Raw genomic sequence first — 113,213 nt, forward strand, 5'->3', positions numbered from 1 at the left:
AAGTGCATCCACTCCAGAAACTTTTTTTTGGGATGCTTCTTAGGATTTCCCACCGTAGCTTCAGCCATACTGCTAACAGCCGCTAAGGTCTCTTCCCCCGTCCCGCCTGTCAAGGTGTTGGGTAATACAGTGAGACTGACATACCGTGTAACCAAACAGGGCCAGAATAAATAGTCAAGCTTTGTAGAACTGGACGTGAGTGTGCAGGGTTTTCTGACGGAACAAATGAGCTGTGTCCATGTGATGCACCAACGCAGGAATGTAGCCACAAACACCTGACACCACAACTCATGTAAATGAGAAATAAAAAGAGCTGGTCTTGGCAGCATTTGGCTTAATCTGCATTGTGTGAACTCATTTGGAAATTGAGTGTGAGGGAGGTTTATTCATAAATAAAAGTCTTACACTCTAGCTTTAAAGCCACCAAAGCTACTGTATATTAAGGGGGAAAACAGACAAATAGTGCTTACATAGTGTATATTGCAGGGTGGAACTCAGAATAGGTATTTGTTCACTTTTGATCGATAAATGTAACATGTATGCATGTTTATGTGTGTTTATGTCTGTGTCCAGGTGTCATGCAGCGAGAAGGACTCAGATGGTCCCCCCACTGTTCAGGTGGTAGCAGGAGAGGGGAGTGTGACACTGCTCCTCGATGTTCTCCAAAAATACACGGTGTACATGCTGCAGGTGCTGGCGTTCACACGGATGGGTGATGGCCCACAGAGCAACCCCATACTGCTCCGAACCAAAGAAGATGGTAGGATCTCTCTCTTCCTGTCTGATCACTGACCTTTCTGTCCGTTTGTTCAACACTTTTGCCTCTTTCTCACCTCTGTAGCTGTTTTTCACCTCTTCCCACCTCTGCTGTCAGCACAGCCAACTGACTTTCCCCCACTTCACTGATCATCCACTGGGTTCAGCTCACCCCTCAGACCCCCTCCACAGCACAGACATGGAGAAAACACTGTTGGATGAGTGTGTGCTTGTGTCAGTGTGTGACATTTGTGCAGATCTCCTCAGATACGACAATGACAGACTTTTCAGGATGCCAGCAGCCCCGGTCTGGTCTCCTTGAATAATGAAACACAAGCATGCACGCACACACACACACACACACACACACACGCTATCAAACATTGTCACGTTTGAAAAGTTTTTCTCATTTCAGGATGAAACAAGAACGAGGAAGTCAATTCCCGGCAATGTATAATGAACCTCCATCCTGTCTGTCAGTCACACAAATACATATAATGCACACACACACACACACACACACACACACTCATTCTGACATGTATTTGGTGGTGTGGAACATGTAGTCTTATCAGGAACAATGTGAGGTTGAGAGAAAATTACATTTTCTATATTGCGTCTTTTAGAAGTGCCTCTTAAATATGCATTAATCTGTATGTATGTGTGTGTGTGTGTGTGGACAGCATACACACAGACGTCTGTGTGCCTTGGTGCCGTCATGCTAGCTTAATAGAGTATAAGTGCTTGATATTGAGATACTCTCTTTCTCATGACAGTGTCGAAGGAGCCCTTTGTGCTTTTTTTGCTGCTGCTCTTTGTATACATTATTGCTGTTTCATTCTGCTGCCAACTCCCTTCTCTATTTTTCTCTCCAGTCCCAGGCCCCCCTGTCAGGATGGTGTTTCCAGAAGTTCGGTTGTCATCAGTTAGGGTGGTTTGGCAGCCACCCACAAACCCCAACGGCATCATATTAGGTACAATAACAAACACACACACACACACACACACACACACACACACACACACACACACGAGAAAGTAGATATTTTAGATCAACATTTAAATCATAATCCATTTTTTCACGCTTGTAGTGACAATAGATTTATTTTCAATTGCTGAAGGACAAAACTCGGCTTATAGGAGAAATGAGTTTGCAGTTTTGAACGTGCACTCACAGAGACACGCACAGAAACACATACCGCTGTGATCTTTCAAGGCAAGGGAGGAAGTAAAAGCCGTAAAATGGAAAAGAGCTGATTCTGTTTTTAGCTTTCCAACAAGGGTCAGCTCTCTCTACTCTCCACTTCAGCGCTGACGTGCGCTTATGCACGTGTGTGTGTGTGTGTGTTTGTTTGTGTGTTTAGTGTCAGTGATCAAGCTTGTACCCGGAGAAAGGGCTATTATAGCTGCTGAAGCAAGACACATTCTCTAATGCATACATAGCCTCATATATAAACACACAGAGATTCACACATATCACTTGTTTCTGAAACTGCACATCACAGCATGCGGAGTGAATCAGAGAGAACACGTTAATGAAGAGGAAGAGAGGCGAGGTGGAAGAATGTGAGAGCTGCTGAGCTGGAAACAGAGAGAACAGAAGGGGAGAGACAGCAGAGAGGAGATGTATGGAGGTGAGAGGAGGGACAGGTGTGTGTGCGTGTGTTGCACAAAGGGGGAGAGAGGAGTAGTATTTGTCCTCTCAGTGGGGGAGGGAGTCGAGCAGGACAGTGTGAGTGATGTGTGACTGTATTGCAAGGGGGAGGACATTTAGTGCGACACCACTCTGTGACAGAAGGATGAGTGGGAGGGCAAATCTCTCTCTCTCGATCACAGAGACACACACAAACGCGCGGTCCTGCTGTGTCCTTGCTGGGTACAAGGTGTGTGTGTGGAGACGGCGTAGGTGTGTGTGCATGTGTGTGTTTATGCAGATACAAATAACTGTAGTGCAGCGCTCTCTTTAGTGCTCATGACTGCCTCATTTCTCCTTGGGTTCTCAACCCATAGGGGACTGACACAGAAGGTGGACAGAGGAGAAACAGGACCACAGAAGGTGCACAATCTAATTTGGCAAAAAGCAGTGAGGCGTTTGTGTTTTCACATGACTTCATATTACAGCCACAAGCTGCATCCCAATTCCGCGCTACATACTAGTTATAGTGAAGTTTTGAGTATGTAGTGTCTTTGTGAACTAAAGTCACAAACTTAAGTACTCAGAAATGATCAGTATACATACAGTGCACTTCACTACCAAAACGATTATTTGAATATTAATTACTCACCCTGTGTTACTTCATATTTTTGAGGAAATCTTGAATTTCCTCCAAGGTGAATAAAGAGAAGAAATCCTTGATGAAGTGAATTAAATGGCGACAGTTTAGCAATCGTAAAACTGCAACTCTTACACAACACAAATCTTGTCGTTTAATCTACCTCTTATTTATCCAAACGGATGATCACTTCTTCCCAATTACATAAATTTTTGCAAAAATTCTTTTCTTTTTTTTTTTTACATTTTGTCTTTATTTAGAATCACATTTCAATATCACATTACAACAGTCATCACCGTTTTGATAATAGACACTGTGATCCATATTTTCAGATTTTTATAAACAAACAAACGAACGAACAGAACTTGGGGGTGTTTCCATCTACAGTAAGTAGTAAAAAACAGATTAAAACATTTTTTAAAAAGAAAGTTACACAATATTAAACAAAAGAAGGGCGTTTCGGGGCGATGTACAATCTCCACTTCTCCCAGATTTCCTCAAATTTGGCTTTTTGAAGCCTCACAGAGAAAGTGATTCTTTCCATTACAAAAATTTCATAGATGATGTCATACCACTCGTCTATAGATGGGCTGTCTGGCTTATCCAATATATTAAAGTGTGTTATAAGCCCCTTAACGCCTTTATATAATGCATATTCTACACCCCTGGTGCTACTAAGAACCTTAGCACAAACACAAGAAAACAAACAGAATATAATAACAAAAGAAACAAAATCAACCTTGACTTCCAATAGTAAGGCCTCTTCTATGGCCTTTTGCCTCTGATGGAAAGTGAGTACAGAGGGAAAGTCTCCTCCTCGTTGCGATGAAAGAGGGCCCTCTTCAGCTTTAAGGCTGGTGCATATCCATGATGTCCAAAGGTGTCCCGACAACCAATTTGTTCTTTATATGCCCTTAATTTTAACCTCTTGTTAACCTCGGCAAGAGACTTATTCACAATAACTTTTCAAAAACATTGTCTATGACTACAGGCATCCATGTCACAATAAAAACAGCTGGTTACTTATCGAGAGTCCCGACGCCGGAAAGCCTGGAGCCGGTCTTTGGCGTTCAGCGTGGAGCTTGTGTTCTCCCGGTTTCCACGTTTTCCACTGACTCGCCAAGTCAGCTGGTTGATCTGGTCAAGGATGGAAGTCTGGGTTTTTAGGACAGTCACCGGTATCCCCCTTCCTGCCATGTCCGCCGTCGCCACCTCTGCCGAGCTGTACGTCACGGTGCCCTCCTGGTAAAAGACCCTCAGTCTGGCCGGGAACGGGGTCTGAAATCTTATATTTCTCTCCTTAAGGGCGGCTTTCGCTTCTGTATACCCCCGCCGCTTTCTCAGCACCTCCGGTGCATAGTCATGATCCAGGTATACCCTTTTCCCCTGAAAATCAAATCCTTTCTTCTGCCATGCACGTTTCAGCACCTCCTCCTTCATTCTGTAGCTTGAGAATTTAACCACGACTGATCTTGGCGGAGCTTCGGTCGGTGGTTTTTGTGCTCGCTCGATGTTTAGCACTGTGTCAGGGGGTAATTCCAGTCCTTTCATAAGCAAATCCTCCACAAAAGAGATCACTGAGGCTGTGCAGTCTTCTGCTCCTTCTTTCACTCCAAATATTCTGAGGTTATCGCGTCGCGAACGGCCCTCTAGATCAGTCAGTTTAGCTTCCATCTGCCCCTGAAGTTTCACCAGCTCCGTTAAAACTTCCTCCGTCTGGATCAGGGTCTCGGTTGTGGCGATTCGCTCCTCTGCTTCTTCCACTCTTTTGTCGATTTTATTAATGTCCTCTCTAATGTCATTAAGTTGCTGACACGAGTCCTTTCGGAATTCTCGCAGCTCTTTCAGTATCAAGCCCAAGTTGACATCACGGCTTTGTTCCGGGTCCGTGTCCGGCTGCACCTCGTCCTCCATATTGCTGCTAGCTTGCGACAGCGCACAGTCTTCTTCTTCGTCGAGGCTTTTACTCTGAGCGGAACTTTTCTTCACTTTTTTCGGCATTCTCGATAGCCCACTATATCTATTCTTTCTTTAGCACATCTACTACTGAATTCGAGTTATATCAGGCAACTTTTACTTATTACTGTCGGGGAACCTGTTGCTCTATGCTGCCACCATGTAGCCTGCCAGCCCGGAAGTCCCGCAAAAATTCTTTTCATTTAAATCACTTCCACATAAATTGGTTCACACTCACACAGGTGCACCACTCTGCCCCCGTTTACTTCAATTCATCGAAGATATATTCAGTTTTTGAATTCTACATTCACCCTGGAGGCATGCAAAGAAAAAAGTTTTTCTCACAAATTCAAGGTAACAGCATGTGACTTGATATACAAATGATCAAGTATTCCTTTATAACATGCTTGATTTTTGAGTGGGCTGTTGCTGTATACTCCCACAATGCAGGAATAGTTTAATTGGCAGTGGCATTTCAAAATGTGCAGTTTGATGCCTGTTTTCTCCCTTACAGCATTATTGCCTGTTAGCAGAAAACTGTATCCCAAACAGATTTTTGTTTTCTATCTGCAAAAATAGCATACTAGAACAATTACATCACAGATTAAAAAAAAAAAAAAAAAAAAGTTGTGAATGCAATTCACTCATCCTTTGTGACTTTGTAAAAACTATACAAAGACAATATACTCTGATTTTTTTTTATTTATGTTTAAAACAGCATTCTAACTTTAGGGTAATTTGGGTTGTACTATATATTTTGTACATATTGTACTGACAAAGCTACGTTCCATGTTGGCTGTGCACCTTTAAACACAGAAATCCAAAAGCCAATCCAACCAGATATTAAAGTGGCAATTTAATCAGAGATTGATAGATGATTATTTTCCTGTACACGAGAAAGAAAACAGTGAGAAAATATCACAAATTAGAACAGTTGCTGTGAACACAGGAGTAATTAAATAAAGCAAATCAAGTCATCATTATTCTCATTTACTTCAATTAATGCATCCATAATCTCAGCATTTAATACATCTTCAGAGCCTACTAAACACAAAATCTAATATAAATGCAATAATAAAGAATCCATTAAACACCAAATTGGTGAAGATCTGAAAAGGGAAAAGTCCTTTTTTTAGACTTTTATAAGTTCAGTTCAACATTCAGTCTAGTTTGAAAAGAAAGGCGAGAACAGCGAGAGGTTGTTTATAACCTCCTCAGGGGCGTCACTGCATTGAAAAACTAAGATGTTCATTTTACACTATATACAACTTGTATGTAGTGTGGAAATTGAAGAGATGAAAAGAGGAGATATAAGAGTCACAATATCTTGCAGCCACCTGCAGTTTCTGCTCTGCTCCTAAAGCTTTCGGCTTTGAAGTACTTTGTTGTACAGTCGTACTATGTGTCAGGCAGGCATAGTAGTAGCCTCGCTATTGACAGTGAGCATGCAGCAGCAAAAGAAGCGAAAACGCTTGTATATATCTACATTTTGGATGCTTTAACCTATAACATATATTATACACGTTCAGTGCTGCAGACTTTTTCCATCAGGAGCTCCCTGCTGAACACACGCACCAACACAACATTTAGGAGCATCCATATGCAATGCAACACATTTTTTCCTTTGTAAAAATTACTGATAAATGCTTTGGAAAGAAATTGATAATTTACATAAATAACAGCAGATTCAATGCCTGCGGTGGTGCTGGGGGAGAGAGAGAAAGCTGCTTTGTCTCCACTAATTTACGAGAATTTGCAAAATTTTAAGATTTGCTTTAAACTTAACAAGTGATGGCTGTGTAAAAAAAAAGCAGACGAGGTGGAAATCTTGCTTTTCTACTTTGTCCTCCAGCTGTTGTCAACTCACTTTACCTTCACTTCACCTGGTAAACACTGCCACAGCCTCTTTGGCTTTGTGTGTGTGGGAGGGGAAGTGTTCCTCTTCAAAGTAAGAGGAGGTTAACGTGACCATAATGACAGCCAAATGAGAAGAGATATGAGAGATATGATATGAGTTTATTTATCCCGCAGTGGGGAAATTTAGTTGTCACAGCAGCTCAAGATACAAACACATACAGGTACATCTTAAAAAAATAGAATATCATGAAAAAGTTCAATATTTTTTGTCAGTCATTTCAGAAAGTGAAACTCATGTATTATATAGATTCATTACGCGTAGAGTGAAATATTTCAAGCAAAAATTACAAGCTTTCTTGTAATTTTGATGATTATGGCTTAGATATAATGAAAACACAAAACTCAGTGTCTCAGAAAATTTGAATATTGTGAAGAAGTTCAATAATTTGGTCCTGGGTCAGTGGTGGTTTGGGGCCATGTCCTCTGCTGGTGTTGGTCCACTGTGTTTTCTGAAGTCCACAGTCAACATAGCAGCCATCTACCAGGACATTTTAGAGCTCTTCATGCTTCCAGAAGCTCTTTGGAGATACTGCTTTCATTTTCCAGCAGGACTTGGCACCTGCCCACACTGGCAAAGGTACCAAAAGCTTCTTCAGTGACCATGCAAAAGGAGCCCAACCAAGTATTGATGTATAGAAATGAAGATACTTTTCAGAAGCCTGACATTTGTGTTTAAAATATCCTTTTTTAATAGATCTTATGTAATATTCTAATTTTCTGTGACACTGAGTTTTGTGTTTTCATTATCTCTAAATTTTTGTGTTTGTTTGTTTTTCTGAGAGTACTTTGCATTTTACTGATATTGCACATTGGAGAAAATGTTAAGGGAAACCCTAGATTTAAAAACAACACAAAAAACAAGGGGCATATTTGCACACTGGTGCTTCAACAAACTTCTAAATTAGTTGCACTGTCTCCAAAAATCATCCCAAAATGTCACTAGATTGTGAAACAGACAAACAGAGATATGCTTCCACTAACATGACACAGTCACTTTGCATGTCGCCTCTTATATCTGATAGCAGCAATGTCCTAATGATATTCAGTACACAACATAATGTTCTGCTTTGACCCAATTGACAAGAGGATCTAGCTGTTATCCAATAATCTTACACACACTGCGTTCACATTAATATACAATCAGACTATCTGATGAGATTATCACCCACACAACCAGATTAAGCCCCTCTGAGCAGATTACCATCTCGACAGTCTTACTGTGAACCAATCATCTCCACACACTTGTGTGTTTGTGCGAGTTTGCGGACGTGTGTGTTCGGTGTAGAATACAATCTTCATATTGAGAGCCTTTGTGAGTGGCCAGTGGCCTGTGGAGAGCTCGGTCAGGGATCAGTGGTTTGAGTGTATGTGTGTATGTGTTGAAGGGTGTTAGTGTTATTACATGGCCTGCTGCACATGAGACAGAGAAACAGACACAAGGCCTGCACACTGTGGGTCACAACCAAGGGACAGGGGAGAGGTCGTATGTTATTATAATGCGAGTCTGTGTGTAAGGGAATGTTGGTGTGTGAGCCGTGACATGTTGACAGAAGAATTATGACTGTGTGTTTGTTTTTGGTTAATGCAGATTCTCAGGGCTCAATCATTTCAGAGGTGCCACATCTTTTCACATCAGATATGGACAATTTCAGGAACTGCAGTGTTTGTTTGTATGTGTCTGTGGAAATGCAGCTGTGTGGTACAGTACCAAGCATTGTGTGGTTGTGTTTTCAGGCTTGTTTTTCTATCTCACAATGTGCCGTCTTTGATTCCTGTGGGCTCTGTGATCTAAAGTAGGCCACAAAAAAACACACAGAAACCCACTCACACACAAAAGAATTTCACACAGATTTCAACTGTCTTCCTCCTCCCTCTGTCTCTCCGTCTGTCCCCCACTAGGCTACCAGATTTCCTATCGCTTGGACAGCAGGGACCCGCAGCGATGGACCACGGTGGAGGTGGGCTCCAACGCACGACAGTTCACCGTCACAGGACTTTCCCCTGAGCAGGCCTACGTGTTCCGGCTCGCTGCTCGCACCGCCGTGGGCTGGGGCGAAGAACAGGAAGCGCTGGTTGTAACCACTGAACGCAGAGGTAAAGGACACAGACACACGCTTTACACGGTGTCAGATATGCCATCAGGTCTGTCTCTTTCGCCATGGAGATGTTTCTATTAAAACCTTGTAGGAAGATGAACTTAGAAGCTGCAGCACAAACATGACATTTTCCAGAGCTTCCCTTCCATACTTATTTCACATGAAAGATGATATATCTGTGTGTTTATATATCCTCTTCTTACTCTGTTGATGTGATGTCACATCCTTCCATGCACCAATCACGATGCAGCAATATTTGAGTGAGATCCTAATGACAGTGTCGGGTCGTTTGCTTGTGTTGCCAGCGCGGTCGATCAAATCTGATCAAACCACATCCACACAGTAATATCTGCAATTTTGAGAGTTTATCTCTAAGGATTGATACCTGGGGATGTTTTCTCGCTTTAATTGATGCTTCTTTAGTCATAAAATTTTAATGCTGTAGGGGAAACAACAATTCACTTTGGTGTTATCTCTTTTAAAGATCTTGATCTGGCTAGAGCATGTTTTGTTTGAAAGTGAGGGAAAGAAAGACGCAACATAGCTGTTTGCAGGATGCATTGCGATGAGGTAATATATCTATTCAATCAATAGCCACCAATGTAAATTCTCTCACTTCCAGTCTTGCTATGTATTTCATGAGTAAAACAGACGTGTTACATACCTGTCTAAGAGAAAGGAAGAGTGACTTCTCCCTTAGAGTCCCTTTAAGACATTTTGTTTCTTTTTTTTTGTCCCAGTATCAGCCATCACCACAAAATATAAACCATAATATAATCAGAAATATAAAATTTTCTAATGAAAGACCTCCTCCTGCTTCCTTTTAACTGTCTAATGTACTAGTCTACTCACTGCCAAACTTTGCCTGCAGGGAAAATGTAAACATAGGCTGTTCTGGTGAACAAACAGGGTCATCATTGATGCTATTCTGTAGTTTTCCTGCTATGCTGTGGAAAATCCCTATATAGTGGGGCGGATTAGCTGAACAATCGTTCACTTTGAGATAAAAGCATGAAATTTGGTAGATGTGTTGGTGAATATGTTTCAAACAAATCTGGATATTGGGCCACCTCAAAAGCGCCCCCTAGTGGCCGTGGCAGGCATTTGTTATACAAATAAATCAATGATGAATAAAAACTGCCCTTTTAATAATACCAACTGGTGATGAATTGTATATTGTTGGAAAGCCTGATTAGTCACCTTTACAACGAGGTACAGCTTGTAAGGATCGTGCATTCATGGAATGAGCAACGGGGCTAAACGTGTGGGTAGCACCCCCCAAAAATGTGCATCCCCTGTGGGGTGGATTGGCTCAATAAATCACAAGAATTGTTTATTTTGTGATAGAAGCACACAATTTGGTGGATGTGTTGGTGGATATGTTTCAAAGAAATCTGTATATTAGGCCATCGCAAATTCGCCCCCTAGTGGCCATAGCAGTCATTTTCTTCGTTAAAATTACAAAAAATATTTAAATTATTTCTTAAAATATTTAAAAAATTTAAACTAAATATACAAATGTAAATTAAAAAAATGTAAATACACATATTAAATTAACAAAAATCCAGTTAGACACTCTTTCAGTTATTTTTCCTGCCCTACCACAATCGGCCTAGCCATCGAGCTAGCTAGCAAATGAGCTAGCTAGCAAATGAGCTAGCTAGCATTTGCTTCCTGGGACAAGCAGTGCAGTGGACTGTCCATCAAGGTATGTCTAAATATTTTATTTCACCTGTTATAATTATGAATAAAATATGTTATGAACATCATAAAGGCTAAAGAGAAAAACAATCATCATGGGCCTTGGCGGAAAAGTTAATTAGCAAGATAGCAAAAATAGGTACTAGTTAAGCTAGCTAGTTAGCTTGGAACATGTATCAGTGGCTGTTGGGTGTGAAAGCTTAATAAGACACTGTTAAATTATGTCCTGTGGAATGTGGACATCCCTCTCTGCGCACACACACACACACACACACACACACACACACACACACAGGCACACACACACTATATGTAATATGTCTCCTTTGCCCATGTGGTTCTTTTTTTCTTTTTTTAAATGTATTTTATAACTCCATCACAGTTAGTCAGGCAGCTTAGGACCAGATTTGAGAAGAAAGGGGACACACCGGACAAAAGCACCAACATTTTTCCACATGCTCTCTATCACCAAAGGTTTCAACTTTTGGTAGGAGCCACTTCATCAAGATTGCAGATAGGAGACGGCAGCCATATAAGCCATAAGTCTGTGAGAACCAATATATCTTCCAAGCCACTTAGAAGGTCAATCTTGGTGTCAAAATATACATTTTCTGGGTCAAAGAATCATTTAAAGCTATTGAGAATATCACTGGATGACTCACTGTAAATAATTTGTTGATCAAGATCTGACATGAGATGAAAGCGTACCCTTGATTTTTTTGAGCAGTGTACATGGCAGCTAATCCACACTCTCCCGTGAACATTGATTCCAAACAGTTTCAATTCAGGATTCCCTGCTGCAGCACTTGAAGCGAGTTGCCCAGTCTGAGTGAAAATGAACATATCTATTTGATCAAATAATCATCTAGCGATATTCTCAATAGCTTTAAATGATTCCTGGACCCAGAAAATTTATATTTTGACACCAAGATTGACCTTCTAAGTGGCTTTGGAAGATATAGCATTTCTCATAGTCTTTATATGGCTGCCATCACCGCAATCTTGATGAAGTGGCTCCTACTAAAAATTGAAACCTATAATGATAGAGAGTATGTGGAAAAAATGTGGTGCTCTTGTCCGGCGTGTCCCCTTTATTTGGCTAAGCCGCCTGACTAAGTCACACACCTCAGTACAAGGATTTTGCCAGAAAGAGTAACCTGCTACAAGTAACCCTAGTAGAATTTTTAAAATGTATGATAAATAAATAAATGTGTTTTGTTTTTATTGTTGCAGGTCATACAATATTGAAAATTATTTTTTCTTTTTAAGGAGCAACAGAAGAATACAAGCCAAAGAAGAGGCCGTAGCCTGTGAATGGGAATATCAAGACCTAATAAAATGTTATACAAAGTTAATGTTCTTTTCTATTAGACTGTAATAAAGCTTTTGTCACTTTAACATGTCTCTAAATTATATTTGTGGTGCTGAAAACATGAAACAGCAGCTGTAGGGTAGGCAAAGCATTCCTCGCCAGTAACCACCGCTTTTAAATGGCCATTTTTAAAAATGGCCGCCACAGCCATCAGAATTTTTTTTGAGATGGCCCAATATCCAGATTCATTAAACATGTATTCAGCAATGAGTGTACCAAATTTGATGCTTTTATCACAAAATGAACGATTGTTCAGCTAATCCGCCCCACTACACAGGGGATGCACATTTTTGAGGGTTGCTACCCACACGTTTAGCCCCGTTGCTCATTCCATGAATGCACGATCCTTACATGCTGTACCTCGTTGTAAAGGTGACTAATCAGGCTTTCCAACAATATACAATTCATCACCAGTTGGTATTATTAAAAGGGCAGTTTTTATTCATCATTGATTTATTCGTATAACAAATGCCTGCCACGGCCACTAGGGGGCGCTTTTGAGGTGGCCCAATATCCAGATTTGTTCGAAACATATTCACCAACACATCTACCAAATTTCATGCTTTTATCACAAAGTGAACGATTGGTGTAAAATATTGAGCTAATCCGCCCCACTATATAGGGATAAACAGTATATATGTGGTAGATGGGTCAATGATGGGGTAGTTTGAGGACAGTGACAAACTTTAACACAAAGCTGCTGTCTCTAAAGTGTGTGTACGTACAGAGGCACTGAATATTAAAATTACATTTCTTTTTGAAATATCAGTTTTTCATTTTTCTCTCTCTTCATATTGAACGAGGTAGAAATGGTTACACTGATTGAATTCTGAAATAGTATTGAGTCACATACTAATGAAACCAGTATAACAAATGTGTTCATTTTGCTTCTATAAAAATTATTCTACACTGCTGGATAATTCAACAACGTAATGGGGTGTAAGCTTGGAAGCTTTGACTAATGCAGAATAAAATCTGCCTTTTTCATGAACCCCCACTATATATGTAAGTGTCATGTGTCTCATGTGGTGTTGCACCAAAGCAATGCAATAACCTGTAATGAAATTCAAAGGATTAACTTGATTGATAGCATTCATTTTACTTGTGCTTTTGAAAATGGTTGCTATTTTGGAAGTCTAATACAGATGACTACTATTATTTTGTGTTTATTTTGTCCTCTATGTTTACATCAACTTCCAAATTGTCAAAGATGATGTTTTGTCATTTCCCACAGTAATGCCAGTGCAAGAATTGTCTGGAAAGGTTAGCTGAAGTTTTAGCATTTTAAAATGTTATGATCTCTGCAGCAGCACTGAGAGGTGTGTAATGACTTGTGGTGGATGTGAAGTCCTCACAGAGATAAACTTCGAGAAAGAAAAGAAGCAACGAGCCTCAGACAGATTGTCTGTGCTTCAACAACAAGTCGTGGTTGGACAATCAGAATCCATTGTTACTGGCCACTTAGCACACGATTAAAAAAAGTCTGACCTTTTCTGTGAGTGGGATATTTTACGTACAGAACAAGAAGAAATGACATTTAGAAAAACTCCAGTGGAGGAAGAGCTGCGTGGCAGTAAATGTAGATATTGAAATCGACAGGTATTTGCCCTCCTGCAGAGGCTTAATGAGAGGAGTCACAAAAACTGCCTGGAGGTCTGTTCAACAGTAGTCAATTAAAAAAGGGGGTGAGGCATAGCAAGGTGTGTTAAATTATCATGGGAAACTGATTATTAGACCAAAGAAAATTGTGGCTTTTAGTCAGTTGTCTTGCAACATTGCACACTTTTTCGTGGCACCGCGCTCTTCCGAAAAATGTTCAGTTAGTAGGTGAGAAAGAGAACAAGACTGGCATTGTGTTGAGATAGCAGTATTGTGGATGTCTTTTTTTTGCCAAAGGAGAGAGCATAGGCCAGAAAACAAGATCTGAAAGCCATAAATCTTTGATATTTAAACCAGAGTAAATACTATTGATCTATAGTTTTGTCAGCACTCTGCAATTATGGTAATTTTGTCTTTTAGAGCAGCAAAAAATGTTGCTAATTTCTCTTTAACATTTCATCTAATTTGAGCAGTTGCTGGTCTCATCCTTGGGTATAAACTGTGAAAATAACAGGAATTTTATCTGAGAAACACACTCTGAGTTTGACAGTCCATGCCTATGGCGAGATGTAGGAGGCTGAGCAGTGACAGTAACTCTCCTAAGACAGTTTTGTCTCTAAAAACCCTGAACAGAAGAAGTATATCCTCCAACACACAGTCAGTGGCCAAAAAAGGAAAAACAGATTTTTAAAGTGACTTGACTTTTAAAGAGCAGCGTAGCTCTTTTTCCTTCAATTTAGCAACAAATAAAAAGTCAAGTTTGTACCGTCCTCAGATTCAGAGGTCGTGGTGCTTTTATCTCATCTCTGTCTCATTTTATCTCATCATTGGCTTTTTGTCAAGGGAACCTTGGCGATGCTAACTTTCGTGATGGCTTACAAAATTTGTCATTCCTTCACTCTTTGCCTGTTTGCCTTCTTTAAACAGTGTCTGCATCGGCTTCTACTCCAAACAATTGACATTAAAAGTTAACAAAACACTAGGATGCAACACACCTGTGGTGCACAGGTTGTTAAACTGTAAAGCTTCCATCACATAAAGCTCAGCACATTGTTTGACTGCATAATCTGAAGCTACAAGCCATAAAAGTCAATACTGCACATCCATCATACATATGCAGTACACCAACCCATGCAAGTGTTACAGCTGCAGGCTGAGTCAGTGTTGTTACATGACAAGTTTTATACTGCAGTGTTTGTCCTCTGTGAGCCTGAGAAGCCTGACTGTTCCCAGTGTAGACTCTGGACTAGAGATGATTACATTGTCATCCTTAGGTGCTGTTTCAAAACAATAGTGGCAGGACTTTACTGTCATCTTTTAAATACTGCATTACACTTTGTTTTTTCTCCTGCCCACTTTGTGGCAAGGTGATACTGACACTGTAACATCAAAATGTTAAGGTGGTGAAAATATTACCAAACAGTGTATGTGGGTGGCTAAATTACACATTCATGGAAAAACGCTAGCATTCATGTGAAGTCGTGTATGTGTCCACCTGAATGTAATTTCAATATTCACTATCTCTGAGGCAATTATCCGGCTCTTTAGCTGCTAAATGCTCCACTATCTTCACCAGCTAGTTGCTTACACCATTCTTTCTAATGGCCAGCAGGGGGCGATTGGGCTGGTTGCAAAAAGAAGTCTGATTGTATAGAAGTCTTTAAGAAAATGACCCTTTCTCTCACTTGATTTATTACCAGTGCTAAGGGCCACTCAGGAAGATTGTGATTGATTTCAAGAAATACAAACAAGCCAGAGTGTTTTCCCCTATAGCAGCATAGCTACGTCCAAGAAAGCTGACAGTGGGATGTAAACAATAACAAACACACTACATGTATGTTGAAATATAGACTGACGGCTAATTGTAACGTGCCTGGGGTTACACCACATGTTGTTTACAAGCACAGCCACCCACCCAACATTCGTCTTACTGCTTCTCCCGAGGTGTCTGTCCGCCCACATCAGCTGAAAGCCAGCGATAGAATATGGAATATGTCCGTGCAGCTAGGGGGCTGTACACCCTGCATCAGACCATGACATACAAAAAGCTGAACCACGCTCAAGATCTGTGGAAGTTTTGGGGCGTCCCGGTGGCTCACACTGGTAGAGCGCTGACCATGTATGCGGTGTGCTGCGGTGGAGCCGGGTTCGAATCCGGCCTGAGCTCCCTTTGCCGCATGTCTTCCCCTCTATCACCCCCTTTCAATCTCTCACTATCAATAAAGCAACAAAAATGCCAAAAAAATAATCTTTAAAAAAAAAAAGATCTGTGGAAGTTTTGTTGATGTTTCCATTCTAGGTTTCACCCATTATCATTCAATTAGAGTGTAAATCATAAATAAAAACTGAATGTAATAACATCAGGTTTTATATTTATAAAACAAACCTCTTAAAAGCCACCTGGGGTAAGGAAGGGTTAACTTTACTTTTGAGCTTTTAACAGAATAATTGTTTGGCCAAAATGAATATATGATGCTCCATTTGAAGGGTAACATCGTTTAGTTTCTGCAGTTGTGCTTCTTCAGCATGTAGCTGAAACACAACCAAAACTACAGCATTTTAAAAAAACAAGGTCTAAGCTGGTCTACCCCTACCTTTCCCCGCTGGTAGGCAGGTGGGTTTTAAGAGATTGTATATATTTCCTTTGTACAGTTTCCAATTGAATATATGTCACAAAGATTTAGCAAATTAACGCAATCTGTTTATTTCCACTTCAGACAACACCCCAACTTCTTTGGAATCAGGGCTGTATAGGCACTTAGCAGACAAAGGTTGCGTTAGTATTAGATTCTGTGAGAGGGGTAATATGATCAGTTGACATAGAGGAAAGGTTTAAGTGCCAGGCGATGTTGAAGTTTGACCGAAAACTCTTCCACCAAAGTGAAATATCACTTTAAAAATGAAGTTACAGTCTCTGGTGTCTCAGAAGGCTAACGCATGAATAACTTTGGTTTGAACGTGGCTCTCAGCCTTTGATATATGTCATCCCTGATCTCTCTCTCCAATTTTCTCTGTCAGCCGGCGCCGTGTATGTCTAGTAAAGCATAGAAATGCTACAAAAGTCCCCCGTATTAAATTGTGACAGTGAAGTGAATTTTTATGAAAACCTGGAATCATGATGTCAGATATTCTATTGGGAGCTATCAGCTTGTGTAGTGCATTTTAATTGGATCAGATATCATAACATCTGCAGCATCATTATCAGGGTTTCTGTAGAATAGAATTCAGTGGTTCCCTGTTCCACTTCACTAACATAATGGCCCATTCGCACTGTGAGATAGACAGAATAGCCTAATACAGATTTCTTTCTGATGATGCAGAAGAGACTAACTTAATCCTCAGAAAAAGAAAATTGGCTTTTTGAGTGTGTATGTGTGTGAGGCGAGAATGTGTGCATGAATAAAAACAACTCCCTCTCAAGAGATTTATCTATGCCGATGTTTGTCTCCAAGAGGGTGATAACTGATAAGCTAATGGACAACATACAGAAGCATATTTAGCAGATTTCATCCCCTTTACAACCATATCTCTTCTTTCCACTAATACCAACACTATCTCTTCTTTCTTTTATGCTTCTCTCTGACTACACTCCTCTGCTCTCCCTTGCATAGCAGTAAACAGTCGTGTAAGCGCTGAAAGGGCAGTGCTTGTTCTGACAATTATGAGTTTATTATCTGAACATGATCTTAACTGTGGAGCGGAACAAGAGGAGAACAGACAGGGAGACACAGATGGTATCAGGGAAACAAAAGAGGGAGAGAATAGTCAAATCTTGAAGGGACTGAAGAATAAGGGCGCGAGGGAAGAAGGGAGTCAAACAGATTTGACTTAAATTACTTGTGATAAGGATGAAGGAAGGCGAGCCTGTGTGTGTGTGTCTGTGTCTGTGTGTGTGTGTGTGTGTGTGTGTGTGTGTGTGTGTGTGTGCGTGACTGTGCCTGTGCATATGTTTGAGAACATAAGTGCACATTAATTAAACTTCAGAGAGAATCGATAATGCTTTAATTTCCAGACTTAATCAATAATCTGATGCCCCTGAAATTAAACAGCCATGCCCCCCAACCATGTGTTGTTGTGTGTGTGTGTGTGTGTGTGTGTGTGTGTGTGTGTGTGTGTGTGTGTGTGTGTGTGTGTGTGTGTGTGTGTGTGTGTGTGTGTGTGTGTGTGTGTGTGTGTGTGTGTGTGTGTGTGTGTGTGTGTGTGTGTGTGTGTGTGTGTGTGTGTGTGTGTGTGTGTGTGTGTGTGTGCGTGCGTGCGTGCGTGCGTGCGTGCGTGCGTGCGTGCGTGCGTGCGTGCGTGCGTGCGTGCGTGCGTGCGTGCGTGCGTGCGTGCGTGCGTGCGTGCGTGCGTCGGTGCATGTGGGTACACAAGTCTACTTATCACACAGCTTCTGCCAACACAGTTGTACAAAGATACTGACTCCCAGAGTCATCTTTTATCTTCTAATTGAATAGCGCAGACACAGACAAATACGAACACACACACCGGCAATCTGTTGAGAAATTGTTTCTTTGATGCTGCACTGCTTAGATGTCTTGTTTCATTTAAACATTTGTATGCTCTGCAACAGTCACACTCATGCATATGTGATGTAAATGTCGGCCGCCGTTGTCCTGCGTCAGAAAGTGTTTGCAGCATATGGTCCATGTTGGTCTCAGTTTGTCCAGGTGACAATTTATTTCATAATGTATAGTTACAGATTGGATGCAACTGAAAGGAAAACTCAGAATTAATGAGTGGAGAAACTGAATGCAGATGTTTCTAGACAGGAGCATTTACATGCATTTATGCATCCAGGTTACAACAGATTCTTTAATGTAAACTATATGTGAGTCACAGGGGCTGTAATTGGCTTTTACATGTTGGCATGTGTATGACAAAGACAGAGAAAGTATCCCCGTATAACTATGACAGCAAAGCAGATAAAAAAGGTAATTACAGGTAAAAATGCTTCCTCTTCTTACAATAATAACTTACTCACAGTACCTTCTAGGAGTCTCAATATGTTTCATGCTGTACAGAGACAGAGGGCCACCTCCAGCCTGTCCTCTCACTGCACTGTCTGAACCCCAACACACCAACCTTGCATTTTCAATGTTAAAACATTTTGAGGGACTAGTTTCTCAGCAGCAGCGGAATTTTACTTTGTGGGTTAGTAGTAGTGCGTCAAAACGAAACCGAAACCGTCTTTCACTGCAGCCTCACTAGCCTGGAGATTTTATCACTCCGCCGCTGCCGTAGCCTAAGCAACAACAGGGAACAAAGTATAAGCTATTCCAATGCTATGCAAGGTTGGTTTAATTTCTAAAATTATTCTGTCAACACAGACATGTACATCGATAGTCCGACGTTATAATGCATTTGTCTCGGGTGTTCTGCGGAGCAGGTAAAGCTGTTTTTAGTGACAGGCTGGATGTTACTATTGACGTGCGCTAGCTCAACACCAGTTTAGCAACAGTGACTTGTGCAACTATAAGGACTGCATAAAATGTGCTGAAAACGGTCTCCACTGACCTATATCACACCGGCAAAGTTGGAAATGAGGTCCTATGTCCAAAATTCCGAACTATTCCTTTAAGTTTGTGATGTTTTGGCCTTTATTCATTTTCTATATTTTGCATCCAGTACCTTCTTTACCTGTAGTAATGAGTGGCACTCTGTCTTTTAATTTGTGACTGTTTATCTAAATCTCTTTGCAAAGTCTCTGCCCTTGATAGTTGTATGTGGTAACACAGTCACACAACATTAAACAACATTTCTAAACTAGATGAGTTGATGTATGAATGAAATTTTAGAAGGCTTTTTTAAAGCCTTTTTTTTTTGCTGTCCTCCCTCCATTTCAATTCCCCTGTTCTTACTCTTTTTCTACCTTCCCTCTTTTTCCCCCTGCCTCTTTTGTGCCTTCACTACATCAACAGAGCGTCCCCAGCCACCCAGGAAGTTGGCTGTTCCTCAGGACGCGGTTGAATCTCGCCATGTCCGCCTCCACTGGGTGATGGGTGGCTCCGGTTCCTCCCCGCTGAGATACTTCACTCTGCAGGTTAAAGAGCTGCCCAACGGGGACTGGAACACACACATCGCTGACATCCCACACAACGTGACCACCTGGGCTGTTGACAGGTACATACATGCACAGATGTACACTCACAAAGATGCCTATAAAATATTGACTGTATTAACCCAGTACCAAGAAGTATCAAAACCTCTGCAGTCAGCGTTACTTGCATTCAAACCTTTTTTTGTACCTACTGTAGATCTATAACACATGGCTCTTTGTATGGCTTTGCTAGCAGCCAATGACTGCAAGCATTCTTTGATTCAATGAGACATGTGGTTGATTAGTTTTCTTTCAGATGATGAAATGGTTGATTTGAGGTTGTCTCCTGCTGTCTGAATAGGGATGGGCGTTTGGAAAAAATCTGCCAACTCGAGCATCTATAACGTTAATGATCAATTAATCAATTAATCGCTATGTTCTTATACATACTCCAGTATGTATAAAAACAGGCATACATGTAAGGATATATATACAGTACTATGCAAAACCTGTTTTGATAATGTACGCTTTTATTTTGAAAGGACGAACAGAGACTTCCTGTAGATCCTTAACTCAAGTGAAATTAAACTGTAAAGAAAACGTCAAGGAATTCAATGTTTTATGTTTTAGACCCTGATAAGGCATGAGGTTAGTTTTCACAGTAATCTTGCATATTTAAGTGTGTTTTGTGTTTTTTAAATAAGTTTTTGATCAAATTAAACCTTAGCTAGTTTTGCTCAAATGAATCATCTTGTATTTCCCTGTGTTTTATAATTGTTATTGCAACTTTCAGTTGGCAAACTGTAGCTTTATCCAACTTAATTCTCAGCTCATTGGTGTATTGACGTACGGCCGCAGAACTGAACGATCTGCCGTGTTTCAGTTCAGTGATACTGATATGCAGTCAGAGGTAAAATTAAAATAAAATAAAAATTACAGATCGATTAAAACTTCCACGTGATCGACCAAATTCTTCAACGATGAATGACGAATGACCATGAATCGATCACGATGAATTATTCCCATCCCTAGTCTGAACTCAAGGGACTAATTGTTTCATAAATGACAAAGAATTTAAGGTGGTAAATCTGCCACTGTGGTTAAAACTGCAAATGTACTGTGGAAGAATGGAAAGCATTCATGGAGGGCCTACGACAAGGCCGTATCTCATGGAAAAATTATTTGTGCATCTGCCTCATGATTCAGGTCTGGTCTAAAATGTAATACTTTCTACCTTTGCCCACGCTACACCCTTCCACCCAATTTTTATGAAAATTATTTTTTCCTGCTGACAAACAGATAAACAAACAAACTAAACTGAAAACATAACCTCATTGGCAGAGGTAAACATTCCACTGTTTCTTTTGTTTTCCCAGCAAAGCCCAAACATGGAAATTTTGTTTGGCACGATGTGCTGGACTTGAATTAGTTAAAGCACTTGTTAAAAAAAACCTTGTAATGTTTATGCATCCTTGGGGAGATGAGTGGACAAAGAGGGAAGGGATGCTGTGAATTCTTAAAACAAACAACAGAGAATTAGAACACAGATGGAAAAGTTTTATTTATTTAGCACATGAAGTACTGCAAAGGTTTGTGGAGCAAAAAAAACAACATTAACTACAAAAAACACCACCAGGGAGAGCAGAGTAATCATAATCACTGCTGAAACATGGAGGATCTCAGTCACCTAATCACACAGGCACAGCAGGAAGTGCTCTTTGTCTTTTTCTCTTAATACCTGTTTTTCTCGCTCTGCTTTAATGCTTTGAAGTGTGTGTGTGTGTGTGTGTGTGTGTGTTGTCTGTAGTCTCTCTCTACAACTGTTTTTTACCTTTTTCATCTGTCATTCCTCTTGTTGTCCTTCCCTCCCTCTATCCATCCGTCAACAGCTAGTGCTTTTAAAACCATAAGGCATGTATTTTACCTCCATCCACATGCACTAATCCCCTTGAAGAGGCCTCCATATCTTCCTTTTCCTTCCTTCTCTCTTTACCCCTCCAACCTCTTCTCCCTGGTGAGACGGTCATTATGGCAGCATGCGATTGTGGACTTGATGGTTACTCCAACTTCCCTGTGAGCCTGAGTAGCAGAACTATGATGTGGCATTACCAGTGTCTGTGTGTGTGTGTGTGTGTGTGTGTGTGTGTGTGTGGTTGTTCCCCGCATGTGTCTTCCGCTTCGTGACTGTTTGTGTGCGCTCCTGTGCGAGCTATCACAGAGCTATTTGAGATGCTGAAGAGTGCTCTCTCAGTGTGTCTGCATCCGCCTGTTTCAACCTGCCTCGGGGAGAGTCTATCTGGGATGTTGGCGGTTGCTGTTGTTGTTGTTTTGATGCCATTTTCGAGCTCATTCTATCACTGAATGCTCTCATTACAGCGCCGGATGGAGGAATTAGCTTACATATCCACACGCTCGCTCTCATACTTACTTGTTATCCATCTTTAATTGTTGTTTTCCAGCGAGACATCTTTGGAACCAAAACATCGAAGTCCCCAGGCTGATGCAAACATAGACACACACATGTACAGTCTGCACACACTTTCAAACATTGTCCTTAACATCGTCCCAGCGCTGTTGGTACCCCACCCTCTTTGAGCTTGGTGCCTTTGATGTCTTATTCCTACGAAACCCACAACCCTATAGGGCCTTTTCTTGTCCCTTATTGCGCCTGGCTCATTATTATACAAGAGGATACTTGAGCAGTTCTCCTGTCGCCTGCTGAATTTCTAACTGGTCCACTGTAGTCTCCTCAGCACTGTGTAAAATATTTCTTCTTACAAATGACTAAATTGCTCCTGTTAAGTCTTGTTAGTAATTAGGTTAGACCTAATAAGAATTTGTGAAAATGACTGTTTTGTCACCGACTGTCCCTTTTAAATTTTAATCAATTTCCCACAGTGTGCAGGAGAGGCTACATTTAAACTATTAACATGCTACGAGGCACAGAAGACTTGTCCAGCTACTCCCTAACAATGGGTGCCTTTTCATTCAGCTGATTGTAAGTGGCTCTAGAGTAAAGTGTTTTCAAAATGACTGATGTAAATTGTTATTCTGTGCTTATTAATGCAATCACCTTGCACAGAGGAGAAATGCAGATAAGATGTAGTATGGCAGTAAAAGTACTTTGGCGGGGGATACAATTAGGAAAGGTGTAAGATGATTATAATTCAAGACCATGTCCGCTTTTCAAAGGCCACTGAAAGACAAAAAACACATGTCTGTGAGAGGGGGGGTGGTAGAGAAGATGGTTTGGGAGGAAGATATTTCCAAACCTTCAGAGATAGCAGTGGAGCTTTTGACCGCTCGTGTGTCCACATGGTTATTGTTGGCTGTAACCAGGTTGCTTTCAGATCTCAGTGCTTTTGCAACGGCAGAGTAAAAAGGTTTTGTTACTTACTGATCTACTGGAGAAGGCCGAGTGGATGTCAGTTACACTCCAAAAGTAACTGACCATCTGTTGCTTGTTTCACTTTGCTTTTATCACTCTTCCTCTTAGCCTTCTTTGCTTCCTACGTTGACAGGGCTCTTTTGATTTTTCAGGTTAGAATTTTGACAGTTAAGGCCAAAACACAGTGAAAGTGGTTATTTGACACGCACCATTGAGCAATGATGTTCCTATGTTTACGAGACACTAGAAGCATCAGATCTAAAATGCCAACTCCACAGAAGCAGCCATTTTTTTTTTTTAAAGTTGCTATTTATATAGTTATAGGCAGAAACAAGTTACTTCTTTTTGAGTAGCCTACATGTGGCAGAAGGGCAACTGTTGGGCTTATGCTGCTGCTTTTATCAGTCAGTTGGCAGTAGAACAGTGGTACAGTCACTGGGAACCAGCCGTCTCCTTTCATCTTTTATTTTTTCTTCCAGGTATGTGAAAGTCACATTAAGCACAGCTGATCTATACTATGTTAATTAGTTTATGTTGCTAAATTCATATGGCGGCTACACAGTGGTGTAGTGGTTAGCACTCTTGCCTCACAGCTAGAGGGTTGCTGGTTCGGCTCAGGCCTGTGGCTCTTCTGTGTGGAGTTTGCATGTTCTCCCTGTGTCACTGTGGGTTCTCTCCAGGTCCTCCGGCTTCCTCCCACAGTCCAAAAACATGCAGCTCAGGTTTAATTGGTCACCCTAAATTGCCCGTAGGAGTGAATGAGAGCATGATTGTCTGTCTCATTGTGTCTATGTGCCCTGTGATAGTCTGGAGACCTGTCCAGGATGTACCCCACCCAATGTCAGCTGGGATCGGCTTCAGCCCCCTGCAACCCAAATGCGGATAATCGGTTAAGGATAATGACTAAATTTAAATGGCTACTTATATGAACTTAAGTTTTATGACCAAGAGATTTCAGTAGATATTTATAATAGATGATACTGGATGCTAACGTGAGTACCGAGGGTGTAAGCGATGATTCTTCTGATTTTTAATATCTTACATGTGAAAACACAGTGGTTAAGATCTATGGTCATACAGTCGTTGGCAGAGGCAATGCTAGTTACCTCTAAGCAGTTTTACATGCCTCATAAGGCTTTTGGTGCGTTTTCAGCCATTAAAAAGTAGGTGTACTTCAAGTACAAACATCAGACATTTTCATTGCATTTGAGCCTTAACTCCAGTTGTTCACCATTTCTTCTTTTGTATAATGAAAGAAAGGCTTATGTGTGTCAGTGTCGTTATTCTATAGCTCTGACAATGTGTTATCAACATTCACTTCATAATGATCCGTTAAAGCAAAAAATAGCCTATTGCCACTTAAGTACGCCTGCATTATTGTGGCAAGAAGAAAAGAAAAACCACAAGCTGAGGTAAACATTGCAACAGAAGACTTGTGTTGTGTTTGTGTTTAAAGGTCTTACAAATACTTTTAATGCTCTTTGGTGAGAAACCTTGAGTGGAAACAAGTATCTGCTGTTTCACCCGGTACTTAAAAACATCAGTATTGCTGTAATGTGTAAATAATCTGCTGTATTCACTAATTTAGCTGTTTTCATCTGTACGCAGCTATCTCACCTTGATAACTGTACTAATCAAGCTATCTTTATTTGTCTAGCACCTCTTGTAGATTAATGCAAATCAAAGACACAATAAAACATTTGACACAATGCTAAGATGCTAAGAGGAGGCATTGAGGTGCATTGCTCACTTATGGCACACCTTTCAAAATAAAACAGTTAGTTGTTAGTTTATTAGGTGTTTATTTCAGTCTTTGTATATAAAAATGTATAAATGAACAGCAAGTCTCTACTTTTAAAGTAGCAAAACAAATCAAGTTGATACTGACAGAAAAGGTGTAGGCTGAAGCCAGAGCTTATTGCACCTACCTTTTATTACATTACACTTCCTTTTATTGCACATTTAAAAATATATAATGAATTGGCTACATAATGCTACATTTGTGAAACATATTTCACAGTCCTTTTTATTTAGCCTTTTTTTATTTTCTTCACGGCCAAATTTAAGGGTTGGTCCCTGATTACACCTTCCACGCTGTTGCCTTACTGAGTAGACGAGAGGTAATCGTCACATAAACAATTTACATGTTTTTGTCAAAACAGCATCATTAAGCGAAATTATAAGAAGTTGTTGATGAATAAACCAGGTGCGCAATACAGCTCATGCTTACCTTTCTCTGATTTAATGTGTTTAATATGTACCATCTTAGATGGATAGATTGTTAATGTTTCTGTGTGCATTTAATCTGCCATGCTGAATACAAATGTACCAGTCCTCCTTGTTTACTGTTAATACTCCAGGGCTTCTCCCGGTAACATTGTGTTTTAACATCACAGCCCTATAAATCTGGGGTTCTTCCTGCAAAACTTCAGGACTTTGGAAAAGTGTGCAGAAAGGCTCAAAATGTCTGCAAGAGAGCCCTCAAGCACTTGAGCCCAGCAGCCTTTCAATTCAAATGCACCATTTCATTAGTTTAGACCTGAGTTATGTTCAAAAAATATTTGAAATAAAATGGAAAATTCATTTTTTCAATAAATGAATGGAAAAATGACTTTGGTGCTATGGGACTTTATGTGTACTCAATGAAAATAGATGCGTAAGGCTGAAATCAAGGGCATGTGGAAGGATTTAAAATGTAATCTCTTTTTTTTTGCGTCCAGTTGTACATGAGTATCTGTCTGTTTGTGTCTGCAGGCTGAAGCCCTTTACATCATACAAGTTTCGGATGCTTGCCACCAACGATGTAGGAGACAGTGTCCTCAGCAAAGAGACGGACGCTGTTACAACTCTGCAAGACGGTGAGGCACCGCAAACACTGGGCCGGAGGAATGAACTATGTGGATTTGGAAGGAAAAAAAACCTCATAGAAAAGGACTGTAATAAGCAGCATGTCTAGCTTCCTCACTCTCTTTCTCTGTGTTTTCTTTCCAGTGCCTGACGAGCCTCCAGTGATCCTTGCAGTGAAACCAACAACCACTACCTCAATCCTGGTGCAGTGGAAGGTATTTGCAGACTTTCTGATACAACAGAGATCCCTGAGATACAGTATATACACACCCAGAGCTACACAACAAAACATTGAGTGCAGGCTAATCACCTGTTTTGAGAATGACTCCCCTGCAGACTTACCGTATGCAGTGTTTGTGCTGCGTGTTTGTTTGGTTGCAATCATCATTATTTATTGAACCGGGAAGGTCAGAGGGCAGAGCAGACAGATTGGAGGGATGTCAAGAGGGACGGACGGACAGACGGAGGGACAGACTGTCCTAGCCGAGGGAGAGAAATGTTCAAACTCTTAATGAGGATATACCAGCAGGAGAGATGTTAGAGGGTGAGGGAAGCAAACATCAGCAATGTCCAACAACACAGAAGAGAAAAAAAGGGGTTATGGAGAAAAAGAGGTGGTTTTAGGGGAAACCGTGACATGTGAAGAGACAGTAAATACAGCCTGGCTACTGCACTGCGTGACACTCTTCCTCTTCTGTTTGGAAGTGTCTTCTCTCACTCCTTCTAGCCTTATGTCAAAGCAGAAGGAGGCAATGAAAAACAAAGTCACCAGCAATTTCATCATCCTTTACAAGAGTGCCAAAACCACTGAAGCATCACTTTGTCTATGCGGGTTACAGCCGGACCAATCCACCAGGCCTTTAAAGTGGACTGTGCTGATAAAATACTGCTCTGCCAGCCTGCCAGCATCCTGTCAGTCACTTCACTACACCAAGAAAAGGAAAATTAGCACAGTGCAGACATGGAAATGGAGTACTAATACTTCACTACATGTGTTTGCTTATTTGCATGTTTTCAGCGTCCCAATGACGACAGTGTGAACGGGGTGCTGACTGGATACCGGCTGTATTACCGAGAGCTCCCGGTAAACACTTCCACTGTCGCTACCGCAGAAGTCCAAGCGACCAAAAACAACACCACAAGTGCCCTCATTACAAGTGAGTACTGATACTAATGCTACTGTCTGCAATGCCTTTCAGACTTTTCTGTAGTACATACACAGGTTACAGCGATGGAAGCATCATCATCGTCATTTTGTTGCTTGAAATTCTTGAATTCAGACAGAGTGAAGGGAACGCAGGGCTCTTAATTCTAGTTGGAATTGAAATTTTATCAGCTGCAGCTGGCTAGTTAATTAAGCTAACGTTAGTTCAATGAGTTGGTTAAAAAATACATTCTCCAGGTGACTCGTTATATAATGAGAACACTGTAAATATGCATGGAAATTAAAAAAACAGCATTGTTGTATTGCATTTGAGAGCTTTATAGTTGTAATATTCAAAGTATGATAAGAGCTGTTAAAGAGATTTTTTCAGATTTTTGAAAGTGGGGTTGTATGAGATACTTATCCATAGTCGGCACGCTGCAGGTTTGGAGAAGCAGGAAGAAGTACTGACACTGAAGCTAAGCAATGTACTTCTGTGGGTGGAGGCGGCAGCAAAACATATTTTAGCCACCTAAAAAAAGGCCAGCCTAAAATAAACTAATATCAGCTTATTTCCACCGCCATACCTCGCCATCAGACAGCCCCCTCCGACGGGGAACTAAAGCTCTTCTATTTAATTGTGCTCTTTTCAATGCCACCAGACTCCTTTGACAAAAACAGTAATTTAACCTCACAGAACACTTAGTTTGTTTGTGTTATTGTGTGCCCAAAAAACCTTTTAAGGTCGCAGCCCAAGTCTGTGTGGTTAGTCTGAATCAGAGTGGTTTGGTTCGTTTTGTATTTAGTCTGGTTTTCTTCCACAGTGCACAAATATAAGTGGACCAAATAAAAAAAGATTTGAAGAGGGGCGTGTACGAAGGTGGAGGGCTCAAGCCCTACTCACACTATTAAGTCTTATTGGTTGAAAATTTTGGCGGGGAAGAATGTAAACACGGAAATAAACAAAGCAACGTGGAATGTTAGTCGTAGGAACATAGAGAAAGAAGAAGAAGAAGATTACTTTATTAATCCCACAATGGGGAAATTCAACCTCTGCATTTAACCCATCCTTTTTTACACACAAGTGAACACCCCATGCAAGGAGCAGTGGGCAGCACATTACTGCGCCCGGGGAGTTGTGCAGGGGGGTTAGGTGCCTTGCTCAAGGCCAGTCCTAGACCTGTCAGTACCAGGATTCGAACTGGCGACTCTCCAGTTATAAGCCCAATTCCTAACCTCTAGGCCACGGACGTTCTGGTACGTTTGATTATACTGGTGAAACGCTCAGAAAGAGCGCCTGTTGATGCTCTGGGTCGTCAATAAGCAATATGTTGATAATTCTGTTTTGGTGCACGCCAGAGTACAATTGGAGCCTTCACAAGGAAACAAACCAACTGTAACAAGGATTTAACCGCACCAGAGTTCGATTAAAACGGACTAAACTTTGGGTTGTGAAAGCGCTCTAAAACAATAAAGTCCCACAGTAACACAAGCTGATCTAAGAAGTCTGCTGGTTTTTCTCCTGGCTGTTTCTCCAAACTGGGGACGTGCCCACCGTCATCTACTGAAGGTTATACACAGATTATGGATAAGTACTTATACAACCCAATCTCCAAACAATCCCTAATAAAAAAAAAATCATCCAAACGTTTTCCTCTTAAACACAGTCATTTTATTACATGGCACTGTAATTGTACGATTTATTATCGAACTTCAAACATTTATTGATGTCTCCCTTTCTCTCATTTTTCCCAAAGCCAAGAGCACCTTCAAGACAGTCAGCAGTGCCTCGCTAACAGAGTTTGAGTTGACACGTAAGTCATTTCAGATGGAACAGGAGATTACATTTCTTGAGATCTTTAAGACAAACATAACCGTAAGTATTTCCCTTACTTTGTAGAACTGAAGAAGTTCAAACGCTACCAGATTGTTATGACAAGCTACAATATCATCGGAGAGAGCCCGCCCTCTGCCCCGGTCGAAGTGTCTGTTGGAGAGGCAGGTAGGTGGACACAGAAGGAAGCAGGTCACAATTTAATGTGTCATCTACACGCCCTGTTTGTTAACGTTCACATGTGTAGGATAGAACACCAGGAAAGTAGTTTTATTGTATTGCTTAATGTTGTTTTCAAGCTTCTTCTCTCCCCTGTGTTAAACTTTTTTATCACAGAGGAGGTTGCATTTTGTTTAGATAAAGAAACATTTAGTATGGAGCATTGCTCTTCTTATATCAGTGAGAGTGGGGTCTAAACTTCTTTAAAATAATTTTTCCTTCTATAGATATCACTTTTTAAACATGAAAGAATGTTTCTGACCTTGGAAAGAGTAGTTTAATGGATCAATTCCATCCCAAGGTCCACTTACTGCACTTGCTTTTTCCAGAGCTTCAAACCGTATCATAAAGTATTCATCAGTAGATAGAGTTTACCCAGTTGTTATAGAGATGGATCTGTTCACATACAAGCTCAATAGCTGTCATGATTTTATTCATGGCACCTCATGCTTTTGAACTGTGTGATATGTGTGTAAGGAGACCTTGAGTTGGGACGGTTTTTGTCTAATCATTAATTTGTTGTCTGCATTCTGTCTCTTGTGTTGTCCGGCGGCTCTTTTCTCTTTCTTGCTTTGTCCAGTCTACTCCTCCTGTCTTGCTTTTGCTGCCCCTTGAGTGACACTGGCTTTGCGTGTGTGTGTGAGGGTGTGTGTAAGAGTGCGTATGCATACAACTGAACAAATCTGAATGTCACCAAAAGCTCCACAAAGTCATCTATTTTGTAGATATCGCCAAACTCCTGTTTAACTTTCACTGAAGGGTCACGCCGTGGACCTATTACACAGACAGGAGTGCAAATATATCTCACACACACACACACACACACACACACACACAACATGGCTACTAGGGCTGGGCAATATGGCCCTAAAAGATTATCACGATATTTCAGGGTATTTTTGCGATAACGATATTCTTGACAATATTACAAAATACTGAAAATTATATAGAAAATATGATATTTTAGTCTGTATAAATAAAAAACGAAAAAACTAATCATAAATCTAATATGTCCCAACAGTTGCCTAATACCTGAGTATTAGCAAATAATTAAAAATAACCATCTACAGGGTCCAGGGACATGCCCCCCTGGAGAATTTTTTTTTCATAAAAGCCCAAATTTGGTGCCTTTCACACATTCTAATGCCACTATTCCATCATATACACTGATCTTAACATTGCCTATTATTCAATAAATAATTGTAAAGGAGAATAAGGGTTTGAGTATGTTTTATTTAAAGCTTCTTATTTTGACACTCTGCTGAGGCAAACGGCAACACAACGCAAAATAACTTTATATTATGAATAGTGTAGATATACTTTCAGTAGCTTGAAATGTGACGTTAGAGCAGCACATGAGACTCTGGCAGGCCGCCACAGTCTAGGTCATTAATGGAAACCCTCACACCACTACGACAGGAAGTAGGAATGTTGCCTATATCATGATATGCATTTTTTTTTTACCCATAAAAAAATATACCGATATTATTGTGAACGATACGAAATGGCACACCCCTAATGGCTACAAAACTCACAAACGCACGAGTGCTGGTGAACACACGTTTTTGCAATTTCCCTCACAAGCTCACACTCCCTCCATGAGACCCACACTGCATTCCTATTCAAGGGGTGTGTGTAGTGTGTGCATAGTGTGGGCGTGTAAGCCATACATATCACATGCAGATGAGCCAGAGGTGAGGATAAGCAGGGGGAGGCAGAAAAAGGCTGCAGGGGGATGATGAAATGGGGTGATATGGCCTTTTCTCTAGCCTCAGGTACACACTGCTGAGTGTTCATGCATATGTGTGGTACAGAGGAGTAACAAGGTACAGCCTTAGGCCCATTCTAATTGGAAAGGTTGAACACATCTTCCATACTTCCCACTTTAACACCCAGCCTCACACACACACACACACACACATACAGTATCTGTCTAACGTATCATCTCACCTCCTGCAGCTCCATCAGTGGCCCCTCAGTCTATCAGAGTGTCAGCTGTGTCTCCCTCCATCCTGGAAGTGACCTGGGACACACCCCCCCTCGAGACCCAGAATGGACTCATCCAAGGATACAAGGTGACACACACAAACACACATACACACACAAAAGACAAGGAAACTATGTGAAGGGTCATTACATCACTGTCAGGTAGTGGTGCTAATAGCCAGATTTGACATGCCTCTATAAATCTCGATCTTTATCATTTTCCGGCAGTGTTGGGCTAATTACTCAAAAAACGGTATTACTCATTAATCTTTTCAAAAGTAATATGATTATGTATTATTCCCTGAACAGTAATTCATTACACAAATTGTTAGATTACTTTTCTGTTACACCTCACAAAATATTTTCTCCACATAATTTATTTCAAGCTTCATTAGTTTTTTGTCACTTTTAGTCCACGGCCCACAATTAAAATCCAGGTTTCACTGTTTAGCGTTCCACTGTAGGGCTACAGCCATCGTTTGCAGCTGCAGAGGGCTATATTTTTTGAGTGTAATGCTATTTTCAAGTACTTCATGTTGAGCTGTTCGCTGTAGGTGTTTCTGGAGGTTTGAGGTCATGTTTTTCACAGTGGAAAGAGTCGTAAAATGCAATTCACAAAGGTGTGAGTTGATCTTTCCTCTTGATAAAATCAAAATATTATATGAAAATTTCCAGCTGCAGAATGTAAGCATTTAAATCATCAAGGCTCGCTTGCTGCTTGGGGATGTGCACAAGGAACGATTATGAAAATAAGTGGATTTGACTGGATTGCTGGATTTCAAATCACTAGTAACAACAAAGTAAGGTTGTACCAAGTTATTTCTTGTTCTTGGGGCGTAACTAATATCATGACTGAAATTTCTGTGGTGTTTCAACGAACTACTTCTTACTTGGGAAGGTGATATTATTAGTGTAATGCATAAGTAGTACTGCATTACTTCACAGTTTTTTTTAGCTCACTTTAGCCACTAATATCTCTGTTGTGACAATCTGCATTCATTTTGGGATAAAAACTGTTATTGTTAGTAAGAAATTATCCTTGAGAAAATGTAATAAAAACAGAAAGTGAGCTGCAAAGTTGGTGAGTGACAGGAAATATTCCAGCCTCTGTAGCTTAAACTACATGTTATCAGCATACATTATGTGTAAAGAGGTGTGTGTAAACATGTGTGTAAAGAGGAGACTTGTGGGAACACAGAGAGCCTATTTTCATTGAGATAGTATGACATCAGAGGTCACATGACCGCTTTGAAAATTGCCAAAATACCCTAAATTTGCAGCATTTTTTAAACAACTTCCCGACATGATATCCTGACATGCTAGGGGTCTATAGTTTCATATAATATCAGTATCTCCAGTATATTCCTAAAATTGAGCCGTCTGAATAGTAAGTAGTTAATGGTTGTCATGACTTATATGTGTACTAGTTTATATTATAGGCTGGTACTGAGGCAAACCACATGGCATTGTAACACACCGTCAAATCCCAGTTAAGTATATTCACCAAACTCTGACAGGTCATACTGAGTCCAGACAGTTTTTATCAGAGCCATCAGTGCACTGATCTGGATGTAATTGTAGTCTGGTCAGTGGTTATAGGTCTGACTTGCCCCGTTTGGTATCCGTTTATGTATCAGGATGCAGCTGCTGGACAGACCATGATCTGTTCAGAGACCAATAACAAGGAAAACAAACGTTTTCATTTTGTGGGAGAATTTTTCAGTCGAACGTGGAGCAGTACAGATTTTATGTGTTTTTTCTGCGTCTGACCTGACAAAATGTGCAATTAACACATAAAACAAAAGCAGAACACAGTGGGACTTGTAGCCCGCAGCATTAACTTCTGACACCAATGCATAAAAACATGTAATGACCATTCTTTCTTTTATTGTTTCCACACACAAGACAAGAAAAAAGCCAAATGAGTACTTACACTATGAGTGTCCATGTGACAGAAAAGCACACAGGACTGTTTCTGTCTGCATTTTAAAATCTCTCTTGTCTTGGAGGGGTTTTGCTCTGCTGCACCTTCAAGTGTCCTATAGAGAAAGAGAGAGAATTAAGTTAGAGGAAGAATCTGAATATCCTTTAATGGTTTCAATATCACTCCTCAGCCTGTCTCTCCCCCTCAACTCCCCTGTCCCACCCCCTCGCTCTCAGTACTTCAAACACAAGGTTATCTGTCCTGCTTTAGACACATTGATTTCTGCCGGAGCAGAGGGGGGAATGGAGTAAGAAAGAAGGGAATGTAATATTTGCAGAGTGAAGGAATGAGATGAGCAAGTGATCCCTGTAGAATCCTGATTAGAAGAGAGTATCGAGGGAATAGGTTTAAACTACCGGAGACGGATGGGCGCGGGGAGGGGAGTGTGAGGCAGAGGGGGTTAACGAGATTAAGACGAGAAAAATAGAGCAAAGAAAGAATGTTTAATGAATTTATAGGTTCTGACTTCTGTTAACACTTCTACTCTGTTAGATGAGCAGTACAGACAGCAGGTAGGGATGAAGGTAAACTTCATTGCAAGTGTATTTTTCACAGTTTGAGTTTACTGAAATGCTCCAGAGGCTTGTTAAACACACTGAACATGATGAGTAAGAGGTAACGGGTAATACTAAACTATGCCAGTGAAATTTCTCGCGCACAACAGATGTTGCAAAAGGTTGCACGTTATAAAAAGGTGTGGGCAGACTTGTAAAAATGAGTCATTGATATTTTGAGTGAGGCACTCTAAAACTGCAGATTTTCCTAAGAGTAAAACTTTTCATTTTTTCATTTTATACTTCATCAAGATAATCCATCATGCCATTCCTGCCAAAATAGGTCAGTCATTTCTAATAGATGTGCTACAGACACAAACAAAAACCTGAAAATGATTAAGTGTTTCCTGCTTTGCAAAACAAACATCCAGCCGCTGTTTCTCATCAAGACTTAAGATCCTAAATCAAGTCCTTTAACTAAAGAGATGGTTGGAAAATCCATTTAAGGCTCTTGATCTCATCAAATCAAATCATATCATAATCATGTTCATTCATGACAGCTTCAAATTGTTTTTTGGGACTAATCCTGATGGTCTCACACTCTTACCAAAAACCAAAATAGATCCTCGACACAGCAGTTGAGTGGATTACAACATGGCCTGGACATTTTAGTAAACCGTTTGAATAAAGTACCACCAGGAATGTTACCTAAATGGAAATACCCCATTTATGCAGAAGGTAATACATTTTGATTTTAAATTGAGTATATGGATGAGTTATTCCGTATCTCATTATTGTAAGAGGTTGCAGGAGGACAGAGATGGTATAATGCTGCCCTCAAGTGCTACTCGTAAGCTGCTACTTGCATGTTTGGAAGGTATAAGAACAGCTTATGTTGCTTTGTAGTGCCTTCTGTTAGGAATAATGTCAAAATAGCTTGGCTGTTGTATGACTGTATACACCAAACTGCAGATGGTTTATGCTGCAGAGAAAAAAATCTCATCTATATATTTGTAGATAAATAAAAACATAACATTGATTTAATTAAATTGCCAACATAGATCCATTTTCCCATCTATTGCTGCCATAGATCTGAATACTAACATCATTTTTAAAACATCCAGGCTAAATGTTAGATGTCATTAAAAATCAGTGTACAGTATGTGCGGTTTTGTTTGTACATAATGAAACCACATTTATTCCAGCATTCAGTATACAGTTAAAGCAAAAAACGACGTGGCTACATTAAACTGCTGCATGTTTTTGTTAGCTTACTTGACACTCATGACAAATACATCAAATTAATCGTATCATATAAATTATCTAGCCAATGGTTTCTCACTTTGAAACCATGTTAATGACCACTAATCCACAAAAGACCCCCGTAAACAAAATGTCCAGTCTGTCTGTAATTAAAAAAGCCACAATTTCATAATCTGATTACAGTTTGAATGAGCTGAAGAGCCATGAATGGCATGATTAGGGACCCGGGTGGCTGATTGTCATTGAATGCTTGTGAGGGGAAAATGTCCATGAGCTGCGGCCGAGCAGACAGAACAGACTCATTCTGACTTGTTTTGCTGTAATTTTGCATCCATTGGGCCAAAATGTTCTACTAACCTTCCACCTATTGTAAATTCAAGTGATCTGACAAAAAATAGACTTCTGCACCTCCCCTTGGCTCAGTTTTCAGGATTTATGAAATCAAACCCATGCTGGGAGACTTTGGCCAATCACAGCTCATTTATTAAAGAGAGGCCGTTCCTATTGGCTGTTCTACAAATGCAGATGTGTGCTGCTGCAGATGATAAAAGCCTGAATCAATGGTGGAAAATCATGCAGAAACATGCTATTCCAGCATTGGCAACAGCTATCTACACTGCAAAGCAACACAACAAAAGGAAACCGACTTATCAAAAAGAGAGTCTGAAAGAGAGTCAAAACATCTGTGAAGAGTTCAGAGAGAGAGAGAGAAAATGTTGTTAATAGTTTCGCCTCAAGCTAACCACTATGATCAAAGAGCATTCATTGAACGTGCTCATGTTTATGGTGAACTAAGGTGTGTAATCCTTCAAGTAATTAACACGAACGAGAGCATTGTTAACTTTTGCAAAAGTCAATGACTCACACTCTCACACGCTGTGATTGACAGCATGTGGTGTGCTGCTGTTGTATGGAAGTTTGACCTCCCATCAACCTCCTGGTAAAGTGATGATGGTTTAATGCGTGGGCGTGTTAACGTTTAACTCTGAGCTGAATGCGTCATGGTTGCTTGCAGTGATGGCTGGTGTTCAGGTGTCCTTATAAAAGCCGTCAGTTTTACTTTCATCAATTTTAGATACTTTCTCATGTGTGTTTATTATCTTCGCCAGCCATTTATGTACAACAAGCAACCAACAGAGGCAGTAAGCAACGCACATTTTAACATCATGCTGAAGCCAGGTCATATGAATATTTCAAGGAGGTTTATGAACAAATTAAAACAGAATCCAAAAGAAAAAAATTGTACTTTTTGTTGCAAATGGTGCCCAGCAGGTCGGAAAAACAAGTCTGAATGTCACCCACATCCAGAACAAATTTGAAACAACAAATTTTCAGTTGAAACATTCAGCCAAGGGCTCACAGCTGTGGATAATTGAAGTCCACATTAATGTAGCTCAAAGGGATTTACAGGCCCACAAGTCTGCAGAGAAAACAGAACGGTAATTCTCATAGAACTGTCAGTCACGATTGAAATGAATGACTAGCACTCGTACAGGTTACTGTATGAAGCTACTGTATGCCTGTGTTCGTCTGGTGGGAGACAGGACAGAGAGGGCAGAGATGCAGGGGGAAAGCTGTATTTTCAAATTCTGGCATTTGTTTCAACTTATTCCAGAAAACTGCCTACCTCAGCTTTAAAGCTACAACATTTAAGCTTAAAATAAATTAACCATCATGAGAGTAAACACTGTAACAGCTGTTGTGGCTGTTTTCTCACCCTAAAGGCACTTGTGTATCTAAGATACTTTTTCTGATTCATCTCTAATGCATGAGACTCAACCACCTCTGTAACCTTGCTGTTAGTGTATATCTGATATGGCCGTGTGTGTGTGCAGTCAATCCTTTTTCACTGGGCTCTCAGCTGGTCTATTCAAAAAAGTACACATTTAAAGCAGGTAGCTGCTCTAAGGAATGTTGCAGTGGATATGCACCTGTCCAGTGCAGTTATGAGCTGGAGGCAAGCTGTTTTAATGCATCAAACTGATTTTGTTACTGGATATGCATTTATATTGGCTGTTTACTGGCAGTAAGATATCACGTCTATTGCTTATCTTTTCCTTTTTTTCGCTCATTATACACAACCTGTTCCATTAAAAGTATGTGACCTAGACTCTAATGTAAAAGTCACAAGTTTAGGATTTCTGGAATACTTTGTTTTTTCAAAGTCAATTAAGTAACACATTCCTCATATCACCGCAGTTATATGAAACTTAACCAAATATGATAAATTGGTCTGTCTAAGGTGCTGAAAAACCACAGAAACAATATTCCTCAATAATAACTAAGACAGAGTCTGAACTTTAAACCTCCTTCATCGTAGCTTTGACTAGTGAAAAAAGCCAATTCTGGCGTGAAATTCACACAGCAATAGGTCTTAATATATTGATCTCATCTTAGTGGGTACAATAATCAGGTGACCTTTGTTCTATTTAAGTATGCAGAGATGGACCAAAGTAGCCCATGTGTCTTCATTACTGGCTGATGTCGAGAAAGTTAATGGTCATGCTTATAGTTATTGGTTCCACATGAGCCTGGACAGTGACACATGGACTACATTCTACAGTTTTGATTGTTTGATTAATTTAATCTGTTCAAAGGAGCAAATATTACATTGTTTGATAACATAATTGGACGTGTAGGTTTTAAAAGTACTGTGCTCTATGTACAGTACACTACATTTTGGTTTAATTACTTGAATAAAGTTTATGGCTGGTGTGAGGCATCAATGTTGGTTTGTTTAATCTTAAATTAGCGCTTTAAGAGAAATCCCAGTTTCCAAGTCATAGTTAGGGCTTGGATTTTGACATTTTACCTGAAGCTGATGTGCTCTCCTCAATGCCACCAGACTCCTTTGACAAAAATAGTAATTTTACCTCGCAGAACTAGGGAGTTACTAGTCTACCCCTGTCTCAGTCGGTTGGTTGGTTTGTGTTATTGTGAGGCTTTGGTGAGTTTAATTTAAAACACCAAAGTTGCACACTTACACTAACAAAGTACCCAATCATGGCAGTTGTGGACCAGTAACTCCGATGTCCTGCGTGGTAAAATTACTGATTTTTTTCAAAGGAGTCTGGTGGCTTTGAAGACAACATAAATACGGCTTAGGTTCCTCCTTTGTAAACTGGTGGCTCTCTGAAAGGAAGGTAAAGCTGTGAAAATACCTTATACAGCCCCACTTTAAAGGCTATTTGATTATGAATATTCAGATATGACATAAAGACAGCATTATGCTTGTAGCTGCCATTTCATGTTATTGAACATGTGAAAAATATTATGTATTTAAGGATAAATTGCAGTGGCCTTAATTGCTTAATTGTTTTTTAAGGGGAAAGAAAACTTCTTCTTCTCAGCTGTCTTAACTTTGCTTGAAATATATAAAGTATTATATTTACAGATACATCAGACCAGACCAGTCCAGTGGTATCTGCAATAAGAAAGTACACCTACTTTACCCTTCTGTTAAACTGTCAACACCAAAACAAATCTCTCCATAACCAACTTCTCCTCCTTGTAAAACCGCGCATGGGCACTTGTATATTGGACGGATCGATCAGGAGACCTCAGGAGGAATGGGCAGAAAGTAAATAATTAATACTGTTGGCTGAAATGAAGAGAGGTAGAGGAGAAAACAGGAGGAGTAGAAGTTGTTTGCAGACAGTGTTATTGACAGTGTTTTCCTGCGTTGCAGATCCACTACTGGGAGCGGGACAAGCAGAACCAGAGTGAGAAGGTAAAGGTGATTTTCGTCCCAGACACCCGTGTGCACCTCACCAACCTGACCAGCTACACACCTTACCTGGCCACTCTGACCGCCTTCAACACGGCTGGGGACGGCCCTCCCAGTGACCCCCGTGGGGCCCGTACCATGCAGTCTGGTAAGGAGTGATGACAGTTTGTTTCCCTAAAACCGAATGAATCATGCATCGGTGTCGTCATTTTTTTAAATTCCGTGACTTAATTTGTCTTCCTCCACGTGTTCTGCAGCTCCCAGCCAGCCGAGCTACCTGTCCTTCTCAGAGGTGACAGGAGGAAGTGTCAATGTGTCCTGGGGAGCTCCACTGACTCCTAACGGACAGCTGGAGGGCTACAGGATCATCTACCAGCCCACTGCCCCTGTACAGGGTATGTACGCACATGCTTTATACACACACAAATACTCAAGATAAGATATGACTTCATTATTTATTGTGTTTGTTTGTTTTCCTGGGAGTACTTTATATATATTTTGTTTGTTTGTTTTCCTGAGAGTACTTTATATATATTTTGTTTGTTTGTTTTCCTGAGAGTACTTTATAGATATTGTGTTTGTTTGTTTTCCTGAGAGTACTTTATATATAATGTGTTTGTTTGTTTTCCTGGGAGTACTTTGCATTTTTACAGATATTGCACATTAGAGAAAATATATTTTAGCTTGTTAAATAGGTTAATTAGGTTGTTGTCTGTACTAGTATGAACATCAATGAATACATACAGTATATTTAAATATATGCACAGGATATACACAGTATAGTATAAGGCAGTGATTCCCAACGGGGGGGGGCACAACCCCCCCAGGGGGGCGCCAAAGATCCACGGGGGGTCGCGAAGCCCTTCTGATTTTAAGGGATGTAATAAATCTAATGTGTTAAATATAGATGAGTCAGCATTTAATTCATTAGTGGGACAAACACAACTAAATAAGGGCGACATTAAACATTTATTAATTTATTTAAATAGAAAAATCACTTTAGAAAGGTTTAAAAATAAAGGCTATATCGCAAGAATAAGGACATGTGTAACATCCCTCCTGCAGTATACACAGGTAACCTCACCTAGCGGTAACCTCATCTAGCGGTAACCTCACCTATCGGTAACCTCGCCTTACAACAGAAACACAGAGCAAATGGAAAAATGGCAAAGCGTCAGGGAGACGAAAATGCTGAATATCTCAAAAAGAAAGAGAGGGTACCATGAAAGTTACATTGAGTTCTGCTTCATAGAAGCAATGGACAATGGGGCGGTTGCCAAAGGTAAAAATGTGGGTCCCTCAAGAAAAAGGTTGGGAACCACTGCTATAGGGGATATAAGTCATATAATATTATAGAAAATATACAGAAGGCCTCATATACTTTGTGTGGTCGGATGTAAACAGAGATAGTGCAAATAAACCAGTAAAGTGACCTGGTGGTATGAACATGTTGAGGGGGACACTGACATTTTCTTTTTAATGTTGTGTGTGAGAGCAGGAGTGAGTAAAGTGGTGACGGTGGACGTGAGGGGCAGCTGGCAGAGATGGCTGAAGGTTCGAGACCTGGTCAAAGGAGCCACGTACATGTTCAGTGTCCAGGCTCTCACAGTCAGCTACGGACCACCCATACAGGCAAACATCAGTGCTCAGCCCGTGCAAGGTAGGCATGGCTTAGTGTGTGTGTGTGTGTGTGTGTGTGTGTGTGTGTGTGTGTGTAGGTGTCTCTACTTCTGTCACTATGTTGTTGAGACAAACATGTTAATGCAGATCCATTGCGAGGACTCAACAAGGTCTGCTATTCTCATTATTGATTATTCTGGGTATTCTTTTCTCGAAAAAATTCAGATGATTTTGTTGCTTTAATTCAGGTTGTTGTTGTTGTTTTTTGTAACAACAGTTATTATAAAAACACAGTGACACCTGCTGTAACTAATAAATAACCTCAGTACTAACTGTTTCACTTCAGCATATTTTTACATATTTTTACATTATGTCCATGTTTCTTATGTTTTGGTTTTAATGGTGCATTGCTGCATCAGTAACAACTTCAATACTACCTGATACTGTTTATAGTTTCACAACTTTATCGCAACTTTATTAACTTAATTCTATTCCTTATCTTTATGTTGTTTTCTAATCGTATTTATTTAATCATTGATGAAAAAGTTAAAAACTTGTTGTACTTGCACAATGATAATAAGAGTATTCTGTTTTATTCCGGAAGTCTTTTTGATTTGTCTTATCAAGATCACAAAACACATTCATTCGGTTTACAAGGATAGAAAACTCACATTTGAGAAGCTTTAATTGCTAAATATTTAGCTTGAAATGAAATGAAATGACACATCAACTGTCATAAAAGTTGCAAATAAATTTTACTTTCAATCGACTGACCGCTGGATTGATCAGTTCCAGACTCAGCTCCCATTTGGGGACATAAAGGATTAAGATTTGGTTTTTAGTTAAGTTTATAATTCAGTTTCGGTAATGTTAAAGGAGAGGTGATCCACAGGTTAAGATTTACTGTTTTCTTTTTGGTTTTGTAGCTTTCTTGTTTTTCTTTTGTTTTGAGGAGTTGCTCACTTTGTAGTTCAGGTGGAAAAATATGCACTTTATGTCCTCAAATGAACATGATCCATGTATATGTGAGCATAACTCAAATGATCTTAATGCATTATTCAGATTAAGATTAATTTATCGTCCATTAGATTTGCATAAAATTGAAATTTGTCTTTGGAACTGGCATGTAAGACAACACACACTGTACACAGCAACAAATAATTCTGCATTTTAAAATCTTAAAGTGACCAAGTGCCAGCAATAAAAGTGATGAGTGGGTAGTTCTTCCCCTGGCATGTAAGTCCATCAAAACATCACAAGAATGCTTGATACTCAGCAGTATTAAACAATAAATAACTGTTTGTTATAATAAATTATGGTGTTGGTTGCAGAATGTCCTAAAAAGCTGCCTTAATGCTTGGAAGGGGGCTGAGGGATTTGGTTATTTATAGTTATGGAATCGGTTACTTTATATGTAAGAAAGTAGGCTGACAAGAGAGATATTTATGTGAGATAAACAAATGACTGGCTCTTGGTCAAAAGATGTGGGCACATTGTTCTATAACTAATGTTTTGGTGAGGTAAGGAAAGCTCACCCCTTGTATGCTGAGAGAACTTGTATTTATTCACTATAAAGAGCAATGGGCTGATGATATATGGACTTAACCAAGACTGTGTACATTTAGGAAGATGAAATATGAATATGGTACTCAGATTTATGTTAAATAGCATTATGTGCCCAGCTGAGGTCTGGAATTTTACAACCTTAAACCGAGCGGTATGTCATCCTGGAAAAAGAAAAGCATATTTGTTCAATTTGCTGTTTAACCGATAAAGAAAGGAGTTTCACTTTGTTTTATATTTCCCTTTTACTGGGAACTGAACAATAGCTTGTTTGGCACGATAAAAACAGATATTGATTTTGTAAATATGGATGACACACAAAGATTGAGTTTGCTGTGCACAGATGAAACATTTAGATTAGCTTGTTACCTGGAATAGAACCCTTTATCAAGACAAATTGTAGGTTGGTAGCTGTTCTTTTCCATTTGAAACGTATTATGTTCAATATGTTATTTGAAAGAATATGGCGGTACTTTATAATGTGGTAATTTATTCCATTTACTGTTGCTCTTATATGTTTTACTGGATTTTCTTTTTTTTGTAATGGTGCGGTCGGTAATGCCATATGGGATGGGACAGATGTTTGGGATGACATAGAAGTAAAACATAAACTAGACAAACATAAGAAAGCCTAACCTAACCCTAGTTATGTTACATACTCAGCTGAAGATACTGGAATATTCATATACATGAATATAGCATAACCCCTTCAGTCGGGATGTAATATCAGTTGTATGAAGGAGAGTGAGGTTGCACAATGCAGGATGTGCAACCAGTTAGCCAGCAAAACCTTCAAACAGCAGCAGGAATAGTGAGATGATCAGACCACCTTGCACCTGAAATTTGCCCAGAATCAGCTCTTGAAACTGGGCCCCTGACTCTACAGTTTTCTTGTTGCTCAGTTGGTAGGCTGGTTGCCTACAGATCAGAAGGTCGGTGGTTCGATCCCTGACTGGCAGTCTACATGTTGAAGTATCTTTGGGCAAGATACTGAACCCTGAATGATGTGTATGGATGTAGTAATTAGCATGTAGTGTAAAAGCGCTTTGAGTAGCCACTATCACTATTCAAGTGCAGTCCATTTTCACTTTAGAGTTTGTAATATTAAAAGTCCTCAACAGTTTAATGGGCTTTATCATAAGTATTCTCATTATGAAACTAGGAAAATGTGCCTGCTCATCTGCAGAAAAGGAGACCACTCAGCCTGGCTGTTTATATTTTGGTGTATGTAACTAAGTACATTTACTCAAGTATTGTACTTAAGTACAGTTTTGAGGTACTTGTACTTTATTTGAATATTTCCATGTTGTGTAAGTTTAAGTACTACTTCACTACATTTTAATATTGTAACATTTGAAATATTGTACTTTTTACTCCACTACATTTAGCTGTTAACTTTAGTTATGTTGAGATTTAACATAAAAACATGATGAATTTAAAGTGATTAGACTTTCTTTTTTTTAGTTAAACCTCATAACAGTATATTAAGTGATTAAAATCAGCCCTTCCTTTACAAAATGAAAATGTTGCTTACATAATTGCATTATTACAAATAATCTAATAATATATTTAGAATATATAAGACAATCTGAGTGGTTCCATTCTGCATAACAAGTACTTTTACTTTTGAGACTTTAAGTATATTTTGATGCTGATACTTCTACTTTTACTTAAGTAAGTTTTATACGATGGATTTTTGCTTGTAGTGGAGTCATTCTACCGTGTGGTATTAATACTTTTATTGAAATAAGGGATCTGATTACCTTTTCCACCACAGGTGATGATGGTAAATGAGGGATATGTCTTCAGGAAATTAAGTGTGTGTAATGTGTGTGTCCCTCTGTGACACTACAGGCTCCCCTGGGTCCCCGATGGAAATGTCCATCACCAAGACGTCCTCTGCACTGAACATCCAGTGGACAGAGGGAGAAACCGGTGCAGCGCCTGTCTCCGGATACGTTATTGAGGCTCGTCCATCAGGTAAGCTCAAACACCTCTCACAGGTCAGCAGCTAACTTACTTGACATGTACCTTTTCATCACGTGTGCCGATCCTTTTCATTGATTAGGAGGGAGGTTAAGCACTACCCTGCGCTACACCTCACTGAGCAGCTTTCTTCACAGTCATTTAGACCTGCTGTGCAAATCAAGTCAGCTGCAATTTTCTAATAAAGATTACCAGAGGTATAATATAGCGAAAGGGAAGCTGTTTGAACGCTCTGCAGGAGAGGTTGTAGACTGGTATTATTCCACCACTGGCAATAATGGTAATAGCCCTTTTATTAATGGTAATAACAGTTATCATCGCCACATTACCATTATCATTATCTTTTTAAATATAATTTGACAATTTATAATTTTCTATAATCACATTCTGACATAGAAAGGGAATAATTCTCAAATTGAGTCTCTCCCTGTTCTTTGTCTGCCCATCCATCAAACCAATCCTCTCTCTCTCTCTCTCTCTCTCTCTCTCTCTCTCTCTCTCTCTCTCTCTCTCTCTGTGCAGATGAAGGAGTGTGGGATTCCTTCATCAGACTCCTCCCCCCCAGCAGCCGGTCTGTGTCAGTGCCACTGGAGCGCCTGAGGTCGGGGATCAGCTACGAGTTCAGAGTCATCGCTGTTAATCGCTATGGTTACGGACAGCCGAGCACACCCTCTGCTGCTCTCGCTGGTAAACACACACACAGTGGTGGAGATCAGGCTAATGAACATATTCGAGGTGATCCAACTTGTCTAATTGGGGTTTGACTACATTTCATAGCCAGTTGGAAACACTGTAGAAAGTTACTGTGATTGTGCTTTTGTGTCTGCTGCCATCTAGAGGCAGAGATGCACAACTACTACTGTGCAAAGGGAGAACATTCTGAAAGCATGTTTCCATTTATTAATTTTTTTTGGCGCAGTAAACAATAAAAAGTCTTCAATCTGGACATGTACAGTACCAGTCAAAAGTTTAGACCTTCTTATTCAGTGGTTTTTCTTTATTTTTATAATTTTTTCACATTCTAGATTAACATTGAAGACATCAAAACTATGAAAGAACACACATGGAATTATGTAGTAAACAAAATGTGTTAAACAAACCAGAATATGTTTTATATTTTAGATTTGTCGAAGTAACCTCTTGTTTTGATGACAGCTTTGCAGAAGGTGGCTACTTTCAAGATATATAATATATAATTTTAGCATGATTTCAAAAGCAAAACTAGTAATACATCTGCCGCAGATAAATCTGTTCAAAAACCAATCTGAGGCAATTAATATGTATAAGGTCATGTATGCAAAATATTTATGCATGTTGACATTTATTCACTAACAAAGTACATTCATTAAATGCATTAAACAATGTGTGACGGTGATTCACAGTAATGAGCCCCAACTCATTAATGTACAACAGGATTTCCATTCATCCTGTTTCGTAGTACTCATTATTCATAACACGTGGTTGATTGTCTGTCAGAAAAGTCGGAGTTCTCTATCATAATTGATTATACTCTATGAGATTAACATAATCTGATTCCCCCACATGGGTCCTGATGATGCAGGATGACACTCACTAAAACTGTTCAATCAAGAGTAACCTGTCAGGCTGTATAACTTATTCTGCTACTGGTCCTCTTGGTTTGTTTGTAAAAAGTATAAAGACAAACCAGACCAGAACTCAAATCTATCAATGTGTCATTTTGTGTCATTTCTTCCCCTTGGTCCAGACTGAATTAACTGTACTACAAAGTGTTTGTATAGTAAGAGGAGCAATCAGTAAATAAAAAAATATCAAGCACAGACTTTGAAGAATGTTTTCTGGTCCTGTGGGACAAACCAACACTTTGAACAAAAGCAAAAGAAAAAATGATCTCCCTCACATCTGTTCCTCCTCCCTCTCTCTGTCTGCAGCGCTGTCAGAGCGTCCGTTTTATGAGGAGTGGTGGTTCCTGTTGGTCATGGCTCTTGTGGGACTCATCCTCATTCTGGTCCTGGTCTTCACTCTGCTGCTGCACGGACACAGCAGCAAGTACAAGGCCTGCGGCACAGGTCTGTGGCTCCGATGGTCATGCTCTAATGTCTAGCTTTATAGGGTGACAAAGTGGTGACATTCAGGATGGTTTTTGGCAAAGGAGGCATTTTTCTCTTCTCAGTCACACTCACATCGCCAGTGGAGGGCTCATCCACCCTCCACTGATTTATTACAACATACTTCACTTTTTTGTGATTCTGAAAAGATGAGAGATGCATCATTTCATTTGTATTGTATGTAGAGCAAAACTGCCTCCAGCAGTCTTGTTCCTAGAGGACCACTGCCAACTGTAAGAGAGGAAAACAAGGTCAGCCTTGTTCCTTCAGGGCAAACAGCACCCTCAGGCATCTCAGGAAACATCATCTCCCCAAAGCCCCGCTGTCATTTCTGTAGGTTTTTGAATATGGCCTTAGATATATACTGAAACTAATTAACACAGGTTTCTAGTATGAATTCTGCTAACGCTAATTTAAAAGTTTAAAAACTTATAACTATAGTTTACATAAAACTAGATGAGGGAGATATCATGGGACTAGAAAGAGACTGCTTAAAGTCTTACAAAAAAAGTTTGCACTTGGTCTAAAACTTAAATGAAACAAAATACAATCATTTACTAATCCTTTGTGACTAATATTCAATTAAAAACTATATGAAGATTTGAAAAAAAAATACTAAATCAGCATGAAGCAGTTGTCATTTCAGGCGTTTTAAGGCAACAGTTCACCTCAAAATCCTTAATCTTCTTCCTATCTGTAGTGCTATTTATTAATATAGGTTAGGGGTCACCATACTTTTTGGTATTGGGTGAGATTTTTTCTTGTTAATTAGTGTACCATATCAACATAAGGGTTAACATTAAGTTTAATTATGACACAACATGATAATTAAAATCTACAACGTTGTTTTATTTAGCCGATTTATCCCGTCCATATAGGCAACTGGTTCCCAACCTGGGGTCCCAAACCCCACCAGGGGTCGCCAAAGCTTCACAGGGGGTCAAGAGGTCTCCTCGATTTTAAGGGGTGTAAAGCTGCGTTTTGGCTGAGAAAGTACCAGTTAATGAGTCCACCTGGTGCTTTTGAAGGTACTTAAAGGTTATGAAAACATCATATCAGAGTTGAAATCATCCTTCCACCAATCTTCATGAATCCTCCAATTCATCAGGAATAAATTTAACAAATCGTTATACTTTTTTACCTGCTGTGGTTACAAATTAAATGCACAGTTCCCATTTCAAGTGCTTTGAATTGCATTCCCTCATTTACAAAGTGTTGCAATATCAGCAGATGTCAAAGAGGGAGAAATAAGTGTAACAAACAGAAATATGAGCACTATACAAGAATGCTGGCATCCTTATCCGGGAGGTCACTTTTTGCTGCTGTTACACTGAAAATGTCCCTGTTGTGGGACTAATAAAGGAATGTCTTATTTTTTAGTTATTGCTAGTGTGCTATTGGTTAAGCCACTGCGTGCCAGTCGTGGAAGTCGTATGCCTTCACTCAAATATAAGGAAACTTAATTTCCCAGCTTACTTTATATTCTTAACTGAGCATGAACTATGTTAAATTTGCAGCTGAATCAACTATTATTGCATCAGACTGACTGAACAAAGCCTGGCTTATTTGGTTAACTGGCTTCACTGAACAGGCCCCGGGTTCATTATTCCTGGAAAGAGACATTGTTGTATTTCTTGGCACTTGGAGCACCACAAGCCAGTTGCTCAATTATATTTGAGAGAAGAAAGACATCTCAACGGACATTATCTCCAACACACCAAAACAATCTGGATTGATAAATAGACTCATATGTGGTTGTGATTTTGGGGATGAAATGCCCCTTTAACTTTACGAAAGCCTTGCTCGCATCAGATTCACTTCTCTATTAAGAGAACCCACAGGAGGAAAAGCGAATTTACTTCCCAGTGTTTTCATACTCAATTCTGGATTCCTCTATTATATTTAAGCTGTTACCACCTCCACAGGGTCAGTCAGGGAGCGCAGCAGCCTGGAGCTGCAGGAATCAGAGCCTTACTCAAGGATGCTTTACTGACATGGATTGAAGGACAAACTCCCTCCTCATTATGATAAAAAAATATATATTTTGTGTGATGTGTTGCCCAGTTACTCCTCTAAAGTGTTGGTTCTTCATGTTGAGGCTTTTCTCCCTGTTTTCATGTGAGTTTCTTCTCCTCTCGGGCTTCCTGTGATGTTCACAGTTGTGGGTGCAGCCGTGCTTTTACAGTCACTTTGTGTGTGGGTGGCTGAGTGTGCATGTGCGTGTGGGTGTTTGAGTGTGTGCCTGCACGCCAACATCTGTAATGCAAAGTTAGCCGCAACAAGCGCAGGTTACATCAGGACAGCTGTTAATCTGAGTTGCCAGGGAAACCTTGGCACAACCTCTGGGCAGTGGAGCGATGAAACAGATCGAGGGAGGAGAGAAAGGCACAACGAGCACACAGACAAGAGTGAAGAATCAATGGGAGTCAGTGGGCAACGGCAAATGAAATTTTTGTTCGGATGACCTTAAATCATCCAGAGCACCTTGGTGTGTTCCACACAGCAATCATATTTCTCCCGATTTCAAACGTGACATTGTTTCCTTTATTGTTCCATTTGTTATGGTTATTGGTGGATAAATTACGAAGGTATTCTGTGTGGTTATTGCCTGAGTGACAAATTATGCATCCTGGTTTAATTTGCTTCCTATTCTGAGGCCTGAGAGGTAGCTGAATACACAATGAAGTAAAACAGGAGATTGCACATAAACTCACAGGTGAATTCACAAAGAATAGGCTGCAGCTGCTGACAACGACATGAATTGGACGTGAAACTGCAACATCTCAAGATCAGATGCACAAAAGATTTTGTGTTTATGAGATTACAGCACAGACACAGGAAGTTTTGCAGCTGAGTGCAATTTGCCTTTTTCTGCAATTATCCGTGTGTGCCAAGAACCCAGCAGGCAGAACAATGGCAGAGAGGAAAAGATAGCAAGCTACAGGTGCTGTCCAATGAAGTGCAGAGGCATTCCTTAAAACTTCTGGCAAAGAATTTAAACGTGACAGAGAGAAACTGTTTCAGGGATCTGTTCAGTCACCTCTAGTTCTCTGAAGATGCCAGTCATTTCACTGAAATTGCGTGTAGCTATTTTGGACTGTTTTTGCTCATTTGCATGGAATTTGCTGCAAACGTATGCATATTATCACACCTAAATACAAATCACACAGGAGCACCGAGACGCTGTTTGCTTGGTAGCACAGTTAGAGGTGCATTTCACCCTTTTGCAGGTGCTTTACACCGTTTATTTTTCCTTAGTTTTTGCAGGTTTAGTGGTCAAAAAGATGCACAATCCTTTTGTGAATACACCTGTCAGTGTACAGAGTTCAGAGAACTGCTTTGAATTTTAGTTTCCATCTGAAACCTTTTTCCATCTCTTATTTTCCTCCAGGGAAGCACATGTCCACAGTGGAGGAGTCGGTAACGCTGGACAACGGAGGTTTCACTGCTCTGGAGCTCAACAGCAGAACGCTCAACACCAAGAACTCCTTCCTGAAAAAGAACGGGACAAGGTGTGTACTCATTAAATCAAACATGCAAACATTATGTCAAGTAATTGGACTTATAAGATGATACATTTATTGTTATTGTATGCATGTGTCCAGGTCTCCTCCCAGGCCCAGTCCAGGTGGTCTTCACTACTCTGACGAGGACATCTGTAACAACTATAACGGAGCCGTGCTCACTGAGAGCACCACACTCACTGAGAAACCCACCGAAGTCTCAGAGTCAGAGGTATCTCTCTCTATCTGTCCCTCTCTGTCACATTTAAAAGCTTCGTTGGCCCGATAGTGGAGAATCTGTGTTAGCAGTGTCCTGAGAGTTGAGAAGTTAGAATCAGAGCAGGGGATGTTGCTCTCCGTTGCCAGCACGCTAACCCTGGGGCCACCAGGCGGCCCCTGATTTGCGAGATTCTGAATAAAAAATGAATCACAAAAGAAAGAGAGTAAATCCAGCCTACCTTTTTCACGCCGCTCTGAAAGCTGATTAAACAATCTTTTCTTACTCTTGAAGTGTGAACTGTGAATATGTTTGATAGAAAGTTCTTTGAAAGTAGAAATTGAGTTCTTTGTACTGTACAAGTGTTGTCAGCCTGTGGTCTCGCTTGTGGAAGAAGAAAAGAAAAGTTGGAGGTGTAAAATAAAGACAAGCTACACTAAATGTATAAAATCACTAAGCTGTCTCATAACTTCTGCCTCCACTGATTCAACATGTTGGATTGGCCAAAGAGCCACTGATACATGCAGACTCTGAGGAGACATCTGAGAAGTACCTGAAAAGTGTTATCTCAGTGTCTTCAGTTCAATGCCAACCTTTCCTCATGTTTCCTGTCTGTTCCTACTGTCCAATAAGGTAAAACTGACAATAAATAATGTTAAAACTACAGACAGGTCAGTCACATGTACAGGTGCCATTCCAGTTAAAGTCAGAGGTTGGAATTCCTTAGTGGAAATTTCTAACTTCGACACCCAACTGTTCCAGGTGCATGATGCCAAACATAGACAAAATAACATGACTGACCATTACAAACTGATGTTTGTTTTCTTTTGCAAGTGTACACAGAAATAAACTCTGAGAAGCCTCCTGCAAATGTAAAAAAACAGAGGAGGAACAACAGCACAAGCTTAAATAAGCTATTATACATTCTATTTTCCAGCACATTCACTCTTTCTTACACTGTACTTTGTTATTAATTTCCATGTTGAGAAACAGATAAAAGCCCCCACCCCAGCCCAAGAGAACAGAAAAATAATGTGGTTAGAACTAAGCAAACAGTGCTGTAATGGGAAAGTCTTCGATAAAGTCCATGAAAGGACAAAGTTTTTCTAAAGGGAGAAAAGTGAGCACCTCCATTAACCACTGGAAGAATGAGGAGGCTTTTTTTTTTTCAATGAAAAGGTTGTCTGTGAGCCAAAGCCTTGCATTTCGGGGTGGTATACTAAAGATGGCTGTGTGAATATCAGGTGTTATGGATTGTTAACAGATATATATAAATACATTTAATATTTTCCATTATCCATTGCATTTCATTGTACTTTTTCTAATAGGAGGTTGGAAATTTTCACCTTTCAGTTGTCTTGAATGCAGCCTTATCAACAGTCTTTCTTCCTGTTGTATCTCTTTCTATTTGACACACTATGAAACTCTAACCTGCTCTGTTTGTGTTTGTAGTTAACAGACAGCGACTATGAGGATGAGCATCCCAAGCACTCCTTCGTCAACCACTACATGAGCGACCCCACCTACTACAACTCCTGGAAGCGGCAGCCCAAAAGCCTTAAACCGGTCAGCACTCCTTTCGGCTACGAGGAGTGCGCCACCGCAGACACAGAGCCGTACTACCAGACCGTGGTCACCCAGCACAGCACAGGTGGCGCATACACACCCACGGGGCAGCCCGCGCACACACACGTCAACCCCAACACCAACCCGCCTCCGGGGTCACGCACCCCCGTGACGGGATTCTCCTCATTCGTTTGACTCTAGAGACAAAATCTGCACAAAATGATACACACACACGTACACAAAATGAAGGAGGGGGCCCGGTGTGTGTTTGGACTAAAGGAGACGCGAGGAGAGGGCAGGACTAGACGAGGAGAGGAGAGGTGGGACGGACTGGTGACGAAACAGCCCCTCATGCCCCAAAGAACTAAACTTTCACTTCTCACTCGCCTTCTCCCCTCGTTCACAAAGATCCTCACTGTGTCGACGAGTGTGTGTGTGTTGCCCTCCTACTCTTTTACGCCTCTGTGTCACTGTGCTCACACACACAGTTACTGTTCTCGTTTCCACACACACATTCATCCCGGCGTGTACCACCAGATGTTCATGCCTATTCCAGAGACTCTCCAACGAGAGCAGCGACTACATGAGTCTGTCTGTGTAACTGTCGAGGAGAGAATTTCGACATCGAACTGGTGGAAAATCTGCACAACGCTTCTTTTTCTCTGTTTTCCGTATTTACACATAAGTGCACAAAAACACACGCATGCACTCCCTGATGCGCCATTTCAGTGTCTCCTGCAGGGAGAGAGAACTCTAAGGTTGAGGTGAATCATTAAAAGGCGGCACAGGGGGGGCAGCTTTTGTTGACAGACTGGTTCATGTACACAAACACGAAGCTGTCAGCTTTAAAATACCACCACACAGAGGAAAAGAAAAAAATAACAATCAATAATCACAGTTTTGAACTTCATAAAGGACGGAGAGCGAGTGTGGGCGGGGTGTTCTTCAGAGGTAAGGCATTCTCAGTGAGAGTGTTTTTGTGCTTTCTGAGAGCGATATGTTTGAGGTTTTTGGTCGGAATATATGAAAACCATGTTTTTTTACCGTCTACTGCCTGTTGTCAGCGCTCCTTATACCACAGCCTCCCAAGCCATAATGCTTGCACTGAGCCGACCCCCCACGCATTTCATCTTTCTTCTGTTCAAGTTTAATTTTTTACAAGTTTGAGTGTGTGTGTGTGTGTGTGTGTGTGTGTGTGTGTGAGTGTGACACGTGTGCGTACAAGCATGCGTGTATAAATGGCTTTGACGCTCGGCTGAGAAGCTCGTTCATTTGTCTCTGTTGTTCACTGCGACGCAAAGCGTGCCATCGTATGTGTGTTTGTGTTTTTAAGATGGATTTTGTACAGGGAAACCCTTTTTACTTGTGCGCTGTTGTATGTAGTTTCGGCCACATTTGTGTAATTCAATGCAAATAGTGAAACGGCACTGGAGCGAGTCCTTAGCTACACTGACTGATAAGAGGAAAAAGGAGGAGAGGATTCACCGAGAATCATTAAAAAATAAGCTGCAGTGAATGAGAGCGGATCAAGATTACAGGATATTTTAGAGAATCATGTCCAACCTGAGTGTGATTGAACTTTGCATCAAAAGGCCCCAGTGTTTGTCCCCTGGCCTCAACTCCAGCAGCCGGGCTGACACACATACGTACTTTGTACCAAGTGCAAACAAAATCATCTGTAAGTTTTTTGCTCATGTATAATTTAAAGGTTTCTCCTCCCTCCCAGCCAGCCAGCAGCCTCCCTCACTCTGTCACGCTTGTTTTGAGTCCCATTACAGTGTGTGAATAAATGGTCATTGTTTAACAGTGTGTCTTTGTGGTCTGTTTTAGTACTGAGACAGTGAACACTTCTGTTTGGATCTTTCTCTGCATTACACAAGCTGCATTAAACATGTGCCTTAACATTTTATCGCTGCCTCAGTGACCCTGAACTGAACTCTCCTCAGCAGGTCTGTGAGCAGCAGCCCTGTCTTTTATTAAAGCAGTAATAGGAGGGAAGGAGCAGAGATTTATCAGCTGCTGTCTCATAATTATTATCTATCAGTGTTTCAGTGTTCTTCTCAGTGTGTGATACTTTTCTCAGAATAAAGTTGTGCATTCAAGGATACTGACGGCAGTAGGGAGTTGAATTATTAAACAGTTATGTAAGAGATCATTCAGTCAGAGGCAAAGTGCATTCACTACACCTTGTAAACTGTCACATGTGATCAATAAGAAGGTTGGTTTGCCCGGACTTTATTTGTCACTCAGATTTCTGCCTCACTTCAATACTAGGGAGGTAAAAGGAATCATGTTTCTTATGCTCAGTCATCGACACTATGCTTAGAAATTCAACAGCACTGTGTATGTGTGTTTTTCACAATCAATCAGTTATGTAATTGAGTTGTTTCCAAAGGGCTGCAGAAACACAAGAGAAAGAACACAAAGCACATAAATGCAAAAGAGAATATTACTAGTATTATAATAATAGTATCAAAACAATTTCACCTTTGTGACTCACCTGCATCAAAAATGCCATTAAATTATATATATTAATATATATATTTTTTAAGTTAAATCTTTTAACCAACTTCAGTACTGGTCATAACTGCCAAATATTCATTAATTTTCAGTATTTTAACCCTTTAAATGCAGGTTTGTTTACATAATGCAACTGTTGTTGTTTTTTATGTTAAAAAAACAGACTGAAATTAAATTATTTTCTTTCTATTTCCTTTTTTTTTGTACAGTTGATCAGTAACAACCTTGACTTTGATGCATTTTTATTTTTCCATAATACAGCAGCAATAGGCAGAGTGGAAACCAGGGAAATAGCAAGCATTTGCCCCACACAGGGCATGAAGTTATGCTGTTATGGTAATTGGGATGAAAAAAAAATATTTTATTGTGTTTCAATGGGGACATTTTTGGCTACACAGTTTATTATATTCTAATTATAGGTGCTGAGGTTGAACTTTGTAATGAATATTTAGAGGTTAGATTCTCTTTTGGAATTTAATATATGGAGTATGTTGTAAACGTGACGAGTATTCATTTATAAATACACACTTATCGTTGCAGAAGACTGAATTTCTGAATTCTAATAACTGACACATGATGAAATTCACAAATTGTAATCAAAGGGAATGTAATGTGATTATATTAATCATATCTCATTATTTTCATTCTACCTGTTTAAACCCTGTGAAAACACCGGTACACAGAGTGAGAAATTAGAGGAAACAGCTTGACTGTCAAGTGTTGACTTCTGCAGCCACAAAGATTTCACTTGCAGTACACCAGCTGGGTCTGTTTGGTAATATTCAGCATGCATTATTATTAGCCACCTGAAGTCTCTGTGTGCTTGCTTTTCTGTAGTTTGACCACAAGTGTGCAGTATGGAGCGCTGTACAAAATGAACAGATCTTCACTTCATCTGTGCAGGCAATGAACCTGCATCAAATAATGGGGATTTTTGTGCATACATTATGTAGCATTGCCTGTAAATATCTTCACTATCTGTCATTTGATCTGTAATAAGATTCCGTAAGATATTTTATATTATGAAACATGATGAATTTTTATACAGTTAAATAAACAACCCAATTGTGTTCAAATTAGCACCATTATGACTAGTTTAGAATTGCCTTTATGTTAATGGTTTAATAATATGCAGTTAATATTTCTGTATGCTTACTTTAACAGGTTGGTCGTTACTTGTACTGGAATATATATTATATTTTGTGATATTACTATTTTACTTATACCTAGTTTTTTCTTATCATAATTGGAAAAACATTTACACATACAAATGTTGCAGATATGTACTCAACATAATGGTACGGAGAAACAAGAAATATTAATATAATAAAATAAAAAAATAGAATTGGGATGAATACATTTCAATAATACAAAACCACAATAAGGAAAACATATATCTTATTCTTCTTGAAAGACATCATCGTACAGTTTGACAGTTTTATTTTTTTTAGTGTTTGTAAATTTGAGAGTTAATATATTTTTTTAATCAAGATTAAAATCCAGTTAAATTAGGGCTAACTTTTGTTATTCTGCATTCATGGATGAAAATGTACGAAGGAACAAGGAAAAGGCCTATGTTATATATTTTTATTTATAATGTTCAAAATGTATAATGATATTTTTACACTCACACACATTTTGATATACCTTTATTGCTGTATTATATCTAAATCTTAATATGGGACGAGATATTATATTGTGTGTTGTCTTACTAGCTTTGTCTGTTTTTTTCCTTTTTTAAGGCTACATTACAGTAAAGTGATGTAATTTTCTAAACACACCAGACTCTTTTGTAGCTATTGTATTCTTTGCCTTTAACCGCTTTGTCATTATACCATAACTGATTATTATTTATCAAACATTTTATACATAATAATAATAATAATAACAATAATAATAATAATAATATCTTGTGAAAGCATCAATAGTCTCTCTGTCATCACCGTAATATCGATATCACAGTATTTGGTCAACATATGGAGTTATTTGATTTTTTTCATATTGCCCAGCACTAAAACAATGGTAAAATAAATGCATTTAACATTTTTAACATTCTGTATTGGAAAAATTACATTTGCTTCAATATGTAATCTTGGAAGACTAGTAGACTTTGGATATCATACTAGAGGAGATGAAATATGTATAATACATATATAGGCTGTACTTGAAGATTTGCATGATAGCAGACTGGAGCGTTGGACTTGGCGGAGGTCTGCCCTCTCCAGGTGATTTTATAGTTGATGAAATCATAATATCAAAGCTGTCAGTCAGATATGTTCAGCAGCAGGTGTAGTGCAGGCAAATATTTGCACTTTAATGGAAGTGCAGTAGTGACTCACTTTCTTCTATTCAAAAATATGCAGCCTGGTGTCACTCAGTTGCTCTCTTTTTTAGTTGTTCAACCCCCTTTTCGGAAAAGTTGGTGTAATTTCCCCTCGGGGATGAATAAAGTAATTTTTTGATTTTGATTAATACAAAAGTGTATCAGATGGAGTTTACACTTTAATATATGTCAGACAGGATTGGCAAATATTTACAATCTGCTTTATTTATGTTTAAGGATATGTCCCAATTTTTTTTTAAGCCTGGGTTGTTATAGTTCATCTCTTTCTTTTTTTTCTTTTTTAAGATTATTTTCCCTTGCTATATTACATACTTTTTCATAACTGATGCACCATACCTCAGCACTTTATTAAACTGGTCACATAATAATTATCCAACACGCTCTAGTGATTGCTTAATGCTCAATGTTCCCCAGACAAATACTGAGTTTGGAAAAACTGCTTTCAGGTTTTCTGCTGCATCTACCTGGAACATCTTACAACATTCACTCAAACTCAACACAATTATAACTATGGGCCAGTAAAAACTATGATAACCAATAACTCTGCCTTTCACTGTAACTGTTTGTTGTTTTTTGTTTTTTTAGATATTAAATGAGGGGTTGCTCTCAATGATTCTTCGAGAAATAAATAAAGGATAAATGAAAATCAATAACTGAATGCGTCCACTGTAATGTGGCATGTGCCTCCGCGCCAGCAGGGGCGCTGTGAGGCGGTGTAGCAGCCTCCGGGGAGCTGTTGTGGTGTCCGGAAGGAGGACCGTTAGCATGGCGGATATATTTTTCACTTCATGCTTGGCTCTTTAATGTTGGGATATTATATCGTAGCATTAATAATCGATCATTAAAACCGTGTCGCTGCAGTGAGCGGCATCTTCCGACACTAACGGCTGTTTTCACAGTGCGCAGGCGTGGAGGGAGCAGCCGTTACACCACTGTCCGTCCGTGCCCGTCTGGCTGCACACGTCGTGACTTGTGACCCAGTTTGGTTTGGTGAGTTTTCGTCTCCTCCTCCTCCATTATTGCTTAATACTCACCTCATTACTGTTTTTTTCATTGGCTGCTGTGTGCTGTATCGATAAATATCCGGACACCGTTTATTTGACGCTGTACCCAGCACGGCTGCGTCCCAAACTGACCCGTTAAAAATGATAAGTACGACCGTTAGAAAGCATCGACACATTGATGCGGTTCGTGTGTGGCTTGTACTCATAAAGAGAGTTTACAGTGACATTATTGCAGTTTTTAGAAGTTGTTCTTTCACTTGGCAGGGACGGGGCTTGAAGCAAACGGCCTCCGCAGTGAAACAATAAACATCTGTAATCCCTGACTAGCCCTGGGGCCCCTTGAAGGCCCCCAACCCCCCTGACAGGGCCCCAGTCACTCAGCCAGTCAATCTCTCAGAAGTTAGAAGTGCTATTTAACTCATGTGTACTCCTAAAAAAGTATAACACCCATGCTCCTCAGGGGTCAAAAAGGACCCCATGACATCAGACTGGTTTTAGGACTTGTAGAAAAAAAATATTGAAATCATGACCAACACATTGATATATGATTTTCATATTTTTTTCATTATTATTGGTCAATTTTACTAAAATATACAAAATAAGGCCTCATATCAAGAGGAAAAAAGGTAATAAAATCAGATTGCACTGCAAACCTGTCATATCACCGCTGAAAAAGGTGAAAACGATGCAATCCCATAACCACAGATCATCAAATGAATTACCCATTTTGAATTTAGTTTGCACCCATGTACTGACTGACCGAATGTTTTAGCCTAGGGACACCACTGGAAAGCATTGTTCATTTTTGGACCCCAGAGGACCATGGGTGCTATAAAAAAATATAAAACCCATAAAAATGTACGATGAAAGTTGAAATTTATACTGTCTATAAAGGATGCAGAGGGGCACATATGCTGAAAATTTCAAGCAATTCTATGAAAGTTAACATATATTAATCGTATGTTGAAAATGATTTGGGGTCAAAAAGACCCCAGGACCACAGGAGGGTTAGGTATTTTCCCCTTCTTCAACGCTGTGGCTGCATGGAGTGAAGTCCTAAACACACACAAACCTACTGGTACTCCAAAAGTCTGTCCATGTTCAGTGACTGCAACTGCTTTCCATTAGGATGTTTACAGCAGGTTCGTATGTTGTGAATTAGACATGCAAAATATCAATGAACATGGTTTGGATTTTATAAAAATATGGCTCTGATTATTACCTCAGCCAGCGTTTTGGTTTCAGCCCAGTTTGTTTGTTTGTCAGCAGGATTACGGGTAAAACTACTGGCTCCATTTTCATGAAATTAAGTTGAAGAGTGTGGCATGAGCCGAGGAGAAACCCATTAAATATTAGAGTGAATCAGAATCACAGTGCACATATGAAATTATTTATTTTTCACCTTTGTTAACATCGTGAAATAGAGGATTTGGCCTCGGTGAAACAAATGTCATTCATCAAGTAGAATTATGACAAAATTGTAGCCACTTGTCTTGATATCCTAAGTAGTGCTGGGCAATATATATTGTTGTTTTATTTTTATATACTGATTCCAAAAAAAGTTGATGTAGTCTTAAATGTTTTTTTTTAAATGCAGTTATTTTTTTAATTTTCAATTGAATATAAAATTCTCTACAAAGACAGTATATTTATGTTCAAACTTTTTTTGTTGTAAATATACACAGACAACTGAGATTGCGGCATTCTGTTTTAATTTGCATTTTACACATCATTCCAGCATCTGAACTTTATATTCGTATATGTATGAATAAGACCAGATATTATCTAATATTTTTGATGTTCCAGCACTGTAACTTTTGTCTGGTTTTAAAGGCTGCATTACAGACTGTAGTTATGCTATTATTTACCTTTTATTAGTAGTTAAATAAACATTTTTTATTTATCATCAATCTCATTGTGAAATATTTTGTGAACGCACCAATGGTCAATCCTAGAATGTTGTTGCAGTATTAATATGGAGGTATTTGGTCAACATCTTTGTGATATTTGGTATTCTCCCTTTTGCCAGCTCTAATCACAATCCACATTCCCAGTCATCAGTAATCCTCAGAGGTAGCTCTCACATGGAGCTGCTCAAACTTTTGAGAGCAGCCATTATGGAGTACTCAGGGTTGGTTTCATAAAAACAGCGTTGCAACACCACAATTGTTACAATACTGTTTTTTATTTCTCAAAATAAGGTGGCTTTGTAAACATAAATTGACACATAACATGCAACTCAACATTCACATCAAGATGTGAATTGTCTGCAATAAACTCTGCCAGACATATTAAGGAAAAATGTCTGCACTTTATCCTTCACAGGAACAAGTAATATATCCAGACATGTCTATAGTGGCTGTGCTTGCAGATTTACATATCATAGCAGGCTGGACTACTGGCCTTGACGGAGGTCTGCACTCTCCAGCTACCCTGACAGTTGATGATATCATTAGTGCTGTCAGTCAGATATATTCAGAGAGGTGTAATGCATGCAAAATTCTCATTTTAATGGGAGTGCAGTAGTGAATCACTTAAACTTTTATAAAGGATTTCAGGATTGTTGATTGGAAGCCTAAGAGTAAACACAACCGGAGAAAAAATACTGGTCTCAATGCAGGCTTTATTTAGGTCACAGGTTAAGTTATGCAGCGCTGGACTCAGACTGACATCTCTCTCTCGCAGGATCCCAGTCAGAATGAGCCCAGATTTCTGTAATAATTCACGTTTCATCTTTCTTGGGCTGGGCCCACCCCGTACAGATTGGACTTAGACACAGCCGAGTTCTATTGGCCAGTTACCTATGACATGGGCAGGCCAACAGCTGTGTCATGCCCGTACTATGTTTGCTATACACAATGTGTGTGTGTGTGTGTGCGCGCATATCTATGAGTTACAAAGCCTAAACATGATAACATACAGTGGCAACACAAGTGCTGTATCAGGCCTGTGGGGAAAGAGGAAAGCTACAGTGGAGCAAAATACATTGGCTGCCTGCCTTCTTATAATTATTCAAATATAACACTTTATTTAAATGTAATATCTAGCCTGGTGTCAGTCAGTGTTTCTCTTCTCTTGTGCAGTTTTTTGTGAGACTGAAATAATTTTTATAGTTCTTCAACCCCATTTACAAAAAAGTAGGGATGCTGTACAAAAGTGTAACTTTAACTTGTGTTTGTTTCTTTCACAGTTTTCATAGACCGACCTGAGTGAGATGAAACATCAGGGGCTTGAACACTGACCAAAGAGGGCTACGTCTTAATTCAGTAATAAACACACGCCAGAAACTAACAATGGGTGACTTAACAGCAGAAATGGATGAGGAGGTGACGAAGCAAGACTTCTCCTTGGATCCACGGCCAGAGCCACTTCTGATAATCCTGTCCCCTCCTCCGCCTTTCTTACCTACCCCCGGGGAGCCCACTATGATTTGGCATAAGTGGCTACGGGCTTTTGAACACTACATCGAAGCGCTAGGTGAAAACGAGCTCGTCGACTCCACTAAGTGTGCGCTCCTACAGAACTGCCTCGGCCTAGAGGGCCAGCGTGTCTTCACAACACTGATCCCGGGTGAAACCACGTACGCAGGAGCCATCTCCACGCTGGCGGTGTTCTTCTGCTCTGATCACACCTCTCAGACGTACCGCCTTAAATTTCATCAGAGGGCTCAGATGCCTGGAGAGACTGTAGAACTGTTTGTGTCTGCGTTGGAAGAACTGCTGGGGCCTTGTAACTATGGAGACTTACAAGATAAACTTATCCTGGATCAACTGATTGAGAAAACCAACTGCCCACAACTCAGAGAGAGGCTGCTGATGGAGGGGGAGGCACTGACCTTGGACAAGGCGTTGGTCGTTGGTAAAGAGGTTGAATTTACTTTAAGTGAATCTGAGGTGTTCGGTTTTCACGAGGTCAGTGTGGACATTGGAGACGATTTGGACCCTCCTGCTCCTGTAAAACGTAAAAGAGGGCGGCCTCGGCGTGGGGAGGTAAGGCCGCAAAAAAAAAAAAAAACAATCTCGACTAAAACCCCAACAAGATCAACTAGATACAAAGACAATTACTATTACAGCAATGATAAGCAATATTATAGTGAAAATGATGAATATAAGACTGATAATGCTAATGCTAATAAGACTAAACTGGCTTGTGATGAAGCCAGAAATAAAGCACGTAATGATGATAATGGAGCCTTATCATCATCATCATCATCACTGAGGATAAAAGAGGAGCGCTATGACATAGCAAGTGATGGTGTCGATGATGATGAGGATGATGATGATGAAGAAGATGAAGACTTTGCCATTTCCCCGTCTAAACTAAAGGGCCCCTACTGTCCTATCTGTGACGGCAGGCGCTTCAGAGACAAAAACAAGCTCGCCAGACACATGAGGACGCACACAAAGGAGAAACCGTTCAGCTGCCCAGTCTGCGCCATGACCTTCAGCCAGTCCTACCACATGACCCGACACATGAGGAACCAGCACGGTGCGGGCCAGCACGTCTGCTCCGTGTGTGGGGAGAGTTTAGGGAGCTTTGCAGAGCTGCAAAGTCACAAGAGGACACATAAGTCGCAAGTTCTGTCATGTCCCGACTGTCCTGAAAAATTCACCAATAATGACGCATTTCTTTGTCACATCATGACGCACAGCACAGACCAGTCCGCCCAGTCCACCCAGACTGAGGGACAGAGTTCTGAGCAAAGTGACGAGGTGGAAAAACAAGAAATAAACGAAGCGTGTGACAAAGATAGTCATGAAAGTGATAATGAGAATGATGCAGACTCTGATAATGGTGATTCTCAGGATAAAGAATCCGAAGTTAACGTTAAGATGGAAGACAAGGACACTGACAAAGCGAAATCTCAAGACGGAGGCGGTCAGAAAAAGAAAGGTGCCTCTAAGACTAAAACAAAAGGCCATTTCTGCCCCATCTGTGTCGACAGGCGCTTCAGAGGCCCCAACAAACTCGCCAGACACATGAGGACGCACACAAAAGAGAAACCGTTCAGCTGCCCGGTGTGCGCCATGACCTTCAGCCAGTCCTACCACATGACCCGACACATGAGGAACCAGCACGAACTGGGCCAGTACATCTGCTCTAAGTGCGGCAAAAGTTTAGGGAGCTGGATGGAACTGAGGGCGCATAAGAAGACCCACGCGGTTGAAGGCCTGACGTGTCTTGCATGTGAGAAACAGTTCAAGGAGAAGGCCGCACTCGTTAGTCATCTTAAATCACACAAGAAGGTCCAGTCCAACCCTCGAAGCCTCACCTGCGACGACTGCGGCAAAGTATTTGGTCGAATGTATCATTTGAAGAGGCACATAGTGACCCATCGCAAAGCAACGAACGGAGAGTGTTTCACGTGCCCCGACTGTCAGAAGAACTTTGCCTTCCCGGAAGACCTCAACAAACATTTGGAGATTCATGTGAAACAAAACAATGGGACTTGTCCGAAATGCGACAAGACCTTCAGCACTCCTGAAGAACTGGAGAAGCACATGGCCATTCATGAAAAGTCTTACTCCTGCAGCATCTGTGGGAAGAAGTTTAAGGTTGAGTATGCGTTGAAGAAGCACGAGCAAGGCCACCAAGATGAGCAGTATTACTGTTCGTTGTGCCGCAAACACTTCTTTAAGCTTTCTCACTACAAGAGGCACATAATGGTCCACAACAGACGGGAAACGAGATGTCCACACTGTGACAGTGTCTTTTTACAGTTAACAGCTTTGAAGTATCACCTGCGGACTCATACGGAGGAAAGACCGTACCAGTGCAGCTGCTGTATCGAGACCTTTGAGGAAAAGGAAGAACTGGAGCAACACTGCCTCAAACACAGGAAGTTCAAGAGAGAGAGGCCGTATTCGTGCACTCGATGTGATGCAGCTTTCTCTGCACTGATCGAGTTGACCGACCACATGAGCTCACACGATGGAGAGCAGCCGTCGAACTGCCCCATCTGCGGCAGGACTTTTTTGAACAAGAGCAAACTGGAGAGGCACCTGAGCATCCACACGGGGGAGAGACCTCACCTCTGCTCCATCTGCGGCAACGGTTTCCCCTCAGCCGCCAGCCTCAAGTTACACATTCACATCCACACCGGAGAGAAACCCTTCCAGTGTTCACAGTGCAGCAAGAGCTTCAGGTCGTCCAGCGGGCTGCGGCTGCATAGCAGGCAGCACATGGAGGTGCGGCCCAGCTACGAGTGTCCCGAGTGCGGCAGGACTTACGGTCGCATGACGGAGCTGAAGATGCACCAGCGCTATCACACGGGGGATAAACCATACGCGTGCACATGCTGCAACAAGCGTTTTATTAGCAAAGACAAACTGAACGTTCACATGCGGATACACACGGGGGAGAGGCCGTACTCCTGCCCCCACTGTGGACAGACATTTACACAGACTGGAGACAGAAACAGACACATCAGTAAATACCACTAGTTAGATACTGTAAAAACAGAACTCCTGTCAAGCTTAGGTTGTTGCTTTTGAATGATCGTGGCAGTGGTTTTGCATGTTTGTAGGGGTTGGCAGTAAAGAACACAGGTTTTGCCATCTTATTTGAAAAAGAGCAACAAGCCAAAATATGTTAACTCAGGCAGATTTAGGCCCCGATCGGACAGAAAACATAAAGCACACTGCATCGCCTTTCTTGTTTGAAAACATGACAGGGTTCGTACAAAGTCTTGAAGGTTTGGAAAGAATGCCTAATTTTATGTTTTTAAAGTTAGGAATATGCTTGAATTTAATATACTCCTAGAAACTGCTTAAATTTACAACATAATCTTGTGTTTTGAATACAAAATCACTGTAAACCATCCGAAAAGAAACAATCCCATCATATTTGTTTGTCCACTGGTGTCTTGTGTCCAACGATCGAAGCTATTTAAGAGATAAATAAGTCTTTTGTTGATTCCTTACTCTGGAAATTAGAAAGTGTTAAATAATCATGTTTAAAACATACAATAAAAGTTACTATAAACAGCTAGTAAAATAAATCATGTCACTGAACTTTGATACCTTGAAAGCTTTGCTTGAAAAGTGTATTTTACACTTGAAAAGCTGTACGAACCCTGCAATAAGACCAAGTGCAGTTTGCTGTGTCTTTTCTTAATTATTGCAAGGCCACAACCGAACCACCTGTCCTTAGCCTAAGCATTGTTTTTACTGTGAAGAAAATTGAGTTTCTATTTTTTCTGGTCACTGTGTAAAGGATGTGTTTCCTGATGAGAAGTGATCATTCTGTCATTTTCTCAACCAACTATTATTCAACACCTTTTAAAAAGCTTTGTGCAATTTATGGATTGTGCTTTCATGGATGGTAAAGCTGTCAAACCTTCTCAGCCAAGATCTTTATGACTTCATGTTTGCTAGTATTGTTCTTTCTGTAAACATGGCTCATAAATGCTTTTTGTTGACAAATCTTTGGCAATAGTTGGTTATAAACATGCAAAACCACTGATTTCTCTTTACATCCAAACAGTTTATTGCTGCTGTGCTGCTTTCTTCAAGCTTCATACCTGACCTGGACTTTCACATATATATCACTACATTACCACTTAATATAAAAGCTCTGCATGAGGTTTTAGTCCTTGTAGCTCGTCCCTCTCACCCCTGTGCCTGATGCGCCCTCTCCATACAGCGTTTATGTTCCAGTTTGCCAAAATCTGTGGCTACAAGCTGAAAATAATCATGGTCACTCAAGCAACACTCAAATATTTCAAAGATGAGATTTCAATACTACGTCATTTCATGGTATTATATTTGTTTTGTTTCACTTTTTTGAAATATTTTTATTTAGACTCTGTAACCATGCATTGTGTAACTGTGTTTAGAAAAGTGCCATAAAAATAAAACTATTATTCACTCTGCGAGCACATGTAAGGAGCTTAATGAACAATATTTATGAAAGGTAAACATGTTGCAGGACTTTGAGTCAGTGAGTCGATTAAGTGAGAATAAATCAGGTGTAGATGGAATTACAGTCATGGAAAAAAATATTAGATGATATCTAGACATTTTCTATGGTTTTCTTGATAATGATTTTGGTTATCAAGAAAACCATGGAAAATGTCTAGATATCAGCTCTTAAATTAAACTCTTATGAGCTATTTTTGTTATATTTGTCCAAACAAATGTACCTGAAACATAGTGGTCTAATAATTTTTCTATGACTGTATATAACAATCCGTCTCCATATAAACCACCGAAAAACATCCATTATAGGAAAATTTGCTGATTTTTAACACAATATGATATTTCAGTCTTTTTATATTTATTGTTTCACATTAGACGCAGAGCGGGCCGAAGCTAGTTTGACTGACGTGGCCACCGAATGAGGACATCTATCTTTTTTGTTTTTTTCGCAAAAGGATTTATAGTAACAAATTCTTGTTTTTGGTATATTGAAAGTGTCTCTTAAAAAGCTAGACAAGACTTGTATATTTAATACAACCAAAGTACATTGTGATTAGCAGATCAGTATTGTTGATTTAAGCCCTGTAGTGACACAGTGTACACACAGAGCAAAACAATTGAACAAAGTTTAACAAAGGAGTGGTCTCGCAGGTTTTCCCTTCAGTTCTGGCATGTAGGTAAATATTTTGCAGCCCTGAGAGCTGTTATGTAATCTCTCCTGACAGGTAAAAACATTTAACCCTCAGTGAAGAATTTCTGGGCATGTAATTAATCTAAAAAAAATTAAAAAGGTTCTTAATAAAAAATCTTAACCTAAACAAATTATATTCATTATAATAAGGTTTTTTTTATTTGTAAACCTGAAAAGAAAAACATGATAAATCAGCAAAGGAGCAGGGACAGTGGTCGTAAGAGTCATTGTAAACAAACCGTCCACAGGAGGGCGCTAACTGGACATTAAACCTTTATATGGACACATTGATCCTCCCAAATACAATATACAGTATACTACTGCTGTCCATAGTACATTACAAATAGTTAATAAAACAGACACTATATGCAAAGAATGCAAAAAATATAAGCTACAGTAAAAATGAACTATACAAGCAACAAAAAAGTAAATGTTTCAGTAATTATGTGGACTATTCTAACATGAAATATTTGTATTATGTAATAACAATGTGCATCAGAAAGGGAGTCTGTGACTTCAGATATTGATATGATGCAAGTCTGTGTGACAGGTTACACAACTGACTGCACAAAGGAGATCTTGAAAATGAAATACCTCAAAATTGTACCTACAGTCATGGAAAAAAAATATTAGACCATTGTTTTCTTCAATTTCTTGTTCATTTTAATGCCTGGTACAACAAAACATTTGTTTGAACAAATATAATGATAACAACAAAAATAGCTCATAAGAGTTTAATTTAAGAGCTGATATCTAGACATTTTCCATGGTTTTCTTGATCATTATTTTGGTTATCATCAAGAAAACCATGGAAAATTTAATTTAAACTCTTATGAGCTATTTTTGTTGTTATCATTATGTTTGTCCAAACAAATGTGCCCTTAGTTTTACCAGGCATTAAAATGAACAAGAAAGCAAGGGGAAAACAAAGTTGGTCTAATATTTTTTCCATGACTGTAGGTACACTACTTGAGTATGTACTTGGTTACATTCCACTGTTGCTATTAACCCTTAGATCCTCCTGAAAAAAAAAAAAAGTTCTTCAAATACACAAAAATGTGCGCATAGAAAAACAAGGCATAAAAATATCATAAAACTTAATTTAAAAAATATACATTATTTTCAATGAATGATTTGTTTTCAATATACTTCATGTAAACTGGATTATTTATGGTATGATTATTGGATCCTATCATATTTGAAAGATACAAAACGAGTATATGCATTATTATTTTTGTTGCAGTGTCATATTTCTTAAAACACTCACATTGGTACTCCTAAGCACATAAATGTGCACATAGAAAGTCAAGCTATGAAAATGTTATAAAACATTATTCAAAAAAAAATATTTTTTTTAACCAGGTTTTGTTCTTATCATACATTTTTTTTTAAATGGTGAAGTTCTAACATTTTTAATATATAGCCTTTATAATAATATGACAGCATTATTTGTTTTGTTTTTTTATCAGGAGTGCTTATTCTTTTGCTACTTCCAGACTAACATTCACAGCATATTTAGCCGATGGTGAAGTCAAGTCAAAGAGAGCTAGGTAATATCAGTCCGGTAGGTGGCAGCACTCGCTGCTCGTCGGGTAAGAGACGTTCTGTTTACCAACAGAGGAAGACGGATGGCAACATTAGCTTGAAGAAGCTCCGTATTATTATACCAATGACTGGCAGTTCATCCTGTTACAAATTTAAGTCGTCGTGTGGTTAATATTTTAGGACGACCTATTGTCGGGTAATGTTACTTTTGAATTGCCTTGGTCATTTTAAGTTAACATACTCGTCTAAAAGCTATTTTATGCTAACTAGCTTCAGTGCTAAAGCTACAACGGCTGGTTGTTAGCAGTTGTAATATTGAGAAAGAGAGAGATAAATGAACCCTCTATATTCTGTATAGGGTTAAGTATAATGTGTTAGGTTATGTTCCAGGATTATCCAGACATAATCACTTGCCCGCATACCAAAATAAGCAATCTAGCTACGTTAGCTTGCTGCCTTGCTAGCAAGCCTAGTTTACTGTAAAGCCAGACAGTAACATTGTTGACTTTTAGTATGACCGCATACCGCCCTAGTTAGACTATTACACCTTACATTGTTTAAAATAGGACTCTATAACCAGGACCGGTGTCGTGCCAAAAAGTGAACTGGTTGAACCCTTTACTCTATCATACCTGAAGCTACAGTCACTCTTTATGGCTGGTTTAGGCTTTACTCCTGCTAGCGGTCAGGATATTTTCAGCATTGAAACAACCGTACAATCCAGCTCTAAAACCTGCAGTCTGCTCAATGGGGGAGAGGCCAGACAGTTCTATGAAAATTTAATGAAAGATGATGAAGGGCAAGATGTACCAAGGAGTGCAAAGAGGAACCGAGAGTCTAGTAGGAGAGTGAGGAGGAGAGCCAGGGCTGCAGAGATACAACAGGGTCAAGCCGATTCAGTGGCACATAGAGGGACTAGTGATGAGGGTGAAGCCAACCAAAGAAGAGAGACAAGCAACTCAGAAAGGTCCGTGGAGCTCCTGGGGCTCAGGTTGCTGCGTTGTGCTCATGAAGGGGACATCTCTGCCCTCAAAGACCTCCTCTCAAAGGGGGTCGACATCAACTTCCAGGTACAGAATACTGCTCAGTGTTTTCTTTTCTTTGGAAATCCTTTGTTTGTTTTAATTCCTGGTTGTTCCCTCTTCAGGATACCTACTTCTGGACAGCGATAATGTGTGCAAGCTGGTCAGGACAAAGAGCTGCGGTGAAGCTGCTGCTGCATCACGGAGCAGCCTGGGTCGGAGTGGTAGATACACAGGGCAGGGATGCCAAAGATCTGGCACTGGAAGGTATAACAATGCAACCATTATAAGTCACTCTAATTGTGTGGTTCTGCGTACAACGAAGTTGAACTGATCCATATTCTTTTTTTTCACAAGCGGGCCACAGTGAGGTGCTGGAGGCGTTTGAGAGTTATGGAAGAAGTCCAAAGAGAGACTCACGATCCAGTAGCAGGTTAGCACACTCGGTTTACACCACATCAAACCAAATATGAATTTAATTGCAAATAGGCTGCACATTAAATGATGGGAGTACTCTTATTTATGACACAGAAACATTGACACGTCCTACTCAGATAACTGGAACACTTTCTAGATTTTTCACTAAATCATCATTGTACTCTGTATGCCACGGCTGAAATGCCATCTTTGTATGTTCGCAGGCTCTCATTGGTTAGTTTTCATCTATAAGTTTATTCTTGGGCTGCTTCCCTCATACCTGTGTACATACATGTGTCGTAACCAAACTAAACATGGTCTACGCTTGCAAATCATTGTACAAATGCTGGTGCCAAGAGTGAGAACTGAGTTAGGTCAGAAAGCTTTTAGTTACGCCCCTTTATCATTTATCTGCAAAATGAATTGAAATTGTCTGAGTTGATCACAATCGGTGAATTTAAATCGATTCTAAAGGATAAAGAAATAATTTCTCTTGGTCAGTGTGACTGCTCTTTATAAGTCTCTACTGAGGCTCCTTCAGTGTTGTTGTGATGACTGTATTTGTATTAAATTGTATTTAATTGTTTATGTTAACTGTGTTTAAATGTTGTTACTTGTCACTTTTTATGCTGCTTTCTTGGCCAGGTCTCTCTTGGAAAAGAGATTTTTTAATCTAAACAAGACTTTTTTCCTGGTTAAATAAATTAGATATATATATATGTCAGTTGGATAATGTGAAACGTGTGTGAAACTGTCCATCAAAAATATTGCGTCAGCATTTAAAGCGAGAAGTACTACATGCAGCAAGAGTTTGGGAGAAATCCATGTAGCAGGGTACACAGTAATTCTAAAAGATCCGGAAGCAGAGCAACAGCTGTGGATTGTGCTCACCATTACTTTCACTGGAAGTGCGTTAAGACGAGATCTTTTAATGTGAAGAATGAACTAGTGGAATCACTACATCAAGCAAAAGCTGTGTCAATGCACATATGGGCACCTGACTGTAGTTTTCAGACAAATTTTAAAACATCTGAATCTGTTCCTTATTTATTATTTATTTATATTTCTTCTCTCACTAGAGTTGTCTCTTCTTCTGTCTTGTCCCCAGTGCCTCACCGCCTCAGTGGTGTGGTGTGTGTCGTAGTGAATACAGGTGCAGCCTTTCATCACATCTCTCCTCCACTCTACATCAGTTCAGTCTGCGGCGTGCTCCCCCCACCCCCTACTACTGCCTCCCCCCTTCCAGCAACAGCTACAAGATGATGGTTCGCTGCGGCTGGAAACCAGGAACAGGACTGGGGCCAGAGGGAGAGGGGCCTCAACAGCCAGTGCCTACTGTGCTTAAGAGAGACCAGGAGGGCCTTGGGTACGGACAGACAAAAAGAGCCAAAGTGACTCACTTTAAACCCAGGGATCATGACGCAGTGAAACCACTTTCTAGGGAGAAAGGAGGAAAAGGACAGAGGAAGGAAGAAAGTAGGAGAAAAGAACAACAAGATAAGACCTGGGAAAGAGATTTTCGTGCCTCTTTTTATCTTTGACACTTGCTCACAGTGACTTTTCTACAAACCCTCTCCCCCAAACACATTATCTCTAAAAAAAACATTTAACAGATCTATTACAAAGACATGTTCTACCTGTTTTTTTATTATTATTTAAAGCTGTCGAGGTGTTTGCTCACAGAGCAAACTACCTCAAAGCTGACACTGTGTCAATTTCTGTCTTCATATATGTACACTGCCCACAGATTGTGTAATGACTAAATGTGACACTGATTGATTCAACTTTTATCCTGTTTACTCTGTGTGGACAAATAAGCCGTGTTGACTGTTGATCCACTGAGATTGTTTCAGTTGGTTTGTCAATATGATCATAACAGTAAAGGAAATATTTTTTATATTTTGAAGTTACAATCTGCAAGGCCTGTTTTGTTCCATTCGGTGGCCCCTACAGTAAAAAGGGGTATTTGCAGGTGTGTTTTTAGATCTCACTTTGACTTGTTATTGAAGTTTCATTGTCTAGTCGCACTTTTCTTTGTTTGTGTAGCCAAAGTAACGGTTTAATCCCAACACAAGCAGAGACAGGAAAATAATAGTATGCCACTTCACACCAAAGTTAGTAGAAGAGTCTGGTGCTTTAGCTCTGTTTACCCTCCAACCGACCAACCCCTGCTGGGTGGTGGAAAATGGTCAGTAAAGGCCCTTTCCAATGTATCAATTGTACATCCCTGATACCTTTTCCTCGCCTCTTCAAGTCGCATCTTCGTCCCACCCACGGGAGATACAAGAGGAGGAGACACAAAGAGAACGCGGTTGACCAGCCACAACTTTATCAGGTATTTAACCCTATAAAGCCAAGTGTATCATATTTGATACACAAGTTTTTGAGACCTATACATCATCAGTGTGATATTTTTTTCCTGAAAAACCTGATGTATACATGTGTTGAAGAAAAAAAAACTGAGCAACAAATTGCACAAAAATACAAGATATAGCAAAATGTATATGGTTCCACTGGTGGATCAGTCATTGCTGCGTGAAAACTTCATATCAGCAGATGTATGATGTTGTGTTATATGGAAAAAAATATTTTGCATGTTTGAGGAAAATGTTAAAATTAAGTAAAGCCTTAAAAGGTTAAAAATGTTGGGTTTCAAGAAAAACAAACTGTGAGCAACAAATTGCACAAAAAGAACTGATGTATCAAATATGATACAAATTAGAATCATATATCCCTATTGTTTTTGGATTTTTTTTAAATTATCTGTCAGCAGGTTCAATAAACACTCCAGTTTAAAAAAAGAATTTTCTGGCAATTATTTAATGGTTCAGGCTTTATAGGGTTAAAGCATCTTGCATCTCTTTATTAATATTTAATCAATTTTGTCTACTTTTTGACTTAATGTACTCCTAAGCTATACTTCTCAACACTGTCTTTACATGTTAATGTATAAACAAAAAGCTAGGGCTTTCTTCAGTGTCACAATTGTATTATTCAGGACTTAACATTTACGTATTGAAATAAAAAAATCAATTTGTATCTTGCATCAGGACTCTCAAGTCTCACACATTCTAACCTGTTCAAGGTGTGGCGAGTGGGCGCGTGTCTCACGGCCCATGCGTGAGACTTGAGAGCCCTGTTGTAGCGACTTCAGTAATGCTCTTAAAATTCGTCCTTGATGTGAGCCTGGCTTAAATGAAGAATCTTATGCAACTACACAAACCAACAGTGAACTCAACCTTTGTAGCGGCTCCAGGTACCTTCTCACCTAATTTGACAAACCTTTGCACTTGTGACTGCGTGAGTCACATGTTTGTGCATATCTGCCCTATCAGCGTGTCACTGCTGTGTTATCATGTCCTCACATTTATCCAAGTGACACTGTCTAGATTGTTGTATAGCTCAAGGTGGACTCCTTTTAACACTCCTGTTATGTCGAGGGTCAAATTTACCCATTTCACAATTTCGAAATCGTAAAAAAAAATATATATATTTATATATATATATATATAATAAAAGTATTTTTTCTTGAAACTTCTGCTTGGCTTAATAAGTGTAATCAACATATACGATAAAAATGGTTCATTTCACATATTTGCATGTTTATTTTACATAGGTACTGTTCAATGGTCAATCTGATCCTGAACAGAAGAGGTGACTTAAGTTTATTTATCAACATCACTCCGTAAAAGAAAAAAATAAAAGAAAAATATTATTTTGAATTATTCTATGTCATTTAAAACTATTGTAGTTATATGTAGGTCTTTCCAATGTACATAAAAAAGTTTTAACATGCATTTCTTATGAAAAACGGGTAAATTATCCTCATTGAACCTGATCTGTGAGAGGTAAAGAACACCATTGCACTAAATATTGATTGAGATGGTTATTAATGGAGTTTAATGAAATATAAACAATGTTTATTGGGATTTTTTAGTTTCTGACACTTGGATAATTAAACATGCTTTGGGTCAAATTGACCCACAAACATTATTGATGTTCCTGAGAAACGAACATAATAGGAGGGTTAAGTGTTGGGGCTAAGACATGTTGCAAGATTTTATTAGACAAAGCACAGCTCAAGCCATAATGAAAGCCCTCTAACCCTTGTGACAACATGTTTCCTCAAGCAGGGCAAGGTGAGTGGACGAGCTGCAGTCATCAGAGCTCCAAGACGACTGCACAACTCACCTCAGAGCCTTTGTCTACCGGAGTCAGTGTAATTGAAATCACACTTCATATTTTTTAACACTACACTGACCAGAATTTTTTTCTGCCCAGTTCTCCAAACATACTTGGAACAATGTTCTACTTGCTCCATAAATATGCAGATTTGCTCCTCCATTGATCAATTGAAACCTGAACAGCCACATGCAACTGAGTCATCACTTAGATGACTTAATTGGCTCTAAACTTTATATCTAATCTTATTTCAAGATGAGACATTGCATTGCATCATACAGGTGTTTTTGTATTTTATCTGGTCATTAATAGATAGATAGATTGATGGCTAGATTACTTTATTCATCCCCGAAGGGATATTAGATATTAATGTTACTCTCTGTGCTTTGATAAGGAACCTGTTACTTTTTAACTTGATTTGACCACCTTTTTTTATCCCTTGTTTAAAAACTTTAAGTGTTATTTGCTCAGTACTTAGCACCATCCCTTATTTAGATAAGATAATCGTTCAGTTGATTATTATTTTTTTCCGGTGCTCTACTGGTTCTGATGTACTGGTGTGGGTGTCCTACAAGTGCGAAAGTTTCCTCCATTTCATATACTTTTAAAAAGTGTGACAGTAGATATGATTTGACTTGTAATGGACTGGTGATTGATTACCTGTAAGACAAAATGTAAAATAACAGCCTTCACAGATTATTATCTGACATGATAAAATAATTCTCTAGAAATCTGGCTTTAAAAAAATAAGTAGAAACATTTATCTTATGCTTTGTTTATTAGCCCCCAAATGTACTTGCTGTACAATAATGTTAAAAAGCAAGACATAACGCGGCGGCCTGGTGGCTCACACTGGTAGAGTGCTTACCATTAAGGCTGAGTCCTTGCTGCGGCGGACCTGGGTTCGAATCCGGCCTGAGGCCCCTTTGCCGCATGTCTTCCCCTCTGTCTCCCCCTTTCTATCTGTTACTATCTAATAAAGCAGCAAAATGCCCAAAAAAAAATAGTCTTAAAAAAAAAAAAGCAAGACATAAAAGAAATATTAATTCATGTTCACCGTGTCTTGGTATCTTCTACACATTTCATGTGAAAGCCAGAGGTCGCCAACTGAAACGCCTCTACAGAAAAACTGGTCACACCATCCACAAACAAATGTTTAATACCCATTTCATTTTCCATGAAGATTCTCTTTCCACTGCAAAAAACATCTCAGGCACTTTTTTCACTGGTTCACAAAACACTAGGCCCACCTGACACTCTCCCACCTCATCTCTCCACTGACTCCTGTAACTCCATTATGACATTTTTTAATACTAAGATTAACCATATCCACCAGCAGTAAGCCTCCCTTGACTTTCAAATCTCTTCTTCCCATCCTTTCTCTGACTTCACCCTCCCCTCTGGTGCTGAAATAACCAACTTGATCCTCTCCACACTATACTGGTTAAATCTTGCATTCACTCCCTTACCCCTCTTCTAACTGCAGTTATCCATTCCTCTGTCATCTCTGGTATTGTTCCATCACCCCTCAAATCAGCTGCAATAACCCCCATTCTCAAGAAACCTGGTGCTGACCCCAGCAACTTCAACAACCACTGCCCAATCTCCAACCTCCCCTTCCTTTCAAAAAATCTTGAAAAAACAGTTGCTTCTTAGATTCATGACCACCTCTCCCACAATAGTCTCTATGAACAGCTTTAATCAGGCTTCCGTCCCCTTCACAGCACTGAAACAGCTCTTGTTAAAATAACTAATATGACCTCCTAATGGCTGTGGACTCTGGACTTCTAACAATTCTCATCCTTCTGGACCTGAGTGCGGCATTTGACACCATTTCCCACACCATCATCATCCACCGACTAGCCTCCCTTGGATTATCTGATACACCCCTGGACTGGTTTAAATCATGTCTCTCAGGCCGTACTCAGTTCGTCCAACTTAAATCATTCATATCCAACTTCTCCCCCACTCCGCTGGTGTTCCCCAAGGGTCTGTCCTTGGACCCCTTTTGTTCATCATCTACCTTCTCCCCCAAGGACATATTTTCTGTCAATATAACATTCAGTTCCATTGCTATGCAGATGACACCCAGCTCTACCTGTCCACCAAACCCACCATGTCCCTCCCTTCCACATCCCTATCCAACTGTCTTCAGGAAATCAGATCCTGGTCCAACCAAAACTTCCTCAAACTCAACAGTGAAAAAACAGAACTCCTCCTAATTGGTACCAAATCCATTCTCTCTAAAATAAATGAATTTTTGTTAGAAAAATAGCTTGAGGAAACCTTGAAAATGTAATATTCTGACACCAACCTCACCTATTTTCTCTGCGCAGATCGTTTAATGGGGAATGATGAGCAGGAGACGTCCAAGTTCTCAATTTAACATAATTTTTATTACAATACGTCAAGAAATGTGCAATATTACAGAGATCTCCGGGTTCCCTTACATGTCCCTGATACACACAGACTGGTTTCAGGTCACGAAATCTGAACCTCATCTCTCTCTCCCTCGAACCCATTAAATACTAACAATGTTTACTAATCATGAAAGTATATATATATATATATATATATATATATATATATATATATATATATATATATATATTTATTATTATTATTATTTTGGCTTTATTGATAGGACAGAGTGAAGGGGGAGACAGAGGGGAAGACATGCGGGAAAGGGCTCCGAGTCGGAATCGGGAAGTGGGCCTTATGAGGACAATGCCCCTATGGTACACGCTCTACCAGGTGTGCCATTTACATAACATCTCTCGCTTGCGCCCATCTCTCTCCCCTGACAGTGCTGAAATTCTAGTTCACGCCCTGGTCACACCCTATCTCACCGAGCTTCTCCATAACAAGACACCCACCCGTTATCTCAGGTCCTCTTCCTCCATCCAGCTCTTCCTCCCACCTGCCCATCTGGTCACTATGGGGTCAAAATCTTTCAGTCGCTCAGCCCCCACCTCTGGAACTCTCTGCCTCATTACATCCGAAACTCCACTTCCATTACCACCTTCAAATCGTCCCTGAAAACCCATCTCTTTAGACAGGCCTACTCCCTTTAATTTCATCTGCTTTCACTTAAATGACCCCACTTTCTCTTTGTTATTATCAGTATTATTTATTTATTATTTATTATTTATATTTATTAGTATTTGTATGTAGTTTTATCGCCTGCTTTTATGACTGCTTGTTTGATGGACTGAGTGTTTTATTGTTGATTTTGGAAGGTGACTTTGAGTGTTCAGACATGCGGCCATAAATAAAATGAATTGTTATTATCTAATTCTCACCAAATTTGACATAAAATTCCAGTCTTGTTTTCCAAAAATCAACTTTTTTTTTTTTGGATTCCGTTCTTCTTATAAACTTAATATATAATATAATATAAACTTCTTATAAAGATTAAAATCTTATAGTAGTGAACTTTCAGTAGTGTGTTAAGTAGATAAAATTACAATTATAGAATAGTTCAGACTTTAAGTACTTCTTAGTCTGACTTGTCCACATTTCCTGAGGTGGTTGAACGTGGCACCAGCTTCAACTTGATTGGTCTGAGGGGTCCAGTGAGGCCTTCATAGCTCATCTTCAAAGGGATCTGTGGAATGGACAAATATAAATAAATAAATAAATAATAAAATGAAAGAAAGAAAGAAATTAAAAATGATCAGTCTCTGTATTTGGACAGGAGACAGGAAATCGGGCAAATATTTTTTTTTTCCTAATATTTATTGAGATTTTTTTTGCCTTCAAAGCATGAAAATGATTAAATATTGGCATGCAATTACATATAAAGTGTATTTCCACATCTTCATACTGCACTTCTCATCCAAGACATAATGGCTGATCCACAGACATGTCAATCATGGCAACTTAGAATAAAAAAAACTTTGTTTCTGTCACATTATTTGTGATTTCCTGAATAAAGCAATTATGTACAGGTGCATCTCAATAAATTAGAATATCATAGAAAAGTTTATATATGTCAGTAATTCAATTAAAAAAGTGGAAATAATACAGAATGAAACATTTCATGTCTTATTTTATTTAATTTCTTCTAATTATAATGATTATGGCTTACATTTAACGAACAGTGTATCAATGTAATATTACAAAAGACCAATTTTAAAAAGTATGTTTAATATGGAAATGTTGGCCTCTGAAAAGTATGTCCATCTATATAACTCAATACTTAATTGTGGCTGTTTGACTTGAACTACTGGAAATTGACTTTTCCATCATATTCTAATGTATTGAGATGCTCCTGTCAGCCATGTTGACCAAAGTACACAATTGAAATATAATCACCTCTGTCTCTTCACAGACCGAGAAGCTGAAGTTCTGCAAAATGTTCACCAAGGACAGTTTCACTATCAGCAGGGCAAAGCGCATCCCCAAACAGTTCCTCGGCCCGACCCCGAACGGCAGGTAAGTGTACGGTTCGATGTTCTGCTTGTTCTGCTTACTAAATCTGAATTTCGGACATTTCAAGACATGGAAAAAAAAGTTATAAAGGACCGTCAAATATATTGCAAACTGTACAAAGGATTAGACCACAAATTACTTTACAAACAATGAAATGCACCACTGTCTTGTAGCTCACTGATAACTGTAATCACGTCCTTATGAAACATTTATCCTAATCCTTGAGTAAGGTTTTCCTGTACGCACTGTAGCAGCTACCTGTCTGGTTTGAACTCCTCTGGCTCTGGCCACAGCTCAGGGTCGTGGTGCATGGCGTAGACTGGAACCATAATATCCATGCCCTTTGGGATTGTGATCCCGTTGATGTAGACAGTTTCTTTGGCAGTTCGTTCCAAACGTGCGGATGGAGGATAGAGCCTAACAAAACATAAGAAAGAACACTTTTTTTAAAGACTGTATGTCTTTATCAGAGTAAATATTCAATCCCCAATAGTATACATCTGTGTACTTGTATTTACTTTACTTTACAAATTCTTATGGTTGCCCCAGAACTGATTTTATTTAAATTGCAACATTTTTAGGTAACTCCTAGCAGCTTCCAGGGACAGCAATGTTTTTGTCGACCAATAAAACTTGACTACTATTGGATGGATTGTTAAGAAATTTGGTGAAGACATTCATGTCCCCCTCAGGATGAATTATAATAACTTCTGCTGTTATGAAGATCTGCTGACTTTTCTATTAAAATTAACATGTCAAATGTTTGATTTCTACAGTACTTTTTTTCCTAGTAGTGTTTGGTTTATGATCAAATATCTGCAAAGCTCCCATAATTCCCATATACCTCAACTGTAATTAGCAAATGTTATTATCTGCTTAACATGCATGCATACCTCAGTAAAAGTACAAAAGTATCAGCATACATACATACATACACACACACACACACACACACACACACACACACACACACACACACACACACACACACACACACACACACACACACACACACACACACACACACACACACACACACACACACACACACACACACACACACACACACACACACACACACACACACACACACACACACACACACACACACACACACACACACACACACACACACACACACACACACACACACACACACACACACACACACACACACACACACACACACACACACACACACACACACACACACACACACACACACACACACACACACACACACACACACACACACACACACACACACACACACATGACAAGTAACTGTCGGCTAAATGTAGTGGAGTAAAAACTACAATATTTGCCTCTAAAATGTCTAAATGTCTAAAATGTAGAGTAGAAGTATAAAGTTACATAAAATGGAAATACTCAAGTAAAGTACCTCAAAATTGTACTTTAGTACAGTACTTGAGTAAATTTACTCACGTACATTCCACCACTGCTGAGATATACAAGTCACGGAAATGGGAGAGACTTATGGACAACTTGAAAACATGATGCTATGAGCAATGCTGTCTTCAAGGTGGCATAACTAACTTAAAAAAATGCTGATTTACCTCAGAACCTCATTGACGACACAGTCCAGGTACGCCATCTGCATCAGAGCTTCATATTCAACCTCACCCTGCAGTGTAAAAAAATCACAGTCTGATTAAACACAATTCAGATTTTGGAAAACTGTAGTTTCATTCATAAAATAAAATAACTTCTTCACCAGAAACATCTGCTCTACCTTATTAGGAAAAGTGGAGTCTATCTCCTCTTGCAGGCGTTTCATGACTTCAGGATGTCTTGCTAAAGTGTAGGCCACAAACACGAGAGTGTTGGTACTCGTTTCGTAACCAGCAAACATAAAAATTGTGGCTTGAGAGAAGATCTCATGATCAGTAAGACCTGTTGAACAGATATAAAGGGAGATGAAAGGAGGTTTACTGTAAACACATGTGGCTGCACATCTGTGTTTCTATATCAGTGTAATGGCACTGTGTAATTACCTGTATTCTGCTTTTCTGTCTTGGATTCACTGGCAGTCTGACAGTTCATCATATATTGGAGGAAATCTCCAGAATACTGAAAACAAATCACGTAGTATTAGGGTTGCAAAATTCTGGGAATTTTCAAAGTTGGAAACTTTCCATAGGAATTAACAGAAGTTATCTGGAATTTATGGGAATAAACTGAATTTACAAAATTGAAGGTTAATCCTTAACAGTGAACTTAAATATAGTCAGGGAAAATGTATTTCTTGAGCATCATTTTGACTAAAACAACCAGATTTCATGCAAGTACAGCTAAATATCTGCTATTCCTTAATCACATGCAGGTAGCACACTGCTTACTACAGGGCTAGTGAGGCCACGCCCCCTGCGGAGGCCACGCCCCCACATGCACTGTGCATTCCTCCATCACATGTTGAATTAATTTACATGTTGTGTTAAAATAATTGATTATTTTCTATATTGGTAAATGGTTTTATGCTTTATTTCTGCTTCTCTGTGGTCTGTCTCTGTTCTCTGTGAGTGACGCAGGTCACTATCAAAGGTCAAACCTTGACTGTAATAAATATCTCTATGCATTTATATTAAGTCAGACAATATGATTTGATACATTGATTGTGTTTGTGTGTTAATATTGATGTAGAAAACTATGATTACTTTAATTACATATATTCCATTTGCTTAAACTGATTAAGATTCTATAAATCACAAAGAATGACATCCAGATATATTGGTGCACAGTTTTTGCTGTGTGTGTATGTGCATTTGTGAGTGTGTGTGTGTGTGTGTATGTGTGTCTGGAGAGGGGAGACCACAGAAGGCCGAATGAAAATCCTGTGTGAGAATCTCTGTAAGTCATAACAAGGAAAAATGTTTGTGCTAACAAGTTTGTTAGTAGGTCAGGGCAAGGCCTGGTTTCGGCAGCAAGCAACCAGGTGGCATGAAGTGCCGTTGTATGCATTAAAACTGGCGAATGAGCGGATCAAGAAGGCGGGACTTCCTGGAAGAAATCGACCAGCATGTTTTGTAAACAAATGTTAGTATTTTAATGGGTTCCAGGGAGGGAGTCGTGGTTCAGACTTCACGAACTGAAACACGTCTGTTTGTATTCAGGGACATGAGTTAATTTTGAACCCGGAGATCTCTGTAAAGTGCACATTTTTTGACGTATTGTAATAAAACTTTTGTTAAACTGAGAATCTTGGACGTTCTCCAGCTCTTCATTTCCCCATCAAAGAATGCGCAGAAAAATGGTGAGGTTTTTTCTGTTGGTGACAGATTTTTTCTGTCGGTGACAGATTATCAATTTTCAAGGTTTCCTCATGCAATTTTTCTAACAGTTGAATGGGACTTTTTTGGAGGGAGAGGGGCTCTCTTCATTTAACATTTTGAATAGGACTTTTCATGAGGGGAGGTCATTTTAATTTTCAAATGGGTGGGGTCAGGTTGATAAGTAATGTCTAACTCAACATTAAGGTTTTTATTGTTCAATAATTTTTTTTTAAAAACTTGATAAAGTTCTACTTGAAAATAAATCTATTGAAAAGTCATGTTTCTTTTATTTTGAGTATTTCTAAAATTCCCCAGCTTAACTTCCTTAACTTTCTACCAACTTCCACCCCTTTGCATCCCCTTTACATAGTATTCATATTCTCTTTGTGTGTGTTTGTGCACTATGAAAACATATTATGATTATTTGGATCTACAGGTTTTTTGTGTGCTCTTATGGTCTGCGTGCTGTATATTGTTCCGTCTGCATTTCCTTGCTGATGGTCTTGTTTGCCTATGTATGCCATACAGAGGAATCTGTGTTAAATTGAAACCATTTCATAACCAGTTAGAACAGACCTGGGCATTGCGTGAGGTTACCCGGAAATTAGAAATCAATACAACCACAGTGCTTTTATTTTGAAGGCGATCTACGTATGTGCATGCATACACACTTGCACAGAAATTTTGTTACTTAGTTACCTTGTTACTTAGTTACCTTGTTAAAAACACTTATTTCTTTTTGCATAAAGTAAATAAATTGCTGGTTTACTTCATAACATACATGCTCTATATTGTTTCTGTGGTTTGAATGTATCTTGGTTTAAAATAAATGGAAAAGTGAGATAATGATATTATTACTATTTTTACTGCTATAATTATTCCACATTAATATAGTTTTATAGCATGCTTTCTTACCAGTAGCAGCTCAAAACCAGATAACTGACTGCATTTTATAAAGCGATGAAATTAGAATCAGAATTTAGTTCAGAGTTTTGGTTCGGCCCACTGCAACCTTCACAGTATCTCATGTGGCACTTTGGGAAAATCAATTGCCCAGTCAGTTAGAAGTTAGTTAGAGTTAGAAGCTCCTTGTACTTGCTTTAATGTTTTTTTTTTTTTATAAACTTCTTGAAATATTTCTTTATCATGACATATATTACATATCTATCATTAGTAGAGATACTTTGATGGAAGATTTGCATCAATATTGCCCACCACAAGATGTGTGTTTTGTTCAGACCTGGTGTGAGCTCCCATTGCGTTCAGCTTTGACCTTGTCCATAAGTGTTTTAAAGAAGCCAGTAGAAGTCTTAGAAAACATAGAGTAACCCAGCAGCTCCAAGAGAGGACGGCAAAAGGGAAACATCCCTAAGAGGGAAAAGGGAGTTTAAAAATTACAGTTTGAGTCACATAGCTGTTATAAAATAAAGGTGTCATAGAAAAGCAGTGATGTACCTGATAATAAGAAAATAGTATTGGGTACTGAAAACAGCTTGGTGCTGTGGGTCATGAGGGGACCTGAGGGGTCGTTGATTGAGTCGGCATCGATACTGAATGCAGTGCTCGCCATAACATCGATAGTGTAGGCTCCAAAGACGCTGGAATACACATACAAATCATTAATGGTTGAATCCACTGCCACACACACAAGATTTTATCATGTTGGAAACCTCAGCTGAGTTTAAAATTATTTTTACGTATGTTCATGTTTAAAAAATAGTTTTTAATCAAAGAAAAAAATGGTAATATTGCACCCATCGAGGGAACATAATAAGCTGATTTACAAATATATATAAATACTGAAATATAGAATAGTCTTTGTGTATATTGTCTTTTTTTATTTAGCAGATCTAACGGAATCTGTATGAACAGAAATTATATTCTTTTGATGATTATTTTAAAGATGCTACACTGTCTAGTTCTTTAAATATAATGGTTGATACTATATTGAAACAGGATAGGATTTTGAGAGCAAAATTGCATCTTATTCTTGCTCAGAATAATCGATCTCTAACAGCATCCTATAACTCAATCTCAGCATCTGTTTTTCCAGGGGCTTTAGTAACATATTATACATTTAATACATAATACATTATAATATACATTCGTTTTTTTTAGTCAAATATTTAAAATCAAATAAAAAATACTTGTTTGTACTTATTGTATCACAGAGAAGATGGATGAAGCTCTCATGTCTGTACTGTAAATACATAATGAAGCTGCAGTCAGTTAGCTTAGCTTAGCACCAATAATGGAAAAAAAAAAAGGTTACAACACCTCTGAAGCTCACTAAATAACAAGTTTGGTTTTTGTGTGGCCATCCTGGGTGATCTTATATAATTTAAAAGCACGGGTCTTTAATGAGGGTGCAAAAAGGGAATAATGTATTTAATTAAAGTCACATGTAGTATTCTTTTGGCATGGTAATACTCACTGTTTCACAGTGATAACTTTATTCAGCGCCTTGGACTGCAGGCTGTCAGTCAGTTTGCGGGAGTGATGTTTCACGATGTTAAACATCTTCAACACGCACACAAAAAAAAGTGTAAGATGAACAGAATCACATGTAGGGTCATGATATACCTTTATTTTGCCTAAATATGAGTTGAAGAATTTTGGGAAATTGACAACTCTTACCTCTTTTATACGTCCAGAGGTAAAAATGGGAGTGAGGATGTTACGAATCCTTCTCCAGTGATCATCCTTAGCAGATCCCACTGCGTCATAGAGGTCCCCGACCAGGCCGCGGTCCTAAAGGGGGACAGCGGTCAGTACGCCTGTATTTATGGGTTTACAATTGTACATATTTGTGGAACAGCTGTTAATAGTATTTCTGTGGTCAAAGAACTTGCAGCTGTACCTTTAATGGTATTAAACAGTAAACAAACATGTACTGCCTGATGCTTGCAGCTTTTAGTTTTGGTCTTTTTGTTGGATTTGTTGATAAGAATGGACATTTAGAAAAAACACTTTCCTTTATCCTCTAGGTAAAAAAGATTTTGTGTACAACATTACTATTCATGTACACTATGTTTAAGCCAGGAAGCTAGGGAAACATAAATATAGGCTACTTCTTGAAATGTATATAAATAATCTACTCAAGTGCTGTACTTAAGTACAAATTCAAGATACGGACACTTTAATGTTTTCATTTTATACAACTTTTATGTTTTCATTTTATGCTAGCAACTGAAAAGTTAACATGCATATGCATATATATATGGCATATATGGCTCTCATATTACTTTAGCATGTTAGCATGCTAACATTTGCTAATCAGCACTTAAAACAGCTGAGGTATATGGGAATTCGTTTTGCATGGCAAGTACTGGAAATGGCAAATATTGTAACTTTTACTCATACAGTCTTCTGATAGCTCTCGCTACTTTTCATATTACAGTTTTTCATGACTGTACGAGCTATTTACTTCTTGTTTGTATTTAGTTGTCTATTTAGTTTATTACTAATAATTATTTCAGACATTCGTTTATTTTAGATTTTTTTTTAAATTGCTAGTTAATTGTTTAACTTATCATTCAGCTTATTTAGTTTACACAGTATTTTTGTGTTTTATGGAAATTGGGTTGACACCGTGGGCGCCTGATGTTATTTAGATAGGTGGGTAGGCAGAGGGCCGTCATGCACCTGGGTGAGCCTTTGTTTTTTTTTACCACTGCAAAGATAGGCAGCAGGAGCCATGTTTCTTTGTTCTCTTTGTTTGCTTGATCGTAATGAATTAAATAAACCTTTGGAACTCACAACTTTGCACAGACTTCTGCTTCTTTGCCTGCGTACACCACACGCCCATGGTGCATCAGTGGTATTTTGATTCAGTTTGTATTAAGTTTATTTTTGTTACCTTTCGGACATAACTGCCACTGCAATGACCTTCCTGTCAGTTTCTGAAAAACGATGTTCCTCCAAATCTGATTATTTTAAATGTTTGTGATAAATTGAAGGATGAAATATGCCTTTATGTGTTGAGAGAATGCTTCTACTTTTTCCTAATTTTCCTAAAACAGCAGTGCTAAAATAATCCCTCCCATTATCACCCACTAGAAGTAGGTCACAGAGACAAATCAACCCATGAAACTGCTCTGCTTTGAAAAGGGACCAAGTAAGTCACCAATCATCATTTCTTTCAGGTTCCATTTGAAGGCAGCATTATCTAATGTGAACACAGAACATAAGACATTCTATTACTCTATATTGTATTAAGTGTCTCTATATTTTTTGTTCTTTTCAGTGTTAATCCTGTGTGCTCTCACCAGCCGGTTGGTAAAGTAGGTGAAGCACTCTTTCACCAAGATGGTTTTCAGCATGTCGGGTTCCATCACAAACAGCACCGGCCTTCTGAGCTCATACATGCTGGACATTCACACAAACACACATTTACATTTTAGGCATTCAGTGGAAAACTCATCAATGGATTGGTGCAGGAACGAGTTAGCATTTTAACACTTCTAGTTCCCTCATCTCAAAGTCAACAGATTTTTGGTTTGATGTCTGAAAAAACGATGTCTGATGAAAACAAGTTTAAGATAATTTCATGCCTATCATCCCTTAAGTAGTGTGTGTGGGTAGTGTTCCTCATTTCACACTTAACAAACTCAAGGTTTTCACTAAACCCGCTTTCTGAAATGGGCCCCTGGTTGCCAAAAGTGTCTTTAACAATACTTCATTGGTAGTGCATTTCACCACGCAGCAGCTTTTAGACATTACTCTGTTGTATGCTAACTGATGGAACTGAGAGCCATGACTGTTTTGATAAATGACATAGTGTGATGACATAACAATGTGAAACGACATCATTAATACGTCGATTACACAGTGACCTTACTGAAGTTGACTGGCCATCTCTGCGAAAAAATATTAAAAATTTGTTAGTTCAGATTTTTATGCTTATTATCAGACTTTTTATTTGCAAAAGCAATATAAAGACAAGGCATTTTTATGATCAGATATTTAACAATTATAATAATTATATTTATCTGTTCTAAGCAGTGTATTGCCTGCCTGCAACTGCCTCCGTCTACTATCGAGCTGAGACGTCACTCACAACGTTGTGACGAAGTGAGAAAGTTGTTTTTTGTGTCATTAAGAAGGAAAATGTATGGGGGTTTTCGCGATTGATTCACTTTTTAATAGCTGCTAAAAGTTTCCAAATTAATTTTAACAGTTGTTAAATGTGATTTTTACTGTACAGTAAATATCCAAGTGCATTTTATTATGAAGGTCCTCTAGAATGTATCTGAAGTGGAATTAGTGACTGAAAACAGACAGTTTAATTTTAATTCATTTTTAATACAATGTTACATTTTTACTGTACAGTAAATATCCAAAGGGCATTTTAAGTTTGCGAGAAGATACCTGAGGCCATACATAATACATAATCTACATAATGTCTTAGACAGGAATTATTGATTGGAAACAGACAGTTTCATTTGAATTAATTCTTAATATGTATAGGCCTATATTTAATGTAATATTTTACTGTACAGTAACAGTATCACTTCATCTCCTATCTGCAGATAAGAGTTTTATACTGGAAAAAAAAGTGAGAAAGAATGACAGTAAAGTGTTTATCCTTCATGTCAGCTCGCTCTGTGCAGTTTAAATTAATTTACCATAATTATCACAATACGGGCGCACTACATTATATAGGGACGGCTGGTTTGACTACGGAGAAACGAATGACTGTGTTGTTGGTGGTGAAAAATGTAAACAAAGAAACGTGGAACCGAGTGCAAACAGAGTACCTTTAATTATACCGGCCTAACTAAGTTGGAGAGAAACGCTCAGCGCCTGTTGAGGCTCCGGGTCGTCAATAATGTTGATCCATTATTCCCAACGAGCTGCGATCAGACAGCTGTATAATCAGAGAAAGCCTGCCTTGATGCTCCTACCACGAAGGTAAAAATTAATACATTTTGAGCAATATGTTGATAATTCTGCAATGACAAATTAGCTTTAGATCTGTGGTAGCCTACAGAGTAAAACTGAAGGACACGAATTTCATCTTTATACTATTGTAAGGTCCAGATATTGCAAAAAGTTCAGAGGTTGAAATATATTTGAAATGTGTGAGCAGCTTATTATTTACAGATTCTTATTTACATAATTATTATTCACATATTCACATGTTTTATAATATTTATTTACACAAGTACCAGCAGTCACAATTACCTTTTGAATCAGCTCAAAATGTGCTTTTCTCGCGTAGAAAACGATGTTTTGGACATAAACTCACACAACTAGTTTTAAGTCCGCTAGTTCTGATTGGTTGATGGACTGACATGTGATGGGAGACAAGGAAGTTGTGGTGTTGCTGTGTTGTGAAGCTGCCTGAGCCGTTTATTAAAATATCTAAGACAGATGCTGCTGACTAAAGATAAACTACGCACAAAAAGTAAGGCAATTTGTGTTCGGTAGATTATTTTGTTGTTGTAACAATGCTTTTTGGCAATAAATCTTATACCATTGGAAAGCCTGAAGCCTCCCCTTTGAAAAGGTACCACATGTGTAAGAAACATCAATTTGTGGGATTAGCAGCAGAGCTGAGTATGTAGGTTGCACCAAAGAAAAATGTGCCAAATCTTCTCTGTCAATGCCTAGGCTACTTTGCCATTGACTCTTGTTTGGTGTTTGGTGGATTGGATGATTGAAGTTTGAAGAAAAAAGACATATTGGCAATTTAACAATTTATTAATTTAAGAAACATGAGCCTCAGTAGTGTGTGGAATAACCATATACAGCCACAACAGCCTGGCACCTCCTCCTCATGCTGGTCACCAACCTGGTCACACGCTGCTGTGGGATGGCCTCCCATTCTTCAACCAGCATCTGTCGTAAGTCAGCCAACCTGGTTGTGTTGGTCACTCTGGCACCAACAGCACACCCAGAATGTGGAGATATGGGATTGCCACTGGTTACAGAATCTCATCTCGATATCTCTCTGCATTGAGATTGCCTCCAATGATGATAAGCCTCGTTTTTCCAGTGAGGGAGATACCGCCCCACACCATCACAATGCCTCCACCAGTGTGATGGTGGAACAGACACTGACTGTACTGACTACTCACTCTAGCAGGGCCGATTCTCACAGGTGCTGCCAATCAAGTTTCTGATTGGCACCTGATTGGCATCACCTGGGAGTACCAAAAGCTCAAAATAAGAGTCAATAGCAACAGCAAAATAATGAGAAGATTTGGCACATTTTTCTTGGGCACAGCCTACATACTCAGCTCTGCTGCTAATCCCACATATGCATGTTCCTTATAAATGTGGTCCCATTTAAAAGGGGAGACTTCAGGCTTTCCAACAGTATAAGATTTATTGCCAAAAAGCATTGTTACGATAACAAAATAATCTAATGTACGACTGTACAGTAAGAAAAAACAAGCTTTTCCCTTTTACAACAAATTTATTCTTTCAAACAAAACATTTCATAACGGAGCAATAACAAATAAAAATTGTACTGTACTTGTACTGTGAGAAAAAACAAGCTTTTCCCTTTTACAACCAATTTATTCTTTCAAACAAAGCATTTCATAACGGAGCAATAAAAAATAAAAAATTGTACTGTACTTGTACTGTGAGAAAAAACAAGCTTTTCCCTTTTACAACCAATTTATTCTTTCAAACAAAACATTTCACAACGGAGCAATAAAAAATAAAAATTGCCTATGTTAATCTAAGCCACACAAATACATGTTTCCTTGCAGGCGAGTATACATGCCTTGCTCTTTTGGCGTATCGATGAGCAAATTCCCACACCACCCTTTTCAAGTCCAGACTGCGCGCACGTTTATTTTCAATACTCAGTATGGCCAGCCCCGACAGTCTCTCTTGTGCCATGGTGCTTCTCAGATAAGTCTTAATTAATTTCAGTTTTGAGAATGATCTTTAGGCGCTTGCGACAGTTACTGGTAGAGTGAGAAACAGTTTAATAGCCGTGGCAACATCAGGCACACTTGGCAATATGGAGTGGTGCTTTATGAATAGAGTGTGTGCCAAATCTTGAACTGAGCCACGCTCGATTTCTTTTATGGTGGACATGAATGCGGTTCTAAATGAAAGCACTTGTTCTGGAAAATCCGCAGACAAGTCATCATTGTATTGGTCTGCTAAGGCACTTGCTGATTTGTACAGTTCATCACTGGATTGTGACAAAAGTTCCTGTGGGCGTAAAAACCCAAACCTCCGTGCCACCTCTTCCATGCCCTGAAACCTGTGTGTCACCTACGCAATGGCAATGTCGAGAGCTGCGTAAAATACTGACACTTTGAAGTGCTCCTCTGCATTCGATAGCCTTTCATCCTCTCAGATGCACTTGCTAGATATTTGCTTGCCTGCAAAATATCAATATTTTGTTTTTGGAGACTTTGTGAAACAATGTTAATAGTTTCCAGAATTTTACCCTGTATTTGAAGGACAAATTCAAAATTGTCCATCTTATGTTTGAGTCCCTCGGCCTCAGCACGCTCATCTGGCTTTTTGGATAACAGACATATTTTAGTAAGTGCTTTCATCACATCTGGGTAACGAAAGCGGAGTGAGCGCACAGCATCATGTCTGGATGCCCAGCTCGTCGGGCACAGTCGTTTGAGTGTTGGTTGCCCTGTCACTTTGAACTGTGACTCAAGAAGTTGCCATCGTTTAATACTACCACTGAAAAAAACATATAATTTGTGTACAGTATCGTAGTATTCTTTTACTTTTGTCACATTTTAGCATGCATCATTCAGGACCAGGTTTAGATTGTGAGACGCACAGTGAATATAGATGGCATTAGGTTCCCTATCCGCTACTCGCTTTTGCAACCCAGAGTATGTGCCATTCATTGTGGCTGCGCCATCATAACCCTGTCCTCTGCATTTATTTAGAGATATTCCCTTCTTCTCTAAAAGTCCGACAATCTCTTTCTCCAAACCAGATGCGCTTTGATCGTGGACTGCGTGGAAACCCATGAAGCTTTCATTTATTTTTACCTCTAATGGATTATCCTTTTCATCTTTTGGAATGGTAACATATCGAATCACCTGACTCAGCTGATCTACTTTTGAAATGTCTTGAGTTATGTCCATTATTACAGAATACAATTCTGGGGACTTCCGGGTTACGACATGTGGTGGTAACCTTTCATCGTCACATAGTGCCTAATCCTGAAACAGTTACTTCGCTTAACGAAACTCCTGAGGCAGAATGAGTAAAGTGAGTAAATCGGGCGGTAAAACTGAGAAGCAGCAGGGTGCTAAAGCCTGTAGCAGCATGGCGGAAGATCCTGTGGCACCATTAACGACGGAGACGCTTGTCCTAGAACTTGAAAAGATGAGGAGGAATATGACCGGCGAACTCACAGCTTTACTAAATAGCTCCCTGGAACCTATCCGGTCGTCAGTCGAATCCTTCCAGCTGAGCTTGGCGGCACAAACTTCTACTATCAAAGAGATGGAGACTAGCTTATCCGACCACAGCGACAGGATAACGCAACTAGAACTAGATGTGAGCGGGCTCCAGTCTGACCTGGGATCGGTGGTGAAAGAGAATACAGAGCTCAAGGCAAAAGTGGAGGACTTGGAGTCCCGCTCAAAACGCCAAAATGTCCGTGTGCTGGGACTCCCGGAGAACATGGAGGGAAAAAGATGCTAGGGTCTTTATGGCCAAGCTGTTCGCTGATCTACTGGGAGACCTGCTCTCTGGACCGCCTGAGCTGGACCGCTCACACCGCAGCCTGCAGCCGAAACCCCGACCGGATGATCCTCCACGTCCTGTTATCGTCAGCTTTCATCATTACATGGAGAAAGAGGTTGTTCTGAGGTGGGCAAAGTCACATAAGGACTCTTCTTACAACGGCCACGGAATCCAAATCTACGAGGATTTCAGCGCAGCGGTGGCGCGGAGGCGAGCTGCATTTAACCCGGTCAAGGGGCTTCTCTACCGGCGGGGAGTGAAGTTCGGGGTGCTGTACCCAGCGCGCCTCCGAGTCACCCACAACAACAGGGAGCACATCTTCAACTCTCCCGAGGCCGCGGAGACTTTCTACCGGCAAAACTTTCCAGCCTAGGAGGCTTTAACGATGGAGTAAAAATACATTCAGGTGATACTACTTTGGCTAAGGTACTAGATACAATATGTTATCGGACTTTTGTTGGCCTGCTGTTAAAGTTACGTTCATTCTTGTTCGTTATGACAGTAGCAGTAGTCCTAACCATTTTTGGGTTTTATGTGTAGTGTCGCTGTAGGCTTGGGGCTATGCAATGGCACTTTATAATTTACAGCCTATCTGCAATAAAGCTACTACTGTGCAGGCACCTGTGCACTGTTATGTTACTGAGCCTCTTTAAAGCTAGCGGTTGCGATGCATTTCTCAGGCTGCTTTATCTCTCCCTCTTGGTTGACTGTAATATCCAGGGTATTAAAAAATACAATGTTAGGAGCAGGTAACACTACATGATTAACCGGTTGTATGTACACTGGCTCTGGCAGCTCGTCGGTTGTATTCGAGCGGGCATCAGACATATATTACTGTATCTCTCAACAGATGTAAGCTACATGTGGGGTGGGGTGGGTGGGGGCTGCGCGTCTTGTTCGGTGTTTTTTTATTTTTATTTTTTCTCGTTTGTTTGTTTGCTTTGGGTCCCAAACTACTGGTTTCACTCAGTCTTATCTACCTTGTGTATCATAAATGGCAAATGCCTCTGTAATGCCAGGGGGTGTAGATGGACGTAAAATTAATATTATTACTTGGAATGTACGGGGTTTGGGGGGGCAGTGTAAGCGTGCCAGAGTCTTTTCACACTTAAAGTATCTCTCCACGGATATTGCTTTTTTGCAGGAGACTCACCTGCGTACAGTTGACCACACTAGGCTCCGTAAACCATGGGTTGGACAGATATTTCATTCCAATTTCAACAGTAAATCCAGAGGCACAGCCATTTTAGTACATAAACGAATTAAGTTTGTCTCTGATCATATATATTCTGATCCTGGTGGTCGTTACATTATAGTTTCTGGTGTTCTTTATCAAACTCCTGTTGTGTTAGTCAGCGTATATGCACCTAACTGGGACAGCCCAGATTTTATGTCCACGTTATTTTCCCATCTGCCAAATTTAGATACTCATCATCTTATACTAGGAGGAGATTTCAACTGTGTTGTCAATCCAAGCCTTGATCGTTCACAGCCCAGATCGACCACAGCAACAGCAATGACCAAGACTTTATTAACATTGATGGATCGGGTGGGGTGTGTTGACCCTTGGCGTTTCTTTCACCCTAATGCTAAAGACTTTTCTTATTTCTCTACTGTCCATCAAGTCTACTCCCGCATAGATTTTTTCTTTATTGATAAGGCCCTTCTACTAGGCCTGGGCCGATAATCAATAAATCAATTAATCGCACGATAAATTAAATGAAGTCAATAATTTTTCCTGCCTCGATATATCGCCATGCGCATGCGCGTTTGTTTTCCTCGTCTCTCGCCTCCAAGCAGGCTGGATGACAAGAGGGTTCACTCTGTGCTCGATCTCAGCACCTGGGCGCTTTTGTTCCATAGCGGAATGAGCGGAGTGAACCCTCCTGTCAATCATCCAGTCTCTGTCGGGTGAGGCGGGGCCGCTAGCATTGGCTACACACAAACACAGAGTAGCAGTGCAGCCGCAGCAGTTGAGCCTCGTGTGGAGAAACGCGACGAAAACCATGATTGAAAAGCCCAGTGCCACAGCCCCGGTGTGGGAGTATTTCGGTTTTAAACCCAATGAAAAAGGTGAGCCCCAGAACATAAACGAGCCAGTATGCCAGCTTTGTTTAAAAGTGGTGGCAACAAAAAAAGGAAATACTACCAACCTGCATGCCCACCTTAAACACAATCACCCGACCCAGTTTTCCCAGCTGGGGAAAAAAACTGCACCTGGGGATGCAGAGCCTTCGTCGTCCCGACAGTCTACACTGACTGAGGCGTTTGGTCGACAAAGCAAATACAAACGAAACAGCGCAAAATGGTGTGCGCTCACAGAAACTGTTGTCCGCTACATCGCCAAAGAAATGATGCCCTTTAGTACAGTTGAAAAGCCAGCATTTAGAGAAATGCTGCAAACGTTTGACAGACAATACGAATTGCCTGGGAGAAAATATATGTCACAAACGGCAATTCCAGAACTGTATAACAGAGTGAAAGATGACATATTAAAGGACATCAAAGACATCACATTTTACTCTGCCACTACAGATATGTGGTCAAGCTCAAACATGACCCCCTACATGAGCTTGACCATACACTATATAACTGCTGACTGGACCCTGCACTCCAAGTGTTTAGAGACCAGATATGTCCCAGACAACCATACTGCTGACACCCTCGCAGAAAACCTTAAGGCAGCTTTAGCAGACTGGGGACTGGATGAGAAGAAACTAGCCTGCATCACAACAGACAATGGTGCGAACATTGTGGCTGCAATAAGAAAGCTTGGCTGGCCATGGCTTAATTGCTTTGGCCACAACCTCCATCTTGCTGTGTCCCATGGTCTGGACAGCGACAAAGATCGGACAGCCCGTGCCATAGGACTCTGTAGAGGTTTGGTCAACATATTTCACATGAGCTGGATTAAGAAGAGAGACCTGAGGAAGGCACAGGCTGAGGCCAATCTCCCCGAACACAGTCTAGTGCTGGTGAGTGATGTTTAATTCATTGATAGTTTATTTAATATGCAACACTATGTATGTATGTATATATATGTGTGTGTGTATTGCATATAATTTAATATATAAACAATATAATTATTGTACAAATAATTAATGATAAATAATTGAAATGTATAAAAAGTAATATTTGTTTAAGACTGTTGATGTAGACCAGGGGTGTCAAACTCAAATACACAGTGGGCCAAAATTTTAAACTTGGACAAAGTCGCGGGCCAACATTGATATTTATTGAAAAAATTGACCTAAACAAGTTCAAACGAAATGGAACAAGTTAAATTAAAGTTAAGTAAGTCAAGTTAAATTTAAGTTAAGTTTAAATTTTAAATTTAAAAGTTAAATTTAAATTTAACAGTAATCTTTTTTCCACAGGCTAAAAATAAATGTAAGAATAAAATAACAAGAATAAACCAAATGACTATTAATAATATCCTTCAATGAATGTGCAACCATTCAAGCCTTGGACTAGCAAGAAAAAGTGCATAAAGACAACTTTAATTGTTGTTCAGTTTGCTACACACTGATCTACTGTGTTCAAGCCAAAACACGAGCAGCGCACTCTGGGATTTGTAGTATTATATTTTGGTATTTCCTCGCGGGCCAAATATAATTATACTGCGGGCCAAATTTGGCCCACGGGCCAGAGTTTGACACCTCTGATGTAGACCAACTAATGAAAAATAACAAATAGGGCTATTATCTTTCCCACAGGATGTTGCGACACGATGGGGCACTAAGCAGAAGATGGTAGAGAGGGTGCTGGAGCAGCTCCCAGCCATAAGACGTGTCCTGGTTGAGGACAGAAAACATGGCCACCTCAACCCAACCTGGCAGGATGTTTCTGTGTTGCAGTCCATCAACGCAGCAATGAAGCCACTGGCTGACTTCACAGATGTCCTCTCAGGGGAAAAATACGTGACAGTGTCCTCGGTTAAGCCTGTACTGGAACTGATAAAAGGTGAACTTCTCTCTCCAGGACCTGATGACACTGCACTGACAGCCAGTATTAAAGAAAACATGTGCAGGGTACTGACTGAAAAATACAGCTCACCTGCAATCCAAGTCCTCCTGAGAAAGGCCACCATCTTGGATCCAAGATATCGTGGCACCATGGAGGAGGCAGAGGAATTGGATGATGTCAAACATCAGATTGTGCAAGAGCTGCTGGACTTAAAAGAGCCAGAAGGAAGTGGAGAAGGCACTAGTGGTGAGAGCTGCAGCACAGCTGCTGCTGCTAGAGGGAATGAGGATGAACCTCCGGCTGCACCCACAAAGAAGAAGAGGCTGAGTGACCTTCTTCAAAACAGAAGAGCTCACCTCACAGGTCATTCCCAGGCTGCAGTTCCAAAAAGAGTGCAGGCTGATGCAGAGCTGACCAAGTTCCTCCAGGAAGATACACTTGATGTATCTTCTAATCCCTTAATGTGGTGGCGTGACAATCAAAGAAGGTACCCTTTGATGGCCAAGTTGGCACAAAAATACATGTGCATATGTGCAACAAGCACCAGCTCGGAGAGAATGTTTAGCACAGCTGGCAACATTGCTACTCCAGAGAGATCCTGCCTTAAGCCACACAAGGTCAACATGTTGGTTTTCCTTGCTAGGAATCTGCCAAACTAAAGTAGCTACAAATTTGCATATGGCCTGTGTTTGTGTTCTAACTCTGCACTTTTTGTTTACAAAGGTCCTAACTGGATTGACAGTGTTACCTGTTAAGTAATGTACAACTCTACCTCTGTGCCTTTAATGTTCAGTATTTATTGAAGTGGAGTTTTGTTTGCCAATACTTGATAAGCCATTTTATTTATTGTTTTGGTTGCGTGTGGTTTTATATTTGAGTGCTGTTTTTCTTCACAGAGACGGGTTCTATTTTATTGTTTTTGGTTGTGATTTTTATTCAAGTGCAATTTTTCTAAACAGAGACTAAGAGTCCATTTTATTTTTGTTTATTGGTTTTTGTTTTTTTATTTACTTAGAATATTTAAATGTTCTTGATTACAATGGTAAACACTGTGAAATAAACGTTTATTGTATATTTGAAAGGGTGTGCTGTGCATTATTATGATATATTTATTATGTTGACAATAATATCGTTTATCGGCAATAATTTGTGGGACAATTTATCGTCCAGCAAAATTTGTTATCGACCCAGGCCTACCTTCTACCTTTCGTCAGATCTACAGATTACACTGCCATAGTAACTTCGGACCATGCTCCTCACATACTCGAGCTTTGTTTCCCCTCGGGTTCACATAGGCACCAAGGAGGCTGGAAATTGAACACGGGTTTACTGGCCGATGCAGAGTTCTGTAATTATGTATCTGCAGAGATTGATTTCTTTTTAGAGACCAATAGGTCTGATCACATTTCCCCATCGCTTCTATGGGAAACACTGAAAGCTTTTTTACGTGGGCGCATCATCTCTTTCAGTGTGCATTTATCCAAAACCAGAAGGATGAGGCAGCGACAACTTATGGACTCTATCTTAGACATTGATAGGCAGCATGCCTCTTCACCAAATCCTGCTCTGGCGACTAAACGTCTGCAGTTGCAAACCGAATTTGACCTCCTATCAACAAATAAAGCGGAACATCTATTACAATGGACAAGAGCAACTTACTATGAGCACGGGGACAGAGCCAGTCGCCTTTTAGCCTCGCAGCTGAAGCATCAGCATGCCTCTCACTTTATTTCACAAATATATGACTCTTCTCAGAAACTGACAACAGATGCAGCAAACATAAATCTTGAGTTCTCTTCGTTTTATTCTAACCTTTACAAATCAGAACCTCCCCCTGATACCCCGGTCATGGAGTCATTTCTTAATAATTTAGATATACCAACTGTAAATAGAGAATCAGCAGAAAATTTAGATAAACCATTAAGTCTACAAAAATCACTTATTGCATTTCTCTGATGCAGAATAATAAATGCCCTGGACGGTTTCTCAGCTGAGTTCTTTAAAAAGTTTGCTGTACAGCTTGCCCCTTTATTACTAGATGTTTTCAATGATTTGTTAGAACGGGGTGTTTTACCGCCAACACTAAACGAGGCGCTGATATCTCTTATACTTAAAAAAGATAAAGACCCAAATTTATGTAGTAGCTATAGACCAATTAGCTTGCTTAACAATGATGTGAAGTTGCTGGCAAAGATACTGGCGTGCCGACTTGAGACATGCCTCCCTGACATTATATCAGAGGACCAAACAGATTTTATCTTGGGCCGTCAATTGTCATCTAGTGTACGTAAACTTCTTAATGTGATCTTGACTCCCTCTGCTTCTCCAAATCCTGAGATGGTTATTTCACTCGACGCGGGGGAAGGCATTCGATCGGGTGGAGTGGCAATACCTGTTTACAATCCTCCAGAAATTCGGCCCTAAGTTTATCTCATGGATTCGCCTTCTCTACTCTGCTCCATTGGCAAGAGTTAAAACAAATTCAGAAATTTCGCCTCTTTTCCCTCTTTCGCGTGGCACGCGTCAAGGATGCCCCCTTTCACCGTTGCTTTTTGCTCTCGCTATAGAGCCTCTGTCTATTGCCCTGAAAGCTTCCACATTATTTTCTGGTATAATCAGAGGAGGGGTTGAACACAGAGTAGCACTATATGCTGACGATTTATTATTATACATTCAAGACCCAGTAAATTGTGTTGGTGGAATAGTAAATTTGTTAGAGGCCTTCGGAACATTTTCTGGTTATAAGCTGAATATCACAAAAAGTGTATGTTTTCCTGTTAACCAGTTAGCAAAATCGATTTCTCCTGACGTGCTGCCCTTCCATCTATCTCCTAGTGGCTTTAAATACTTAGGTGTAAACATCTTACATTCCCTTAGCTCACTTTTTAAGAATAATTTTGTGGATTTGACTGAGAAGCTTAAATTAGACCTACAGAGATGGGGTGTGTTACCTCTTTCACTAGTGGGTCGTATCGAAACAATTAAAATGAACGTATTGCCCCGGTTCCTATTTCTTTTTCAGACTCTCCCTCTCTTCCTCCCCAAATCTTATTTTAAATCACTCAACACCATTCTACTTTCTTACGTCTGGGCAGGCAAGCCCCCCAGGATTCAAATATCTATCCTCCAGAGGCCCAAACAAGATGGGGGTCTTGCACTTCCCAATATGCAGTTTTATTATTGGGCCGCTAACCTCCAAAAGCTTAAATTATGGTATCATTCCCCTGACACTAACTGGTGTGCTATAGAAGCTAGCTCTTGCACTTCATCCTCTCTACCCACATTGCTCTTTGCTCCACTCACAACGCGCCCCTCTCAGTATACTAATAACCCTGCTGTACTTTCCTCGCTAAAAATCTGGAAACAGTTCAGGCAACATTTTGGATTAAAATCTTCCTCTGTCCTCTCCCCTATTTGCAACAACCACCTGTTTCTGCCCTCTTTGCTAGACCCAGCTTTTAAAGTATGGAAAAAGAAAGGCCTGATTTCTTTCTGTGATCTTTTTCTAGATGAAACATTTGGTAGTTTGGAAAACCTTGTCACTAAATTTGGCCTGTCAATTCAAGATCGATTCAGATATTTCCAACTCCGTAGTTTTGTAAGGACTAATTTTACATCTTTTCCTAAACTGCCTGAGAAGACTCTTTTAGAGAATATAATGTCTTCATCATCAAAATCACAAAACAGCACTGGGTCAATTTATAACCTTTTACTCTCTTCGCAAGTATCTTCCCTTTCATGGCTAAGGGATGCATGGGAAAAAGAGCTCGGGCTGGGGCTGGACGAGGACTGGTGGAGAGAGTCACTGCTTAGGATCAGCTCCACTTGCACTTGTGCTCGTATGAGCCTTATTCAGTTTAAAGTGGTTCACAGGGTCCACTATACTAAGGCCAGGCTAAAGAGATTATTTCTTGATACTGATGATTCTTGTGTTAGATGCTCTCTCTCCCCAGCAGACCACACACACACGTTTTTCTCCTGCCCCAAGCTCAACTCCTTCTGGTCGTCTTTCTTCAACTCCCTCTCTGTAATTCTGGGCATCCCCTTGACCCCTTGTCCCTTAACTGCTATTTTTGGTGTGTCTCCTATGGGCAAGTTTAATAAATATCAAGCTGACCTTGTTGCGTTTGCTGCCCTCATAGCCAAGCGACGCATTTTGCTACACTGGAAGAGTCCTAATCCCCCTGGCACAACTTCCTGGTTAAAAGATTTAATGTCTTTTCTTCATTTAGAAAAAATCAAACACACAGTCAGAGGATCTGTGAAAAGATATCACAGAATATGGGACCCCTTTCTCTCCTATGTCAACTCTTTAACTTTGATAGACTCTTAAATTTGACCATAATTTCTTATTTTTTTTTGTTTTTGTTATTGTGTTATTGTTATGGACATTAGTAGTAGTATTATTATTACTATTATTTACTTATTTATTGTTATTATTACAATGGTTGCTATTCTATTCTATTCTTTTCTTTTTTATTTATTTTCTTTCTTGACCTTTTATTTACCACATGAAGTGAACTTTGTACATTGTGCAAGATCAGGCTGGGTGGGTGGGTGAATCGGGGATGTTGGTAAATTGGTATTTTGTCTGGATGCTCTCCTACAACTAGATTTACCTCTAGGGAAAAGGAAGCAATAAAATGTCAGACTTCCTATTTACAGCTGATTTGTGTTTTGTCTGTAATATGCTTTGAAGTTTGCACAATAAACATATTATAAAGAATAAAATTCTGCTTCATGGATTTCTTTTACTATTTCGTCTTGAACTTTTTGTGCCATAATAATAATCATTTCGTTTTGCATTTTTGGGCTCAAATATTTAGTTCTACTTTTACTGGTAATTAACCTCTGTAATACAGGGTCATACCGGGAAAGAAGTTCTATAACGGACAAAAAGTTTCCGTTGTTTATTTCTCCCAATTTCTCACGATCTGCAAGGAAATCGGAGTTACTGGATGCAAGTGTCAAGGTAACGTCAACAATTCTTGTCAATACCTCTGACCAAAAGTTTACTTAGTTTTTATATTCGGAGGAAATTTGCTCATCGATTGTAAGATTTTGCTGTCACATGTCATAAGTTACACAAGCTGCCATGTGAGAACGAGTATGTTCGTGTTCTTTGATTTTTCGGGAAAGTCTGATTTCCTCTCACCAAAAAGCCAACAGGGCTCACAATAGACACGATCCATTTTTGGGGAGTAACACAACCATTTGCGTGGTATCTTTGTACCTTTCTTTGATACTCTGTTGTAATACTCATTGGAAAAACACCTGCCTTTTGTATCTCTAGGATACGGACCTTTAAATCTGCCCAAATCTGTCCCTGCCTCAAAATAAACTTTTTCACATCTGCATCTGTAATATCTACAGGAAAAGTAGCCCTGTCAGTGGGGTAAGACATACCAGTTTTAATAGCTGATTCCGGGCTAATTTGAGATGCAGAGCTATCTGAGGCATCACTGCTGCTGTCCGGTTTTGCTGGCTGGTTGGTTGTAGAAAGGGGCACTCCGGGCTCTCCCTCGACCGATACTGAAGCAGCGGGATGCTCTCCTTGACCTGACGTTGAAGCTGCGGACCTGCCCTCTCCCTGACCGGGTGCTGAAGCTGCGGGGTGCACGGGGCTGTCTCCCTGACCGGGTGCTGAAGCTGAATTTTTAACATGCCGGTTAACATTTTTATTATAGCTTGTATTTTTATTCATGAAATAGTCTACCGGTATCCTGTTATGACTTATGTGGCAGTAGCTGGCTATAGCCGTTATTGTGCCTATTATAAATCCCGTATAGTCTAGCTATATGAAACCCTTAAAATGCATATTATTTTGAGATTCTGCGGGGAAAAAAGCCCCTCAGCATAACATATAGGTTAAATAACTCCACATAATAAGGCTGTTTAACCCATTGACGCCGGGAAAGCATTACTGCATTTCTACCATTAAAGCCGGGAGCGCTGTTGCGTCACTCTACCATTAAGGCCGGTGTCGTGCCAAAAAGTGATTGCCTGCCAGAATCTGATTTCTGGCCGCGGGAGCGCACACGGCAGCCCGTTGAGCGGTAGCATAAACACGTCTGCTTTTCTCTGGATTAAACGGTCTTAATATGCAGATACACACAACTGTATTATAATGTAATTATAGCAAAGGCATGTGGCTTCGAAAGTTTAACGTTTGTTGTTGCGTAATTATTACAACTGTGGCCAAAAGAAGTGTAGTTTGTAGCGAAATCAGACATGGCAACTACGTGATAGACGTCTATTTCAGTTTTCACCTCGCAAAAACTGATTGAAGGCATAGTATAGTTACTGAGAGGTTATTTCTGCCTAAATATGACTTGATCTCATTCATGAGCTTCATAATGTAAACACTAGAGCTCACAGGAAAGCTTGGAATCCCTTTAAAGGACTATTACAACACAAAATAGGCATTTTCACCTGCCAAAAATTGATTGAAGGCCAGATACAGTTACTCAAAGGTTATTTCTGCCTAAATATGACTTGATCTCATTCATGAACTTCATAATGTAAAGATCTGACCGCTCAACGGGCTGCCGTGCGCGCTCCCGCGGCCAGAAATCAGATTCTGGCAGGCAATCACTTTTTGGCACGACACCGGCATTTATGGATGAGGATTATGTTTTTAGACGACATATTTTCACCAAAGAACAGACAGATTTGTGGCCATCTGGAGATAATAATATTATTAATAACATATTAATATTAATAATAATAAGGCTAATTGATTGTGATGATGATATAAGAAATCATGACTGTTTATGTCTTATATTACTTTATGCGTCGTTGAGTACCCTGAAAAGTGCAATAGGCCTATATAAAATGTATTATTATTATTTATTATTATTATTATGATATATATATTTTTTTATTAGAGTAGGCTAATGAGAACTATGTCTTGTTCTTCCAGTGGTCATATCATGTTTGCATCTTGCTAATGGGCATGTATTAGTATTATGCATAGGATTTTTTTATTCAGACAAATGTAACATTTGCTGAGTTTGTTGATTTTTTAAAAAAATGTATTGATGGTTTGGACAAATAAACTCAACTTCGTATGAAAGCCACGGGTATAAGCTCTCAATTACTTTTTGAATTTCATTTTTATCTGCTACAAAGGCTGAAAAATCTATTATTTAGTAGGTGTTGAATTTCCAGAAAAACTTCAGGTTTTAGGGGGTCATTTGAAAATCGCCCATAGGTTTTCCAGGCATTTTTTTCCAGGCGCTTTAGGCCTTAATGGGTTAATAACTGTTTATTTTGCCACCAATAACTGTAGGCTAGTAAACACTATGCCAGACTACCCACCTGTTAACAGACTGCATCCTTCTTCACGTCTGAGAGGATTTCCAAAAAGAGTAGAGATTTTTGGTAGTTTGGCACAAAATGCAGCAGATTTTTCTTTGTTGTGCCGTTTTTGTGCACCGCTTTGATATTTTCGTTTCATTTCTTTGTGTGTCTCTGACAGCTGTCAACGGTGCTTTCACTGAGCTGTACTGATTTGAATTTCCCGCCTAAGGTATCTGACGTATCAAACAAAGAAATTATATATTTATAATATTTAATATTTTTATTTTTAAATATTAGTTTTATTTTTCATATTTCATGACCTGAACCCTATATGTTACGGTAAAAAAAAAAAAAAAAAAAAAAGATATTTGTTTTACAGGCAGGGGCGGGGCCCTATTGTATCGGGGGGGGGGGGGGGCGCCTCGCGGGGGCTGCGGGGGTATACTTTACGGCCTACGGCCCAGATCTGTGTACACCTCACCGCGTAGGTAGCCAACAATCCACCGCGTTTTGGGTCATTTGCTTTAATTGGCTCGGATTACTCGGATTACGCTCACACGGACTAAATGTTGGGGTATGTGAAAGTGTCCATAGACCTACCCCCACACTCTCCCATACTTCCGAGCAGCCTCACAGTCATCCATGTAGTAAACCTGTTAACAGAGAATACATATTCACCTCAAAGTCACCACGAATTTAAATATAAAAACAGGAATCATAAAGATTTACGTACGAGATTGTGCCTGGCAATTGTTCCCCAGTACATGTAGGGCTTGGGACCTGGGATCCCAAGTTTCTCAAATACTCCATGAGTCCACTTTCCGTACCTGAGAGAAACAGAAAAGCATTAAATAACGTCTCAAAGTGTCAGCCACACACTCTACTTCTAAAGGAAAGAGCTAAACTTTGGTGTTTTGGTGCAGATAAACTTCGATAAAAATGAATCCTTACATAACAAACAAACATATAAATGTGATCAGTAGAATCCATGTTTCTAAAGAGAAATAAGGAAGGAAGCCCATGACTTTCTCTTGCTCGATCAAGTTGGAATGACCTCACTTTTTTCTCTGAACTCTGGCTGCACTGCAGGAGGAGTGGCGTCTTTTTCACTGTGTTGCATAACGACTTTATGCCACTTCCTCTCTCCCGCAGCCCGCAGCGACAACAACAATATGCTGGAGTTTCTGCCACCCACACATCCAGGAGTTAGCCTGGACATGTCTTTGTGTGAGGCTCTTTATATACAGTCTATGGTGAGACTGCAAATCAGAAGTTGGGACGCTGGGTAATAAAAACAGAATGCATCAAATTCAGAATTCAGAGTGTATTTTTTGTGTATAATTTTTATTAGTAGTATTTTTTTATTTAATTGTATAATAATACTAAAAATAATACTTTTTAACAGAATGAGCTTGCAGACAAATTGTGACTGAAAAATATTCCTTAATTATTTCTCTGACAAAAAACATATCGCATTCTCTTTTATTTCCCTTTTCACAGCATACCGGCTTATTTTTATAAATTGGGGTCATACATTCAGTTAAAAAAAAATGTTTCATTGGTTTGTTTTTTTTCCTGTTTTGTTCATTTGTATCAGAAAATATAGGATGAAGAAGAAATAAATTAATTTACAAATATCAGGAGATATAAAAGAATAATATTCTAAAATTTACATTAAAAATTATATATTATAAAATTAAAATGATATAACTTACATATTACTCAATGTTGTTTTCAAAATGTTGCACGTAAAGACAAGCCATATAATAATTTCGGTCAGAAAATTGCAGTGCCACCGATGACAAATCTAATAAAACATGATTATAATGAATGTTCCTTCTGTCAATAATTAATATGACACTGCTGCTTGCCATTGGCTCAACTCTCACACACTTTCCTCTCACGCAACAGGTCCGTCCTGTAGGAGATAAAAGCCATTGGGTGTGTTGTGGGGTTTTAGTGTAACTTGTGCTACCACTGAAAGAAGAAAGAAAACACGCAAAGATGGGCTTCCTTTTTCTCTCCACTGAGACATGGACCCTCCTGCTGGGACTCATCACACTTATCTTAGTGTAAGTGTTTAAGAGTGTTTGCCCACTGAGTTTGTGTGCTTGTATGATAAAAATATTTCTCCTTTAACTACATTTTGTGTTTTGTTTAACAGGTATTCCTGCTGGACATTTGGAACATTTAAGAAATTGGGCGTCCCTGGTCCACAACCAATCCCTTTATTCGGCACAATGCTGGCATATAGAAAGGTTGGTAAACTTTTCAGAAGCAATGGACTGTAGATGTATAGTATACACACTTATCAAGGTCATTATTGGTATAAAGGAACGCCTGGCCGGCAAGGTGAGAACAATATCACGAACATCTACAGAAGTGTGTTTATTACATAATCCACCGACCTTGCTCAGAACAATTATTTAAGAGAATATATTTAATAGAAAATAATTCCTTGTTGATAGATTTCAGTTATGCATAAATGAGGAAGAAACTCAATTGTGTTTTTACATTCTTGACAATTAAAATTCATGTTCTTTTTTCCATCCCATGATCAGTCAGTGTTTAAAAATATTTTTATTTAATTGCTGTTTGACAGAATGGAATCAGCTTTAAGAGTTAATGATTTGCATGTTTAAATTTTTTTTAATGCTACATACATTTTCATTATGTTGAAGTAGACCAAAGATTTAAGAATGATGCTCATTTCATAATCTGTGTATTATTTTTCTTGTGCCTAGGGGTTCACTAATTTTGATGAAGAATGCTTCAAAAAATATGGGAAATGTTGGGGGTAAGCATTCTGTGTTTCTGTATGAGCTGCTTGTCTGTCTAAATAAATAAACAATGTCTACGAGATTTATAAGGTAGACATGTATGCAGCTGCATGAAAATCTCATTTAATTTTCTTTTTATATTCTATTCTCCTCTTTTGTAGCATTTTCGATGGCCGTCAGCCTGTCCTGTGCATCACAGATCCTGCCATGATAAAATCTGTTCTAGTAAAGGAGTGTTACTCTTTCTTCACCAACCGCAGAGTACGTACACTCATCATATAGAAATCACTCATTGTTGTTATTTGAACTCTTCTGCTATCTGCTGATGTTCCCTCACTCTGTTACAGAACTTCCGTCTGAACGGACCACTGTACGATGCCGTGTCCATCGCTGAGGACGACCAATGGAGGAGGATCCGCAGTGTGCTCTCGCCCTCCTTCACCTCAGGAAGACTGAAAGAGGTACAGAACCCTCCCACTCTTTACTGCATAAAGTCTGTGCTGTTACTCGACTCGACTCTTTCTAGAGCAGTGATTCGCAACTTGTTTGTCGTGTGGCCCCTGTGAAGCCGCGTGGGTTCATTAGAGTTGTCTTCACACCATTGTGTTTCTCGTGGTTAGGATTTCTTCAGTGTTCAGGGGTTTTTTAACAGGAGCGACATTATCTATAGAGGTTTCCTCTAAAAAAAAAAAAACAGACTCTGTATTTAAAACCAGTAAAAGCACTGTTGAATGGTCATTTAACAGCGATTATCATCCTATCAGTTCTAGTTGATCCAGTAGGTCGTTATCAGTTCATTCAATGGTTTGCTAGATTAACCTGTGTTGTTGGTGGCCCCCCCTAGTGGCCATAGTAATTATGAACAACTAAGGTGATCACTGTTGTAGAAAATCTTTAAAGAAAAACACTTGACGACCAGGTAGATTCGAATTACAGCCTTGTGTGGGATTTATTGCAAGTATCAAAAACAGATACAGATGTCAAAGGTGACAGACAAATTCAAATGGTAGAACATTGAGAGAGACAACACCCTGTGTTTCTCTTTTTATTTTGCAGGTTCTTGCGTCATTATTTCTGTGTAACTAAAGTTTAATGTCCTGTAATTTCCTGTTATGTTCCACTTTTGATATCAGAGCACACTTGGGAGGTCAGATTCCTATTCTGATGTTATCATATCAATCAGAGCATCCGCTTCAGAAATGCTAGGCTGATTTGTCTAATGAGTTTTTCCTTTCCCATGAAAACTGAAATCCTAACTTGTGCCAGGTCACGCAATCATGCATTAATTTCTTATATATGTATTTTCAACGGATTTACACTACATATCAACATATAATGGTGTTAACCTTCATCAATCTGGACAATTTGATTGCAAATGTATTCCCTATAAATTTAGTTTGAAAATATGGTTTCTATGTGTGTATAGGGTATGTGTGTTTATCAAAACATGTTTGATGCATATTTAAACTGCTATATGTCAGATATTTTAATACATCTTCAAATTAATTCACAACACATGATATCAAAAGTGGAACATAACATGAAATTACAGGACATTAAACTTTAGTAACACAGAAATAATGACGCATGAACCTGCAAAATAAAAAGAGAAACACAGGGTGTTGTTCTGCCATTTGGATTTGTCTGTCACCTTTGACATCTGTATCTGTTTTTGATACTACCGCACAAGGCTGTAATTTGAATCTACCTGGTCGTCAAGTGTTTTTCTTTAAAGATTTTCTACAAGATCACCAAGTGACGTTATGGGGAGTGAAAGCAAAGGAGTGGGCAAGGAAACAGTGTTTAAAGCCCGGAAAGTTGCTAGGGTGGGTGAAGGGGTCAAACAAACCAAAGACTTTCAACTCTGCTGTTTTAAGACGGAAGTCAAAAATGTTATTCGAGGTAACATCACTTAATGTCCATGTCAGATTTGACCAAGGTAACCATGTCACTTGTGGTACTCATGTTGTCTTTGTAACTTCACTTTTGATATTTACATGCATGTATTTTTTTTAACTATCTTTTATAATGCCAAACCTGGAACATTTGGCCCTGATCTGAGAGAAGTGGCTTTGTAGCCTAAACAAAACAAAACTGCAGCCTTCAACTATATAAAACCATTTACTTTTTATCATCACAACATTCTCAACCTAATAGAAGGTGGAGTACTATTTGCCCATAACGGCCATTCAGTTGTTTGATATGAGTTCAAAACAGGTGGAATAATGCAGTTGATATTCAAAATCAAATGCTATGGTCCCAATAAAAATAACTTTTTTTCCCCAGAGGACTAAAGACGCCAAAGTATTCAGCATTTTACAAGAAAAAAGGGAAAATTAAAAACATAATTATGTGTTACTTTCTTAGACTTTTCCTGGAACTCCCAGGTTGGGAACCACTGTTCAAGAGGAAACACAAACAGAAACAGCAGTGTACTGGCTCTATGTATCTCAGTAAGTCGTTTTATTCTTTCTACCTGTCCCCGTCTGTGTCCTCAGATGTTTGACATCATGAAGCACCACTCTGCGAACCTGATCAGCAGCATGAAAAAGAAGTCAGACAAGAATGAGCCCTTGGAGCTGAAAGAGTAAGGATACTTTATACTTCAAACATATTTCATTTATTTAAAATGATTACAGGAAATGCATAAAGTTGTTGTTTCCCATGAAAGGAGAGGGTCATCCCTGGTGTGTTTGTTTGCTCTTCAGGTTCTTTGGACCCTACAGTATGGATGTAGTAACCAGCACGGCCTTCAGTGTCGACATCGACTCACTCAACAACCCCTCAGATCCTTTTGTCACTAACATCAAGAGGATGCTGAAGTTTGACCTTTTAAGCCCTCTCTTCCTCACTGTTGGTACATAATCAGTTTCATGTCTATTTATAATTTTGTAAAAATATCTGTGCTGTAAAAGTTTACTGTCTGTCCTGTGTCCTTGATAACTATGTTTCTTTCTGCCTAATTCCAGCTTTCTTCCCCTTTATGGGTCCTATTTTTGAGAAGTTGGAGTTTTCCTTTTTCCCTAAGTCTGTCACAGACTTTTTTTATGCTGCACTGCAGAAGATTAAGTCTAATCGAGAGCAAACCAAGCAAAAGGTATGTCTGTCTGCAGTGGTGGAAAGTAAAAAAGCAAATATACTCAAGTACTCTACTTAAGTACAATTTTTTATGTAGTTTTACTTTACTTGAGTTTTTCCATTGTGTGCTACTTTCTACATTTTTACATACAAAACCTATAAAGTCAACTACTCGATTAACTGGCACCTCATTGATCATTTTAATCTTTTTTTTCATGCAAAAACATTTTATTGTACTAGCTTCTCATATGTGAAGATTTGCAGCTTTTCCCTGTAATCATTTTGATTTAAGTTTATTTAGAGGTTTGTGATTGATTATTAACCCAATGAATCAAACATCAACAAACAATTATATGTTATTACAGATTAGGCAACCCACCAGCAGTATGCAATGTAATTAAAATTAGCAATAGAAATACCTCTTCCACCACTGACTGTCTGTGCATGTGTGTACCTATATGTATGATACATGTAATCGTATCAGCAGTTTAAAAAAAGTAATCAAAGGTAATCTCCAATCCAATGTCTACTGATAGGGACGAGTGGATTTCCTTCAGCTGATGATTGACTCACAGAAAAACAATGAATCCAGTACAGTGGACCAGGATAAAGGTGACACACATACACAGCCACAGACAGTATCTACACACATGTGAAAGCACAGCTTAAAGCTAAATTATATCTCCTCGCTTTGTTCACAGGCTTAAGTGATCACGAGATCCTTTCTCAAGCAATGATTTTCCTCTTTGCTGGCTACGAAACAAGCAGCAGCTCTCTCTGTTTCTTGGCTTACAATCTCGCAAGAAACCCTGATGTGATGAAGCGGCTGCAGAAGGAGGTCGACTCCACTTTCCCTAACAAGGTGCATTGGGAGTAAAATAAGTCATTTAAAGCTTCTTTCACTTTGTACTGGCCACTTAAGTAGGGGGTGTACTGTGTGAAGCACTTTGTGTTACATTTTATGTGTATGAAAAGTTCTCTACAACTAAAGTTTTATTGATTGGTGTTTGTGTAGGCTCCTGTTGAGTACCAGGCTATGATGCAGATGGAATATCTAGACTGTGTCATCAACGAGTCTCTCAGAATCTACCCCATTGCCGCGCGCCTGGAGCGCGTGGCCAAGGCGTCTGTGGAGATAAACGGCTTTGTGATTCCAAAAGATATGATTGTGATGGTACCCACATGGCCCCTGCACCGGGACCCTGAGCTGTGGCCCGAGCCCGAGGAGTTCAAACCTGAGAGGTAAAGAAAAGACTGAGCATCTGCAGAAAGGACCTGAGCTCTACTGGTCATTTCTGTTATTGATTTATTACTGTGTATGGGTGCCCCCTCAGGTTCAGCAGGGAGAACAAGGAGCGTATTGATCCGTACACGTACATGCCTTTCGGGGCAGGACCAAGGAACTGCATTGGGATGCGATTTGCTCTGGTGATGATGAAGCTAGCAGTGGTGGAGATCCTCCAGAAGTACAGCTTCTCTGTGTGCAAGGAGACTGAGGTGAGACCACAGATGTTCATCTTTACACTGCTTGTTATTGCTTTTTATGGTGAATGAGCAATCCTTTTATATGGTCTATGAGGTGCACTGTCCCTATTTTATTTATTGCTAGTCTGACTGAGATATTGAGGGTTATATAATACCAAAGATAGCCAATCATGAGTGTTGTAAAGCTCTGTACTCTGCTCTGTTCAAAGAGGCAAAATGTCAAATAGCAACGTAACAAGCTGTCTGTTCATTGCATGAGGTTTCTACCCTCTGTAATATCAACTTATTCTTGTGTGTATTTTCCCACCAGATCCCCTTAGAGATGGACGTCCAGGGCCTGCTGATGCCAAAACGACCAATCCAACTGAAGCTGGTGCCACGCACCGAATCCTCAAATTGAAAAAAAGCAAGATAAAGGATCATCTTTTTAACTATGTTGCACTTGAATACAGAATAATGTTGTTTATGAACACCATGTCCTTTTACAACATGGTAATAATACATAGTTATGTGTACACCTCGATTAGTTACTTCTCTGTTTTTGTTCCTATAAAAGTTTTTATTTCATCCTAAACTGAATTGGTAATGGATCATTTGTAATGGCTGTGTTAACAATAAAGGATACTTTGGATTTTTACCCATGCACACTGTCGTTCTTACATGTGATTTGATCACTCTTGTAGCAACATGCAGCTTACAAGGGCTGCAAATGATCAAAATGTGGATGAACAACAGAAGCTTGACTGAAATATTTTGAGTACTTACAAAGAAGTAGGACGGTACAGTATGAGATTTTCATTGTAAGAAACCAGCATGTCACAATGGACAATGTCACCGTATTTCCCTGCTGTGGGACAAATAAAGGATAAGCTTATCTTATCTTATTTTTAATTGCCATTATAATATTACTGATAATATTACAGGTTACAATCAACATTAACAGACAAAAAACAAGATTTTCATTTAGATTGAAACCCTTTACTATACAATTAAAACTTTTTTTAATGGAGGTATGTGTCAAAAATCTCCTGTTTAAAATTAAGAGGTCTAAAATAAAAAATATATATTTTTTAATATCATATATTAGCACATGTATACAGCTAATTACCAACAAGTTAAGCAAAAAATATGAGGGATATTTCTTTCCTAGTAAGTCACCTCTCAGTCTGAGCTGAGGTTTGGTGGACCAAATAACAAAAATTATTTATAATTTATGACACTATAATTTCCACACCCCATCTCCACGTGATATTTTCTGTCTCTTAACCATATGGTTCATCAATACCTCTCTGATAACAAAAAGCTTTACCAAAGGAAGTACTGATGTTTATTGCAGGCGGCAGGTCTTCATTATATTTTGCAGTTGTCATATTTATTCCCACTCAGTGTAAAATATGGGACTGAAATAAAAGGTAAATGGGGTTCATTAAGATATCAGCCAAGCAGTTAATGTTTGGCCAGATAGTTTAGTCACAAAGTGCAATGAGCTGCCCCTTGTGATTATGTCGTAATTAGTTTGAGTATATCTGTCTCTCTGAATGTTTTGTGTCATAACAGTGCCCTCGTGTGGCCTTTTTGTTCATTCATATCTCATGTGCTCTTCTGCTTCTTCACAGATTCAGTATCAGAAATCTTCCAGCCATCTTGTTCTTTCATCTTCATAAACAGAGGGTAGAGCTAAAAGGAAAGAAAAGAAATATATGAGATGGGCAAACCAGCTACATTGCAGACACCACAGTTTCTTGGTGCTGGGATTGAAAAAAAAATACACGTACACATATTTGCTGAAAATAACTAAAATCTAAATGAAATGGGGGAAGGGTTCTGCTCCACCTTCTAGCAGGTAAAGCAGGTAATTATCTTGCTTGGGACACACAGAGGACAAGCTTGGAGCCTCCTGGTGAGCTCTCTCTCCAGACGTAAGAGGTTCTGAAGTCACTGGGCCTACCTTCTCCCCAGACTGCTCTGTGCATCAAGGTTTTGATTAGATAACACAAATTTAACTACAACAGCAGGAGGCCATAGACCACGACGGAAGGTCTCTCAAATGCTTTAAATGCAACAGGAGCCAACAGACCGGGTTTACACCAAGCAACTTACCCAGGAAGACGACAATGACCAGTCTGCAACCACATCCACCAACCAAATGTACCAACAAGAAACCAACGCTCCAGCCTTCCTTCATAACCCTTCCCATATATGGACTGGTAATGTACTGTATGACTCTTTGTAAGTCATGTGGCAATTTGGACGGACGGACAGACAGACAGTCAATAGTCGGCTAGATTAGACAATGTGTGTTTCTTAAATAAATATAAATAAATAAATGCTTTTTTGTACATGTGACTGATGCCAACCACTACTATGAAAATAACTACAAATTCCTTCAACCATTACTACATATTAATATGCTAATTTTGTTATAATTAAGTTAATTATTAATCAGAGCTCTATATTAATAGCTTAGTAACTTTATGAGACTGATTTAGTCTCAAGATCTGCAGAGCAGTGACGTTAAAAATATGTTTTCTGCTTTCAGCTCACTCCTACATCCACCACCCCCTCCTACCTCCACTCCAGTAACTCTCCCGACATGTTTGCCTCCTTTTTTCTGATAAAGTTTCCGCCATCAGTAACCAGTTCTCTGTGCCTGACGCACTACAGTTGCTGCCACCACCTAACCGGATTTCATTCTCCTCTTCTGACCAAGAATGAAGTCTCTGAACTGCTACTGAATTCTCGACCAGCCACCTGCCCACTGTATCCGATACCATCCAACCTCCTACAAACCATTTCCTCAGCAGTAAATCCTGAAGCCACACACATCATTAACTCTTCACTTACAACCAGCTTGTTCCCCACTGTCTTCAAGCAACCATGGGTCACTCCACTGCTTATAAAACCAAAACTGAAACTGGCCCAGGTGAAAACCTACAGACCTGTCTCACTCCTACCATTCCTATTGAAAATATTGGCGCTCACACTCTAACCAATCCCCAGGTTCCTTTCTGAGAACAATCTGTACAATCCAAATCAGTGTGGCTTCAAGCAGGGTCACTCTACTGAGACTGCACTCCTGTCTGTAACAGATTCACTGTGCCTGGCTAGAGCAGCTCTACTGCTACTGGACCTGTCTGCTGCCTTGGACACTGTTAACCACCAAATCCTCCTCTCTACACTCACTGAGCTTGGCAACTCAGGATCTGCTCTCCGCTGGTTCAGGTCCTACCACTCAGGGAGATCTTTTAAGGTATCTTGGCAGGGGGAAGTGTCCAAACTGCAAAACCTATCCGCTGGGGTGCCTCAAGGGTCAGTGCTAGGCCCCCTCCTCTTTTCAAGTTACACCACTTCACTTGGCACAATCATTGGCAATCATGGCTTCTCATACCACTGTTACGCTGATGATACCCAGCTGTTCCTGTCATTCACGCCAAACAACCTCACAGTCTCAGCTCGTATCTCTGCCTGCTCTGCTGGTATCTCCATGTGGATGACAGAACGCCACCTTCAGCTAAACCTCTCTAAGACGAAGAGTGTTTCTTGTCATCCCAGCCTGTCCCGCCTTAAATCAGCCTATTAATATTCAGCTTGGAGCCATTCAACTCATGCCCACAAACTCTGCACGGAACTTGGGTGTCATGATTGATGACCAACTGACCTTCAAGGTTCATGTGGCCACAACTGCCTGGTTGTGTCGATTCTCCCTATGCAACATAAGGAAGTTCAGACACTACCTGACCAAGCAATCAACACAACTTCTGGCACAGGCCCTTGTGAAATCACGATTAGACCATTGCAACTCTCTACTGGCAGGTCTCCTTGCTTGCACCTCCAAGCTCCTGCAGATGATCCAGAACGTAACGGCGCGTCTGGTCTTCAACCAGCCCCAGTCCAAGCCCGATCAGGTTGGAGTGACCTCACATTTTTTTCGGAAAACTGTGAGTCCAGGAGGAGTGGCGCCTTTTCAATGTGTTGCATAATGACTTTAGCCACTTCCTCTCTCCCGCAGCAACAACAACAATATGCTGGAGTTTCTGCCACCCACACATCCAAGAGTTAGCCTGGACATGTCTTTGTGTGAGACTCTTTATATACAGTCTATGGTGAGACTGCAAATTAGAAGTTGGGACGCTGTGTAAATAAAAACAGAATGCATCAAATTCAGAGTGCATATTTACAAATGTTTATCAGTTTGAACATTGACCTCCTTAAACCCACCTGCCCGGGTAGCTTTAGGGGTAGGGGAAGGGTTAGGACAAGAGCAAAACAAAACTTCACCCAAAGCTTATAACAGAAGAACTGTAATGCCAAAATACAAATATGAGGCTTCATTTGAAAGGTAAAATCTTGTAGTTTCTGCAATTTTGCAAAGACTACTTTGGTCTAACAGTACCCTTACATGCTGG

General features: G+C 39.6%; 5 protein-coding genes across 7 annotated transcripts; 4 read left to right on the plus strand and 1 right to left on the minus strand.

The window, feature by feature from the left end:
* The first annotated feature begins 18,912 nt into the window (after positions 1 to 18,912).
* Positions 18,913 to 52,946, plus strand: LOC131972170 (protein sidekick-1-like). 2 transcript variants are annotated; one of them, XM_059333960.1, is made up of 17 exons: positions 18,913 to 18,961; positions 19,589 to 19,790; positions 25,850 to 25,953; positions 26,087 to 26,157; positions 26,961 to 27,099; positions 28,844 to 28,900; positions 28,987 to 29,088; positions 31,099 to 31,214; positions 38,555 to 38,741; positions 38,851 to 38,988; positions 40,092 to 40,253; positions 43,631 to 43,756; positions 44,285 to 44,449; positions 45,673 to 45,810; positions 49,241 to 49,361; positions 49,455 to 49,584; positions 51,022 to 52,946. In XM_059333960.1, the coding sequence occupies exons 1-17, from the start codon at positions 18,955 to 18,957 to the stop codon at positions 51,328 to 51,330; spliced, it is 2,274 nt and encodes a 757-aa protein (XP_059189943.1). In that variant the 5' UTR covers positions 18,913 to 18,954; the 3' UTR covers positions 51,331 to 52,946. The 2 variants fall into 2 exon arrangements, with proteins under 2 accessions (XP_059189943.1, XP_059189937.1); XM_059333954.1 differs by lacking the exon at positions 18,913 to 18,961 and adding an exon at positions 19,001 to 19,056.
* A 3,742-nt stretch (positions 52,947 to 56,688) lies between these two features.
* LOC131974687 (zinc finger protein 665-like) lies at positions 56,689 to 64,991 on the plus strand. Its single transcript, XM_059337106.1, has 2 exons — positions 56,689 to 56,989; positions 60,194 to 64,991. Exon 2 carries the CDS (start codon positions 60,297 to 60,299, stop codon positions 63,444 to 63,446), a length of 3,150 nt encoding a protein of 1,049 aa, XP_059193089.1. The 5' UTR covers positions 56,689 to 56,989; positions 60,194 to 60,296; the 3' UTR covers positions 63,447 to 64,991.
* Positions 64,992 to 67,085: 2,094 nt separating this feature from the next.
* gpank1 (G patch domain and ankyrin repeats 1) lies at positions 67,086 to 70,499 on the plus strand. Its single transcript, XM_059348377.1, has 4 exons — positions 67,086 to 68,228; positions 68,306 to 68,447; positions 68,538 to 68,613; positions 69,706 to 70,499. Exons 1-4 carry the CDS (start codon positions 67,812 to 67,814, stop codon positions 70,136 to 70,138), a joined length of 1,068 nt encoding a protein of 355 aa, XP_059204360.1. The 5' UTR covers positions 67,086 to 67,811; the 3' UTR covers positions 70,139 to 70,499.
* Positions 70,500 to 72,178: 1,679 nt separating this feature from the next.
* LOC131972202 (cytochrome P450 3A30-like) lies at positions 72,179 to 102,528 on the minus strand. Of its 2 annotated transcripts, XM_059333991.1 has the most exons (14): positions 102,416 to 102,528; positions 102,198 to 102,291; positions 102,065 to 102,117; positions 84,772 to 84,871; positions 83,141 to 83,254; positions 82,938 to 83,023; positions 81,959 to 82,101; positions 81,744 to 81,871; positions 79,229 to 79,304; positions 78,967 to 79,127; positions 78,791 to 78,858; positions 77,472 to 77,630; positions 77,097 to 77,259; positions 72,179 to 76,386 (listed from the first exon to the last, which is right to left on the minus strand). In XM_059333991.1, the coding sequence occupies exons 1-14, from the start codon at positions 102,484 to 102,486 to the stop codon at positions 76,279 to 76,281; spliced, it is 1,524 nt and encodes a 507-aa protein (XP_059189974.1). In that variant the 5' UTR covers positions 102,487 to 102,528; the 3' UTR covers positions 72,179 to 76,278. The 2 variants fall into 2 exon arrangements, with proteins under 2 accessions (XP_059189974.1, XP_059189982.1); XM_059333999.1 differs by lacking the exons at positions 102,065 to 102,117; positions 102,198 to 102,291; positions 102,416 to 102,528 and adding an exon at positions 87,300 to 87,740.
* Positions 102,529 to 103,392: 864 nt separating this feature from the next.
* On the plus strand, positions 103,393 to 109,444 carry LOC131972217 (cytochrome P450 3A40-like). Its single transcript, XM_059334011.1, has 13 exons — positions 103,393 to 103,536; positions 103,629 to 103,722; positions 104,209 to 104,261; positions 104,406 to 104,505; positions 104,592 to 104,705; positions 106,743 to 106,831; positions 106,953 to 107,101; positions 107,214 to 107,341; positions 107,859 to 107,934; positions 108,024 to 108,184; positions 108,338 to 108,564; positions 108,657 to 108,819; positions 109,118 to 109,444. Exons 1-13 carry the CDS (start codon positions 103,469 to 103,471, stop codon positions 109,205 to 109,207), a joined length of 1,512 nt encoding a protein of 503 aa, XP_059189994.1. The 5' UTR covers positions 103,393 to 103,468; the 3' UTR covers positions 109,208 to 109,444.
* Positions 109,445 to 113,213: the final 3,769 nt, after the last annotated feature.

Source organism: Centropristis striata, chromosome 1, assembly GCF_030273125.1.
Source record: "Centropristis striata isolate RG_2023a ecotype Rhode Island chromosome 1, C.striata_1.0, whole genome shotgun sequence".
NCBI lineage: Eukaryota > Metazoa > Chordata > Actinopteri > Perciformes > Serranidae > Centropristis > Centropristis striata.

Excerpts from the sequence above, each read along its gene's own strand:
- gpank1 (XM_059348377.1), top strand. The coding sequence starts at position 67,812 with ATGGCTGGTTTAGGCTTTACTCCTGCTAGCGGTCAGGATATTTTCAGC. Across the intron at positions 68,448-68,537 it reads CAAAGATCTGGCACTGGAAG|CGGGCCACAGTGAGGTGCTG; the intron begins GTATAACAATGC and ends TTTTTTCACAAG. Across the intron at positions 68,614-69,705 it reads GACTCACGATCCAGTAGCAG|TGCCTCACCGCCTCAGTGGT; the intron begins GTTAGCACACTC and ends TCTTGTCCCCAG.
- LOC131972170 (XM_059333954.1), top strand. The coding sequence starts at position 19,026 with ATGCATTTGTCTCGGGTGTTCTGCGGAGCAG. Across the intron at positions 29,089-31,098 it reads AGTGTCTGTTGGAGAGGCAG|CTCCATCAGTGGCCCCTCAG; the intron begins GTAGGTGGACAC and ends CACCTCCTGCAG. Across the intron at positions 49,362-49,454 it reads CTGAAAAAGAACGGGACAAG|GTCTCCTCCCAGGCCCAGTC; the intron begins GTGTGTACTCAT and ends GCATGTGTCCAG.
- LOC131972202 (XM_059333991.1), bottom strand. The coding sequence starts at position 102,486 with ATGGGCTTCCTTCCTTATTTCTCTTTAGAAACATGGATTCTACTGATC. Across the intron at positions 79,305-81,743 it reads GCAATGGGAGCTCACACCAG|TATTCTGGAGATTTCCTCCA; the intron begins GTCTGAACAAAA and ends ATTTGTTTTCAG. Across the intron at positions 76,387-77,096 it reads CGGTCTGTGAAGAGACAGAG|ATCCCTTTGAAGATGAGCTA; the intron begins GTGATTATATTT and ends TCCATTCCACAG.
- LOC131974687 (XM_059337106.1), top strand. The coding sequence starts at position 60,297 with ATGGGTGACTTAACAGCAGAAATGGATGAGGAGGTGACGAAGCAAGAC.
- LOC131972217 (XM_059334011.1), top strand. The coding sequence starts at position 103,469 with ATGGGCTTCCTTTTTCTCTCCACTGAGACATGGACCCTCCTGCTGGGA. Across the intron at positions 108,185-108,337 it reads ACTCCACTTTCCCTAACAAG|GCTCCTGTTGAGTACCAGGC; the intron begins GTGCATTGGGAG and ends GTGTTTGTGTAG. Across the intron at positions 108,565-108,656 it reads GAGGAGTTCAAACCTGAGAG|GTTCAGCAGGGAGAACAAGG; the intron begins GTAAAGAAAAGA and ends GTGCCCCCTCAG.